General features: G+C 40.8%; 1 long non-coding RNA gene across 2 annotated transcripts; it reads left to right on the top strand.

The window, feature by feature from the left end:
- Positions 1–23,161: 23,161 nt before the first annotated feature.
- LOC107967478 (uncharacterized) lies at positions 23,162–84,638 on the top strand. 2 transcript variants are annotated; one of them, XR_010148001.1, is made up of 4 exons: positions 23,162–23,401; positions 49,717–50,966; positions 54,426–54,588; positions 80,652–84,638. It is a non-coding gene; the product is annotated as an uncharacterized LOC107967478 (long non-coding RNA). The 2 variants fall into 2 exon arrangements; XR_001707915.4 differs by lacking the exon at positions 23,162–23,401 and adding an exon at positions 47,645–48,000.
- The last annotated feature ends 59,541 nt before the right edge of the window (positions 84,639–144,179 follow it).

Here is a 144,179-nt window from a genome sequence, read left to right as displayed (position 1 = left end):
TTTTTTTTTTTTTTGAGACGGAGTCTCACTCTGTTGCCCAGGCTGGAGTGCAGTGGCACTATCTCGCTCACTGCAACCTCTGCCTCCCAGTTTCAAGTGATTCTCATGCCTTAGCCTTCCAAGTAGCTGGAATTACAGGTGTGTGCCACCACACCTGGCTAGTTTTTGTATTTTTAGTAGAGATGGGGTTTCAGGATGTTGGCCAGGCTGGTCTCGAACTCCGGACCTCAGGTGATCTGCCTTCCTCGGCCTTCCAAAGTACTGGAAATACAGGCATGAGCGACTGCACCTGGCCTGAATATAACTTTATACTTACCTTTTCTATTGCGTTTCATTTCTTCCTGTAATTTCTGTTAGCTATCATCTGGGGTTGCCTTCTCTAACATGAAGAACTTCCTTTAGTACACTCACAGTACAAGCTTTTTCAGCTTTTGTTTGAAAACATTTTTATTTCACTTTCATTTTTTGAAGGATACATTCACTGGGTATAGTATTTTAGATTGGCATTTTTTTTTTTACCAGCCCTCACAACCCAGCATATTAAAAATGTCATTTCTTTGTATTCTGGCTTTCAATTTCCTTTGAAAATTCAGCCTTCAATATAGTTGTTGCTCCTTTGTAGGTAATGTATTTTTTACCTCTGGAAGCTTTTAATATTTTTTTTTCCTTTTTTAAAGTTTGATTTTCTATGCTTTAACCAAGATGTTCCAGCATGACTTTGTTTTTATCCTGCTTGGTGTTTACTGAACTTCTTGATTCTACAAGTTGATGTCTTTCATCAATTTTAGAAAATATAAAACTATTTTCTCTTCAAATATTACTACTGCCCCAATTTCTCTCTCCTCTCCTCTGGAACTCCAAATACATACATACTAAGCCTTTTGACTGTCTTCCATGTATTTTTTGTTATGCTCTGTTCTGTTCTTGTTATTCTTCCTATGCTCTCTGCACTTCTATATGGATATCTTATACTATCTTTTAGCTCACTAATTTTATATTTATTGTGCCCAGGTCACTGTTAAGGATATCCAATTATTTAATTTTAGATATAGTGTAGCTTTATTCTAGAATGTTTATTTTATTCTTGTATATAATTCATCTGTTGAGTTTTTTCATGTTTTTATCTATTTTGCCTATTTTTTTCTTTATTTTCTTTAACATTTTAACTTAGTTATTTTGAAGTGTTAGTCTACTCAGTCCAACATCTGGATCATCTGTGGGTACATTATCTATTTTTTTTCATTTGATTTCGATCACATTTTCCTGCCTATTCATATGTCTGTTAACATTTGGTTGTATTCTGGTCATTGTGTCTAAGAGAATAGTAACATCTCTGCATGATGTCTTTTTACCAGAGAGTTCCCCCTTTCCCTCTACTAGGTAGATAAAGTGTATTATCCTCTGGTAATTTTTCTGGCAACTTTTGTTTAAAACCCAAAAGATAAAAAGAATTGTGAAGCTGTGCTACTGTGGCCTGTGTTCATATTAAAAATCAAGACCAAGCAAGTTTTGCCCTTGTTTTCTGAGGGCTCATGATTTGGCCTTGCACCCAGGGACTGAACTGAGCCAGGGTTTAGTAAAAAAGTCAGTCTGCTTTTGTTTTTTATTATTCTTCAGCCCTGGTCTATGCAGGCTTTTGATTCAAATTTTGGAAAGTGTCTTTCTTTGGCCTGAAACTTTTGCCCTTTGAAGATTTTGAGGTGTTAACTATTTAACTTCCTGCTCCAGGCAAATTTAAAATATGCAAACTGTCTTCAGGGAGCGACTAGTTGTATTATGGCAGACCCCTTCTGTCCAGTGGGATTTTATCTTCAAGGCAACAAGAGTCTATGGGAGATTTCACCTGGCTTTTCTAGCCTAGCATCCCCAGGCCTCCAGCCTCCCACACTGTTCCAGAACATAGCAAATGATCAGTGCTAAAAATCAGTCTTGCATTTGTGTCTCCTCTAGTTTCCAGTCTTCCAGATCTGTGTGGACACCAAAGACTCTGCTTGTTTCACTCTCCTTAGTCCAAGAGCCATGGGCCTCTTACAGTGGCACTTATGTCTTGCCAGGTGCCTCGAGGGAAAAAGATAGGTGACTGTGGTCAACTTGCCTAGGGAGTATTTACCCACCCTTCATGTTGGAATTAATCAAAACTTCATTGCCTCCAGAGAACTCTGATACCTTAAAATAAAATTTTTGCAATTTTGGTTATTGCAGTGGGAATATTGGCCCTCTATAACCTGCTATATCCCACCTTACTTTGAATGGTACTGATGCTAGTGATTGGAGGCCCACAGCTTTATTCCCACTACCTTTTGTTTCAGAAAAGGCTATATACTTACTTGGAATGTATAAATTTTGTATTAATATATAACTAAAGATTTAGGATTTAAATATATCACTGAGAAATGTGCATGAAGACATCATCCTTATTTAATCAGCTTCTGAGAATAAAAACTACTTTATTCTAAATTCTGTGCTATGGGTTATAAAATGGTATATGGAGTTAAACAGAATTATACCCAATTCCAACGTGTTATTTTTATGAGTGAATTTGTTTCAAAACATAGTTTTGGGAAGCATATTCTCTAGCAACTTATTCGAAAAAGATTTCAAGTTCAATGATAAAAAGAAAAAGAAAAAGAAAAAGATAAACCTTGAAGAAATTAATCTCCTGCTGATTTAGCTTCTTTAATTTTTAAAAATATTTTTTGATCTCGTAAAAAGCCACTTTATTGAGGTATAACTTACATTTTAAAAATTGCAGGTGTTTTACATTTATATTTCAGTGAGATTTTGACAAATGTGTATACCTAGGTAACCATCTTCACAGTAAAGATAAAAAACATTTCCTCAACAGGGTGCAGTGGCTTAGGTCTTTAATCCCAGCATTTTGGGAGGCCGAGGTGGGTGGATCACCTGAGGTCAGGAATTCGAGACCAGCCTCGCCAACATGGTGAAACCCCGTCTCTACTAAAAATACAAAAATCAGCCAGGTGTGGTGGCACGCACCTGTAATCCCAGCTACTCAGGAGGCTGAGGCAGGAGAATCGCTTGAACCCAGGAGGCGAAGGTCGCAGTGAGCTGAGATCACACCACTGCACCCCAGCCTGGGTGACAGAGCGAGGCTCCATCTCAAAATAAATAAATACATACATACGTACATACATACATTTCCTCGAATATTTCCACCTTTTGTTTTTACTCTCATATACGCATTCCACAGCAGCTAGTTACTTAGCTTTCTTCCTCTTCCTCACAATTTGCTGGTTCCTGACTCACATTTATACACATTGCCACTACTGCTTCTGAAATAGTCCCTCGCAATTTGAGCCCTCTGATCTCTGCTTCCTTTTTCTTACCTCTAAATTCTTATGCGTGTGGAGGAATGGGTTGAACGTGGGCATTTTGGCATGCTGCTCTGTAAATCTGTTCTCTACTTGATTAATATTTCTATACCCAGACTGCCCTCCTTGGAGACAGAGATCTATTTCTCTTGAAATTCCCCAGAGGACTCTTTACTATATTTTGTTCAATAAGTGCTATTAATAAATGCAATTTGTAGAATGTAAATAAACTTTATTTTTTAAAGTTCTAGACTAAACCCAGGCAGCCTCTGTGGGGTTCATTCTACGTGAAGAGTTCTGAGCATGCACCCACAGCACACACGGTGCCATTAGCTCATTCAGCTTCTCAACATAATTTCATACCCGGCTAGCATGAGATTGTCTTTTATAAAAGCATTGACCCATAGCAGTGGCAGCATATGTCTATTAGTGTGCTCAACATTGAATTGGAATTTTAATGCTAATAATTAACTAGAATAATATCTCACTTGGACAGAAGCCATTTCATCCTCTCTTATGAACTATAATGTTATTTGAACAACTATCAAGTCCAAAGAAGTAGAAAGAAAATTTTTTATTACAATGTTTTAGGAAAGGTAAAAGAAGAAATTCAGATTTCACGAAAATATTTCTTAAAGATAATGATCATTCTGAAATGGCATTAGTTAACACGGAACAATCTTGTTACTAAAATGCTATTTCAATTTTCTTCTGTTTTTAAGCCAAGCGAGTCATGAAGGAATAATATTGGTCGTTGTATCTGTATTACTAATACAAACGTGTAGGCTTTTAATAGTATTCAAGAAAATCTGGAGAAATGACATTCACAAATTTTATTGAAGACCAGTACTAGTAATTTTCTTTCATAACATTCTGTAGGAATGCTTGATAAGTCCGCTTTGGTTTCCTGTTTTGGTCAGGCTAACTTTAAATGAAGAGCCTGGCAACTATGGAAATGCAGAAAAGAGAGAGCGAGAAAAAGAAAAGATCTGTGTAATCCTTGACCAGTAAAATCAGCTGACAAATAATCAGGAGTTGATAGAGGTCAGGGTAGGGACATGAAGCAGGACACAAAGCTTTATTACAAACATACTAAATCCAGGAGATTTCCTACGTGAAGGCCCATTTAATTCCTTATCACTGACCAGTTGTGTGTGTGTGTGTGTGTGTGTGTGTGTGTGTGTGTGTGTGTGTGTATATATATATATAATTATTTTATAGATAAGGAAACTGAGATTTAAGGCAGTTTGATTAGATCAGAGTTACAAAGAGCCAGGGTCTAAACCTGTATATTCTGACTCAAAGATTTATGTAACTATAGCCCATGCTTACGTCTAGCTTCTTGGAGTCATAGAATGGGGGCAAAGAGACAAATCTTCCTTCTTATTTAGTGCATTACTCTTTGTCAACATACGTGTGAGATTGAGATTATACCCATCAGTGACAAACCCAGATATGGTAACCCCAGGTTTTTGAGGTTTCCATTTGTTTGACAAGTTTAGTTATCTGAAAAGCTTCCTGACTGTTTTAAACAGAATGCCTTGGTCCTCTGAGAATAGGACACCTTCACTGGGCACTGGCAGGGACTGTCACCTTGAAGTGACACCTTAAAGCCTTCCTAATTGTTACTACTTTTGATTTTTAGGAAGCTTGTTGCTAGCGTAAGCATTGAGACTGCAGGGCTCAACCCTGGCTCCAGATTGGCAATGGTGGATGTTGTAGGTAACAGAAACCCAATTAATAAGCTGAAGGTACAAAAATGGTCTCTAAACTTTGGAAATGGGGCCAGGTGGTGATGACAAAGACAAATGTGGTTGGTTTGCCCTCTGCATGTTGGCTTTGCCCTGTACTAACAGCTTCTTTCTCACATTGTCACTGTCTCTCTCTCTGTCTTCTTTTCTTTTTAACACAATGTTATTTGAATTCATGCAGTGTGAGTCAGTTTTATAGATTAGGACACATCAGGAATACAAAGTTGTGGAGGTAGAATGTGTGTGGCCAATGAGATTTACTTTTTGGGAACTAGATGACATAAACCAATGTATTTGGTAATCATTTGGTTCTGATTATGTAAATCTGTAGATAAATGTGAAATTAGGAATGACTCATAAAGACATATTGCATATGTTGCACAAAGGTATCTGCTAGTACCATTTAATAGTTGTAATAATAACAACAGTTGACATTTGTGAGTGCTCACTATGTGCAAGGCACTGTGCTAAACTTATGTTATTCAATTATTACACCATCTCTATGAGACAGCTATGATTATACTCATTTTACAGGTAAAGAAATGGAGATTTGAAGACATTAAGTAATGCAAAGACACAAAGCCACTAAGTGGCAGAGGTGGGACTGGAAGCCAGTTCTGGGACTTGGAAGTCTGTGCCCTCAGGCACCACATTATTTGTTTGCCTTATTATGATAGAAGGAGAGTGTAAGGCGAGGCCCTCCAAACCCGTGAGGTGTTCATTTTCACCTTCCAGGTTCACTGGCAGAACCAGACATGGAATCCAGATTTTCGAGTCTCAGTCCTTTACAAGCTAATTGGCTGACTTTGCTTCTTTGGAATTAATTTGCTTTTTCACTTTTTTCGGAAAACAGAATTTGAAGTAAAACATATGCCAATAGAAATTGTTGTTTCAAACCAAAAACAAAATGAAAACTGTGCATTTGATTACTTTGTAGTCCACTCTGATGAACAGAAATGCAGACGGTACAAATCTAGGGCCATGCTTTCTTCTGACCCTTCTTTTCCTAATATCAACACCATATTGTTACAAAGAGGGCAGTTCAGAGCCAAGAAGCCTCCTTATGGATAGTTATTAATTTTATCACTAAGATAAATCTTAGTGGGAATGCAGACCATGTCCAGTTGTGGGACACACCCACTCATCTTCCTAATTCTTCCCTTGTCAGTCAGGTCAGGCTGCCTCTCGTGGCTGCTCTAGGCTTGCTCCTCACATGCTACTGCTTGCAAAGGCAGCTGACGTTAGCATGCGTTACAATAAATGAAATTTGGTTAAATCATGCTACTGCCTCGTCAGCTCTTTCAAATTGCGCTAAGAAACTCTGGTTGAGAGACATTAGCTATATATATAGTCACCATACTTGTTAAAAATGATTCCTCATGCCTGAGGAAAATAAATCATGACTTCCTTAAGGTCTACCAGAATTGTTGGTTGGCATTTCTGACTGAATTCCCTCAGTTTTTACTACAAGGTTTTATAAAGATGATATTGCATCCATTCCTGGGACTATTACAAGGCATTTAAAGCTTTCCAACATTCAACTGAGAATCCTTAAGATCAATTCTAAAATTGGATTTCTTTGCTGTAAAAGATAGGTCTAATTTGGGCGTTACATGCATTTGATAGGGTTCTAAAACTTTTCTTTTGCCTCACAAAACTGAGTGGCTTTGTATTAAATGAACAAACATTTCTATTTTACAATGACTTTCCTGTACTCTAATAGTGTGCGAATAACCAAAAAACTTCATGCCATTAGAAGCTCAATATAACCCTTACTCTATAATAAATATGGATTTCTACTTTAGAGCAAATATGGACTTTTTGGATCCATCTCTACATCCTAGTGAAAGAAAGTGAAAAATTGAATCAAAGATATTTTTTCTTAGAAAATTACATATGGCATGGAATTTGGAAAAAACGAAGTCCTTATTGGAGATGAGTACATTTTTATTTGGGACATTTTATTAGTTTCTTATTGCTGTTGTAAGAAATTACTCCTTTCATAACAGCTTAACAATTATCCATGTATTTTCTCTCAGTTTTGTATGTTATAAGTCTGGTAGGCTCAGCTTAGCATCTTACAATGCTGAGGTATGGGCAGGGCTGCGTTTCTTACTGGAGGGTCTTGGGGGAGAATCCATTACAGGCTTATTCAGGAGGTTGACTGCATTCAGTTCCTTGCGGTTGTAGAAAGTAGGCCCCTATTTTCTCGCTGGCTGTCCACAGAACATTGTTCTCAGCCTCTAGACCCTGCCCACATTCCCTATATCATGGCTCAATTCCTCTATCTTCAAAGCCAACAAAGGCTGGCTAAATATTTATCTCACTCTCCTCTCTCTGACCCCCTTCACTCCCAGCCTCATCTTTCTCCCCTTCTGCAGCTGTGTCTCTCTGACTGCAGATAGAGAAATATCTCTGACTTATGGGCTCAAATGATTAGATTTGGCACATTCAGATAATCCAGGATAATATCCCTCTTTTAAGACCTAGATCCTTAATGATATCTGCAAAATTCATAGCAGTACCTAGATTCCTGTTTGGTTGAATAATCTTAGAGTGACATCTTTAGAATTCTATTTTCCTCTGAAATGAATACAGCAGAGGCTATCCATTAGGGACTCTTTGGCTAGAGGTGGGTGGACTGCAAGGTTTGATTCAGAATCCATATCATTGCTGCCTCTAATATTTTTAATTAGTGAGAAGAAAACCATCATATTATCAATAAACTACTTGGCCAGCACATAGAAACATATTTTAACATGTAACCAACAGTTATACATTTACTGACATGAAGAATCACTTTTGTGTTTGCATCATCATTAAGTACGTGAGTTATGGGAGAACTCAAAGAGAATCTTTCCCTGTTTAGCAATGTTGCGTTACATGCCAGTACCCCAGAGGTCTCAGCAGAGGATCAGTATTGCCTTAACTCTCAAAGTACTGACTTCAGCTGACATAGTCCACTGGGGATAGAATCAAAAATGAAGACGGCTTTACCAAGGACCTCACCTGGGGCAACGACATTGAGAAAGTGATGATCCAGACCTGAGATCTCCTGGAAAGTTGAAGTTTAGTCTCAAGGAAGGTGAAGAAATAGGACTGGGGAGAAAAACTCCAAGGACTGGGAATGGGAGAGTTTCTCTAGGTTTATCAGAGAATAACGGAAAGGAGGACCTTGAGGAGTTGGAAGTTTCTCTGATGTTTCCTTGAAGTCCTGAACCAACGTTTTGGACAAATTCCAGTAATTTTTCCATTTGCCCATCTCTATGTTCATAGCTCTTGTCATTGAATCCACAGTACAAATTCACAGTTATTCAATATATCAAGCTTTAGGAAGATTAAAAGGGCTAACACAGTAGAAAATAGCCCGTTTTTCAAGTGAACTTGACCATAGCTATTCTGGACAAAAAAATATTTACATGTTATTTACTCAGTTGACCACTTTCATGGATTCTGGTTTATGTAGGATAAAATATGGAAATAAAAATTTAGGACATTCTTTCAATCCATAGACAAAAACCATATACTCTCTGTCATACAGTAAATCCCATTTAAATTGTACTTCTCTTCTTCACTGGAAGTTTACAATGTGGTGATTGATATGTCTGATAGTAACCTCAGGATACAACCCAGACTTCTGAATTCTCAAACAAAGATGAAAATATGTCCAGTTTGAGTGTCAGGAATTATATACAGATTCTTTGAAAACTGACATTTTATGTTCCATATATACATAGACACCTCTGATTTAACTAGAGTACTTGATTGACAGACTGCTCCATTCACTAAATAGTGTGTAAACTCTAGATTGCTATTAGGTTTTTAGAATTCCCTCTTTGTTTTATTTGCAGGATCCCATGGAGAGAGATATCTATCTATCTATCTATATAGATAGATAGATAGATAGATAGATAGATAGATAGATAGATAGATAGATATATCTCCATATATATATTTTTTAACTTTAAGTTATGGGATACACGTGCAGAACGAGCAGGTTTGTTACGTAGGTATACATGTGCCATGGTGATTTGCTGCACCCATCAACCCATCATCTAGGTTTTAAGCCCCACATGCATTAGGTATTTGTCCCAATGCTCTTCCTCCCCTTGCCCCCCACCTGCCAGCAGGCCCCGGTGTGTGAGGTTCCCCTCCCTGTGTCCATGTGTTCTCATTGTTCAACTCCCACTTATGAGTGAGAACATACGGTGTTTGGTTTTCTGTTCCTGTGTTAGTTTGCTGAGAATGATGGCTTCCAGCTTCATCCATGTCCCTGCAAAGGACATGAACGCATTCTTTTTTATGGCTGCATTGTATTCCACCCATGGGGAGATTTTCGTGAAAAACAGCATCGACTTGGCCCAGTTCAGAAATTCAGAACAATCAGATGGCAAAATGGAGGGCTTGGTCCTGCCTCAGTTGTGTCCCCCGCTGTTTGTGTCAGTGACTGCAAAGCATGGCTGGCAACAGCACTAGCCAAAGGCTTGTCATCACATGGGTCGAAGTTACATCTGTAAAGTATTTAACATCTGATTTAAAGCAAGAGCATTCTGCAAGAAGTATATCATACCGCGAGTTTTGGTTTAAAACTCTCTTGGTACCAGTGCAGGCTCCATCAGTTATTAGCCTTGTAAACCTGAGAAAGTTGACCTCTCTGAGCTTCAGTTTGCTTATCTGTAAAAGGAGAATAGTACTTCAAAGGGCTGATGTAAAAATTAAATGACATAATGCAAGACAATCGATTGACATAGTAAACTCTTGGTAAGTCTTCACTATTATTATTAATAGTACACATGCATCCATTTGATGCTTATAAAGACTTGTGAGTAAACACCAGTAAGAATGGTTGTCTTGCTGGATAATTAGGTAGAGGAGAATTCTAATTTAAGTAGGTTCAATATATCAGCATTTTCATTTTCAAAACTGGAAAAAGCAATATGGGGTTGTCTTAACCCCTAAGAGATAGGTCAATTGCCAGGGATGAAAGGGGGGCACACCAACATGCCTTTTGATTCATGTGACCGCCACCTGGACTGGGGCTTACAAGCTATGCATTGAGAAATTACTGAATTCCACTATGTGCTTTACCCTACTGTCTTGTTCAATCCTTGAAGTAATCCTAGGAAGTGGATGCTGTTACAAACCATCTCCAGTCTACAGATGAGGAAACTGAGGCTGAGTAATTTGTCATTGCTACAGTCACATGGCTAATAAGTGTCAGAGCTGACATTCAAATCTGTCTCAATCCACACTGTGAGCACGGGATCACCAAGCTATACTACCTTTGACAGTGTCTGGACCCCCCAACATTCCCTGGAGGTCTAAGGAGCAGGGTTATTCAGGTCTGTAACCATTCACTGTAATAGCACCTCCTGACTTTAGTTATGTAGGGTCGTCATATAATTTTAAGGAAAGTAATTATAATAGGCATTATATATGGGCTTGCTCTGTGCTAGATAGTACAAACAGAACTTTATAACATATATCTCCACAATGACCCACAAAGAAGATATTATTATTCCTTTACTACAGATGAGAAAAAAGGCCCAGGGAGGTTAAGTAATTTTCCCAAGGCTCAGAGCAAGTTGCAGGAATAGGAAATACTACCTCTGAAGTGTTAATATATGACAGTGGGAATCAGGCCCTCATCAAAGGGCTATTTTGGAAACTCGCAGTTGCTGGCAAGTGAGAGATGCTTCTGTACCTTCAAATCCCGTGAATTCAGCCATGGGAACTTAGGGAAACTAAAAGTTCTTCCAGTGGAGAGATTTGGGGATAGAGAGCTTGTGAAAACCAAAGCCACAAAGTATCTGAGTAATAGTGAAAACCAAAGTCACAGAGGACCTTGCTCCATTAGAAGAATTCAATAACAGTTGTGTAACAAGTTGTTTATAATAAAAATATGCTCACATTTATGGATTTTTCCCCTCACATTTGATGAAATATTCAAGACATTTTCTCAGAAAGGCATGAGTAACACCTAGAAAGAGAAGAAAAACATGACATTTTTAGGTTAGATTGCAGCTTGTCACCATAGATTTTTTTAAAAAATCCTTTTAAAGCTTGCCAATTGACATAGGAAATTACGACTAAAAATAAAAGTGAGGTTGAAAAGGACAGAATGCAAAAGCCGCTAACCAAAACTATTCAGCTCGCTTCCCACACATTCTCTATGGGTAGTTCAGTCAACAGCATTTTAACTTTTTTTAAAAACTGCTTTAAAAAACTCTACAAAACAGACCATATTAATGATTAATTTTAATTTTCATTGCAGAAAATACATTAACGGTTGAGGCTTAAGTTGACTTAAAAAAAACTTCCAAAAATGATGATCAATAACAAGGGGATGTCAATGATAGACCAGCCTTTGGCATCTGCCTCCCTTTTGAGATCTGAAATGGCCCAGGTGAAAACTGCTAATGTGCAGGACAATACACATTCTGGAGATAAACAGTCTTGTTTTGTAGCTCTTCTTTTTAGTTGTAAGATGCAGAATCAGGGCCAGGCACGGTGGCTCATGCCTGTAATCCCAGCACTTTGGGAGGCTGAGGCGGGCGGATCACGAGGTCAGGAGATCGAGACCATCCTGGCTAACACGGTGAAACCCCGTCTCTACTAAAAAATACAAAAAAACAATTAGCCGGTCGTGGTGGCGGTCACCTGTAGTCCCAGCTACTCAGGAGGCTGAGGCAGGAGAATGGTGTGAACCCAGGAGGCGGAGCTTGCAGTGAGCCGAGATTGCGCCACTTCACTCCAGCCGGGGCGACAGAGCGAGACTCCGTCTCAAAAAAAAAAAACCCCAAAAAACAAAAAAACAAAACAAAACAAAAAGATGCAGAATCAATCTCCTGTGAATTGGGACAGGTAGAGAAGCCTCTTGCATTTCAGTGCTTGCCCTTCTTGTATCTCTGCTTTAACTCTAATGTTCTCTAGTTTTTCCAAAATCATGTGCTTTATGTTTGCAGGTATGGGGAAAGAAAACAAAACAAACAAACACAAAAACCAGGGCAAGTGGAAGGCAAGCTCAAGGCAGTCTTTTGAACCAGAAATTTGTGCTCTAACCAGAAAAGGATGTCTGGGGGTTAACATTACTATTATGTAACTATGTCATAACAATTAGTAGCCATAATTTGTTGAGCGTTTAGTATTTGCCAGGTATTGCCCTAAATCCTTTAGTTTATTATCTAATTTCTCATCTGATGGATGAGGAACTAGAAGCTTAGAGAGGTTAAATGACGCTTCCAGGGTCATGGAGCTGGTGGGGGCTGTGATCTGATGTTGGGCCTGACTGTGTTGTAAAATCTAAGAATCCAAGCTCAGGGATCAGGCGACTTGGATTTACCACTTACAATTGTGTCATCTGGGAAAAGTTACATGAACTCTTTGTGCATCTGCTTCCTCAACTGTAAAATAATGGTGACAATAATGCCCACCTACCTCAAGTTTAGTTACTCAATAAATGTCAGTTATAGCCAGCATTCTAAAGCTCATGTTCTTGATCGGTTCACCCTGCACCAAACCGAAGCAAGAGTCTGTGTTGATAGTGCAAAAGGTGAATTCTGTCTGAAATTTAGACTCCTTACTTCTAGCAGGTTGCTATCCTGCCCTCCAAATTTGCGTCTTTTTGTTTCAATATATACTTAATGTCTGAGTGAGCACATCCTTACAGAACATCAAGAGTTATTATAGAATGAGGTTCCAACCAGCAAAGACTATGCTGGACAAATTCAAACTGGATTTTACTTTTTTCTTTTACATAAAAAAATAGTCAAGTCTTGGGTTTTAATTACATTTTGGTTTTAAAAATGGAATAAACTATCACAAAATTTTCTCCCAAGAAATTGTTTTCTAAGTACATAAGTGATACGTTAATACAACCTGTGGTAAAAAAAAAAAAATCATTAAACACAGGAGTGTACACAATACGAAGTGCAAGTTCCTCTTTAATCCATTCCAACTCGACCTCCTGCCCACTCCAGAGGCAACCATTGATAGTAGCTTTTTTTGTATCATTGCAGATTGTTTTCTGGGCATTTTAAGATGTAGGTAAATATGCTCCTGTGGCTATTTTCAACCACAAATGGGATAAGACTTGACATAATTTATTATTTTTTTAAATGACTGCTCTGCCGGATGAAATTCAAACTCATCATTGTAGTAATGAAGACCCTTTATTATATTTGATTAATAATAATAATAATAGTATTATTATTATTGCCCTCCTCTCCCCCATCATTCCTGCTCCCTGACTAATGCACTCTCTTTAGGAAAATCCCCCTGCTATCTCCTGAGTGAGACCTGGCCACCACCACCTTTATAGATTTGCTATTATGGCTTCCTATGCGGGAATATGCATCCCTGCTTTCTCCACCTTTGGCCCATTAGCCCATTCTTTAGGGGCCAGCCAGGTCCTCTTTTCTCAGGAGACCTCTTAGACTCCTCTTATCTCCCAAGATTACCCAGCACTGACCGTCTTTCCCTTGAGCCGTGTACATTGTTGTATTCTATTTAACAGGTCAAGGCCTGAGGAAGTGCATTGCTACTTCTGCATATGTTGTCTCCTCAATAGAATTTTATGTTTCTTTAGTTTCAAACTGTATCTTATGCCATCTTCTGTTCTTCCTATGGTCTTTGGCATAGATAATAGCCATTAAGACATACTTGAACTAAATTGTTTTAAAGTAGGGCAGACCAAAGAAGGTCTTTGAATGTTATGCTGGTGGTTTAAGATGATTAATAATTTTGCTGTAAGCAGCTTTTAGTGTATTCATTTTAGAAAACATTGAATAAGAGGTGCTATCCTTAGTCCATATTCCTAGGATGTTCTACATTGCCTGGGGGTGGGTGGTCCTTGCAACATAAAGGAATGTTGAGAACTAAATCAATACTTTTAATATTTCCCACTATATGGCAAGTATTTTTTATTTCTACATTATTTATTTATTTATTGAGATAGAGTCTGGGTCTGTTGCCTAGGCTGGAGTGCAAGTGGCTGCAATCTCGACTCACTGCAACTTCCACCTCCTGGGTTCAAACAATTCTTGCATCTTAGCCTCCCTAGTAGCTGGGATGAGAGGCGTGCACCACCATGACGGGCTAATTTTTGTATTTTTAATAGAGACCGGGTCTCACTATGTTGGCCAGGCTGGTCTTGAACTCCTGGCCTCAAGTGATCCACCCACCTCGGCCTCTCATATTGCTGGGATTACAGGCCTGAGCCACCACACTCAGCCAATTCTACATTTTTTTTCCACTTTAGTCAGGGTACACTGGCCACATAAAAACTAAAATAAAAGTCAATTAGGTGGTTATGGCAAAGGAATTGTGTAATCAGTTATAAGATTACCATTTGTGACTGAGAAGAAAAATTCATCAATTTCAGCTACCTTACAAATACAAACAGGGTCTTAAAACATAATATCCAGTGAAGCTTAGCTGGGACAAAGCTGAAGCAATGTAACCGTGGAAAACAAGTGAATTACTAGAAATTATTTATAATTTTTATTTCTATTAAAGTATTTTTAGTAACTAAATCCAGATTAATTGACCAATTTTGGCAAATTACTGGTGTTACTGAAAATTCAAATTTATTGGAACCGTAAGTGTTAAACTTAAGTGACTATGTTTGACTTAATAGATTTACTAAGGTAAACCTTCAAGAAACTGTGCTACAGAGTTAGTTATTTTAGTAATCCTTTAAATTCTGTTACAGTAATCTTGTTGAGGGTGGAGCTAGATTCTTTGGACTGGAATTTAGGTGTTTAATAAGTGGGTGGTAAACTGAGCTTTGGAACTCTTTTCTTTATGGCAAAAATTTGAATCCATGTGATTTTTAAATCTTTTCTTCCTAAAAGACCTAAAGCATTTTTTCTCTTTGTTTTTTTTGAAATACAGTACATATAATTTTTTCAGTAAATGTTCTTGTCTGTATTTTTCAATAATTAGAGACTTCTGCATTAATTTCTCACATTTAGAGACTTCTGCATTAATTCCTTATATGTGAAGCATTCTTTGTAAACTGGTATTCCATTATAGAAATAAATTAGTTACTGATGGATAGAACCTTCATAACCAGAATGCTGTAGAAACACATCATCAATTTTTTCTCCTTAGCACATTTAAAAAGCATTAAAATAAATGACAAAGAACTTTCTAAATGTTTATGACTTCGGTTTATGCATGTGGGCTAATGGAATTAAAGGCTAATCCATCAGTTAGCTCTTGCTGCATTTAATTAGCCTGGATCACTTCATCCTACACTGGAAATAACTTCTCTCTTTTCTCTTTTCCTTAGGACAAACAAGGTAAAATTAACAGTAGCAGGAAATAGTTCCCTTAAATTTAGGGTTAATGTAAATAGAGAGAAAAATAAGCTTACTGCAGAGAACAAATAAGGAGCACCTACAGCCAGCAGCCGCTCTTGAACCTCTAAATAGGTTATTTCAATTGAGATTTTGTCTTCTTCCTTGTATCATTGCTACCTTATTTCATCTGTGATATTACATCAGTTGTGTCCTGAGATGGGCCACTGATATGGAGAGAAGTGTGCAGTGTTTAGACAGCAAGACTCATGGATTCGTGTTCTTATTTATAGAGAACAATTTTGTATTCTTATTTCTAAAATTAGGCAGCATCTTATATTTTTAAAATGCTCTGCAGTCAGTATTAGTTGTTCATGTTACAAATTTGACAACCAAAATGTTGCACTTGGTTCTAGACTATATAGAGTAACAGCGCCGTTTTTAACAGGAGAAACCCCACAATTGTGATGTCTGATGGAAAACATATGTTCATTAACTGCTACATCAAATTACATAATAAAAGTGACTTCTATCTTGGGCAATAAAGGAGGCAGCTGACTATATCTTTTTTTTTTTTTCCATCCAGGCTTGCTTTCTGGCATTCTGCTCCAGAAAAGAACTGGGGATTGATTGGAAGCAGTTTGGTGGTATAGACATCTGGGTTCTAGTGTCAAGTTAGCAACTAGAGAATTGTGTCAATTTAAGAAAGTAATTTAACCTCTGTTGGATTCATTTTTCTCAACTCAAATAAAGTGAGAGGTTCTTTCCAGATTAGCAGCTTTCAAACTGTCCTGAGTAAAGATTTCGCAGTTCTGAATTCTATGGGTTGTTCTGGAAGCTCTTGTGCTGGGGGCCAGGGCAAGAGCAAGGATGGGAGGAGGCCCTGAAGAAGTGGGTCTTCAAGACCTCCCAGTGAGTGGGAAACTCTGCTATTTATTTTATTTACTGGGCCTCTCTTTTGGGGAGTTGGGGAAAGTTTCTTCTTTTAAAAAGAGGTTGGAAAAACTCCATCCAAGACAATGTCTAGGTTTCCCTCCAGTGTTTTAATTTTATAATTTGAATTATAAACTGGCAACATGAATTAAAAATGAGTATAATTTAAAAAATAAATGCCTTTAGAAGAACATAGTAATTCCTGTCCATTTGTGCCTTGGGGTTTTATATATGCCCATGATGAATGATGCATACTGCACACAGTGGGAGGGCAATGTCATAGTTAAACGACATTCTTTTGGCTAATTGCTGTCTATGATATATATCTCTGTGAATCTGATGAAGCCAAACAGGCTACACTTGAAGTGACTTGTATTGAATTTGGTGCATATAAACAGTTTTCTCAGTTAACATGGTCCTATCTTAAATCAATTTCATTTTAATTGGGACCATTTTGTTTTGATGAACTCAATTACCAATACATAGTGTTTTCTTAGCCTGATTTGTTAAGTTTTAAATTTCCTTACAGATATTTGCAGACAAAAATATTAAAAAGAAAGCACCAAAGTTTATAGAAATGATGACAGTGAAGGAAAAGAAGAAAAATAAAAATTTAGCAAAAGGCAATTTAAAATATACCCAGAATACACAGAACTGTGTGGCACTTAATTCATTGTGTGCTTAAAGACTACCTGAGATTGGTGCCATTTGCAGAAGCGACTTTGAGACTCTTCTCTGGTTTGGAAAACTGATGCTGTGACCTAGATATGGAGTAGAGGGACAATTAAGGAGGGGGCGAGGGAGAGAGGAGTCCTATTTCATTTCCCTGTGGTTTCAGATCTTGCATCTGCCACCTGCCTGCAGGGTTCCTGGGGTCTCAAGCCTGCTTGAACTTATCTGTCTTAGTTTGCATGGGAGGTGAGAAGGCAACCTGTGTGTTTTTATCATTACACTGTCCCCTGTGCTTTCACTTGCTTCCATGCAAACTTGTCCTTTAAATCTATTAATACTTTGCCCTCAAGAAATCTGCCCCCAGTTGGAGGAGGGACTTTGAGGTCAGGATTTTCTGTGCTTGAGTTTAGGAGGGTCTCAGCAGCCAATAGTCAGGAAATGCCACTGCAGCCAGAGACAATAAATCTCCAAGCCACCCAGTGTAATGCAATCTCCCACCACACGGGAAAAGGTCAGGTTTGAACAGTAAATAAATTCCTGTCACACAGCAGCATGTCTGTTCAGGTTAGATAGTAAATCTTCATGAAGAGAAGTGACCACATACCACAATTCTATTTCTATGATCCTGGACTTCATTAGTTAATTTTTACACAGCTGGTCTTCTCTTCTGTGAGGCTTAGGCCTTACCATTCTCACATGTAAAGACCTCCCAGGACACAGAGGCTGGATGAAGTGGGCTGGGTGGGCCTCCAGAGGATTCTGAATTCTGTTTATAGAGTATAAGCTCAAATACCCTTGAAAGGAAGAAAATTTTGATTTACAGTCTGTCCATATTTAATGGAAGACAGGAGATCATTGATGCTTCCTTTGGTATATAAAATTCCTTACAAATTTTTGTAACAAACCTTTTAGAATGCTGTAAATGGAAAAATCTCCAGCATGTTACAATATATTACACTCAATTTCCTTTATCTTAACAGTCTAGAGGTTAGCAGCTGGAGTCAAACAGCTGAAGTCTCAATTCTGATTCTTTAGCCAGCCATTCGGCATTTGTTAAGCTATCATGCTGTAAAGATACAAAGATGAATCAAGTTGGCTGCCTCAGAGAACTCACAGCCTGGCTGAAAAGAAAGACACAGAAAAAATCATTAAAATGTAAATCCTAAGTGCTATAACCAAGCTTTTCCCAAAGGGCAATAGGAACATAGGGGAAGAAGCCACCAATTTCCTGGAAAATTTGAAAAGGCTTCACTGGCTGGGTGCGGTGGCTCATGCCTGTAATCCCAGTACTTTGGGAGGCTGAGGCGGGCAGATCACAAGGTCAGGAGTTCGAGACCGGCCTGGCCAACATAGTGAAACCCCCGTCTCTACTAAAAATACAAAAAAATAGCTGGGTGTGGTAGCAGGCACCTGTAATCTTAGCTACTTGGGAGGCTGAGGCAGGAGAATAGCTTGAACCTGGGATGCGAAGGTTGCAGTGAGTCGAGATCGTGCCATTGCACTCCAGCCCCGGCGACAGTGCTAGACTCCATCTAAAAAAAAAAAAAGAAAGGCTTCACCAAGGAAGTTGTACCTGGGCAGATTCCTGGGGGAATGAGTAGTTTTTTTCTCGATAGAAAAGGAAAGGAAATGGAAGTACATTACAGATAGAGGAGAGGCTCTATGCAGAGGCTGTGTTAGTATGTTCTAGCATTGCTATAAAGAAATACCTGAGACTGGGTAATTTATACAGAAATTAGGTTTAATTGGCTCATGGTGCTGCAGCCCGTTTAGGAAGCATAGTGGTTTCCTAAGGTTTCCTAAGAAGCCTCCCCTGAGGCTTCTGGGGAGCCTTAGGAAACTTAAATCATGGGGGAAGGTGAAGCAGAAGCCGGCATGTCACATGGCGGGAGCAGGAGGAAGAGAAAGATGGTCAGGTGCTACACACTTTAAATGATCAGATCTTGGGATGACTAACTGTTGTCATGACAGCACCAAGGGGGATGGTGTTAAACCGTGAGAAACTGTCCTCATGATCCAATCACCTCCCAGGGATGTATATTCCAGATAGAGGAAAGGCTGTATACAGAGGCCTAGAGATGTAAAGGAGCAGGACATGTGTTAGTAAGTGTGAGGATTTCAATATGGTGTGAACTTACGGTATATGCTGGGAAGTGGTAGAAGACGCAACTTGAAAGATCAGAATGGTTCAGGTTAAGTCCAAAGGCATTCATGCCAGAGACAAAGTTCTAGCAGATTTCTTCTTGTCCCTGATGGCCAAGTGTAAGGCAAGATCAGGCCTCTTTCTATCCCTAAGATATACCCTTCTCTCTGCAAACTGGAGCACTATCTTGGCATAGCCAGATGAACTGTAGTACTTCACTGAAGTTTCCTTGCTTTGAACTCTGATCATAAAAAATTTCTTAAATGGCAGTGCTTTTTAGAGGACGCCCTTGTCTTTGACTTTCTTCACCATTTCCATTTGACAGATGTCAAGAATGACAGTTTTCAGAATATAAGACCATATCCTTGAGATGATCCAAGAGCTACTGGAATAATTTTTGTGTCATATTTTGGCAACATTATTTTGTGTTTGTGTTTTCATTGGGGCAATTCATTTTCAAAATCTAGACTGAATTTTTTTTAAAGTTTATTTCTCAACACCAGGCATTTGTTTTATAGCTCCCATAAATCAGTGCAAAGAGAAGGTCACAAGGGAGTAAGCTTTCTGAGATATGTCGACGGAGTATTGCTTCACCAGAATTTGAGTTCTCACCACTAGCAAGCAAGATCTTACCAATTCATGGGTTGCACACTGAAACATGAGTTCAGGCCAATTACATCCACCTGCTTGTTCAGGGATTAAAATGTTTGCACTGTATCATGAGAATTTCTAAAATTAGTGCTGAAAGGACACTTGTACACACAAGAAGAGCCTTTTCTTTTCTTTTTTTCTTGTAAAGGAATTCTGTTGGATGTAAAATGGATTTCCAACAGGATGGAAGATGCTGAAATGCATTTCTGAGGATCCCCACCACGCCCCTTCCCCTTGGATATTTTGATCTGAATGCAGGGATTCTATTCATTTAATCTACCAACAGATATAGGCTGAATTCCTCCTGTGTCATAAGATTGGGGATATAGTGTGAATAAGACAGATAGGTCCCAGACCCCATGGAACTGCAGCCTAATTTTATTTAAGTAAATACACGAGACAATTAGAGGTTGAAGATTGCAGGCAGTACAATCTTCGGGTAAAGTGAGAGGTGATAACTCAGTTGTTGGTGGTCAAGGAAGGTTTCTGAGGAAGTTACATATAAGTTGAGGCCTGAGGAATGAGGCATGAGAAGAGACAGGAAAGAGCATTTCAGACAGAGTGGGCAGAATGTGCAAAGGCCCTGAGGCAGGAAAGGGCTTGGACTTTTTGAGGAACAGAAAGGAGAGGAATGCAGATAGAATGGTTTTGTATCAGAGTATCAGAAAGGGAGGTCTAGTATGGCAAGTTCCTGTCTTAAACATCTAGCCATTAGTCAGGTTGGACTTGCTCTAGATGATGGAGGCATCAGCTTTGAGCTGACTTCCACCTGTTGGCCCGTGAAACTTGGCTAATCCTCGTAAATAGAAATGGGTGCTCACTATTCTAGATGCCCTTGGTACGTTGCAGCTTTATGTGGCCCTTATTCCAAGTTGCCTATTGTGACAGCTGTACTGGAGGTGGAGTTATTATGACATGAATATCAACAGTTTTACTACCGGCTGGGTGCAGTGGCTCATGCCTGTAATCCCAGCATTTTGGGAGGCTGAGGCGGGTTGATCACTTGAGGTTGGGAGTTTGAGACATGCCTGGCTGACATGGCGAAACCCTGTCTTTATGAAAAATATAAAAATTAGCTGGGCATGGTGGCGCATGCCTATAATCCCAGCTCCTTGGGAGACTGAGGCACAAGAATCACTTGAGCCCTGGAGGCAGAGGTTGTAGTGAGCTGAGGTCATGCCACTGTACTGCAGCCTGGGTCACAGAGCGAGACTGTCTCAAAAAAAAAAAAAAAAAAAAGGCTTTACTGCCTTTCCTTGGCCCCCTAATAAAGCAGGGGTCACTTGATTGGGGAACAGCCTCCAGGCCTGGACTTATAATGACCAGAATAATAGAGCTACAGAGGCTCAACAAAACCTCGAATGGCTAGAAAGGGCCTAGAGCTATGCTTAAAATAACACATTTACTTGGGATGTTAGACTAAGAAAGGGAGTTGGGCGAGAGAAAGAAAATTCAAAATCCTTGCTGGCACTGGGATGGGAGGAAAAGAGATTTGATGGAAGCAGAAGTTCTGAAAAGTGGGACTATGAAGAAAAGATCTTTAGGACAACTACTGTGGGTTGTACAATGTAATGTCTGTTAAGTGTTTCTTTGAGAGATTTCAGTACATTTATAAATTCCTTTTCAGTATTTAAACACTTGCTTCAATATCATCTGGTGTGAGTATAAGTGCACCATATTTCTGATACATGAGGTGGTTCTGGATTTGTTGTATCACTGAGCTTTTCTCTTTTTCTTTTACCTATGCCACTGCTAATGCATATTTCTGGAGGAAAGGAAATGTAAAGAATACTTTGCCTATAGTGGATTGTAATAAAGATTTGAACTAATAATGAATGAGCATGCATATACATTAGTTGATAGAAGAAAATATTGTTCCTTTCTTCAAAAAAAGATGTTGTTTTGGAATATGCCCAGAAATCAGGATCTAAGTAATGCCAGAAAGAAAAAAATTATGTAAAAGGATTTTTCTGGGAGAAGCAAGTGAATTATATCAGATGCCAAACTACACTCTAGGTGAGCAAGAGTTAAGATGAGAGAGCTGTAAACAGGCAACATTTTTAAGCACAACACTGAATCATTCCAAATAATCTAGCAACATCTTAAACAGCTCTAAAAGGACAGCAGATATTCTAATGTATTATCAAAACGAAATTGGATGTTTTTGAACAAAGCAACAAATGGCTGTGTAAAGCAGTCTAAAGCACAGTCAAGACGAATTGGCTAATGTAAACTTCAGCAGTAACCAAAACCTGTTTTTATAAAGACTCAATACATTGATAAAAAGCAATTTTCTGGGGAGCTGGGTGTGATGGCACATGCTTGTAGTCCCAGGTATTCAGGAGGCTGAGGCGGGAGGATCTCTTAAGCCCAGAGTTTGAATCTAGCCTGGGCAACACAGTGAGATCCCCATCCCTGAAAAAAAACTTTAAATAATTTGTTTAAATTTGTAAAGAGCCCATAGTGGCAACATTTTATTTCACGCTTGCTGAGAGCAAACAGATCTTGCAGGACAATCCAAAGATTTACTATTGGCTGTGCATGGTGGCTTATGCCTGTAATCCCAGCAATATGGGAGGCTGAGCTGAGGTGGGTGGATCACTTGAGTCCAGGAGTTCGAGACCATCCTGGGTAACATAGCAAAACCCTGTTTCTATAAAAAAAAAAGAAAAATTAGCCAGGTGTGATGGTGTGCATCTATGGTCCCAGCTACTCGGGAGGCTGAGGTGGGAGGATCACCTGAGCCCCAGGAGGTTGAGGCTGCAGTGAGCCAAGCCATGATTGTACCACTGCCCTCCAGCCTGGGTGACAGAGTGAGACCCTCTCTCAAAAACAAAACAAACAACAACAAAACCCAAAGATTTACTTTGGGTAAGGACATTTTGTAGAAAAAGAGAATGGTTAGATATGATTAGATAATCTGTGTTCACTGAATATAATAAATGCTACATCTTTTTCAATACCATCAGGTTCCTGACAAACAGGCAGACGAAGATATGGGAAGTAAGTTCTCAAAAGGGATCTTAATCTAATTAAAGTTTATCATAAAATTGCTTCAGCATTTCTATTCAGGAATGGTAATTTTTTTTTTTTTTTTTCCCGCAGAAGAAGGTTGTAAAGAACCTTGTAAAGTGATTTTTGTCCCAGACTGTGTTAGGGACATTTTTCTCCATAGATTAATAAAGAAAATATTTTTTCAGTCATATTAGTATGCATAGATGAACATAGTTTTCCTCTTCAGCAACTTGGATTCTCCCAGCAGTAACTTCTGTCTTATTGGCTAGGTCCAACCAGGGTTTTGTCCAGAGGATGTGCTAGATTTTGCCAGGATGTTCTCTGGAGCAGCTAAAAGCACATGTAGTTTGTGGTGAATGCAATTTCAGGGAACCAAGGCTTAATCCCAGAGACACAATAATATCAGGCATTGGACAGAGGAGCAAAGTCAGAGACAGCAGCTGAGAAGTTGAGAGCTGGCGTCATTAGAACAGGCTGGGAAATATGAGTGTGAGGCATGTCTCGGCAGGAAGGTCCAGCATTGGCCGGGGAACAAAGCAGACTTCTTGGCATGCCCTCTCGCTGAGGCTATGTGAACTGCTGGGCAGGCCGGCCTGCTTAAAGGTAAGGGCTTCAAATTGGGACAGATGCTGGGTGTTACACTGGGTGAAACTCACCGTTTGGCTGTTCACTTTATGCACATATTTGCAAAATTTCCCATGTCTCTCCTTAATTTATGAACCCATTTTCTATTCTAAACTTCACACAGTCTATCACAACTTCCCTTGGACTTTTCTAGTTTATTTTTTCAGTGTCTTCACCCTGGCATACTAATCAGTCCTGCTGTGCTCTATGCAGTGATCTACAAGTTTTTAGTAGAAAGCCTCAGCAATACTAGTGGGCTTGATTATTAAATGTGTTCTTCCTTCCAGGAAGTACAGAGGTACAAATAAACAGTGGGTGTACAAATATGAGGGGAGAGAAAATGGGAGCATAAATTGAGACCCTTTCCAACAGCATCTCATTGGAGCACTGCAGTGAATTTTAGAGCGCATTATTTGAGCGTTAGTGATAAGTGGAATAGGCTTTGGAGGAAAATGATGGGGAAATTTGAAGGATTGAAACATTGGGACCTATGTCTATGGGTTAAGAGAATTAGAAATGGTTGACTTAAAAGTAGAAAAGCCTGAGGGATGAGGTCATATGAAAGCATAATCTGAGGGAATATATTGTTGGGGGTGGCCTTTGCGAAAACAAGACACATCTTCCTGGAATATCAATTTATTCAAATATTCCAGAAGAGAGGGGAGAGGAAGAAATTATTTTAGTGGGAATCAGTTATAGCTATATCATGGAGTAGAGTGTAAAATGCTAAAAAATTGTTAATATAAAATACAAACTTAAGAAAACTCAAGCTTTTGTCTGAGCTGTTACGGTTTTGGCTCCTGGGTCCTAGATATATAGGTTTAATTTCTTTAGTCGTTAGGAGGCATTTGAGTGTTTAATTACAATAGGGAGGATGGTGACCAACTTTCTGTGAGCCTGATAGAACTAAAATTATAGGTTACATAAAGAGTTTTAACTTAAATACAAAGGAGGACTTTTATTGAGGGTTATTACGATAAATCAGATTAGCAAAATGAGTTTAGGAACATTTAGGAGTGTATTCCTTACCTTGGAGAAAAAAGTAACATGGAGAACAACTGCTATGTTATCCTCTAAAGCCTTTGGTGGGCTTCTCTCTCAGGTAGAGTCCTGGCTGGTGCGTGGTTTTTTCCTTCTGATGGGGCTTCTTTGCTAAAGTGGAATCGTGGTTAACAGGCCCCTTGCTGAGGGTCCCAGGGGACAGGATTGAGGCAGCTTTTTCCAGAGTGTTTTATATTTAGACTATCTGGAAACAAATTTTCAAATTACCACGGTAGGAGTCCTGGGTATTTTTATACCAATAAATTCTCTGATTCTAATGACAAGAGAAATACTATGGATTGAAGTGAAAAGTAAATGTCATGTTCCTTCTCAATCTTATCTTCCAGAAATAACTACCAATAGTGCTTTCTTATGTATTCTTCTACAGATTTTCTTTTCTTTCTTTCTTTTTTTTTTTTTCTGAGATGGAGTCTTGCTCTGTGGCCAGACTGGAGTGCAGTGGCAGGATCTCAGCTCACTGCAACCTCCGCCTCCTGGATTCAAGCGATTCTCCTGCCTAAGCCTCCTGAGTAGCTGGAATTATAGGCACCCACCACCACTCCTGGCTAATTTTTGTAATTGTTTGTTTGTTTGATTGTTTTGAGATGGAGTTTTGCTCTGTAGCCCAGGCTTGAGTACAGTGGTGCAATCTCAGCTCACTGCAACCTCTGCTTCCTGGGTTCAAGCGATTCTCCTGCCTCAGCCTCCTGAGTAGCTGGGACTACAGGTGCGTGCTACCATGCCCGGCTAATTTTTTTGTATTTTTAGTAGAGGCGGGGTTTCACAGTGTTAGCCAGGATGGTCTCGATCTCCTGACCTCGTGATCCGCCTGCCTCGGCCTCCCAAAGTGCTGGGGTTACAGGCATCAGCCACCGCGCCCAGCCTCTTCCACAGATTTTCTATGCATATACTAGGAGATACACACGCACCCATCCACACGCAAACATATACACACACGTGATCATATTATTTACATTTTTTCAACTTTTTCATTTTTTAAATGAAAATGCTTTTTTCATTTAAAATGTCTAAAACATTTACCACACAATTTTCCCCTTTATTCTTTCTGTAGCATTAGACATCTGTAGAGAATTCCATCATGTGGTTGTACATTTGTTTCTCAAACAATCTCATATTGCAGGATATTGAAGTTGTGTGGCAGATGCAGCAAGTTGTCATTTCTATTTCTTTCTGATGAGAACTCTGACTTTGTTCAAGATGGTAATATTCTCAACTAAACCTATTAGCGTCCCCAGGATCCCATGCAGGTAGGGGTGGCACGTGACACTGTCTGGGCTCAATGGAATTACAGTATTCCATTGTTACTGGTGGAGGGTGTCCAGGTTCTTGGCATCTTGAACAAAGAATTGGACAAAACACACAAACAAAGCAAGGAAAGAATGAAGCAACAAAAGCAGAGATTTATTGAAAATGAATGTATACTCCACAGGGTGGGTGCTGGCCGAGCATAGGGGCTCAAAAGCCTGGTTCCAGAATTGTCTGGGGTTTAAATACCTTCTAGAGGTTTCCCACTGGTTCCTTTGTGTACACCCTAGGTAAATGAAGTGGGGCCCACAATCAGAGGCTGACGTGAAGTTACAAAGGTTACATTCTATGCAAGTGTCTGAATGGTTGTGGAAAGCAATCAATCAGAGGCTGAAGTAAAGTTACAAAAGTTACACTCCTGTGCTTTCTGCAACCAATCAGAGATATGTTCAATTTTCCATCTGCCAGGCAGAAAAAGTGGGTGGAGGGTTTGCAAAGGAAGTAGGCTTCCATGCTTTTGTTTCTTAATTGTGGAAAGTTGGGGTTTTCCTTTTGACTTAGTCCTAAGAAGTCAGTGTGAATCGATCTTAGGTTCCCTGCCTCCAGACCCTATTCTCCTGCCTCACCATTGTATGGGCACATCATAATTTATTTAGCCAGTCAGGGAAAGCTGACTAAGTTTGAACATAGACTTTGTTTTTGAATCATTGCTATTACAAAATAAGCTTCAATCATAGTTCATCTGCTTGATTCTTTCCTTAGATTAAAAAATCAAGTTTGTGTGGTGGTATTTTGAGCAGAGGCTGGTGGGTAGGGAAGGTGTTTTGGGGTGGGGAGCCGCCATCTTTTTAGTCTGTGTATTCTGCAGGCTTATTCTCCAGGATTTTTTTGGAAATATAGGTTGACTCAGTGGTACCTCATGCATTGCCAACGCAATTTTTACAGTTTATCATACCTTCATTTTCTTGATGGCCTCTCCTTGGTCCCTTCCTTGCCTGCCTGCTTCTGGCATCTGTGGCCAGAGGTCAACTTCCGGTCAGTGTCTATGAGAGTCTGGATGTCACTGCCATTTGCATTCTGTCTGGCTCTCTCTGATAATTTCAGCATGACTGGGTTAAAAGAGAAGGATGAGTAAAGTCAGTCCCTCTCGTGGGGAGCAAGTTCATCCAGGCTGCAGACAAATTTATTCTGTTGCATCTTGATATCCAAGGTGAAAGAAATTGAGGTTACACATCATAGGTAGAAAGAAAACAGAATTCTAAAATATTCCTAAGCAGCTTCACTTTGTTGAAAATATATTGCAGCATAGATATGGACAGCAGTGATAATCAAGATACCTAATAATCAGAAGATGTGGATACCACTTATCAGAATGGATGCTGGCATTAAATAACCAGCATGGCTGTACCTATGTGAACCAACTGAATATCAGCTGTGGTACAGGAAAATGGGATTTTCCTTCCTTTTATCCTCAGGAACTAAATTATGAAATTCTTGCCAGCTGGACTTCATGTCAGCAGTTTATTATCTCTCCCAACCAGTGTGTGAAAATGAATCTTCCTAAATTCCCCCTTAAAAGAATCTCTCTTTGATTAAATCATCAATGGATATTTATTTTTTAAAGGTCCAAAATTAACTTGGATGTATTGGTCAGAACTCTTTGGATTGCAAGTGGCAGAGTCCAATTAAGACTATATTAAACACAATGGGAGGTTTTTAGTTTCCATTACTGGGAAGCGCAGGATGGAAGACTTCAGGCATATTTGGATTCAAGCTCAAAGGTATAGTTAAGACTCCTTAATAATTATCTTCATCCCTCTTTATATGCTAGCCTCATTCTCTTCATTGGCAGATCGTGTTCTTCCAATTTGGTGGGTAGAGCCATACTCATGGACAAGCAACTTTTGCACTCACCAAGGTTCTGGCACCGAGAAAGGCCCTGAGTACAGACACTTGAGCAAGCCCAGCTCCTACTCCCTGAGCCAGACTCCAATCAGCAGAACCTTCCAGCTGACTTACAAGCAAAAATCAATCCTTATTGTGTTTGAGATTAATCCTTATTGTGTATTGTATTGTGGGGACTATTTGTTATATAGTGTTAGTATGGCAATAGCTAATAAATACATGTCACCATGATTAGTCTTCCAATGCCTTGCCATACTTTTTGAGCTCTATAGAGCATGAAATGTAAAGTGTTTCTCTTCCTATACTCCAATTGTACTTAGTACAATGCCTTGCATTTCATACTTGGCTGATAATTTTTTTTTATTAGTAGCTACTTCCTTATTACTGTGCTACTTGTCTTGGTGATATGTCTTAAGTTGCTTTTCTGTAGTTAATGACTTCATCCCCATTTTACTGAACTTGTGATCCCACCTCCATTGAGACTGTTCTTGAATTGCCCACCGATGACCTCTAGGCTGCTGATTACAGTCACATCACTTCCTCCCCTTACCTGGCATCTCTACAGCATTAGGTGCAGTTGGCTATTCCTTTCTTTACAGAACACTTTGGTCTTCTGGCTTTTGTGGCACTACACTTGCTTGGTTTATTTTCCACCTCTCAGGCTGCTTTTTTGCAGACTAGTTTGATGGATCCTCTTTCTTCTTATTATTCTGAACAATGGAATATCCCAGGGCTTATGACTTGGGATTTTTTTCTTCACTCTTCTTTCTGTTCTTCTCTCCCTTGATGACCTCATTTATTCTTATGGCATCAAGTAGCATTTTTATGTTGATAACCCCAAATATTGCTTTCCAGCACCGACTTGCCCGAGTCTATCTGCCTACCTGATATCTCCACTTGGGTGTCCAAATGGTATCTCAAACCTAACACGATTAAGGACAATCTTTATTCTTTACCAACCTCCCCATCTGTTTCTATTCAGCAGACTCCATTTCAGTAAGTGGCCTCACACCACCACCCAGTTGCTCAAGCCACAAATCTAGACATTATTCTCATTCCCTCTATTCCCTTATTCCCACATCCATCTCTCAGCATGTCCTGCCAATTCTATTTCAAAGTCTGCCCCGAATTCTTCCACTTTTCTTCATCTTTACTACTATCCTAAGGCAAGTACACCACCATCTCTTGCCTAGAGGACTCTAATGGTTTCTGTATTGATTTTCCATTATTATCTCCTAACAATTCATTCTTCCTAAAGAAGCCAGAACACAATATTAAAAATGTAGGTCAGGTCATGTTTATGTTATTCTCCTGATTTAATGCCCCCCATCATCTGTCTTTTTGTCAAACTTAGAATAAAATCCAAATGCAGCAAAGTCCTTTCTTGAAAAGCCCTCAGCACATGACCCTCACCTGCCTCTCTGTACATACCTCTTATCATCCTCACATCATGCACAGGCTTCAGACACACCAAGCTTCTTTCTGCTCCCTGACATTTGTTCCTACCATAGGTCCTTTGCATGAACATTTTCCTCTCTCTGGAATGTACTCCTTGTTGATCTCTGCATGACTGTCTCTCATCGTCCAGATCAACTTTAATTCACCTTCTCAGAGAGGCCTTTCCTAGACCAACCTAATCATGTTAGGTTTGAGAATTAAATGCGTCTGTGTGAGTGTGTGCATGTTACTGGAAGAAAGACATACCTTAGTCGTGAAATTTCCTGAAGGACAAATGAATCCCCAATCATCCTCTATAATTAAATACCTGTTATGGACAGTTGGAGAAACTGGATATGACAAATGGGTCAGTAACATTAACTGCTGGGTTGCCTTCTTGGTGAGCCGCTTGTGTCAAGTTTGCCAGTCGTGGCTGAGGTGGATGTCATCGTTATTTGTTTCTCTGTTACTGCTGGAGTCTTCAGATAGGGTAAGAAAATGCTTGACTCTGGGCTTGTGTATGTAACCAGTATTTTGAAAAAGCAAGTGTGATTTAATAAAAATATAGCTCAGCATCATAAGACAGGGTGAAAAATAAGTAAATAAAAATAAAAATATAGCTTTCCTTTTCCCTTCCTCTGTCCTGTGACTTTTCTACTGATTCTTAGGGAATAAACAGTTCTATCTCTGGTCACTTTATGTTGGAAATTGTCTCCATTCAGAAATTAAGTGTGTTCAGTCCAGGATCTCTGAATTGGAGTTAATGTCAAATATTCGCTCCTCTCTTGGCTGTCTTCCCCAGGCTGGAAGCTTGCTGGGGAGAAAGGGTGCAGGGTTGGTGGCTGCTGCTTCTTTATTTCTCTTTCTCTGGCTTTTCCTCCTGTCTCAAACCAGCTCGCTGGCCAGCTTCTAATGTCTCCAGGATAGGTGTGCCAGGGAGGGAGGAGGAATGAGGAATGGGGAAGGCTGTCATGTGAACATGCTGCAGATCTGGCAGGATGTTGAAGTGAAATTGACCTTCATGGGCTTTTCCATAGCTGGGCTCTGCTCTGCTCACCTCCTCCTCCTTTGTCTCAAGCTGATGCATCTATAGCAGGGTTGATAAAGTATGGCCTGTAGGCTCCATCCAACCTGCCACCTGTTTTTGTCAATAGTTTTACCTGCACATAGACACATCCATTTGTTTACACATTGCTTATGGCTGCTTTTGTGCAATAACCAAACAGTTGAGTAGTTGCTACAAAGGCGGTACAGCCCTCAAAGCCTGAAATATTTACTATCTGACCCTTTCCAGAGAAATATTGCTGACCTCTCCTTGAGAATTTGTATGGTCATTTCCAACTCTTTCTGGAATGAGTAGACATCCAATTTTCCCTTCCAGCTTCTTGTTGATAGATTCCTTCTAGCCCTTTGGGAAGTCCTAGGTTGACCTCCATTGGATTTCTCTCAAGGCCCTCTCTGTCCAAGGGAACCATTCATGTATCCCTTGCCCTCACTGTAGAAGTACAGATGACCTGTCCACAGGCCTGTTAAGCTCAAGGTGGAGCCTTAAGGATAGGGGTGGAAACGGACATTCATAGTATGGCAATAACTCTCTAAAAATTCTTTTAAACCCTTCACCTTTGTATATCCTTAATCTGGCTGAGCATCTAAACATCGTAAGCTAAGTTCGATAATTCTTTGTAAATCTTGTACATATGCAGTATGTTGTATTCATTTTGACATCCTATATTTGTAAGGGTGGGTACCTCAGTTCAAACTTCAATGTTAACATCCTGCAAAACACAATAATCTACATTGCTGGGCAAGTAGGTAATCATGAAGTTAGATTAAAACAATTTGATAAAGGTTTCAATGATCCCAAACATTTCCCTATTATGGGTCAGTGACTCTATCATTTGGGAAAGATTTCTTTGGAATTTTATTTAGGTGTAGCCAGCTTTTAAGGGTGTATATTCCATGTTACATGAATTTACTTGAGGGCCGAATTAGTAAAATGTTTTCAAATTCTAAACTCTTTTCAAATCTCCTTAAAAATTAAAAGAAATTATTATTTTGTGTAAATGATAAGAATTTTTTGTAAAAACATTCAGATACTGTATTTTGATGTTAATTGTAAATAACTCAATGTTCAACTATATAACAATAGGTTTTATTTTTCTAATTTAGTATGTAATACAAGATATTTAATTTTCTTTAACTTACATAAAAACTTACAAAAATATAATGTTATAAGTGACATATTTTGTTTATGGAGCAAACACTATTAGATGGAAATAATTTAAAAGTATGACATAAAAATATACCAAATTTTTAAAGGCATCTGATGCTCAAATTCTTAAGATTTGGGCTATAAAAATTAACTTGTTAATTTTAAAATGGAGACATGAGATGCTTGCCTTTAAGCATATACCATATGGCATTTTACAAGAGAGATAAACAACCTGGTAGAATTTGGCTGTCAGAATTAACTGCTGGATTCACAAAAATTAAATACATCTTGGTGGTGGGTCAAGGTTCTAGTGACCTGGGATATGACTCTCAGTGGCGTATGTTTATGTCAGTTAAGCTGTTCAAGCAAAACCATTTTTAGTCCAGCAGTCACTTTCATGTTGTCCACCTTCAGAGGGAACAGAAGGACAAATGTTAAGTGGAAACTCAGACTCTTCCATCTCACAATCTATTTTCTGCTTCTGTCATTGGATTCTGTTCTTTTCTTGAACCAGAGAAATAAAGAAAAGATCATTCTGGGCTCTGTGTTTGCTATCAAATGTGAGATCAGGACTCTAATTGGATCAGTCCAAGGCATCCCCTTTAAGAAAGAAATAATGTGCTATATCCATACCCCTAAAGCACCAGTGGGACAAAAGAGCCCAGCTAAAATCTCAACAGGTGTGAGATGTGTTTCTTTTCAATGTAAGGTGGTGGTGAAGAGGAGTATATAAGTTTTTTTAAAAAGTGACAACAATCTGAGAAAATTTTTATTTTTTTATTTTTATTTTATTTTTTGCTGAGAAGGAGTCTTGGTCTGTCGCCCAGGCTGGAGTGCAGTGGCACAATCTCAGCTAACTACAAGCTCCGCCTTCTGGGTTCACGTCATTCTCCTGCCTCAACCTCCCGAGTAGCTGGGACTACAGGTGCCTGCCACCACGCCTGGCTAATTTTTGTATTTTTTTTAGTAGAGACAGGGTTTCACTGTGTTAACCAGGATGGTCTCGATCTCCTAACCTCGCGATCTGCCCACCTCAGCCTCCCAAAGTGCTGGGATTACAGGTGTGAGCCACCACGCCTGGCAAGAATATTTTTATACTTCTAGATTTTTTTTTCCAGATTATGAAAGAATAGACCACAGTAAAGCTATATCTGTGAGCAAGAAAGCTATATCTGTCAGCAAGACCTGTACATATCTCAATTTAGAAAGCCTGTAAATAAAGAAAATGTGATATATATAAATAAATATTATTTGACCTTAAAAAAGTGGGAAATCCTGCCATTGAGACAACATGGATGAAGCTGGAGGACATTATGCTAAATGAAATAAGCCAGACTCAGAAGAAAAAATACTTGAGATCTCACCTATCTAAAACACTCAAACTTGTAGGATCAGGGAATGGAATGGTGGTTGCCAGGGGCTGGGGTGGGGTGGGGTAGAATGGGGAGATTTTGATCAAGGGGTATCAAGTCAGTTATACAAAATATAAGTTCTGAAGATCTAATATATACCACTGTAAACTTAGTGAAGAATACTATTGTGCACTTGAAATTTGCTGAGACAGAGGTCTAAAATGTTCTGATCACACAACACACAAAACATGGCAACTACGTGAGGTGATAGATACGTTAATTAGCTTGATTGTGGTGATTATTTCACAATGTATATGTATATCAAATCATCAAGTTACACACACCTTAAATATATAATTTTTAACTGCCAAAGCACAAAATATTAATTTTATGATTAAATGCCTGCACCTAAAATAAAAAATAAAAAATACATTGTAAAAAACAAAACCAAACAACAACCAAAGTCTGTAAAGACAAAAAAATTGCTTCTTCATAATGCGGTTCTGCTTACTTGATTATTTCTAGATATTCCTAGATAATTTCTACTTAATTTTGAAAAGAAAATGTAAGATTTTTTTTCCTGCACATCTTTTTTAGGAATATCTAAAAACATGGTAAAACTAGGGATTAAATTTTAACAGTTTTGACATAATTCCTTCTGGAAATAGCACATACTTGCATTATCAGTGGGTCTCAAATTTTAATGTATGTAAGGATGACCTGGAGGCAGTGGTTTATGGATAAATGTCTAATAACTAGCTGTCTGGGGGAGAACAGAAAAGCCCTGAATTGTAGCATCTGCCAATTTTCATGGTGTAAATACTTCTACCACAGCAAATTTCAGTCTACCAATGTGAAGTCAAATAGCTCACGAAGTTCTAAAATTCCTGGAATTTTAATAACAATCTGTTCTGGAGAGTTGATACCTCCCAGCTCCAGCATACCATTGTCTGGAGGGCTTGTTAAAGCTAATATTTCTGGACTCCACCTCCCAAGATTCTGATTCAGGAAGTCTGGGGTGGACTGGAGTATTGGCCTTTTGAAAGAACTTCCTGGCCTCTACCAAGTGGAGGATGCTCGTGGGTGCACAGATCCCTCTTACAGCACCATTTTCCAAGTTTATTCAGTGGAATCCTAGCTTAGTAAGTGTTAATAAATGTTCCAGCAGCCAGAGAGAAATGTCAGGTTACCCACAAAGGGAAGCCCATCAGACTAACAGCGGTTCTCTCAGCAGAAGCCCTACCAGCCAGAAGAGAGTGGGGGCCAATATTCAACATTCTTAGAGAAAAGGATTTTCAACCCAGAATTTCATATCCAGCCAAACTAAGCTTCATAAGCAAAGGAAAAATAAAATCCTTTACAGACAAGCAAATGTGGAGAGACTTTGTCACCACCTGCCCTGCCTTACAAGAGCTCCTGGAGGAAGCACTAAACATGGAAATGAACGACCAGTACCAGCCACTGCAAAAACATGCCAAATTGTAAAGATCACCAATGCTATGAAGAAACTGCTTCAATTAACGAGCAGAATAACCAGCTAACATCATAATGGCAGGACTGAATTCACACATAACCATATTAACCTTAAATGTAAATGGGCTAAATGCCCCAATTAAAAGACACAGACAGGCAAATTGGATAGAGTCAAGAACCATCAGTTTGCTGTTTTCAGGAGACCCATCTCACATGCAGAGACACACATAGGCTGAAAATAAAGGGATGGAGGAAGATCTACCAAGCAAATGGAAAGGAAAAAAAAAAAAGAATCAGGGGTTGCAATCCTAGTCTCTGATAAAACAGACTTTAAACCAACAAAGATCAAAAGAGACAATGAAGGTCGTTACGTAATGGTAAAGGGGTCAATCCAACAAGAACTAACTATCCTAAATATATATGTACCCAATACAAGAGCACCCAGATTCATAAAGCAAGTCCTTAGAGACCTACAAAGAGACTTAGACTCCCACACAATAATAATGGGAGACTTTAACACCCCACAGTCAATATTAGATCAATGAGACAGAAGTTTAACAAGGATATCCAGGACTTGAACTCAGCTCTGAACCAAGCAGACCTAATAGACATCTACAGATCTCTCCACCCCAAATCAACAGAATATACATTCTTCTCAGCACATCGCACTTATTCTAAAATTGACCACATAATTGGAAGTAAAGCACTCCTCGGCAAAGGCAAAAGAACAGAAGTCACAATAAACTGTCTCTCAGACCACAGTGCCATCTCAAACTAGAACTCAGGATGAAGAAACTAACTCAAAACCACACAACTACATGGAAACTGAACAACCTACTCCTGAATGACTACTGGGTAAATAACGAAATGAAGGCAGAAATGAAGATGTTCTTTGAAACCAATGAGAACAAAGACACAACGTACCAGAATCTCTGGGACACATTTAAAGCAGTGTGTAGAGGGAAATTTATAGCACTAAATGCCCACAAGAGAAAGCAGGAAAGATCTAAAATTGACACCCTAATATCACAATTAAAAGAACTAGAGAAGCAAGAGCAAACACATTCAAAAGCTAGCAGAAGACAAGAAATAACTAAGATCAGAGCAGAACTGAAGGAGATAGAGACACAAAAAAACCTTCAAAAATTCAGTGAATCCAGGAGCTCTTTTTCTGAAAGATCAACAAAATTGATAGACCACTAGCAAGACTAATAAAGAAGAAAGAGAGAAGAATCAAATAGACTCAATAAAAAATGATAAAGGGGATATCGCCACTGATCCCACAGAAATACAAACTACCATCAGAGAATACTATAAACACCTCTGTGCAAATAAACCAGAAAATCTAGAAAAAAATGGATAAATTCCTGGATACATACACCCTCCTAAGACTAAACCAGGAAGAAGTTGAATCTCTGAATAGACTAAAAACAGGTTCTGAAATTGAGGCAATAATTAATATCCTACGAACCAAAAAAAGTCCAGGACCAGAAGGATTCACAGCCGAATTCTACCTGAGGTACAAACAGGATCTGGTGCCATTCCTTCTGAAACTATTCCAATGAGTAGAAAAAGAGAGAATCCTCCCTAACTCATTGTATGAGGCCAGCATCATCTTGATACCAAAGCCTGGCAGACACACAACAAAAAAGAGAATTTTAGATCAATATCCCTGATGAACATCAATGTGAAAATCCTCAATAGAATACTGGCAAACCAAATCCAGCAGCACATCAAAAAGCTTATCCATCATGATCAAGTGGGCTTCGTCCCTGGGATGCAAGCCTGGTTCAACATACACAAATCAATAAATGTAATCCAGCATATAAACAGAACGAAAGACAAAAACCACATGATTATCTCAATAGATGCAGAAAAGGCCTTTGACAAAATTCAACAGCCCTTCATGCTAAAATCTCTCAATAAACTAGGTATTGATGGAACATATCTCAAAATAATAAGAGCAAGTTATGACAAACCCACAGCCAATATCATACTGAATGGGCAAAAACTGGAAGCATTCCCTTTGAAAACCGGCACCAGACAAGAACACCCTCTCTCACCACTCCTATTCAACATAGTGTTGGAAGTTCTGGCCAGGGCAATCGGGCAAGAGAAAGAAATAAAGAGTATTCAATTAGGAAAAGAGGAAGTCAAATTGTCTGTGTTTGCAGATGACATGATTGTATATTTAGAAAACCCCATTGTCTCAGCCCCAAATCTCCTTAACCTGATAAGCAACTTCAGCAAAGTCTCAGGTTACAAAATCAATGTGCAAAAATCACAAGCATTCCTATACACCGATAACAGACAAACAGAGAGCCAAATCATGAGTGAACTCCCATTCACAATTGCTTCAAAGAGAATAAAATACCTAGGAATCCCACTTACAAGGGACGTGAAGAACCTCTTCAAGGAGAACTACAAACCACTGCTCAATGAAATAAAAGAGGATGCAAACAAATGGAAGAACATTCCATGCTCAAGGATAGGAAGAATCAATATCATGAAAATGGCCATACTGCCCAAGGTAATTTATAGATTCAATGTCATCCCCATCAAGCTACCAATGACTTTCTTCACAGAATTGGAAAAACTAAAGTTCATATGGAACCAAAAAAGAGCCCGCATTACCAAGACAATCCTAAGCAAAAAGAACAAAGCTGGAGGCATCACGCTACCTGACTTCAAACTATATTACAAGGCTACAGTACCAAGAGAGCATGGTAGTGGTACCAAAACAGATATATAGACCAATGGAACAGAACAGAGGCCTCAGAAATAATGCCACACAACTACAACCATCTGATCTTTGACGAACCTGACAAAAACAAGAAATGGGGAAAGTATTCCCTATTTAATAAATGGTGCTGGGAAAACTGGCTAGTCATAAGTAGAAAGCTGAAACTGGATCCCTTCCATACATCTTATACAAAAATTAATTCAAGATGGATTAAAGACTTAAATGTTAAACCTAAAACCTAGAAGAAAACCTAGGCAATACCATTCAGGACATAGGCATGGGCAAGGGCTTCATGACTAAAACACCAAAAGCAATGGCAACAAAAGCCAAAATTGACAAATGGGATCTAATTAAACTAAAGAGCTTCTGCACAGCAAAAGAAGTTACCATCAGAGTGAACAGGCAACCTACAGAATGGGAGAACATTTTTGCTATCTACCCATCTGACAAAGGGCTAATATCCAGAATCTACAAAGAACTTCTACAAATTTACAAGAAACAAACAACCCCATCAACAAGTGGGCGAAGGATATGAACAGACACTTCTCAAAAGAAGACATTTATGCAGCCAACAGACACATGAAAAAATGCTCATCATCACTGACCATCAGAGAAATGCAAATCAAAACCACAATGAGATACATCTCAAACCAGTTAGAATGGCGATCATTAAAAAGTCAGGAAACAACAGATGCAGGAGAGGATGTGGAAGAATAGGAACGCCTTTACACTGTTGGTGGGAGCGTAAATTAGTTCAACCATTGTGGAAGACAGTGTGGCGACTCCTCAAGTTTCTAGAACTAGAAAATACCATTTGATTCAGCAATCCCATTACTGGGTATATACCCAAAGAATTATAAATTATTCTACTATAAAGACACATGCACACGTATGTTTATTGCGGCACTATTCACAAAAGCAAAGACTTGGAACCAACCTAAATGTCCACCAATGATAGACTGGATTAAGAAAATGTGGCACATATATACCATGTAATACTATGCAGCCATAAAAAAGGATGAGTTTGTGTCCTTTGAGGGACATGGATGAAGCTGGAAACCATCATTCTCAGCAAACTATCGCAAGGACAAAAAACCAAACACCGCGTGTTCTCACTCATAGGTGGGAATTGAACAATGAGAACACTTGGACACAGGAAGGGGAACATCACACACCAGGGCCTGTTGAGGGGTGGGGGGCTGGGAGAGGGATAGCATAAGGAGAAATACCTAATGTAAAGGATGAGTTGATGGGTGCAGCAAACCAACATGGCACATGTATAGCTATGTAACAAACCTGCATGTTGTGCACATGTACCCTAGAACTTAAAGTATAATAATAAATAAATAAATAAAAATTAAAAAATAAAAATGAAAACAAATGTTGCAGAGGAAAAAAAAAGACTTCAACGCTGAGAAATGCTAGGGCAAGCAAACTTAAGTGGGCTTTCTTTAGCGCATGACTTTCTAGGCTTTAATGCACCCTTCTGCCATGTGAAACATTAAGGAGAGGATATTGAGTACAGCATTTCAGAAATGTATTTGATCCAGCTGGGTGCAGTGGCTCACTCCTGTAATCCCAGCACTTTGGGAGGCCGAGGTGGGCGGATTACCTGAGGTTGGGAGTTCAAGACCAGCCTGACTAACATGGAGAAACCCCGTCTCTACTAAAAATACAAAATTAGCCGGGTGTGGCAGCACATGCCTGTAATCCCAGCTACTCAGTGGGCTGAGGCAGGAGAATTGCTTGAACCCAGGAGGCAGAGGTTGCAGTGAGCTGAGTTCGCACAATTACTCTCAAGCCTTGGCAACAATAGTGAAACTCCATCTCAAAAAAAAAGAAAGAAAGAAAGAAAGAAAGAAAGAAAGAAAGAAAGAAAGAAAGAAAGAAAGAAAGAAAGAAAGAAAAGAAATGTATTTGATCCTAGAACATTTTCACCAAGCATGATGTTTTTGGGAATACCATTAGTATTTACACTTCTATTTATGGAATTAGAGTTAGATCTCAGAGTCATGAGATTGTATAAACAAATTCATGTTCACAATATTAGGCAAGAGGTAAATAGTGTACTGTCTTTCAGAAGAAGGATTAAACTGAATGAGTAGTAAATAGAAAGACCTTTAAGTTCTATATAAACTTTGCCAACTTTGCCATCTGGGAACAGATACTCAGCTCCTTAGCATTCTTGAAACCTCTGTCTAGGAACTGAATCATTCATTTCCATAATTTCAGAGCTAGAAGAGATCAAGAGGTCATCTGGTCCAATCCCCCTTTACAACGTATGAGGAAATCAAACCACGGAGATTAGGTACCTTTCCCAGAGCAGGGCTAAGACTTGCTAACACCATCCATTGCTCTTTTCACTGTATTAAAATTTCTTCTCTTTCCTGGAAAAAGTTCAAGACTCCAGCTGACTCTGATGCCTGTTTGAGCAAATAGTTAGGGTGCCGAAAGTCCGATGTCCTACTCAGAGCTCTTTTGGAATAATCTTCTTAAATTCAACTGGATATCTGCTTTCTTTGAAATTCTGATTAGTCGAGGGTGTTTGATTCTGATAACCCACTAGGGAGGAAATTATGCTCTGAGGTCCAGCAGCTGCCAGAAGCAAGCTGTCAGCTGAATACCAGCTCTCTTTCTCTCCATTTTATCAGCAAAACAGCTATGAACAGAGGCAGGGAGGATAGAGCTGGGTGAGGAAACACAACATCACCGAAAGCTGGCATGAGCTCTGTTGCTGGGAGGGCAATGAAATTTTATGATGTTGCTTAATTAGAGTCAAATATAAACATCAAACAAAACCAAATACCCATGATTTGTGACAATAGGTCACAGATATGGGTTACCAAAGACAAAGCGTTCCTTTGTACCCTTAAAACATCATTGTTCACTACTCATTTTATACCTATTATGCCATTGAAATGTGATCTGAAAGGGTCTGGTTGAGTTCATAAAATGAAATAATTATTCTCTCATCTCTCTCTCATTGCTCACCCTTATCCTCACATATAAGCCACAGGTAACTCAGTAAGTGCTAAGAATGGTGTTGAGGTGATACAGTATTAAAATTGATGACAAGGCTCACTAGGTATACGTTTTCCACTTATTTATTAGTCACATTGTTTAAGCACCAACTGTGTCCCAGGTATTCAGCTGGACTAGAAAGATTTGACATTGAGCAGCAACAAGCCTGGTTGGTTCTTGCTGTCAGGAAGCTAGGAGTCTTGTGTAGGAGAAAGACAATAAGAAAAAAGTTCACAAAAAATACATAAAATTACCAACTGCGATAGATGCTTTGAAAAGAAGGTACATGGTGCTGTGACTATATAACATGACAATGTGACCTAGACCAGTGCATCTCTAACTATGCGTGCTGAAAGACCACTTTTCCCTTCAATCTGCCCTGGACTGATACTAGCATACAAATTGTGCTACATGTGACTGACCATGTGAGTTTGACAACACCTGAATTGCTCTTTGCCCTGTTCAACAAGGGGAGTCTACTGACCATGTGCTTGGATGTCATGGTAATTTTAAAACACTGTAGAACTTTCTAAATGCTTATTTCTTAATTTTAATATTTATCACATTGGAAACAATTTGTAGATTGGCACCGAAGTATGGATTGCACTTTGAGCTGCTCCAACCTAGACTGTTGAATCAAGAAAGTCTTCCTGGAGGAAATGATTTTTGCATAGTGTTCTGTGATGAATCTGTGATCACTGTGACCATCATAGATCACCGTGATCTATATTGAAGGGCAAATAGGCAAAATCGAGATGGGAAGGAGAATTCCAGGTAAAGAGAATCCAGGAGAAGAGGAGTGTGGCTGGAACATGCATATGAGTGGAAGATTAGTGAAGATGAGTTTGAAGGGAAATGCCAGGCCAGGCCTATGTTATCTTTGTGTTTTCTCCATGGCAAGGGACAGGTTTTGGAAGTTTTTAAGCAGTGTGATTTTTATCAGATTCGAAGTGCTAAGATCACCTTGCTGCAGTATGGACAATACACTAGATGTTGTGTCAGTCTGTTTAGGCAGTTATAACAAAATACCACAGACTGGCTGGCTTATAGACACCATTTATTTCTTACAGTTCTGGAGGCTGTGAAGTCCAAGATCAAGGCACTGGCAAATTCGGTGTCTGGTGAGGGCTGGCTTTATGGTTCATAGATGTGGCCTTCTCGCTGCAACCTCAGGGCTCTCTTTGGGGCCTCTTTTATAAGGGCACTAATCCCAATCATGAGGGTGCCACTCTCACTACCTCATCACCTCCCAAAGGCCCCAATACTATCCTAATACTATCACCTTAAGGGTTAGAATTTCAACATATGAATTTTTGTGGGACACAAATATTCAGACCATAGCAGAAGAATAAAAGTGAAAGTAGGGAAACCAGTGGGTAGACTATTGCAGCAGTGGATGTGTAAGAAGTGGGAGATTGATGCTGGGTACAGTGGCTCATGCCTATAATCCCAGCACTTTGGGAGGTGAAGGCAGGTGGGTTGCTTGAGCCCAGGAGTTAGAGACCAGCCTGGGCAACATGGAGAAACCCTGTGTCTACTACAAATACAAAAATTAGCCAGGCGTGATTGCGCCTCCCTGTGGTCCCAGATGGTTGGGAGGCTGGGGTGGGAGGATCGCTTGAGCCCAGAAAGTCAAGGCTGCAGTGAGCTGAGGTTGCAGCACTGGAAGTGGGAGATTGAGATTGAGGACATAGGGTAGGATTTCTGGTGGAATGGATAGGGGGTTGAAGGAGTGGGAAAGATCAAAGAGGACTCTTCTGGTAGCTAATCATCCCAATATTCCACTCTAATGCAGACAAGGAATACTGCTCCCTTTCTGATCAGGACCAAAGGAGTCCCTTTATTCCTAAGGAAGTTTCCTGGCAGGGAATGGAAGTCCATTTCCCAAGTCCTTCAGAGGCTCTGCCAATACTTTTAGATGTGCTTCACAACTGCCAATCTTTCTCCAATTAACGTTCCATTTATGGAACTAAATGACTTCCCCTTTGAATATAAATTCTCCTCTATAGCGTTTCCTCAGTTTTTTTCTTTAAAACCTTATTCTAGAAAATATTAATAGGCACTCAATGAAAAAGGAGTCTTATCAAAGAACATATTCAGGAAATACTGAGCTAAACAAGAGTCATACTGGTTTTTTCTTCAGTGCGTGACTTTTCAGAGCACTTAATATGTTAATGTGCATCTTCAGTTTCCAAGAGGGGAGAAACAAAATACAGCATTTCCAAAGCTTACTTGGTTATGGGTTCCTTTTTGCCAAGATCATCTACTAGGCTAGTGTTCTATGAAACCTTCTTTGGGAAAGGATGCTGCCTGGTGACTACAGCAGTCCTGTGTTCAGCACTGGAAGCTTGGTTCTGCTTCACATATTTCGAGACAAGCAGATGCGTTCATTGGTTTGTCACAGGACAATCTAGTTCCATTCCCTAAGGCACTTTTACTGAAAGGCTGAGTCAGTTTTTTGCAATCAGGCACGACACTCCCTGTACCTGACTGAGCTTGCAATTCTAGCTCTGTGATGAGCGTCGCTATTCTAGCTCTAAGTGTTGGCCTGGGGGCAGCATCCTGTGTCTGTCAGGGGGCAATGTGCCCCACTCAGGCAATACATGGGAAAGGAGGACCTGGAGTACTGCCGCGATGGACTCAAGTGACGTTGGTGTAAGAGCAGTCCATTTTCCATTTTAGCTGACTGGGAAACAGCAGCAATTATAAATGACAGCTATGTCTGCAGAGGCTGACCTTCTCTTCATCCTCCCTTCTTTCTGGCTTTTGAGGGTAACCAGGGGAGCAGCAAAGAACAGCGTTTTCTTTATCTCGTAAATGGGTGTCATTCTTCAGCAGGTGTTACAGATCCGGGCCTCTCAGACTTGAAGGTGCACGGGAATTCCCTGGGGATCATGGTAAATGCAGGTTTCAGGGCCTCACTTCTAGAAGTCCTTATATGGCAGATCTGGAATGAGACATTGTCATCTGTAGTTATTTTTATCTTTATGCCTTTGCTCTCATATACTTGAGTTAATTTCCTAAAAATAAGAACTATTTTCTTACATTGTCACAGTACAATGATCAAAATTAGTAAATTAGACTTGTTATGATAGTGTTATCTAAATCTACAGATCTTATTCTAATCTCTCTAATTGTCCCAATCATTTACTTTCTAGCAAACCCTCCCTGAAAAAACAGCTCTGACTCAGGCCAAAGGGGCCAGATGTTTGACGTTATCAAATTACCCCAGGCCTAAGACAATAGGAAGCAATGGAATATGGTGGAAATGGTGGCTAACTCGGGTGAATCCCCTGCCTAAAGACATTTACATTGAAATTTCTTAAACACAATACCAGCCTATGTTGTGGTCTCGCATGCACCCCACTTTCAGCTTCTCTGTGCCTTGCCCATACCTGCTACTATATCTTTGTAGTTTGAGGCTTCCCAAGCTACGTGATTTCCCTGTCCACAGCTCTCTCGCTCCCCCAACAGAATACCCCACTGTGCCGGGCATCACAACCATTATGCCTAAAGTCAGTTATTATGCCCATGAGGCAATCTTCGATCCATTCAGACAAATGGATAAATGCTGGTTAGAAATGCCAGGTGGGCTTGTGAGTTTTTAAGCTTATTAAACACAAGACAAAATATTGCCTTTTAAACTAGCTGCTGCAATGCTGTTGAAGTGGTTTGTGTCAAGGAACACTCCCTGAAAACTAAGGAGGTGGTTCTGGTAGCTGGTGAGAATCAGGTATCATCCCAGTAATTCAACGTTTCTCAGGAAAACAGCAGGCAATAGAAACACAATAAAGTTTTGATTAGATGCAACTAGAAGAAATTGCCTTCCTTCGGAAAGGCATTCTCTTCTTTCGTGTTTTGAGGAAGTTGGCTATGTAGAACACAGAAGTCTGACTTTTCTGCTTACTAGAACCTGGGCCATTAAAGCCACATTGCTAGCACTCCCATTGATTTGGTGATTTAACTCTGAGAGAGTAACTTTATTTTTAATTTCGTGAAGGGCATCTCCCCCATGGCTTCCAAGTACGATCTATGGTTCCCAATTAATCGAAACAACTTCCATGTCACCTTTGCTCCCTTTCCCTGATATCATCTTAATATCAGGCAATGGTTCTGGAAAACAAAAGACATCTTCGGTTTGAATTATGTGTGTGGCAGTGGAGGGTGGCTTCCAGAATGTATGCACATTTAGGAAAATGGTTTGATTATTTAAAACTATGTTCTTTCTATGTAATGGTTCCCAGGCATCGAATCAATGCCAGGGCACTAACTGTATTAGAACTTTATTGAAGAGACATCTAGTGGGGCTGAGGCAGAAAATTGTCACTCTGAATTCTGCATCATCGGGGCTGGAGGATTCAGTGCCAAGAGGGACCTCTAGTGTTCTGCGAAGGTTCAGGCTTGATAATGTGAAGATTCTTCAGACGCCTTTTCCTATTTTCCATGTGTCAAACAAGAGCATACTTTTATTCAAAACTTGCCATTCTGCCTATGAAATAAAGAGGCATAGCCTATTCATAATTTCTGTCTAGGTGTTTTTAAGTCGATGAATTTAAATAAAGAAAATGTTTTCCATGGAGCACCAGGATACATTGTTTCCGTAGGCCTATAATACCAGATCTTATGTATTGTGCTCTCTACAGATTGGCACCAGGCTCAGCACTGCACATGGGTTACTTCATTTTTGTTTTTGAAATGGAGTTTTGCTCTTGTCGCCCAGGCTGGAGTGCAATGGAGCAATGTTGGCTCACTGCAATCTCTGCCTCCTGGGTTCAAGTGATTCTCCTGCCTCCACCTCCCTAACAGCTGGCATTACAGGTGCACGCCACCACGCCCAGCTAATTTTTGTATTTTTAATAGAGACAGGGTTTCGCCACGTTGGCCAGGCTGGTCTTGAACTCCTGACCTCAGGTGATCCACCCGCCTCAGACTTCCAAAATGCTGGGATTACAGGCGTGAGCCACCGTGCCTGGCCAGGTTGCTTCTTTTAACCATTATTAATTGTAATATTATTTTTCATTTTTCCAGTGAAGACACTGAGACAAATGAAGGTGAAGTTACCAAGTGTAGGTAACTCTTAAGTGGCAGGGCCTGACGTTGGTCTCATATCTCCCTTAATTCCAAAGCCTGTTTTCTGACATGGCAAACTTTTAGCATAAATCTGAAGGGTAGACTAAAAGGTCACCCTTCCTCCTTCCCTGCTTCTCTCCCTTTTTTTTCTCCTTCCCTTTCTTCCTTCCTCCCTCCTTTTCCTTCTAGTTTCCTCCTAAAGGGAAACTTTTTCTTCCTTCCAGTCTTTTCTTTATTCTCCCAAACTAGCAAATATATCCATTTTCCATCAGAAGCTTGGTGACATTTGCAGAGGGAGTAGATTTTTTTTTTTGTCAGGGTTACACTTGGAATGGCATTTTGACAACTGCCAGGAATTGGCATGTTTTGTCTTGACATTGCTAAATAATCTCCCACATGAAATCAAAGCAGATATTTCATATGTCACTGCTGGGTAATGGCTTTTCTTGGGTTGTATCCAATCCAGAGAATGGACATTGTTTTATTTCCCTGATGAAAACTGTTATTTGGCCCTTTCTAGCTCTTAAATTATTCTATCTTAGAATTTCTATCTCAGCTGAAGAGGTAAATCTGTTTTAAAGAACAGGTGCTTTTTGCTAAAACAGAGGCATTGAGGTGAAGTGAATCATTCATTAGAAGTTGAACATTTGGAAGCCTTTAAACTTAATATAGTGCCTGGAATCTCATGGCTTCCTCAATCATTATTATTTTTTTTTTATTTTTTGCTTTGTTTTGTTTCAGTTTTGAACGGAACCTAGGAGGAAGCTTTTTAGGCCTTTTGCTTAAAAACATATGATTAGGGCTGGGCGAGGTGGCTCACGCCTGTAATCCCAGCACTTTGGGAAGCCGAAGGGGGTGGATCACGAGGTCAAGAGCTCGAGACCAGCCTGGCCAACATGATGAAATCCCGTCTCCACTAAAAACACAAAAATTAGCTGGGCATGGTGGCACGTGGCTGTAATACCACCTACTCGGGAGGCTGAGGCAGGATAATTGCTTGAACCTGGGAGGTGGGGGTTGCAGTGAGCCGAGATCGCACCACTGCACTCCAGCATGGCAACAGAGTGAGACTCCGTCTAAAACAAAACAAAACAAAACAAAAGAACAAAAAACAAAAACAAAAGCAACAACAACAAAAAACATACGATTAGGCCATATATGGGGAGGTTGTGATTTGGGTGGTTGAGGGGACACTCTACACAGATCTTGATCTTAGGGCATAAGCAACTCTTCTGTCTTCCTAGCATCTTTCTGTTGGAAATCCCAGCCTCTCATGTCTGTGGAGCGGTCACACACATGGCCATTTTCCCAGACGACTGAGCATTTGAGCCAGATTGGACAATCATGCCTCATCCTCCCCAATATAGTGATGTGTCCTGTAGTGGGCATCTAACCCAGGCAGAGGCATTCATTATCATTTCAGAGTCCTTGATGTGGGGCTGCACTGAGAGAGTCATTCTGAAGATTGCAGGATCAAAGAACCATTTAAACATGAAGATGCAGAGATACTTTGCACTGCCCAGTGTAGAAACTTTGTTTAGGGAGGAGGGAAGCAGAGCCTGAAGATGAAGGTAGAGCAAGTGCATCTTAAGGACATCATCTGATGTCCTGGATCCAGCCATACCTGAACTAGAACCAACTTTTCAACTTTTCAGTTGTAAGAGCCAGTACATTCCCTTTTGTGTCAAATTAGTTTGAGTTGGGTTTTTGTCACTTGAAATTGGAAGTGTCCTGAGGAATACAACAACATACGTAGAAATTTCTGGTTGAACAAACAGGAAGTGAAGAAATAGGAATCATTCACCCTTGATATTGATCCTCTTCCAGGGAGGATCTCATGAGGGCCAGTAAATGGTCTCCTGGTATCAACTGTGCATGAATCAAGACTTCTTTTTGTTCCTGCTGTTCCACCAATGTGAAGTCCATATGAAGTAACTGAAAGTTGCTTAGTCAGTCTTCTGATTCTTCTCCATCACCTGCTGCAGGTCACTTCCATATAACTAAGGACAGAGTTGTTCTGACCACAACATTTAATAAGAGTTAGTACTTTGGGAGGCTGAGGTGGGCAGATTACTTGAGAACGGGAGTTCAAGCCCAGCCTGGGCAATATGGTGAGACCCTGTCTCTGCAAAAAATACAAAAATTATCTGCATGTGGTGGCGCATTCCTGTAAACTCAGCTACTTGGGAGGCTGAGATGGGAGGGTGGCTTGAGCATGGGAGGTTGAAGCTGCAGTGAGCTGTGATTGTGCCACTGCACTCCAGCCTGGGTGACACAGTGAGACCCTGTCTCAAAAATAAATAAATAAATAAACAAATTTTAGTGATATTTAATTCTTTGAAATTGAATTGCACTGCACTGGTTTCCATACTATTTACCACCAAGAACAGGAACAACTTTTATTTTTTTTCTTTGTGAAAGATTTTCTTTACAAAAACATCACAGTTGCTAAATAATAAGGAATTTATTTATATTTATATATAATATAATATTTATGTATTATTTGTTTTTGCCATAGAAAATAAATAAACACATATAAAGGAATTGCTTATCATTTGCTAAAAACAGCTTTCTACACAGACTGATATAATCCCTGCTATGAACAGCAATCTTTAGAATAATGTTATAGCTTCTATTAGGATTTTTGCAATATTGTATATATTGTGAATATAAATATATTGTAAATATTGCACATGAAATATATATGTATATATACAATTCTGCTCCCTTTGGATACCCTAAATTGGACACGTCTGACCTATTAAACACTGCTTTATGTTAAGTACTAAGAAGATAAAATGACATAGACCCTGTTGTAATGGAATTTATAATTCAGTTTATAGGGGAAACAAATAACCCTTTTCCTCTACCCTTTTAGGTTCACTGGAGCACTGCAAATTAGACTGACAAAAGACAGATTATCAGGAGAGAAGGCATACAAAGAAGCTAATAGGCCGAAAAGCTTATATACCATTTCAAACAAAGAAAGATAAACTGTGGAGATTTGACAGAAAGAAAAAAGGGTTTGGGGCTTTCAAGAGCAGTCCACTACGGGAAGGTAAATACATGGGGAACTCTTGTGGAAGCCAGGGGCTATCTTGGCAAGGTGTGTGTGTTCAGGTCCATCTCAGTGGTGACTTTCTGTCTTCTTCATGGCCTTAAAAATTCCCTTGGAGAGGCAATTTATGGCAGTCCTCATTTCCCAGGAATTTCTGATTTGAGTCAGATTTTTTAAGAAAGAGAAGCTCTTGGAAGACTTCTTTCTGCATCTGTCGGATCTCAAAATAGTCCTATCCCAAAGTGGCATATTTTGGGGTGGCGTATTTACCAATCCCCTTCAGGTTTCATTCATCCCTTCACCAAAAGTTTACCCACTGCTTATCAACCAAAATTCATTGAGATACAAAGTTGACTGACACGTGGCTTCTGCTCTCCAGGAACTTACAGCTTGATCGACAAGGCACATGCATTTCTGAAAGTAATGCAACTCTCAGGCTGTTGTAACTAAATGCTGTAATAGGATAGTATGTATCTTACGCATTAGAATAATTAGGTTTCCATGGGAACACTGTCATAGCCCCTGGCCAACCTGCTGTGCTCAGTTCCTCCTAGCTCCTGTGACAATAGAGGTAAAGGTGACACAGCATATCCATAGAGTGATCACCATTACTCAGCAGCAACATGACCGGCATGTGTTACGGACCTGTGGGGAAGGTACCGAGATATCGCAAGAACCAGGATGTTACATACAGGAGGCATGGTTTTTCACAGGCTGTTTTTCAAATGATACAAATTAGTTATGCTGGATTTTCAGGGTGATACGGTTGGCATTAGATAAGGCTGAGTAGGGCCCCACTCAGAACTTGTTACTGGAAAGGGGTCCTGATCCAGACCCCAAGAGAGGGTTCTTGGATCTTGTGCAAGAAAGAATTCAGGGTGAGTCCATAGAGTAAAATGAAAGCAAGTTTATTAGAAAAGTAAATGAATAAAAGAATGGCTACTCCACAGGCAGAGCAGCCAGGCTGGTTGCCCATTTTTACAGTTATTTGTTGATTATATGCTAAATAAAGGGTGGAGTATTCATGCCTCCTCCTTTTAGACCACATAGGGTAACTTCCTGTCATTGCCATGGCATTTGTAAGCTGTCATGGCGCTGGTGGGAGTGTAGCAGTGAGATCGACCAGAGATCACTCTCCTCACCTTCTTGGTTTTCGTGGGTTTTAACTGGCTTCTTTACTGCAACCTGTTTTATCAACAAGGTTTTTATGCCTGTATCTTGTGCCAACCTCTTATCTCATTCTGTGACTTAGAATGCCTTAACCTCTTGGGAATGCAGCCCAGCAGGTCTCAGCCTCATTTTACACAGCCCCTATTCAAGATGGAGCTGCTCTGGTTCAAACATCTCTGACAAACTCACCATAACGTTGTGGGACTTGTTAAACTAACTTAATGAGAGGTCATTAGGCTGGGATGGCTCTATCACCCTGCATTCCTATGTAAACAAACTGAAACTTCAGCTCAGCCTGTTGCAAGCCAACTGAGCATCATATTACCAGGGACTTTCTGCTGAGAAAATCCAAATAAGGCAATATCTGATCTGAACCAACTTAATATTTTCTTTGCCTCACTTTTGCATTCACCCTATAATGCTTTTCTCTTTCACTTCTTTGGCAGGGCCCTGACCACTTCTGGTTTGGAGCTGCCCTATGCGTGAATTGCTGTCTCCTCAAATACACTCTTAATATTTTAATATGCCTGTTTGTTTTTTTAACAGATCTCGCTCCGGACAAGTAAACACCAATACCACCAACCTGAGTAGGCCTTCCATGAAATACTGGGGACACTAAGAAGCCACACCCCCTGAAACATTCTATGGTCATTCAGCATTTGAAGCAAATTGGAAAGGTGAAAAACCTGATAAGTGGGTGCCTCATGAGCTCACCGAAAATTGTTTTAAAAATTGTCGTTTTGAAGTGTCATCTTCTCTTATTCTATGCAACAACAATGAACCATTTCTTGATTGGATTGTGATGTGCGAGGAAAAGTGGATTTTATATGACAACTGGCGATGACCACCTCAGTGGTTGGACCGAGAAGAAGCTCCAAAACACTTCCCAAAGCCAAACTTGCACCAAAAAAGGTCCTGGTCACTGCTTGGTGGGCTGCTGCTGGTCTGATCCACTGCAGCTTTCTGAATCCCTGGGAAACCATTACACCTGAGAAGTATGCTCAGCAAACCAATGAGATGCACCGAAAACTGCAATGCCTGCAGCTGGCTTTGGTCAACAGGAAGAGCCCAATTCTTCTCCACCACAATGTCCGACTGCACATCACAACCCACGCTTCAGAAGTTGAACAAATTGGGCTACGAAGTTTTGCCTCATCTCCCATATTCACCTGACCTCTCGCTGAGAAGTAGCTTTGGAGCTTCTTCTCGGTCCAAACACTGAGCTGGTCATCGCCGGTTGTCATATAAAATCCACTTTTCCTCGCACATCACAATCCAATCAAGAAATGGTTCATTGTTGTTGCACAGAATAAGAGAAGATGACACTTCAAAACTACCACTTCTTCAAGCATCTCGACAACTTTTTGCAGGGAAAATGCTTCCACAACCAGCAGGATGCAGAAAATGCTCTCCAAAACTTTGTCAAATCCTGAAGCATGGATTTTTAGGCTACAGGAATAAACTTATTTCTCACTGGCAGAAATTTATTTATTGTAATGATTCCTTTTTTGGTTAAAGACATGTTTGAGCCTAGTTATAACGACTTACAATTCACGGTCCAAAACTGTAAGTACTTTTTGCACCAGCGAGATGTGCGTATGAGAAGCTTATTTCACCAAGCCTCTTATCTAGTCATCTGTATAATTATTTCAAGCACAGGAGGGATCCTACTTCTTACTGGGGAGGATTAAGGAAGGCTTCCTGGAGGATTGTCTCAGAGCTTGCTGCAGGTACATATTGAAAAGCAATTCATTACAATTTTCTGTAAGAGACTGTGGCTGAACAATGATACACAGGTATGGTCAGAACTTTCTGTAACAATTTCTGCATCACATGTGTAAAAATCTTAAGGAAAGGAATACTCTCTCTCAGCAAGTTGAGCCCTGTAGCCAGATACTTTGAGTAGTGTTTCCTGAATCTTTAAAACCCACTGACTTCAAATGGCATGACTTCCAGAGTATAGAGGTGGGTATAAAGAGCAACTCAGACCCCCACACCCTTAAAATCACATCTTGTCAAAAACTTGAAGACTTTCAGGACTTGTGGATTCATTCCTCTTTCCATCACCACTGCAAAAGCTCATAGGAAATTTTTCTCTGTACATAAAGAAGGAAATCATGCTCTCACAGCTGCATCCTGAGTAATCACTTTTGAGATAAAACTATTTTTCTAGCCATAAAGGCTATATTTGAATCTCACCAGCTGCTTTCTTAATGATTACTAGACTATTTTGATAATGGCACCAGCTTCAGGAAAGGTGGTGATGCTACCTAACCTTGCTTTGATAAGAAAGATTTTTGCATCAGGGGAGATTACACTTATTTAATGTAATCCAGATGTCTCCTTTCTCAGTATTCCCCAATTCTGCCAGCCTCATTGATCATTCCAACTATTAGTATTCAAATAAAAATGGCTTCCATATGTAAAAGGAAACTCAGGATACTTTACTATTCATTTTTTTCTTTTTTCTTTCTTTCTTTTTTTTTTTTTTGAGACGGACTCTCGCTCTGTTGCCCAGGCTGGAGTGCAGTGGCACGATCTCAGCTCACTTGCAATCTTCGCCTCCCGGGTTCAAGCTATTCTCCTGCCTCAGCCTCCAGAGTAGCTGGGACTACAGGCGTGCGCCACCATGCCCAGCTAATTTTTGTATTTTTAGCAGAGATGGGGTTTCACCATGTTGGCCAGGATGATCTCGATCTCTTGACCTCGTGATCCACCCGCCTCGGCCTCCCAGAGGCTATTCATTTTCTGTGGAAGTTCTCAGGGGCAGGGTAGGGTGGGATGTGGTAACTTTCTCCTAGGTTCTCTGATTTTGGTAAATTCTTAATCTCACTTCTCATCCTCAGGTGGTTTTCTTTTCTCAAAACGGAAACACAATTGCTTCTTTTCCTTTATCTTCCCTAAATGCCTTTATAGAAAGCATTTGTGTGTAGTTAATTTTTACAAAGAGTTTTTGAAAACAGGGAGATTGCACTGCTGCAGAGCATAGCAAATTCTTTAAAACTAAATATGGGATATCACCATTGATTTCTAAATGCAGATATCCCCAGCCCTTTTCATCAGTGAGAATTTCTCTTGAGCTCTCTTCTCCTGGGCCTCCAGATTCCATTTTCCTGAACCTGGTCCTCCTGCCTTCTCTCTTTACCTCCCTATTTCCTCCACCAACTTATGTCCCCACCATCTCAGTCTGCCCTTAGAAACTTATTTTTTTCTTCTTGCATCATTACGCATAGAAACAAAGTTACTACTGGTTTCCTGGTTTTCCTTCTGAACAATATTTCAGAACCTATTTTATTTTATTTTTTTACAGCCAAATGGCTCTTCAAAGCATTTTGCTAAGGAAAAAACACTTTCCTCTTAGGAAAAATTTCATCAACAGCTTTTACATTTGATCTTAGCCAAAAGGCTGAGAAGCAATCATCAACAGCCTTTAAAATAAGATTTTGTCATCTCCTTGGTACATTAAAGTCTATATCATATCCAGATTTTAGTAGCTAATCAGCATTACTTTTATAGTATTGTGAAAATAAGGCTATATTTTGAAAATCACTGAGTAAGGAAACATAAGACTCAATATGGTCAGATTTTAAATTCATGTTCTTTCCATCTTTTTTGGTAATTTCTGCATATTGCTTCTTGAGGAAGAGATCCTTTCCCACAAGCAGCCTCATTGTATTTTTCTTTAGAAGTTTTTTTTTCTTTTTGTAGGCATTTATTTCCAGGAAACTGTGGGTTAGCTTGAGATGGATATTAAAATTAAAGTTATAAACCTGAGGTTGCATCTGACATGTGCAAAAAAGTAGGGAGTTTGGAAAGAGGTGAAATGATCACTTACTTGCTACCATCTTTGCTACAGCCAGAAATTTACACTTGGAAGCAAAATCTAGGAACACCATCTGAGACAAAGTTGTTTCTGGCTTTGAATCATAAGTATTCATTCTTGGTGCCCTGTCCCATCTCAAGACTACAAATCTATTCCTTCAAATCTTACTCGGAAATGAGAGTTGATAAATCTCTGTGGTTTTAATGATGACAGCAAATCCATAAATTATTTAAAAGTAGTTTACATTTTCTATCAGGTCATTTAATCCTCACTTACATCACATATCTAAGAGAATGTCCTTCTCTTGTTTGAAAAGTTTGCTAAGAAATTCCCAGTCAGGTCAATTTTGATACGAAGACTTATCAACACAGAAGCCTCTTGCTGGCTTCACTTCCAGCCTTCTGAAATAGGTATGATCTGAAAATGCTTCAGGGGGTTGAAGAACAAGGCATGTCAGCTCCATTCCTGTGCACCAACTGGCTGGTCTGCCTCAGGGTCACCATGTGACTTTGTGTAGTGACATCATCAGACGAAAGTGATGCTTCCAGGGTGTGCCTGGGCCTGGACAAGGCCACTAGGGGACTGCCCTAGCCTGACTCTTTGGTCCTAAGGTATCCATCTGTTTAGCATTACATTTCTTATCCAGTTGTTTCCTGGTTTTACCAGCTACAGATGTAAAACAGGCGTGTAAAATATGGTCAGATCTTAATGTCTGAGATCCCTTCCTCTGCATCAAAGGAAGTCAGCACCCCAGAAAGTGTCTCTGGTCATCTCTGCAAGTTTCCCACGAGGGTTTTACAGGTGCCCACAGAGCCGTTGGTCGTTTGGTGGCCTCTCATGCTCTTCTGTTTCTTATTTTAATTCCCACATTTCTCATCATCTATGTGTCAGCTGTTTTATAGTAATACATACACAGTGGTAAACATTTGCAGAGTAACTACTATGTGCTGAGTATTACTCCATAGGTCATATACATATTAAGTTATTTAATTTTTATAGCCATCCTATGACGTAGGAACTGTTACTACTCTCATTTTACAGACAAGGAAACCAAAGTCCAGATAGGGGCCAACAAGGAAGTGGTAGAAACTCTTGCCTTTAACCATTTTGCTATTTGCATGTTATAGTCATGTTGTAGTGTTGACTTTAGAGAGTGAGAACACAGGCCTTGACAGGAGTCACACCCAGGGTCAAACCCCAGCTCAGCCACTTACTCATCAGGTAGCTTTGGCAAGCTGCTTAGCTTCTTTGACCCTCAGTATCCTTATCTGTAAATGGAGAAAATATTAGTAGTTTCCTCATCAAATTATTTTGGGGATTAAATAGAATAATGCGTGTAACAACATGAAGTCCCTGGAATATTATAAGCATGCCCATAAATGTTAGCTGTGAATATGATAGCAGTAATAATCCTCCCTATAACTTTTTACAGATCAGCAAACTGAGGCTTGGAGAAGTGGAAAACTTGCCTAAGATTAAACAGCATTAAAGGAACAGAGGCTGGGCTTGCAACTCAGCTCTGGGACTCCAAAGTCTGCCCTTTCCAACTACATCATCTTGCTGATCGCGAGCTCAGTTGATGGTAAAGACCTGTGGTAGGTGCTATTTGGGATGTGGTTTTGATCAAGAGACGCCCTGATCTTGTACACAATTACCTGTGATAAGAGCCATGTGTGAGAGTTCCACCTGAGTGGAGACTAAATGGCACGCTGCTGGAGTGCTGAGCAGAGAGGAATCACGTGACTGTGAGCTCAGATCATTTCTGGGTAGTCTCAAACCTTTGGCTGAGTGCCTAAATCTTCATTTCACCTCTTGCTGTGAAACTCTTGTTTTTCTTTAAACCCAAGAGTCCAACTCCATGTGTAATACAATATCATGTAAATGAGGGTAACCTTGGAAGGCAGGCTGCTTGTCATACTATAGTGGCTTTGTTGCTGTAATGAAAACCACACGCTTCATGGTACTTTTAGACTAGTTAATATTAGCAGATCAGCTGCATTTTTATTTAGATATTGCTATTCCAGCTGTGCTTTTTCTGGTTATTTCAAGAGAATTCAGAATTTCTACCAAGCCATAAGCTTTTTTCAGGAGAGTGGAGAACTGGAAGAAAATGGCCAGCACTTTCCTCTCGGCTCTCTGGTTTCCACATGGAATTTGTCATTGTTTTCCCGAGTCATTGTGAAAGGAAGACGTGGTTGACCCAGGGGCTTGTTTTCAAAGAGTAGTGGAATAAATAGCAAGGTGGAAAAAGTATGAAAAATGACTTGACTTTGTCCTGGGGTGAAGAGAAAAGAGTAGAAAATAAGAAAGAGTGAGGAAAAGGGGCATGCCTAACCACCTTGCTGAGTTCTTGAAATTTGCTGGAATGATATGGTTATGATTATGATTATGAGTGTTTTGAGAAAGGGAGGATCATTTCTTTCCATTCTTGAGTCCTCTTTGGAGTCATTTGAATCTCTAAATTTGCTTCTCAGAGAAAGTTTTATATTTCTTGGGGAAGATCTTAAATTACTTTCTTTCCCAACTAAATTGGGTCCCTCTTTCTCTACCCAACATTAAATATCCAATGTCCCTGTGACTGGAAGAGTCCCTTCTCTCTCTGTAGAAAGAAACTGGGGCAGATAGAGAACTTTGCCTCCCAATCTAGTAATGTCATTAAGAGCAGTGATCTCAATCCTTAGGGTAGATCTCTGTGGACCTAAAGATTGATTGATGGGCACTTTCTCCTCTGCCCAGCAGGCTGGAGGAAAAGGGGTATAAGAAAGAAACTTTCAGAGTTCCTCATAACAATCTTAAGGGCAAAGACCTGTCTGCTGAGGATTAGGTTAGTTTGTACCATACTCACAGAATCAGCAGCTCAGACCCCTCTGTCGGTGGGGGATGGGGCTGATGAGATTTTGCTTTGGCATGTGTGTTGCTTAACCAATGTATTGTGCATATATTGAGCCCAATAGCTATGAACAGGAAACTACTTCATTTTCTCTGCCATGACAACCTTGGAAATATACTGTGCTCAACCTTCCCTCCCTGTCTGCGTCTGTAGTCTGATCATGTTCAAGCAACAAAAATGAGTCTTTTATTGAGGATTATGACTCATCTATAAGTACGAAAAGACCCAATAGAGTCTAAATCAAAGCCTTTATCTCTTCACATCTTCTCTCATTTTCACAGCCCGGGCCTGACCCTTGCTGGGGTTCCCAAAATAGGAAAGGAGAGTCTGGTCTCATGGTCTGTTTTTTCACTTGTTCCTGACTCACTCCTCCTCCCCGATTTGCCTTGCTGCTTTTGGTTTCTCCATGGTGGGGGAGTGGGGCAGAAAGGGAAACAGAAGATGGGCAGCCTTTTTAAAGTATCTGGTGCTCTTTGTGGCTCTGTCTTGGCTGGCTTTGCCCAGATGCTGGGCCCTTCATTACACTTTTCCATGATGTGCGTTTGTGGATCCTATGCATTGGGACTTTTCTGATGTACTAGTTTACTGCTGTTGGTGCATGCTCTTCAGCCGACCCCATGTGTCCCACTTTCCTTCTCCCACCCCAACTCCTGTCTTAGCGGTGGCACTCCAGCTTCTCACTGCTAATATCTCCTTGCTCTGGCAGGCCACCCTATAAGGTGGGCTCCTTTCAAGATGTTTCAGGATAGATTCCATGGTGTCCACCAGGCTTGCAGGAACCCCTGCATTCCTGCTCTACCCCACCGAGGAAAATAAGGCTGCTTCCCCTGCTGCCTCTGTCCTCGCCTGCCCTCTTGGCAGTTCTCGGCAGGTTCCTGACCTCAGAAATTGTCTCAACATGAGGCAGGCTGTGGTCTCTGTTCAACTATGTCCTCAAGTCTTCAAGGACATATGTCAAGTTCTCCAGTGGGAGAGAAAAGCCAAGGGATCTCGATTCTCAGGCATTCCCTTCAACGAGCTCTCTTGGGGACTTTCAAGTCTTCCTTTACATACTCTGGAGGTGAAAGATCAGTTTGGGCACCTTCTAGTGAGCCCTGGGATCCAGCAGGTCTCTGTAGGATTGGGGATAGAGGTGCTTGCTACTTATTGTTTTCACTTTAGGGGCTTCAGCCAAAATGCAGAGAGAGCAGGAAAATCCCATTTGCACCTAATGAAAATGTGTAGGTTGAAAGTTCATCAGGAGTGAGCTTTCTGTGCTGACTGCACTTTGAGACTTCCTCATGAGTCATTTAGAAAAACATTTCCAGATTTTACTGTCTCTGGAAATTAGTGTTTGCCCTCAGGAGGTGTCTGTGAATGTGTATATATCTGCTTCAACGATTATTTGCTAGATAAACAGAAAAATAATAGCCACGTCTACACTGGCGGAAAACTATATATAAAATTTATGGAGCACATCTTTGCTAAGGTGTGCTCTATATATGTGTTAACTCTTTAAAGCCTCACTATAATCATCACCATATCACAGAAAAGGAGACTGAGGTGCAGGAAGTAACATGAGGAGGTCACAAAGCTGGGAGAAGACATCTTCAAGTCCTGGTTGCTTCGTTTCAGAATTCCTTCTTTGGGCCACTGCACTCCTCTACCATGAGGCTGGACTGCACTGAGGAATAGAGATGTTCCCCCATTGCTGACTTCCTGATGAAGCTCCTCTGAATTTCCTTAGTCTGAATGATGCATAATTAAGGAAATGTACCCCTAGGGAAGGAATGGCTCCAAGGTCAAGATCAAGTCTGAGTAGTGAGTTGGGTATCAAATCTTGTTTTTGCCACTCTGCAGAGTGGGAAGAACACATTGTTTTGGAGATGTGAGACACTGTGTAGAAACAAGCTTGTGTCCATGATGGAAACCCCATGAGGAAAGTCTACCTTTTTGGATAATTTTCCTTTAGGTGATGTGTACAGATTTAAGTTCCATAAGAAGAAAATGTGGTGTTGGCTCCTTGAGTTACCCTGGTTGTTCAGACGAGACCCATGCCTTTTGCTCCTCTGTGGTGATGCTATGGAGAATGAAGGGTCTGGGCACTTGATTGAAGTATAGCCAGTACCACATCAACCTCTTGTCTGAATCCTTGAAAAGGGAGAAGTATCCATCTAAGGGGATTGTCTGGGAGTTCTGGATAGTGATCAATGGAGGAGAGGCCTACGGAAGTAGAAAGGAGAACAACAGGGTGCTCAGAGCAAGTTCCAATTCAGAGAAGTAATGTGAAATAAATCTCCCCCTTCCCAATATATTCTTAAAGAATCTGACCCATACCTGGGCAGTAGGAGAAGAGGATGCTTGGGTTAGATCTTTCTTCAGCAAAGACCAATGAGACTGTCACGTCCTTCATGCTTTCAAAGACAGCAAGTCAGAGTGAATTTTGTGTATCCTATTAAATGGGATTTGGCAGAGACAGAATTGAGGGGGCCCTGCTAGATCTGCAAGGGCAAGGAGAGTGCAGACATCGAGCTTTGTTTGGAATCCTGGCTGAGGTGTCTTAGGTAGGCAGTGAGGAAAGCCAGTAGTCGCAGCTTCAAGGGCAAGTGGAGTCTAGAATAAAGAATAAAGGGGGTAGTCTGGTGGTGAGGACAACATCAAGAATCAGGCATGGCAACTCAGAAAAGCATCCTGGAGAATGCTTTAGTATGTCAGACTTCGTATGGAGTAACTTTCATCTGAGGACCATATAAATAGCAACAAAATAGCAATGTTTACCAGTCTTCATTCATTTTACAAAAGCATATAGAAGGCTTCATGTGTGTCTGGCCTTGCATTAAGCTCTGGAGACACCTGCAATTAGAAGAGCCTGATCTTGTTTTGAACAGTTTATAGTCCAGGGGTGATCTGGAACATCAACATGATGGTTTCTAAGTTTATTGATGGGATACACACGGGTGCTCTGGGCTCATAGGAGGGTACACAACCTAGACTTTAACTGGGAGAAGTGATATCCAAGAAGACTTCCTAGAGGAAGTGGTATTTAAAGGGAGGCCTGTTCAGGAGGGAGAGGCTACAGTTGAGGCTAGAGAGAAACCATCAGGGTCAGATCGTAATGGGTTTTATGGCAGCCTAGGAGGTAGGTAGTGCTGTCATTATTTTATAGCTAACGCCAGTGAGCTCAGGGGGTTAAGTGACTTGCCCTGAATCAAACAGTGCAGGGGACAGACCTGGAATTGGATCTAAAATCTATCTTACCACAAAGATGAAGCTCTTTCCACTCCACTCCTCTCTGTGCTTTTTAATTTGGGAAAAGTTTAATGAGCTAAAATTTGTACCCCCTCAAAATTATGTGTCCATCTCTAATAGGCCTCTCTGTCCCACTTTGAGCTAAAAGTCATTGCATCCTCTCAGGATGAAACAAATTGAAATTTATTTTAAAATATTCTTCACCGATCCTGGTGGAGGCAGCAAATCACCAAAAACTCAGCTCAGGGCATCGGCCTAATGCCTCCGTGAGGGAAGTCTTGGAAGAGCCGGGTCACATCTGTGTTCCAAGTGAGAGAGTCCAGAGAGAAAAGCACACAGCAGTTTCTTTCATAAAAATGTTAAAAGGACTAGTTTGTTCATGACCTTGGTTGATTAGGGTCAGGTACTTGACATAATAATGCTTAATATATCAGAGAAATCTGTGTTTGCTCACTGGCCCATGTGCCTGATCCGGCTTTCCCAGCTGTAACTTCTCAGGACTCAGCCCTCGGGAAATGCAAGTCAGTTTGAGCTGTTTTTTTGTTCCCCCTCCCTTCCCAGTTTGGTGCAAAATCCAATGTAATTTTGGCATTTAACCACTGATAAGTGAAAAATAAAGTTCATTGAAAGTGAGTGTTGTCATAGTTCATAAGAACTCACAGTCCCTGCATCTGGACAGCTGCCTTCTTGGCCAGACATCCGATGACAGTCTTTCCATTTTATCACAAGGCTTTGGACTTCAGTCACTCTATGTTTCCCTCCCTGAGGCAGTGCAGACCCTGATTTGTCTTAGACAAAATTAAGAAGCAGTCAAAGAATGCCTTTAGGGCCATCAAACTCCCCCTTTTCCCTCTCGTATGGAGTTTCACACTCAGTGGCTTAGGTGCCCAGCATGCCATGATCTTTCTCTCCTTCCATTAAAACGATGACCAGGAAAGAATCCGAAGCATAGTCATTGGAAGGGAGGAAGGAGTAATTATGACAACAATAGCAGCTAACACTTAGATAGCACATACCATGGGCAAGACACACGATTCTGAGTTTCATGTGCATTGACTCACAAATTGCTCCAATAACTCTATGCATTACAGAATATCATTATCTCCTTATGACACAGAGAGGTTAGTTTACTTATGTAAGGTCATGTAGAAGGTTGTAGAGACATGATTTGAACCCAGGAAGTCTGGTTTCTTCCATATACTTAACCATTATATTTGAGAATGAGCGTGATTAGTTGGCCAAGATGTTGCAAGCACTGTGCTAGATACTGTAATGTGTTATATTACTTAACATTCCTAACTAGCTTTTGATAAAGGTTTTAAAACCTCATTTTACAAGCAAGATAGAGAGGATAAATGATTCGCTAGGATTTCATACCTAGTAAGTGTCAGGGCAGAAATCTAAATTATGATCTGAATGAGTGCAAATTCCACATTGTTTCCACCAGAGCATTTCTGGATCCAGAACATCAATCCCAGGGTAAGTGTCACTCTCTTTTGATATGGCTCTCACCTGAAACCTCAGCACTCCAGGAGGCTAAGGTGGGAGGATTGCTTGAGGCCAGGAGTTCAAGACTAGCCTGGTCAATATAGAGAGACCATGTCTCTGCAAAACAAAAATTTACAAAAAAATTAGCCGGTCAGAGTGGTGTACACCTGTAGTCCCAGCCACTCGGGAGGCTGAGGTAGGAGAATCACTTGAGTCCAGGAATTTGAGGTTGCAGTGAGCTATGATTTTGTGCCCCTGCACTCCAACCTGGGCAACAGAGACTCTGTCTCCAAAAGAAAAAAAGTATCAGAGCATTAAGTTAGATGATAGGAGTAGTAGTGACCTGTAGGTAGGAGAAACATTTTATTTGGTGGGGATGGGGGGGGGCAGGGGCGATGAGAGTTTCTTGGCCCTAGAAATTACACTCTGTAGGCTGGTGTCTATTCAGCCATGCTAGCATGGTAGCCTCACATAGAAGCTTTTTCTCTGCAGTTCTAGCCCACTGTATTTGACTGGCCTCACCCCAATAGTTCACAGCTTCCCCACCCCCAAGTCACCATATCTGAAATTAAACTTGCTTTCCTTATATTCCCATCTAGGGTTAATAGTGTTGCCTAAGGTTGAAATACCCCTTCTCCTTCACCTGCCACATTTAATCAGTCCCTAAGTTCTATAGATTCTGCCTTTTACCAACGTTTCTAGTCTATTCTCTTATGCCTCATCACTCACACTGACTTTGTTTAGATCATTCATCATCCTTTGCCTAAATTATTGTAGTTGTCTCCCAAGTGGCCTCCTTACTCTGAGTTTTTCTCTCCTTTACTCTATCCATCATACCGCCCCTTGTGTAATTGCTCTAATATGAAAATCTGATCATGTCACTTCCTTGCCCAAAATCTGTCTGTTGCAGGACCCTAGCACTTACATAATATTTCCTCAAACTGCATGCTAAGGGCTTCAGTGATGTACTCTTGGGACTGAAGGTATCATCAGAAATTTTAAAAAAATACTTTAATTTCAAGGACAGTTTAAAATTTAAATAGATGCATCTTCTAGATCATTGGATGACTGTTTGTATAACTAAATGCTGCCAGTTGATTTGTCTTTACAACTGCCTTTGCATTTAAAATTACCCTGAAGACAGGCTGGGCATGGTAGCTCATGCCTGTAATCCCATCACTTTGGGAGGCCAAGGTGGGTGGATCACCTAAGGTCAGGAGTTTGAGACCAGCCTGGCCAACATGGCGAAACCTGTCTCTATTAAAAATATAAAAATTATCCGAGCATGGTGGCTTGTGTCTCTAGTCCCAGCTACTCGGGAGGCTGAGGCACAAGAATCGCTTGAACCCAGGAGGTGGAGGTTGAAGTGAGCTGAGATTGCTCCACTGCACTCCAGCCTGGGTGACAGAAAAAAAAAAAATTACCCCGGAACCAAACATATAGACAAGGGAAGTGCTGGCCATGTGACATCACGACAGCCTCTTTGAATGGTTGGTTCCAAGCTAGTATGACTAGGGAGGAGTGACATTACTGAGGCATTGCTCAGCACATCACGGAGACAACCTGAACTGAAAATATTCCACATGCTTACAGTCAGTACCACATTCCTAGGCAGCAGACATTTTGTTTCAGTAATATTCGTTGCATTAAATGAATTTTGTTAATTTGCATTTAATTGGTTTTACATTATAATTCTTTTGGATTTATAATTGCATAAGGTATACACACTGGGAAGTTATACCCCATGGTTAAACTAAATTTGGTCTGAGAATGCCTCCCTACCTTGAGTGCCTAGGTAACAAACTACAACCTAACTTAGTACACACACAAACTGAAAGCCTAACTAGGAGTAAAGTCTCAGCCAATCACAGGCTACCAACTGATCAGACCGTGTGCAAATAAAGCAACCACTGAGCTGTAACCAATCAAGCTGTTTCTGTATCTCACTTCTGTTTCCTGTCCATAAGGCTGCCTGTCCAACCTTGTGGACCGAGATCTCTGAACCTCTTCTGCTTCCGAGGGCTGCCTGATTCACAAATTGCTTATTGCTCAGTTAAACACTGTTAAATTTAATTCATCTAAAGTTTTTTTTTAACATGTTTTATGTTTGTATATATTTAAATAATGTAGTAAAAATGAGTTGTCAATACCAAGAATATTTAATTAAATTCTTTCAAAAAACGTGATCCATACAGTTTTCCATACCAAAGTCCGGGAAATCCTTACCTGACCAGTAGAATCAAGCGCAAATTCCTCAGAGTGGGATATGAGGCCATTCTGCCCTTTCTCAAACACCCTTCAGCCTCATTTCCTGCATGTCTCCCAAAGGCTGCTCCTTTTCACTGGAGTAGAGCTTCTGGACAGTAGGGACTCTTTATTCATATGTGTACCTATGGAACCTATCAATGAATGTTTACACAATAAATTAATGCAGGAATAAATGAATGAACATGTGATGGAAGCCAGGAGGAAAAGGAATAAGGCTCTTTTGCAGACCAATTAGCCAACTCCTAACATTACTGGAAATAATAAGAGTAGAGCTTCTGGACAGTAGGGACCCTTTCTTATTCATATGTGTACCTACAGAAACTATCAGTGAATGTTTACACAATAAATTAATGTGGGAATAAATAAATGAACATGTGATGGAAGGCAGGAGGAAAAGGGACAAGTCTCTTTCACAGACCATTTAGCCAACTCCTAACATTACTGGAAATAATAAAGTTCCTTGCATAACCCCAGGCTGGGACTTTCCAGCCTCCCCTATCTCAGCCACAATTCTATTACAGAATAAGTTATTTACAGGCAGAGAGAGAGAGAGGCAGAGACAGAGAGACAGAGAGAGAATGAGAGAGAGACAGAGAGACAGAGTGTGTGAGCAGAAGCTAACACTCAAAGGAGGAAGGTCAGATGCAGCCTGTATTCTGAGAGAAGGATTCATCTCCCCACAGCATTTTCAACTGGGGAATTCTCAGAGGATCAAAGAGAGACTCTGTCCACACTGCCACCCATCCCATCTGCAGCCTATGGATTGCTCCCCTCCCACCCGTTTTTAGCTTCCCAAGGAAGGATGATTCACTTAAACAGACTTTTATGTGTACTTTATTTTTAGTCCAGAAAGTATTTGTTTTCAATGTTTGTGTATGGGAATGTGAGTTCAGAACAGCTGATGTGGCAGTGGGCATGAGTAACTTAGCAAGCAAAACCGCACAGCTTATTATGATCTCCAAGGCCCATGTCAGTTCCAAACTGCTATGCTCATAGTACTTACTGGGTGACAGTCAATTGTAGTGGTCCCTATTCTGCTCTCATTCTCATATAGAGGATATGGATGTGCTGTGTAGCCAGCCTGATCCCTTAAAAAGGAAGACTTTTCTTACTTCGTTTCTTCTTTGCCTCCTTCCTTCTTTTCATCATTCAATAATTGCCTCCAGTGACAAGCTTGTCCGGCCTTTGATCCTGATCCAACACAATAAAATTATAAAATAAGTTATTCTGTATCTGCAGAAAGCTTTACATATGGGCAATTCAGTTGTAACAAGGAGGGTGTCAGCCATGGATCTTTCCCCATAACCTGGACTTTTAATAGTGTATTTGGAGACAAGGAGACCTGGGTCCTCCCAGTTCTGTGACCAGGAACAAGTCATTCACCTGTTTTGACCTTAGATTCCTCCTCTACAAAACGATGATGGAAAAACACCTGCTCTTTTTTTACATGAATTTCAGTGATGAGGACTGAAATTAAAATGAGATGATTTTGGTAAAAAAGGTTTGTTAACTGTATAAAGTACGAAGGTAATCTAAGGGGGGGTAATTGTTCTTAGCATGCCTTTCCCCTCATTAGAACCATTGCATCCTATATATGTGAAAGTAATTTTATAATAGGACATTAGCTTGGTACTGTTTAGCAGCCATGATGGACACCCTTAATCCTTCTACCAGACAAACATACTGAGAGAGAACTGGGCCGTGGCAGGGGTGCTTCTGGACAGAGGCAGGCCACCACCACTGCTTGGAGAGCAGGTCAGAGGGCACGTGCTGTGGGTGGAGAGGGTCCCAGTGTTGAAGGCTGTCTTTGTATTGTGTGTTGAGCTCTAAGTATAGATGGAAAACATTTAAATGCAAGATGATTAAGCTTGCTGGTGTCCCCTTCCTGATATGGATGGGACTTTCCTTCCCAAGGATGGTCATTGTTCAAAAGAATTGAATAAATTCCCAGGGATTTTTGGTCACTTTAATTATATTCTCTCACTGCACTCAAACGGCAAGACAAAGCCATTCTCTGCCTTTGGTGAGCTGTATGTAAGCACCCTGCTTATCTATCTATCTGTCTAATCTATTACATTTTATTGTGGTATGATTAACATGTAAAACATGTACATATTTAATGTAAACAACTCAGTGAGTCTGGGGATAAGTGTCCACTCATAAAACCATCAAGCCTGTAGACATAAATAATCATCTCTCAAAGTTCCCTCCCATCCGTTTGTTATTATTATTATATTGTGGTAAGAACACTCAATATAAGATCTACTCTCTTAGAAAATTTCAAGTATACAATACCATATTGTTAGCTGTAGGCACTATGTTGCAGAGTAGATCTCCAGAACTTATTCATCTTTCATAACTGAAATTGTATATCCTTTGACCAACACCTCCGCATGTCTCCCTCCCCCCAGCCCGTGGTAACCACTATGTCTCTGCTTCTATGAGTGTGACTATTTTTAGATTCCACATATAAGTGCAATTATACAGTATTTTTCTTTCTGAGTTTGGCTTGTTTCATTTAAATAAATAATGTCTTCCAGGTCCGTCCATGTTGTCATAAATGACAGGGTTTCCTTCTTTTTAAAAGCTAAATCAAATTCCGCTGTGTATAAATACCACATTTTCTTTATCCATTCATCTGTTTTGGACACTTAGGTTGATTCGGTATCTTGGCTATTGTAGATGATGCCACAATGAACATGGGAGTGCAGATATCTCTTTGAGTTACCAATTTCATTTCCTGGTCATATGGCAGATCTATTTTTAGATTTTTGAGAAACCTCCATCCAATTTTCCATAAGGGCTATACCAGTTTACATTCCTACCAGCAGCACACTAGGATTTCCTTTTCTCCACATCCTCACCAACATTTGTTTTTTTTAATCACCCCACTTTAAAACCACAGTGATAACTTGGTGAGTTTGTTAGTTCTTTAATGCCTGCCCCTCCTTGCCTGCCTTCTGGCATGTCACCCACGTGCAGAAATGCATGTTGGGGAGGACGTGTTGGTGCTTCAATATGGGAATAAAAGATCTTTTCCGATGATACAGATATCTTCCTTGTTCCCTACCTCCTTTCCTTTAGAAAATGCACATATCCTCTTCAGGAGATAAAACCTACCCTATTCATGATGGGACAGCACTTTTCTCACTGCCACCTTGAGCCCCATATTCAGGCTACTCATTCATTCATTCATTTGTTCGTACATCCAGTACACAGTGATAGAGGTCCTACTATGTGCCAGACATTATTTGAAGTGCTTGTAATAAAACAGTGAACAAGAGAGTCAGGGGCCCTGCTTTTATGAATCATATCTATCTATGAAGCAAAAGGACACAGTGAATAATCAAATAAACAAGTACATGGAAAGACAGCTTTGGATGGTGATGAGTGCCATGAGTGAAATACAACGACATGATAGAGAATGACCAGGGAGGGGACTATCTGGGAAGGCCTCTCTGGGGAAGTCGCATTTGAGATTAGACCCGAGAAGAAGGAGGAGCCAGCCATAGACAGGTCTGGGACAGAGCATTCCGTGTTAAGGGAACATCAAGTGCAAGGGTGAAAAGGCCTCCCTAGCTTGCTGGGAAGCCAAACTTTGCTTTGCTGAAGTTGACAGCGGCTGGGTGTCCAGACGCATAGGCCAGTTTTCTACTCTCTAAACCATGTCACCAGTGAGTGCCCACAGGTTCAAGAACATAGGCTATCTGCTTCACTCCTAACTGCCCCTTTTTACAGGGTTCTCTCCTGCGAAGAGAATAACACAGATTGTAGAGCTGGTTTTAAGTCACCACCTTTGCTCAATTATCTCGATTTCTCTCTAAGCCTCTAAAGCCTTTGCTGTGATATGCCTACAATACTTACTGAAGCCAAAAGTAGCACACAATTATTCCCCTTAAGTAGTACTAATAGTCATATTGACTTTCAAGTCTTAAGACACTGACCTTAGTTTGGGGACTGATAGTGGGACTGATGTAATGCCCATCTAAGAAAGGATACCTGGGCCGGGTATGGTGGCTCATGCCTGTAATCCCAGCACTTTGGGAGGCCAAGGCAGGTGGATCACCTGAGGTCAGGAGTTCGAGACCAGCCTGGCCAACATGGCGAAATCCTGTTTCTACTAAAAATACAAAAAAATTAGCCAGGCATGGTGGTGTGCACCTGTAATCCCAGCTACTGGGGAGGCTGAAGTGGGAGAATCACTTGAACTCGGGAGGCGGAGGTTGCAGTGAGCTGAGACTTCGTCTCAAAAAACAAAATAGAAAGGACACCTGTGTATGGGTGAGCAGACCAGCCTCCTGGTGTTCACGGATGAACTTAATCAAGGAGAGTGGGGGGTGGGGCAAAACCCCTTTACAAATCAATTACATTGGAGAAAGAGAAGCAGATTTCAGATAGAAAAGTTATTTACTATGTGTTAAGAGCTATCCATCTTCTTGTAGTAGAACGACCCATGAGTATGTTTTTGTGAAAGTTCTTCCAGACACCTGGAGGAAATTGTCCCCCCTCTATTCTTTACTCCTTATGTGCCCATCATCTCTGGAAGTAGTTGAAATACACAGTGCTGTGGTTTGATTCTGTCCCCACCCAAATCTCATCTCGAATTGTAATCCCCACGTGTTGGGGGAGGAACCTGGTGGAAGGTGATTGGATCACGGGGGCGGTCTCCCCCTTGCTTTGCTGGTGAAAGTGAAGGAGTTCTCACGAGATCTGATGGTTTAAAAGTGGTATTTTCCTGTACTCTCTCTTGCCTTCTGCCATGTAAGATGTGCCTTGCTTTCCCTTCATCTTCTGCCATAATTGTAAGTTTCCTGAGGCCTCCCCAACCATGTGGAACTGTGAATCAGTTAAACCTTTTTCTTCATAAATTACTCAGTCTCAGGTAGTTCTTTATAGCAGCATGAAAATAGACTAATACACACAGTGATCACTTTTTATCACATAATTAAATTTAAGAAAGTAGTAAATAGAAGAAAATACTCTGTAATTCATATCAAACAAAGTGAGTGTTGCTTGTACCCAAAATGTCTGGGCCAACTCAATTCTAGAGTCTTATTCATCCCCCAAGTAATGCTATGGATCTTCCTGCCTCTTTGTTTAAAGCCCATCCCTGAAGTCTACCCAAGAGGCTGACTTTGATCTCCAAGTTCTGTGCCACATACATCTCCATTAGAATATGTTGCTCATTTCTCCTTCAGGGCTAACCTTTGTATGCAGCATTCATTTACTCATTTAAGACATTTTTGAGCTTGGGCTGTAATCAGTTCGAGGGATACAAGTTTATTCACCATTATGAACAAATTAAACCTGGTTCTGGCCCACGTGGAGCTTGAAGTTTACTGAGGGACATAGACAAATAAGAAAGAGTGATGTGGGGTGACAACTACTTTGACAGAAGTTAAACAGAAGTCACAGGGAGCACAGAGGAGAGAAATGAGGAATGCTACTCTCCCATAGAAAACCAGAAAGACCTCTCTGCTCTGCTGGTCTCAGGTCTCATCTTCTAGATATTTCCACTACCTTTTTATCCTCTTTCCTGCCTCTGGAGAGCCAAAGGCCACAAGGTGGAACTGCCCATTTTGGTGACTTTCAGCCACATAGCCAGTTAGAAGTCATCTTCTTTTTACCCTTACTGTTTGGCAAGTCCCTGTTCTGCATCATTTTTGCCAAACCAGGTTTTCCTCCTAACATCCTCTGGCCACAGGTTCCTCTTGGCCCACAACAAATGACCAAGGGTTTCCTATTGACAGGAACATAAGGCTACTATCTCAGTGGGACAAGGATTTAGGGTCATTGTCCCAGGAGTGATGATGCCTCATGCTCTTTGTGACACATCTAGGTTAAGGGCTTAGGAGAAGACTTTTGTGGTTGTGGGGAGAGTTTTCTCTCTAAAACTAACAAGACTGTATGGGAATATCATCAGCTCCTGAGGCTTCATTAGAGCTGAGCTCTAACCAGAGGATATAGGGGGGAACTAATGATATTAAGTCAACTATTCAAATGAAGAGATTTGCATGCATTCCCAAGCTCAGGACCTGGTAAACCTGCTAGAATTTTAATAATTTAAGCTGTGGCCATCAGCGTTTTTATTACACATTGACTGACTACACTGGGTAGGAAATACGCATTAATAAATTCTATTGGATACTTCTGGGGATGAGGTGAGAGTTTCAAGATGAATAGTATTTATTTCTGTACAACAACCACAGCTCTTCTCTTATTCTTTGTGACTCTTATTCAGCTCATATCACAGCAAATGAAGTAACAAGATCACACATTTGTTGTATTCTATGGACCCTCTCTTTCACAGAATCATTACATTACCAGGTTACCCACTGGCTACCCACTGGCTTGAGACTGACAATTCATTAGGTTTTTTTTGTTTGTTTGTTTTTGAGAGGGAGTCTTGCTCTGTTGCCCAGGCTGGAGTGCAGTGGAATGATCTCAGCTCACTGCAACCTCCACCTCTTGGGCTCAAGTGATTCTCCTGCCTCAGCCTCTTGAGTAGCTGGGACTACAGGTATGCACCACCATGCCCAGCTAATTTTTGTATTTTTAATAGAGACAAGGTTTCACCATGTTGGCCATGCTGGTCTTGAACTCCTGACCTCAGGTGATCCACCCGCCTTGGCCTCCCAAAGTGCTGGGATTACAGACATGAGCCACTATGCCCAACTGAACTGATATTTTTATTATCTTTTTTTTTTTTTTTTTCCAGTCGAGAAGCCTGAGCCTCAGAGGAGTAAGTGACTCCTCTCATTTATGCTGCTGGCGTCTGGTGAGGCTTAGTCTCGGCATTCAGGTGTGCAGATGGTTATGTGTGTGGTGGGGAGTAGAAGTCTCTTCTTAATGTTCTGCTGACTGCTCAGTATTTTATGATGAGCCCAAGTCATTTGTCTTGCATCAGTTTTTCCTCCCTTGTTCTAATGCTTCTCTTTAGATAGAGCAAATGTATTCTTTTGTTCACCAGCTGGTCCTTTTACCTTTGAGGAGGTAAAAGAAGTAGGTTTCCAGCAGGGGAAGAGGGAGTATGAATGAAGGTCATGGGAGCATAGAGCAGGAAGAAATGGTCCCAGAGGAGTTGCCTAGTGGCCACCTAGGATGAGAGGCAGATTCATTGAATCTGTCTTCGATGTAAGGTGAGGCTGTGCCTACAGGGATGAAAGAAATGGCAGTGAGGGTGAGCAGCTTCCCAGAATACACCTGGGCCCCCTGCTCATGGTCACTTGTTGGTTGGAGCCACATCTGGGTCTGAGATTCAGGCTGGACACAAGATTGCTGTGATGGATGTACTTTCATTTCATCACATCCTATTTGTATCACAGCAATATCAAGAAAATGAACACACAAAGCTAGATCACCATGGAGAGAAGGCAGTTTAGATGTATTTGTTTTTTCCCCCTGTATTTTTAATGTTTTGCTTGATTTCTCGTCATTTGAAGTTGCTCCTCTGATGTTACAGAGATAACATTTGCCTGATGATCTCAGCTAGAAAGTGGTCACAGGAGTAGCATTCCACAGGACACTGAGCATTCGCTCTTGGGAGCACATCGTTTGTACAAGGGCAAAGGAAAAGAAAGGGCAGCCAAGGCTGGGGCGGAAACGCAGCGCCCTCACCTTCGAGAAGGAAGCATGGGGAAGGCGCCCTCTTGTGGAACTCGGCTCACTGTCTAATCTGCCTGGTAACAGGCGCTCTTTATACCAACGGATATATTTTTTCCCCATGGATTTGTGTTTGAAGGTATTCTTAGAAAATTTTGAGTACAACTCTCGGCTGCTTTTCATATCCACCAAGAACTGACAATCTGAAGTCAATGTGAAATTCAAAAGGTGGCATTTTTTTTAAAGAGAGCCAGATTAACTGTGAATTATCTCCCAAATTGGCATGTTGGGTAATTATTTTCATATTTTGGTGCAGAGCCTTTCAAAATATGGGTTTTGCAATTACGTTAAAAAAAAAAAAACCTACTTCTCTCACCTGTGTAGGATTTAAGCAAAGCCCAGGCAGTTTGAGGTTATTTTTAGTCCTGATTAATTATTCAGCCAAGATAATTCCAAGTTCAGCAGCTTATTTGGAAGAGACATGACAGCTGGGCTCTCAAGTCAGCCTCAGGTCAAAGCCGACATCTTCATAGCAAAACCGTGCTCTCCCCACATTTTGGGGAGACGGCAGCGGGTTGCATTTTCTGTGGCACTGGTGTCAGCTTTGCCAGCCTGGAGCCGGTGAGTGGAGGGAGAAACTGCTGATTCAGGGGCCTTCAGACATGGCCGATTTCACAGCAGCGAAAATAGGTCACTAATGACACGTGGCAATGAGCCAATAAACTGTGGCCAGGAGCTCCGAACGGTCTGCTGGTGGCAAGATACATTTCACTAGAACTCCAGGAAGAAAGCAATCTGCTTTCATTTGTTTAAAACAACCATAGGGTTGCAGAACTCAGAGGCCAAGATTGTTATCTCTCTCCCCCTTACCTTTATATTCCTAAACGTTCAAGTTTATTGTTTCAGTTTATCCCTTTTCCATTCCCACGCACTGAAATAACTGTGGCGCTCTTGCTTCTTTTTTGAATAGTCAAGCTGATATGATTCTTTTTTCCCCTCAAGTGCCAGGGGGGGAGAATGAAGATGATATGGTTTGGCTTTGTGTCCCCACCTGAATCTCATCTTGAATTGTAATCCCCACGTGTGGAGGGAGGGTCCTGGTGGGAGGTGATTGGGGGCTATTGGGAGGATCATGAGGACGGTTTCCCCCATGCTGTTCTCGTGATAGTGAGGGAGGCCTCGCGAGATCTGATGGTTTACAAGCGGCAGTTTCCCCTGCGGTTCTTTTTCCTGCTGCCATGCAAGAGGTACCTTGCTTCTCCTTTGCATTCTGCCACAATTGTAAGTTTCCAGAGGCCTCCCAGCCATGTGGAACTGTGGGTCAATTAAACCTTTTTTCTTCATAAGTTACTCAGTCTCGGGTGTGTCTTCATAGCAATGTGAGAACAGACCAATACAGGAGACAATGATGATATTATCCTTTCTGATTCCCTCTGTGTTGATGCTGATGTGGCTCTAGTCGGTTTAGTCCATACCATACTGATCTTCATAAAACCGTCTCTGTGATTTGGGAGCAGTGTCATGTGTTGCTATTATGTGAGAATAGTATTTTTACTTCATTTTGGGTAGTCACTCTGGATTGATGTTTCATGTTAATCTCCTAAAAGGAGAAGGGGGGATTGTAGAGAAGAAGGCTGGGAATGGCTAATCACCCTCCATATAGGCCTGGTGTGATTCAGAACAGAGCTTAGACCAGAGATTCCCAAACCAAAGAGCCTCAGCATTCCTGGGAGGTCCTGTTAAAACCTAGGTGGCTGGGCCTCACTCTCTTATTCTGATTCAGTAGGTTTGTACGAAGAGCCCAAGAATGTGCATTTCTAACAAGTTTCCAGGTGATGCTTGTATTGCTGATTCAGGGACCTGCATAAACCTGAAGTGCTGGCTTAGGTAGGTCAGCAGTGGCCTCAGCACTGCCCCACATAAGCAATTTCCCCATCCTAGAGCTTCCTCCACATTGCAGACAGTTTAAGAAGAGACCATTTCTCATTCATCTTTGAATTTCCAGACTCCAGCACAGTGCTTGACACAGATGTGTTAAATAGTTGTTGAATGAATTAATGACTGAACTCTATCAGCTGATCTTCTTAGAATTTCTTACTTGAAGTGGGTAATCAGAGATGTTTTACTGAAACTCTGGAATTACCTTAAATAGGATATTGGTTGCATTGAATGTAAATGATGAAATCACTGAAATTAATATTTTAAAAGACAATGGGCTGGGTGCGGTGGCTCACACCTGTGATCCCAGCACTTTGGGAGGTGGGGTGGGGTGGGGGGGGTGGATCACGAGGTCAGGAGTTCGAGGCCAACCAATATGGTAAAACCCCATCTCTACTAAAAAATACAAAAATTAGCCAGGCATGGTGGCGCATGCCTATAGTCCCAGCTACTCAGGAGGCTGAGGCAGGAGGATCACTTGAACCCGGGAGGCAGAGGTTGCAGTGAGCTGAGATTGTGCCACTAAACTCCAGCCTGGGTGACAGAGCGACACTCCATCTCAAAAAACAAGACAAAAAACAATGGAGTAAGGAGAAATAAGGCAACATGCTCTTCTAAGGGTTGCTCAGGTTGAACAAAAGGAGCTAGGTTTTAGGAAGAAGCTGGGCAGAGGAAAGGTGGGCCTACCAAAGCGAACAAGGTGTTTTACCACCATTTGTAATGAGAGACAGAAACCTTCTGCAAGGAGTGTATTAAGAAGATGACCTGGCACCTTTTCCCTGGAAGGTCCCATTCACTGAACCTCACAGGGCAGGGTAAGACATAGTTCTTGTATCAAGGAAGAGTTTTTGGCATGGTTTGTGACTTAGAGACTATGTAATATGTTGGTAACCAGTATGTAAACCCTGGAGATCAGCTCCTAGGACTCCTCTGATCTGTGTGTTCATTCTTTTATTCGGATGGGAACAAAGGGAAGAATGGAGTTTGAGTCTGGTTTGGTTGGAACCTTCCATCCCTCATGACCTTATGGCAGCCTTAGCATGTGTCCTCTCCACGTGTTGCTGGGCATTTTCTGGCATGCCTCTTTTGTTTTTTGTGGCTTTCTTTTTCTCATGCTATCCTTCTGCTTGGAATGTCTCTCTCTACTGTCCAACCAGCCTAATCCTGGATAATTCAGACTTAACCATTTATAACTTCCCCTAGAAGCTACCTCTCCCAGGAAGTATCTTTAGGTGTCTCTTCTCTGTGTTCTTATAATACCCTATGAATACCTCAATCACTCATTCACTTATTCATTCAACAATTATCTATTGAGTTCCTAATAGGTGCTAGGCATAGTGCTAGTCATTGGGGATATAAAGATGGACATGACATAGCTCTTGTCCTTAAGTAGCTCATTGCCTAGTGAGAGGATATAAATAATTAAACAAGTAATTACAATACGAAGTGCAAAGTCCTCAGATAGGAGTAAGCACTGTTGCTATGGAAATACCTAGAAAGGACGCCTAACTCTAACTTGAGGTGTCAAGGAGCATTTTCTAGATTAGCAATCCCCAACTTTTTTGGCACCAGGGGCCAGTTTTGTGGAAGACAATTTTTCCACTGATGGGCAAGGGGAGGGATGGTTTCAGGATGAAACTGTTTCACCTCAGATCATCAGGCATTAGATTCTCATAAGGAATGTGCAACCTAGACCCCTCGCATGCACAGTTCACAATAGGGTTCACATTCTTGTGAGAATCTAATGCCACTGCTAATCTGACAGGAGGCAGAGCTCAGGTGGTAATGCTCACTGGCCTGCTGCTCACCTGCTGTGCAGCCTGGTTTTTTTTCTTCTCTTGTTTGTTTGTTTGTTTTGAGATGGAGTTTTGCTGTTGTCACCCAGGCTGGAGTGCAGTGGCACAATCTCTGCAACTGATGCCTCCTGGGTTCAAGTGATTCTCCTGCCTCAGCCTCCCAGGTAGCTAGGATTACAGGTGCCTGCCATCACGCTCAGCTAATTTTTGTATTTTTAGTAGAGATGGGGTTTCACCATGTTTGCCAGGCTGGTCTCGAACTCCTGACTTCAGGTGATCCACCCATCTCAGCCTCCCAAAGTGCTGGGATTATAGGCGTGAGCCACTGCACCCAGCCGTGCAGCCTGGTTTCTAATAGGACACAGACTGGTGCTGGTCCATGGCCTGGGGGTTGGGGACGCTTGTTTTAGATAAAGAAACATCTTACTCAAGATCTAGCAGGTTGAATAGAATTTAGCCAGACAAAGAGATGGGAGAAGAGCATACCAATGAGAGGAGAAGCTTTTGCAAAGCTCATTATTTGTTTATATGATTAGCTGAAGACTGTAGAGTTTGGGGGCTGAGACTGTGTTTTATTCCTTAGTCTAGTCCTAACTCATAGCATCGTACCTGGCATACAGTAGATGTCCAAGGAAAAATTTCTTGAATGTGTGAATGAATGAATTAGCCTCTGCTGCAATGGCTGTTGAGAGTACTAACCAGTAACCTCAGAAGGTGGTGATTCTTAGAAAGTGAACCTTTGTTGGCTCAATGGCTCTCTATTCTAATTCTTGTATGCCCTTCCTATGTGCTTATCAGTTGGTTAGCAGACATTAAAATTGCATGGGCTCTATGTGCAGGTTCATTTCATGTTCTGAGTACGATTGCTGATATGATTTCCATGTAGCAGCAAAATGCTCCAACCCAATGCTTTGAAAACAAATGTGCAAATTCCGAAAAGAGGATTAATGCAAACAAGGTTAGAACCGACTGAGCATTTTAACACTGCATGAAATATAAACAAATCAAACTGTGTTTTCAGAAACAGACTTCTTTTTTTATGATTGGAAAAATACTGCTTTTGTTGTTGTTGTTGTTGCCTCCATTGTCAGTTGCCTCTCGAAGTGTGTTCTGCTGTTAATGGAACAGCGAGGCAGGTCTGCAGGCCCACACGTCTACCCACTCATTGTCAGTGAGCACTGGATTTCTGAATCACCTGGGAAAATGGGAAATGATTAACTCAAAGCAAAAAAGGTGACTTACATTTTCTGAATGAATGATAGTGATTGAAGTGCTAACTCCTAAGAGATTTGCAGAGGAGTTCATGCAAGGGGTAGAGAGCGTCCCTGTGTTCTTAGGAGTTGCTTTAATAAAAGGAGCCCTGGCTCAGAGTGGGGGAGGCAAAGCAGGCAAGAAGCAGTGAGTTGGAGAATTGAATAAGTTGATTGGAGAATCCTTGTGCTACTCCTCTATGCCCTGATTGTGTGGGCTGACATCTGGCTGCAAATAGATGCTCAACAAAGGATCATGGCTAACCACAGCTCCTAACAGTGCTTTGAAACTGAGTGCACATTAGAATCACACAGCAGTTTTAAAAAATACCAACCCTAGGGCTTCATCCCAAGAGTTCCTGATTTAATTGGTGTGGGATAGGACCCAGGCATCCATATTTTTTTAAAAGCTCCCCAGGTGCTTCTATTTGAAAGCCAGGATTAAGACTAATTGTTTGTAGTGGATTAGGAGAGCCTCTTGCCAGCCAAGGAGTGGCTCCTTCACCATGAGCTATCATCCCTTGTCATGATCTCTCTTCCAGGACAAGAGCAGAGAAGGGAGTACAAGAAAAGAGGAGTAATTAAGGGTTTAGTGTGATCCTTTTAAAACCCCAGTCCAGAGAGGCTTTAAGAAGCACAGGTTAGGTCCACACTGATTGATATTGTCATCCTTGAAATTGAAAAGAGAATATGGAGAATAATGAAGAGTTGGCAATAATGATGTGGCAATGGGTTATTGGCAAGATACTTCCAGAAGGTCTTGAAATATGTTTGGCAAGAAACTCACTGATCAGATGAAGGGACCTGTAAAGTGAAATTTGAAGGGAAATAAAGATACTGAGGGAAGTGGGGAGAGGAACTGTGGAACTAGAGATCAAGGAATAAACTGCTATATGATTCATTTGAAAAACAAGGGAGGCCTCTCTGAGATCCCCAGGAGAGACAAGGAAAAGGCACAGGGATAATGCTCACAGGTATGGATGGTGACATATGTTTCATAATTTCAGTTTAGAGAAATTAATATAATTTTTTTCAATTTATTATTTAAAGTACCACCAACACTATTAGGGTGAGACTTACAAGTGGAACCCTCCACCAGAATTCTGCCCTCCAGTTACAGATTTCCAGAAGGTGTAAAGCATTGCAACATTCACATACTATGTTCCATCCCAAGCCTTATGAGGTCTTCAAAACCATACCACAGTATTCTTGGGGGAAAGTGTCTTCATAGAGAATATTTCAGCACTCATTTTAATAATACATCCTTAAGCTGTTCTAATTTGTGCCCATCTCAATGCCAAATTCAAATTTACTTGAAAAAAACAAAAACAAAAACCACTAGTCTAGTTCAACCTCAGAGGTCCTAGGTTTCTTTCCTTGACCACCTCCTATGCTGAGCTTCCATCTCGTCCCTCCTGGCTGGAGCAGTTAGGTTTACCAGAGCCACATAAGTGAGAGCTACCATTGGCCTTACCTTGGAAAGCCCAAGCTTTCTGGCATAAAGGAACTCAGATCCCTTAGGACCCTGGGAATCTCACATGCCTCTGACTCCTTCAAGAGATGCAGCATCTGTATAACCAAAACGACCACCCTCTACTTCCCTGTCATGTCTTGCTTGGCCCTGGAGAGCACAGAGGGGAGGCTTCTGTGGATCACCCCTCCACCTTGTATACACACCTCCTAGAATTGGTGTCTCACTGCCTAATTATGTGCCAATGGCTCTGATCTGTAAACAGGATATTGATATTAGATCTCACATAGTTTAAGCTTCTGCCAGTAGAATTTAGCTACCTTCCCGATATCTTCCTGCTATGTCAGAAAGCACAGCTCCTGAGCCGTCAGTACAGTAGTCCATGGTTTAAACTGAGGGAAAGGACTTGATCAGCTAATACTAGTGCAAGAACCTGGCTGAAAAAGATCATGAAGGCCCTGAGCATCTGCTTACAGGCCTTCCCTTTTCAGTTTTCAAAGTGTTCAAAAGGGTGGAGGGCCCTGGCTTCTCTCTTATCCATGGAATTCCTTTTCTGGTGCCTTTTCTTACTGTCTCTGGCCTGACATGCTTGGGTCAGGTCAGAGAAGGGCTTTGTCTTAATGGCATGTTTATCTTCAAATCTCTCTTAGTATCCACTAAGCCTATAGGTCTTTGATTCTCTAAGGTTCATGAGAAACGGCTAAGGGGTGCTAGGAAAGATCTACTCAGGATCTGCTCTTACCCCATTATGATGCTAGCCATCTAGCAGAACTTGCACAGTATTTAAAAATGAACAATGTCAACTCTGATTCTTCCAGGCAGTTCTGAACTGAGGATGAAAGTTCACATGCCTCAAAGGTCTTATATAATTTGGTTTCTAAAGAAATTAGCACTCCAGGTATTTCATATCATGATCATCCTTTTTACCAATTACTCGATAGTGTCTGGAGCCCCCAAGATCCCTTGTGACCTTTGTCTAAAACTGAGAAAACCCACTGAGTGAGCAGCAAAACTGTCTTCTCCTTGTGCCTCTTGACATCTGAATCTGATACTTATCACTCTTTAAAACCTGAACCAAAATCCATTGTCTCTGGTAAGCAGTGTTGGGCATTCTGAATCTAGAATTTGGGTTCGAGTTTCCTTTGGTGTCTATTTAAAAAAAACAATTGTTCATGCAAGTCTAAATTTTATCTGAATTTTTATTCTTCACAGTGCATGTGCTATGGGGCTCAGAGATACTAAGTGTGATGTTTTAAACGGTTACTCTTAGAAAGAGTGACTCATCTCAACTTTCCCTAAGTGGTCATGTATTTTGCATATCTATTCTAGAATGCTCTAGGCCCATGGGCAATGCACATTGCACTCACAGAGGGCATACACTTGGCATCTGCCTTAGAATACTCTCCTTAGCCGCATCTTTATCTGCTTGGCTACAAAGCTGAAACTTTCCGTGCTGTTGGGGATCTGTTTTAGACACTCTCTGGAGTTAAAATGAACGAGCCAGTGCTTGAATATTTCCTCTTCCTGTTTGTGTAGCCTTCTGCACATAGGTAGCGATGGTAACTGCCCAAGTGTGTTGCCATTACATCTGGACTTGCAGATGCAGAGCAGGCCCTATGGATCCAGCTCCCTCTCACAGATACCCTGGGTTTGATGTGCTCTTCTCTCATCTGACTCCCACACCCACCCCCAGTTTTTCCCTGACTCTCATTCACATCTGTAGGAGTGGGCGGGAGGCTTTAGCACTTAGGCCACAGAATCTGAAGCCAGGATGAGGGCACAGGTGCTGGCTCTCAAGTGTCCTTAAAGACTCCCTAACCAGCACCACTGAGCTCTAAGTATCTCCTTTCCTTGTGGCTTCTTCCATCCTGGCCTTTCTAGATCCTGTGGGTTGAGGTCTGAAGTTTTTGTCCAGCATGATCTACTTCCTGGAAGGCTGGAGACCACACAAATCCTGGGCTGATTCAGCTTCCCAACCTTCTCCAAGTGGCTTCTACCACTGGGATACCAAAAAGGGGTTGTCCACTGAGTTTTGGTTGTCAACCAAATTCAACCACCAATTTTGCCTATTCCCTTCCCTTCCATAGCCATAGGATGTTACGGGATGGTGATATAGTTTGCATGCTTGTCCCTGCCCAAATCTCATGTTGAATTGTATCCCCAGTGCTGGAGGTGGGGCCTGGCGGGAGGTGTTTGGGTCATGGGGGTGGATCCTTCATGGCATGGTGCTGTCTTTACCATAGTGAGTGAGTTCTCATGAGATCTGATTGTTTAGAAATATGTGGTACTTCCCCTCCCCGCACCCTCTCTCTCTCTTGCTCTTGCTTTTGCCACGTGATGTGCCTGGTCCCCCTTCACCATCCGTCATGATTGTAAGTTGCCTGAAACCTCTTAGAAGCTGAGCAGAGGCCAGCACCACGCTTCCTGTAAAGCCTGCAGAATCGTGAGCCAATTAAACCTCTTTTTTTTTTTTTTTAAATAAATCACCCAGTCTCAGGTATTTCTTTATAGCAATGCAAGAATGGCCTAACACAGATAGTTGTCTTTTTCCTTCTTTAGGTACCACCTCTCCCCGACCCCCTAACCTCTCCAATGCTAGCAAGTGTGATCCTTAAAGCTTAATTGGCACCATGGGCATGGTATAGTCCATGCCTATAGGTCTGGTGCAGGATGAATCCTCCTCTACACTGGTCCTCAGTGCCCTAGTGGGACCTTGAAGTTCCTGAATTTCCATTCCTTCTTTTCCTGTTTAATGTTATTAAGTGAAAGAAATAAGAGGGCGATCTCTGGTATGTAGCCAGAGTTCCTGCTGCAGCTTCCTTCTTAGAAATTACCTAAGAACCACTTCATATGTTTTTCCCTCTCTCCTGTCTTTTTTTCTACTGCATTCTATAACAAGGTTTCCAGACTTGGTTTATCAGCAGAGATCATTCTTCTTCCCTTCATATCTGATTGGAAATTAGACCTGCACAGTCCTGTGGCTGTTGGCATTCAGGAAGGCTGGCTGGAGAGTCTTTACTGTTCTGAGCCTGACAGGAGGCAGGGTTTGCCTTGAGGCCATCAAAGACCTCAGATACCTCAGAAAGCCAAGGCTGTCTACCAGCTGCCTTCTCCCATCTACACCTGGACCCTACCATTCTTCATTCTTGTAGCATCTCAGAGGTGTGACCCAGCCAGGGTCAGAAGTTTCCCTCCCCAACCCCCACCTCCTCCTCCCACCTACCTCCACCCCAAGTGCTGGAGCAGTGCATCCTGGAATAGTTTCAGCTTTTTGTAACAAGCAGCTTTAGCAAATGTGTGGCCTGCAACTCCAATTGGTTCTGATACATGGACCTAGTTTTCAAAACATTTATATACACAGAAATTTTCACATATACATGTACAACTTGATGGATCATCAGAAACTAAATATTCCTGTGTAACCAGAACCCCAGTAAAGAAGCAGAATATTACCAGCATCCCAAAGCTTCCTTAATCCTCCTTTCTAGTCACTCTGGATTTCTAGCAGCATGGATAGCTTTACCTGTTTATAGATCTTATACTGATGGAAGCAAATTCATAGTTTATACAATTTTGTGTCTGACTTTGGTGCAACATTATGTTTGTTCAATACATCTATATCATCGCATGTGGTCATAGATCATGCATTTCATATATTGTGTAGTGTATGTGTGAATATACCACATAAAAAATCCATTTTACTATTTTTCTCCATTTTTTGCCCCAGATTTTGGCCATTACAAACAGTGCTGTTGTGAATGTTGTGCCTGCCTGTCTTCCAGCTGGACATAGGTAGGTGTTTCTGTTGGGTGGTATGCAGAAGTGAAAATGCTGGGTCATGATATATGCACATGCAGCTTTGGAAGATAGTGCCAAATAGTTTTTCAAAGTGTATGAGAGTTTCAGTTCCTCCCCATCCTCGCCCACACTTGGTATTTTCTGCATTTTTATTGTAGCCATACTGGTGGGTGTGTGGTGGTATCTCACTGTGGTTTGAATTTGAATTTCATTTTGAGTGGCTCTGTGGCAGCCCAGGAATGAAGCTAGGGCATCAGATAAAAGATGTTACCGCAGACATATGTCTGTTCTCGCTTTTGAGAGATGCGGCTATATTAGTCTGTTCTCATGCTGCTAATAAAGACATAACTGAGACTGGGTAATTTATAAAGGAGAGAGGTTTAATGGACTCACAGTTCCACATGGCTGGGGAGGTCTCACAATCATGGCAGAAGATGGAGGAAGGAAGAGCAAAGGGACATCTTACATGGCAGCAGGCAAGAGAGCGTGTACAGGGGAACTGCCCTTTATAAAACCATCAGAGGCTTATTCACTATCATGAGAACAGCACAGGAAAACCCCGCCCCCATGATTTAGTTACCTCCCATTTGGTCCCTCCCATGACACGTGGGAATTATGGGAGCTACAATTCAAGATGAGATTTGGGTGGGAACACAGCCAAACCATATCAGCAGCCTTTCTCCCCACTTTAGAGATATCTTATTTGTAGAGGCTAGCTTGAAAATCCAGAGTCTTTTAAGTCAGCCTACATTCTCAGAAAACATGCTATTGTTACTAGGCCTGGACACATCATGAAGTATCATGCAAGTGCCTTTGCCTGATGGATACACTCATTTTCTCTTCTATCTACAAACAATAGTGGAGTCCTATATATGCCAGGCGCTTTTCTAGGTGTTGAGAGTACAGCAGGAAACCAAACAGAAGGTAGACTCTTCGAAGCTAACATTCTAGGGGAGAGAGACAATCAACAATACAATGAGGAGAAATAGATGGTCAGACAGTGACTGGCACTGTGGAGAAAAATAAGGCAAGAAAGGTTGAGGATCTCCAGGCACAGCTTTCAATAGAGTGGTCAAGGATGGCCTCACTGACAAGGTGACATTGGAACAAAAGCCTTAAGCTTCCATGGGAACAAGCTATGTGGGTATGTGGGGAGGAACATTCTGGAGGAAAAACCATGTGCAAATGTCCTAAAGTGGGAGCATGTTTGAGGAACAGCAAAGAGACCATTGTGGTTGGAACCAAGTGAGCAAGAGATGATGTGGTGCAGAAAAGGAGAAGGTTGTGCTGGGCCTGACAGGCAACCCAAGGACTCTCAGCTCTGAGTGAAACATCCTCAGTGGTGCTCCAGTATCACCTTCATGGAGCGTCCCAGTATCAAATCTTCCTATCAACTGAGACGAGTTGGCTCTCTTTCCATAGCTTAGGATGTGTCAGGTTAGAATCCCCTCTGCCCCTAATCAAATCTTTTCTGCTCATTTAGAGGTCATTTTGACTGGCGCAGCGGAATGAGGAGGCACAAGGTAGAGTATGAGGATCTCACTTTTTCTGTGATTTGGTGAACAACACGAACAACACTGGAGTTTAAATGTTCCTAAGATAGTACCCAGGCTGTCCCCCAACACCAAGCCTCAGCAGCACATGGGGATGAACAGGGCACAGCGTCAGTTAAAATTCAGTCTGTAGGATCCGCATTTCTCACCTGTGTCAGAGACACCTGGATCCCACCCTGCAGGCCCCTCTCCCCTACCAAGGGTCTGTTGGGGCAACTCCCAGAGGGAATCCGACATGTGCCCTTGATTTAGGCAAATGTAGCTGTGAACGTTCTGAAGAGGAATAGGAAAGAAGGGGCCTTGGTATCAGAATAGACTGAGCAGAAGAGAAAGACCCAGAAAAAGAAAGTAATAGTATATGATAAGGGGAGCATTAATCAATTAATTGCAGTGGAAGAATCTGGCTAAGCATTGGGGAAAAGAGAAAATTATTTAGTCCATAGCTCATATCAAAATTAACTTCTGTAAAAATATGACAATAAAATATGGGCAATTTTTTTTTTTACAACAGAGAAGGAGAGAGACTTTCTATATAAACCAAAAAGTAAACCACCATCATCATCATCAACATCTAATACTCTGTGCTTTACTTCTATCAAGTAATTTAATCCTCACAATCACTTTGTTTGGTAACATTAATTTTTCTCATTTTCTACATGGTAAAATTGAGGCACAGACAGGGTAATTTTCCAAAGGCCCCAACAAGTGGCAGTGCCAGGATTCAAAGCAAACAAGTATGACTTCAGGGTTCCTCCTTCTATATTACCACAAAAGAAAATATTGAGAGACGTGAATACACAAATTAAAAGCTGTATGAAAAAAAATCAAGTAGAGGAAAGGACAAATGACTGGCGGAGGAGGGGGAATCCCACCACATATGTAACAGATAAAGCATTAATATCCTTTACAGAACAATTTCTCAAATGTTAGTGCTCAGAACACCAATGTCCTGAACCATGCCAATGGGTGTTCTGGGAGGAAAAAGAAAAAAGTCCTCACCGTCAATGAAGTTTAGGAAATGATGTGTTAAATCTGACCATGGAAGTCTTTTTTCCCCTCAGTTCACCTATTAACATCTCACGGGACAATAAAACTTCTGAAATACAGCCCAGAAGATCTCATCTTTGTATGTAATGAGTTCCTACAAATCAGGAAGGAAAATATGAAAAATCCCAATAGAAAAATGGACGTGAGAAAAAACAGACAGTTCAAAAAAGAAAAAATATAAATAGCTGTAAGCATACAGAAACATATTCAACCTTGTTATTAACGAAGGAAAATGAAATACGGAGGTACCAATTTTTATCTTTCAATTGGGAAAAAAGGCTTACACCCAGCATTTGTAAGAGTAGGAGGAAAAAACCACACTCTTACAAAATCAGTGAGATTGACTAAACAAGTACACCTTTTCTATGGGAGGGCAATTTGGCACTATGTATCAAAGGTCTTAAAAAATATATATAACTTGATCTAGCAAAGTTTGTTCAGAGAAACTTATAAAGAAATACAGTACGTCCTAGAATAATGTTTTTCCTGTCATTCAACATTATTTTCTTGCAACATTGACAAGAAAAAATATTGATTCCCTGCCGGGGCCACTGTCTGTGTGGAGTGTGCACGTTCTCCCCATGTCTGCATGGGTTCTGTCCATGCACTCCCGTTGCCTCGCACATTCTGAAGCTGTGCATGGTAGGTGAACTGGCTTGTCTCAATGGCCCCAGTCTGAGTGGGTGTGGGCGGGTGTGTGAGTGCACCCTGCGATAGGATGACATCCTGTCCAGAGTTAGTTCCCACCTTGCACCCTGAGCTCCCAGGACAGGCTCTGGTCACCCAAGACCCTGAACTGGAATAACTGGGTAAAAAATGACCTGACTTATTTTTATTAATCTTTTAAAAATGTATGTATAGCTCACATTTATTTTAATGTTTAATATTACAAGTGTTTGGGGTCTTTATTTAGAAGCTTGATATTTTAGTGACCAGAAATATGCTGTGGGAACTTAACTCTTGTTTATATCAGTTAGCCTTTGGTAAAATTGGTTTCCTTATATGTTGTTTTGCTTAAAGTTGTTCCAGTTAAAGTCACAATTTCCAAGAACCTATAGGGGACATTAAGTGAGGACCTGCTGTAATTGGACAAGTGGGCAAGGATGTATGTACAGGGGAGTTCATTGCAGCATGATTTGTATTAGCAAAAACGTCTATTAATATGAGTCAACGAACATTTATACATTGAAGTACTGTGTACCTCTTAAAAACAGTGATATTGATCTGTTGTATTCCCATGGAAATATATCCAACGTATATGTAAAAATAATCAGATTACCAAATAATTTATAACTACCTTTGTAAGAAAAATAAAAGAAAATAAGATGGAAAGTGTATATATTTAAATGTTAATGGAGATTAGTTTTCTCCAGTGGTTGAATTTCAGTTGATTTTTATGTTTTCTTTATACCTTTCTGCGTTGTCTAATGTTTTTTACATTGATCACTTGTTACTTTGAAACTAAAAATGGCTATTACTGTTTTGAAACGTGACATTTTTACTACTCTGAAAAGGTGAAACACATTAGAGAACTAAGAGGATTTAATTCTTTAACGAATGTGTAGTTTTTTGTTATGCTACTGAACTTAGCCTCAGCCTAATAAGCTAAACCCAAAGTGAGGGTGAGTAAGATTCAAGAGGAAGAAGACAAAGAAGCTTAAAAAAATCTGAAGTCTGTAGAAATAATAGATCTTTCTAAAAGGGATATAGAGAAAAGAGGGAATTAACCTTCACATGGTTCAACTGCTGCATTGAATCATTGGCTTGTCAGAGGAAAAACCTGGACAGTTAACGGTTCTTCTTGTGTCAGGCAGGGAAACAAGCAGATGTCAAATAGTGTTTGGCAAACGGACCTGCAGAGCCACCCTCCAGCAGTTTCTGAAGGGAATCTCAACTCCTTGTTCCTGAATTTGTGGAACAGGATCTGGGCCAACTCCTTCCCCCACCTCCCGCCTTTTTTTTTTTTTTTTTAACTAACCCAAAATGAACTCCTTATGCAAAGTCTGGATGGTTTCCAACCCACCCAGTGCTCAAGGTTGTCAGCCAGCTGTTGGCAGCTCACACTGACTCATTTTCTTTTCTCTTAAATGGTGCAGAAATATGTTGCTTTACATACAGAGGAGAAAAAAAAAAAAAAGCATTGAAGGACCTAATTTGAAAATACCTCACATCTCCTAAAATCAGCCTTAAGACCTAGTCAGTTTATTTCCCCATTCATTCTGTGGTACTAAATGTGTTGAAGTGGGAGGGTCCCACAGAGAACTACCCTTTTTATGATATGTAAAGGGAATTCCTCAGCAAATTCTCCTGGAAAGGAGATAATTGAATATTAATGAAGAATCTATCTCCCTTGCCATTCTCTTGCCACTGCCAACTGAAAATGTAGCATTTTATATTTATTTAAAACAGAATCTATCATAAAATAGATCTATTTTAAGAAATTGAATATTTGAGGAAATGTATCATCCTTAACTCTCTATCATCCAGTCTTGTTGGGAGGTAATGTAGCCTAGTGGTTAAGATCAGAAGCACTGGAGTCTGTTTCCTCATCCATAAAATACTATCTACCCCCACTGGGCTGTTGTGAAGATTAAATGAAATGTTTTAGAAGTATGCAGTGCTGGCCTGGCACAGGCCAGTTAATGGAGGCCAGCAATAAACACGACTTTTACCCCTGGATCACAATCGACATAGCAAGCATCTTCACAGAATCCTTAGATATTTAGAAAGGCAGGCGTCACAAACTTTTTTTGTTGTTTCAAAATGTCCTTCTCAGAAACACCACTGTTTGCTGGGTTAGCAGGTAAGTTCTCCCACCCCTAATCTACCAGCACCACTCACCAAGTGTTGCTGGATCTCTTCCCTCACTAACACCACCCTCTGGGGTCAAGGATTCAGCCTTCTTTTTCCAGGGGTGGGAGGTAGGTTTTGTTAGGGTCTTGGATTATTGACACAAAGGCCATCCACAAGGGGCAATCAGATGGGCTCAGCACATTCTGGAGTCACGGAGGATCATCTGCGGCAATGTGAGAATGGGTCATGGGAGGCCCCTGCCCAGCCCTAAGGAAAAAAACAAGTGAGGGGGCAGAGTCGTGTGCTCGTGACAGGAGCCAGCCAGATTCACAGCAGCCCTCCTGGTAGTGGCCGCCCACAAATCTTTGAGCAGAAACTCTCTGAACTGCCTTTCCTCCTGAGCCTTGGTGGAAACAAAACTTCAGAACAATAACTTTTCCTTTCCCTCGGCCTTCCAGTCATAACAACTCTAATTCTTCTTCAGGCCAAGTGGATCCTTCTGCCCACTAGGGGAAAGGACAGGAAGTGTTGAAAAAGAAAACACGATGATGAGTATTTCAAGATCTTCTCTTCCACCCTCGCAATGACGGCCTTTTCTTAGTTCTGTGTAGCTGTTGGGAAGGCAAGGAAAAAGGGAGAACTGGGAGTGTGGTGCCTCCTTGGGAATTTCTCTGGATGGAGCATACGAAATTGAAAAGCCAAGAGTTCCTGCTTCGGGAGTGGGGAGTAGGGACTCTTTCTCCATGCGTTCCATATCTTCAGAATAATTTCATGCTCAGCATTTTTGCCTTTTCTCTGAAGTCCTCCCCAAGTCCTGGAAGAACCAAGAAATCACCATAGCTCCGACAGAATTTGTTTTAAGCAAGACTCAACTTGTCAGCTGATGCCACAGTGACCTCCTGCTAGACTATGAGTTTCACAGGCTCAGCACTGGTTAGGAACTGCTAGACTTTCAGACAGGGCTGGCTCCAGTTTTTCCCTCTGATTCATGGATTGAAATGGAATTTTCCAGTGAGGCTTGATCTAGGAGGAATCCTTCTCTTTGGGTCCACAAGTTCTCTTTATTCTGCAAAGGAATCCTACCCTGTGGCCATAGTTGGGCAGTCTCTGTCTATTCCATCAACCGCCAGACCTCAGATGAGAAGAGAAATAGGCATCCCTGGCAGAAAGATCTCCAAATACAGAGTGTTTTTCACTCATTCACGCAAGAGTCACAGGCTCATTGATAACAGTGTATAGGGGTTTGGGTTCTCCATTTTTATTAAATAATGTAGTATTACTATGAAAGTTTTCACATCTAAGAAATCAAACGGTTTTACAATTGTAAAAGGGTTGTGCAACTTTTACATCCTTTCTAGCATTAACAGCATTATTTTTAAAAAATAAAATTAATAATAAAAATATTTTTTATTTTTTAATAGACAGTTTTTTTCTATTTGAAAAAGCTGTAACAGACAAAATTTCAGCTGTTAAAATATTTCTTGATTTGCTAAGTAACTGTGAGAGTATTATTTGTTAAAAGTTGGACTTACTTGCATTTTGAGTACATGGTAATATTGCCATTGGAATGTAAATCTAAGAAAGTTTAATCCCTAAAATGCTGTTACTAGATGAAATGCTAAGTCAGACTTGAAAGTCAGACCCCAGTAATGATGACTAGTGTGAACATGAGATAATTAATGACTCTTTATTATGTAGGGTCAGAGTAGTAGACCTTGAAATAGAACATTGGCATGGCAGCAAGGACACAGCACATGAGATTTATGAGGACCAAGACTTTCCAGACTATGGGGGGTGAGTGAGCACCAGCCCAGGATGGCAGGCATCACATTCATTTCCCAACCACTTCTTAAGGGTTATTTCTGTAGACAGGCAATTGCTGTGGTTGGAGTAGGAATGGAGAGAGTAGAGGAAGGATGCCTTGGTGTCTTTTCAAGTGAATACTTAAAAAAAAAAAAAAGGTTCTTGAAAGAAAGGTCATTCTTTATTTTGCTTGGCTTGTTCTTTCTATTTGGAAAACTTCCCAACAGAATCTACTACCCAGTTTCTTCAAGTCATGCAGAGTCAAAGGACAGAAGAGATAAAAATGTAGATCTTATTTTGCAGGGGTTTATTGGCCTCCTGTGTTTGCCATCCTACCAATGAGCCTTGTTGGGTGAGATGGCAGTAAGAGGGCAGCCTGTATTTAGAAAGTGCACAGTCACACACCTCACAAGCTGTGACATCAGTAGATCTTGGAAGCAATAACAACTATGCTCATAGGTCTGATGGTATCGACGGGTTCCTATTGTTCCAACAATATCTGAGACTTAGATGCCAGGGAGTCTGCAGTTAGAATCCCCTTCCCTTTTCTGCATATGTATGTGAACGTTTCTAGCCTTATACTGGAGTACGCTAAAGAAGAACAGAAACTCAATGCCCAGCCTTTCTTTAATCTTACCCTCATTTCAGATATAAGAAAGAACGTTTATATTCCAACCTGGAGTTTTACCTGTAGTTTAGTTTCATTGCAAAACTCTATTCATGCTTTCCTCATACTAGCCTTGAGCTCTTTACTATAATGGGCCTATGGAAATTATTTTATATCATCCCCAATAAATATTTTCCTGTCTTTATTACTAAATTAGGGGCTTGTCCCGTTGTCTGGCCTTGAGGATTTTTCTACTAATATTTGTTGAAATTAAAAGAAAGCCAAGTCTTTTAAAGATTTAATACCATATTATGGCAACTCTTTCAAAGCTTTTGATGGAATATTAAAGACATATAATTATCATTATCAAAAATAACACCTCTGAATTGTACAATGTGAATTATATTTTGCCTGTAGGGAGCTTACAATCTATGCATTCAGCTGTAATACAAACACAGCTTAAGCCAAATAAATCAATAACCTGGTGCCTAACACTCAGAAGGATTAAATGCTGTCACTGAGACCTTGGATTTAGGAATAAAGGATGGAATTCTACCTATGCACACAGTCCATGCATATGAATGTCAACCGCAGAGTTTCCTAGACGATTATCAAATGGAAGCAGTGAAAGTGTACTCCCTAAAAAGAAATATCATGGGCTGGGTGCGGTGGCTCATTCCTGTAATTCCAGCACTTTGAGAGGCCAAGACAGGCAGATCACTTGAGGTCAGGAGTTCGAGACAAGCCTGGTCAACATGGCAAAACCCTATCTCTACAAAAAATACAAAAATTAGCCAGGCATGCTGGTGTGTACCTGTAATCCCAGCTACTCGGGATGCTGAGGCTTGAGAATCACTTGAGCTCAGGAGGTGGGGGTTGCAGTGAGCAGAGATCACACCACTGTACTCCAACGTGGATGACAGAGTGAGACCCTGTCTCAAAAAGAAAAAAAGAAAAGAAAGAAAAAAGAAAAATTATGTTCATTCCCAATTTAGAGAAGTGGCATACTCCCTTTTTATTAAAATTCAAGTTTCAGGATATGAATTCTTTTTTGATAGTTGTGTCTTTGGCAGATAACGCTCTTCCCTTAAAGAACCAGGTTACAATAAGCGAGTATTTTTATTTTATCCTTTCTCATAGGAACAAGGTGCTCAATCAACTACTTGCATAATTTAAGGCAAATTATTCTTCCAACAAGCCTACAACTACCTCCTCTGAGAGAGCAAGTGCTGTACAGACCCATCTCTTGGAGATCTGATGAGCATTATGTATTTATTTGCTTGTGACTTGAATAAGATGCATGACCTAAGCAATGAATAAGCATACTGCAAACATATTTAAATAGATCAGTTTTTAGAACAGCATTTTCTAAGATTATCAAATTTATATTTGCTCCTCCCTAGTGCCTGGGATTATTGACTGGCTCTAAGGTCACCAGTAGGTACTTATTCTAGGGCTTCTGTTCAGTTTGACAAAACAATCTTGCATTCTTCTTTTTCCTACAAACATTCCATCACTTGTCCTAGAAATTATGTAAAAGAGAAACTCTAACTCAGAAACTGAAAAAGCAATTAAAAAAATTTTTAGAAAGGAGAAAAGAAATTTCTGAATGTAAGTGCTGGGGTCTAAAAGTCAGAGTGGGTTTTCTGAGGCCTATTTATAATGGTTTAACCCAATCATGGGAATTTAAGACTGTGTACTTCTCGAAAGTGGCTAAAAAATGAAAGAAACACAAAATATTATTTTTCCCCCATGGCAGGCAATAAGGCAAGTTATTTAACATAAGAAACATACTTATTTTTTTCTCTGTATGAGATTAGCTAACCATCTCTCAACTCCAACAATGGCTTCTCAGTCTCTCTCTTATGTAAGAGTCCAGGAGCTGCCTTCTAGGATACCCACCAAATGGCTAGAGATGTATTGGTTGTATTCTTAAGTTTTACTTGATAATCTATTTTATGTTCATAAAGTTCTCTGAGTTATTTGCCTTTGCTTGTGGTAGCAGTGATGGCTCATCTCAAGGTTGCTGTCTTTTTTTTTTTTAAATAATAGAATGCCCAGAAAGAGGCTGAAAGAGAGTGCCTAAGTAGCTATACCTATATAAAGGGACAGCTCCATCTGCTTTCTACCTGCTGTTACAAAGGCTTTCTGCCCCCTCCTATGTATACAGGTCAGGATATGGTTGGTGCCTGAGACCAGAGGCACAGTAGATGAAGGCAGGCACAATTTTGGCACAAGGGGAGGCATTCTCACCACCTATCAAATTCCTTTCCTGTGTCGTTTTTGTCTCCCTTCACTTGTGAGAGCCCTAAAGGGAAGCTGAAGCTGTAGTCCATTATCCACCCAAAGGAAAGCAAGAGTCTAAAAAGAACTTGAAGGTCCAAAGGGGATTTTTCTGCAGAGGTAGCAGTAATTTTAATTAAGAGGGGAAAGCTTTGAAATGGGTCAGTTTATTAAGGACATCTATTGGCCATTTGCCTAGAAGTTCATTTTCCCTGCCCCACGTTATGGGGTGGCCCCTCCTCAGAGGCAGACCTGGAACAGTGAGACACAGAGAGGAATCAGTGGCCTGAATGGCTGCTGTGATTATCAGAGCCAGGTGGCCAATGTTCCAAAGTTAGAGAGGTCATTGACTTGGCAGTTGTCTTCGCAAGTTTGTGATCTTAAAGGACTCCAAGACCTTGGACTTATTTTAAGGGAGCAGGTGCCAAACTGCTACCTTGAGAAATGGATGCATACACAGCAAGCACAGGAATGGGCACAGGTTGACATAGCTTAGTGGGTTGAGATTACACAGAATAAACTGAGCCAAGTGATGGTAAATGAAAGATAACAAATGCAAAGTATGTGAAAATTTTAAACAAGTTATTGGTTGTTCTAGTTAGCCAGAGATGTTTCTCCAACCCAGCAGTATAATTCAGGCAAGATTATGCAAATACAAAGACCCCAGATATTAAAAAAATTATAGCAACATCAGCCAAACCAGATAGTACAGAAACAAATTAATGCAGGCTTAATGTGAGAAAATACTATAGGCAATACCTTTCTGGATGCAGGGCAGGTGTGTGGTTCAAGGAGCAACTGATAACCAAAGAACAACATACTACAAATGGCATCAATTCTTAAGTGACAGTAACACCGATGTTACACTTTTGTGATTTTGTGTGTGTTTTATGTATGTCTAATACATCTGTAGCTTAAAGATGACAGATACATGATCTGTGTCCCACTGCTGCTGCTTTCAGGGCCCTCTATAGGCATTTCTTATAGATCACACCACTTCCAAACTTGGAAATGGTCTCAGAACCATTCTCAACACAGGATTCAGAGTGATCAGTGTTGGCCTGGGAGGTGAAATCTATTTGTAGTCTCCCCAGTGCTTTTTTTTTTTTTTTTTTTGTCTTCTCAACTTGTTTGTTTGCAATGTGTCAAGTAAGAAAGCTCTATTCAGCATTGTTAAAATAGAAACACTTGAACTGGGCATTGGGTCACTAGGTACTGGGACAAAGCTTGATAGCATCTCACCCTTTGATAAAATTATAGCTGATGACCAACTGTCCCACAAGTTCTGTCCCTATGTTGCTATGTTACCTGGGCTTACAAAAATGGCACATAAATAGGACAATCCTGCAGTCTTATCCAGAGAGAGTATTACCTTTGTGTGTGTGTGTGTGTGTGAGAGAGAGAGAGAGAGAAAGAGAGAGAGAGAGGGAGACCCTTACTATAGAGGATGATGAGACCCAATTGCAACTCTAATTCCTGCTCTCCTTTCCTTCTGCTATTAACGTTAAAACCAGAGCCCTTTTCTTTGAGGAATAGAATTGAATGCAGTGTGAGCCCAGATATGGCTCACTCTGGTTCCAAGATCCATGAGCTTATTTTGGGTACTCAGTGACAGCAGAAATGTACATAACTCCTTTCATCTAGGTACTTGTGTAGTTGTATAGCTGGGAAATGCCTGCCTCAAGTTATTCCTGTGGAGAGCGTGCCAAGAGAAGATATTCTTGCTTAAGCTTGTGGTTAAAATCTGTAATATGGCTATATTTCACAAGTTCTTACAATGGGGATTTTGCTTTTACCTTATTTCCCTTAACATATTCCATTTTTTTTCTGACCTCTCTCTTCTCTCCACCCCTTTTAAAAAAGTTAAAATTTTTTATTTTTCCTTTTTGTGGGTACATGGTAGGTGTATATATTTAAATGTTTTGATACAGGCAATGAAATGTGAAATAAGCACATCATGGAGAATAGGGTATCCATCCCCTCAAGCATTTATCCTTTGAGTTACAAACAATCCAATTACACTCTTTGTTTTAAAATATGTAATTATTGTTGACTATAGTCACCCTGTTATGCTATCAAATAGGAGGCATATTCATTCTTTCCATTTTTTTGGTACCCATTAATCATCCCCACCTCCCCCACAACCCCCTACTACCCTTCCCAGCCTCTGGTAACCATCCTTCTACCCTCCATCTTCGTGAGTTCAATTGTTTTGATTTTTATCCCACAAATAAGTGAGAACATGCAATGTTTGTCTTTCTGTGCCTGCCCCATTTCACTTAACATAATGATCTCCAGTTCCATCATGTTGTTGCAAATAACTGGATCTTTTATGGCTGAATAGTACTCCATTGTGTATAAGTACCACATTTCTTTATCCACTCATCTGTTGATGGCCACTTAGGTTGCTTACAAATCTTAGCTATTGTAAACAGTGTTGCAACAAACATAGGAGTGTGACATCTCTTGGATATACTGATTTCCTTTCTTTTGGTATATACCCAGCAGTGGGATTGCTGAATCACATAGTAGTTCAATTTTTAGTTTTTAAAGGAATCTCCAAATCATTCTCCATAATGATTGTACTAATTTACACTCTCACCAACAGTGTACAAGAGTTCCCTTTTCTCCACATCCTCACCAGCATTTATTACTTCTTTTGTCTAAAAGCCATTTTAACCCAGGTGAGATGATATCTCACTGTAATTTTGATTTGCATTTCTCTGATGTTCAGTCATGCTGAGTGCCTTTCCATATACCTGTTTGCCATTTGTATGTCTTCTTTTGAGAAATGTCTATTCACAGATTTTGCCCATTTTTGAATCGAATTATTAGCTTTTTTCCTATAGAGTTGTTTGACCTCTTTATATATTCTAGTTATTAATTCCTTGTCAGATGGGTAGTTTGAAAATATTTTCTCCCATTCTGTGGGTTGTCTCTTCACTTGGTTGACTGTATCCCTTGCTGTGCAGAAGCTTTTTAACCTGATGTGATCTCATCTGTCCATTTTTGCTTTGGTTGCCGGTGCTTGTGGGATATTGCTCAAGACATTTTTGCCCAGACCAAAGTCCTGGAGATTTTCCCCAACGTTTTCCTGTAGTATTTTCATAGTTTGAGGTCTAGATTCAAGTCTTTAATCTGTTTTGATTTGATTTTTGTATACGGTAAGAGATAGGGGTCTAGCTTCATTCTTCTGCTATGGATATCCGGTTTTCCCAGCACCATTTATTGAAGAGACTGTCTTTTCCCCAGTGTATGTTCTTGGCACGTTTGTCATTATAGAGATCTTTCACATCTTTGATTAATTCCTAGGTGTTTAATTTGATGTGTGGCTATTGTAAATGGGATTACTTAAAAAAATATTTTTCACCTTGATCACTGTTGGTATATAAAAATGCTACTGATTTTTGTATGTTGATTTTTTTGTCCTCCAACTTTGCTGAATATGTTTATCAGTTCTAATCATTTTCTTGCGGAGACTTTAGGTTTTTCCAAATAGAAGATCATATCATCTGCAAACCAGGATAAACTGATTTCTTTCTTCTCAATTTCGATGCCTTTTATATTTTCCTATTGTGTGATTGCTCTAGCTAGGCATGTTGTGCTTCCATTATCATTTGTTTCAAGAAATTTTTAAATTTTCTTCATAATTTCTTCATTGATCCACTGGTCATTCAGGAGCATATTGTTTAATTTTTATGTATTTGTAGAATTTCCAAAATTCTTCTTGTTATTAATTTCCAATTTTGTTCCATCGTGGTCAGAGAAGATGCTTTATATTATTTCCATTTTTTAAAATGTTTTAAGACTTGTTTTGTGATGTAACATATAGTCTACCCTTTAGAATGATCCATGTGCTGAGGAAAAGCATGTGTATTCTGCAGCTCTTGGATGACATGTTCTGTAAATATCAATTAGGTCCATTTGGTCTGTATTGCAGATTAAGTAACATGGTTCTTTGTTGATTTTTTGTCTGGAAGCTGTGTCCAATGCTGGAAGTGGGTATTAAAGTCTCCAGCTATTATTGTATTCTGGCCTATCTCTCTTTAGCTCTAATACTATTTTCTTTATATATCAGGGTGCTTCATTGTTGGGTGCATATATATTTAAAATTGTTTTATCCTCTTGCTGAATTGACCCCTTTATCATTATATCGTGACCTTCTTTGTGTCTTTTTATAGTTTTTGTCTTGAAATCTATTCTTTCTGATATGAGTATAGCAACTCCTGCTCTTTTTTGGTTTCCACTGGTGTGGAATATCATTTTCCATCCATTTATTTTCAGTCTATGTATATCATTATGGGTGAAGTGTGTTTCTTGTAGGCAACAGATCAGTGGGTCTTGATTTTTTCAGTCTGTCTTCTGATTGGAGAGTTTAGTCCATTTACACTCAATGTTACTGTGATAAGTAAGGACTTACTCCTGCCATTTTGTTATTTGTTTTCTTGTTTTGTGGTCTTCTCTTCCCTTTTTCTTTCCTTCCTGTCTTCCTTTAGTGAAAGTGCTTTTTCTGGTGATATGATTTAATTTCTTGCTTTTTAATTTTTGTGTGTCCATGGTGTGTTTTCTGACTTGGGGTTACCATGAGGCTTGCAAATACTATCTTATAACTCGTTATTTTAACCTGATAAGAATTTAACACTATTTGCATAAACAAACAAGTGAAAAGAAAACTAATAAAAATTCTATGCCTTAACTCCATCCCCCCACTTTTTAACTTTTTGTTGTTTCTATTTGTATCTAATTGTACTGACTCTGTCTTGACAAGTTTTGTAGTTATTATTTTTGATTGGCTCATCATTTAGTCTTTCTACTTAGGATAAGAGTAGTTTACATACCACAGTTACAGTGTTATAATATTCTGTGTTTTTCTGTGTACTTACTATTACTGGTGAGTTTTGTATCTTCAGGTGATTATTTATTGCTCATCAATGTCCTTTTCTTTCTGATTGATTTACTCCCTTTAGCATTTCTTGCAGAACAGATCTGGTATTGATGGAATCCCTCAGCTGTTGTCTGGGAAAGTCTATTTCTCCTTGATGTTTGAAGGATATTTTTGCCAGATATACTGTTACAGGGTAAAAGTTGTTTGTTTGTTTTTTCCTTCATCACTTTAAATATGTCATGCTACTCTCTCCTGGCCTGTAAGATTTCCACTGAAAAGTCTGCTGCCAGATGTATCAGAGCTCCATTGTAAGTTATTTGTTTCTATTCTCTTGCTGCTTTTAGGATCCTTTCTTTATCCTTAACCTTTGGGGGTTTGATTATTAAATGCCTTGAGGTAGTCTTCTTTGGGTGAAATCTGCTTGGTGTTCCATAACCCTCTTGTACTTGGATATTTATATTTTTCCCTAGGTTTGGGAAGTTCTCTATTATTATCTCTTTGAATAAACTTTCTACCCTTGTCTCTTTCTCTACCTCCTGTTTAAGGCCAACAACTCTTAAATTTGCCCTTCTGAGGCAATTTTCTAGATCCTGTAGGTGTGTTTCATTGTTTTTCATCCATTTTTTCTTTTGTCTCCTCTTTTTATTTTCAAATAGCCTGTCTTTAAGCTCACTAATTATTTATTCTGCTTGATCCATTTTGCTATTAAAGAACTCTGATGCATTCTTCAGTATGCCAATTGCATTTTTCACCTCCAGAATTTCTGCGTGATTCTTTTTAATTATTTAAATCTCTTTGTTAAATTTATCTGATAGAATCCTGAATTCCTTCTCTGTGTTGAATTTCTTTGAGTTTCCTCAATATAGCGATCATTTTTATTTTAAAATTTTTAATTATATAGAAATGGAGGTCTCACTATGTTGCCTAGGCTGCCTTCAAACTCCTGGGCTCAAGTGATGCTAACACTTCAGCTTCCCAAAGTGCTGAGATTATAGGCGTGAGACCCCACACCTGGCCAGCACAGCTAATTTGAATTCTCTGTCTGAAACATCACTATCTCTGTTTCTCCAGGATTGATCCCTGATGCCTTATTTAGTTCATTTGGTGAGGTCATGTTTTCCTGGATGGTGTTTATGCTAGTAGATGTTCTTTGGTATCTAGGCATTGAAGAGTTAGGTATTTATAGTAGCTTTCACTGTCTGGGCTTATTTGTAAACAATCCTTCTTGGGAAGACTTTCCAGATATTTGAAAGGACTTGGGTGTTGTGATCTAAGCTGTATGTACTTTAGGTGACACCCCAAGCCCAGTAACACTGCAGTTCTTGCAGACTAGTAGAAGTACCACCTTGATGGTCCTGGACAAGATACGGGAGAATCCTCTGGATTACCAGGCAAAGACTCTTGTTCTCTTCCCTTACTTTCTCCCAAACAGAGTCTCTCTCTTTCTCTGTTCTGAGCCACCTACAGCTGGGGGTGGAGTGACACAAGCACCCCTGTGGCCACAACCACTATGACCACACTGGGTCAGACCTGAAGGCAGCACAGCACTGGGTCTTGCCCAAGGCCTGCTGTGACCACACCTGGCTACTGCCTATGTGTACTCAAGGCCCTGGAGATCTATAATCAGGAAGCGGCAAAACCAGTCAGGCCTGTGTCCTTCCCTTTAGAGTGGTGAGGTCCCCCAAGCCCTGGGTAGGTCCAGAGGTACTGTCCAGGGGTCAGGGACTGGAGTCAAAAACTTTAGAAGTCTACCTGGTGATCTATTATGTTGCAGCTGAGCTGGCACTCAAACCACAAGATGTAGCCCTTCCCACTCTTCCCTTCCCTTTCCACAGGCAGAGGGGCCTCATCTCAGAGTCACCCCTACCCCAAACCACAAAGAGTACTGCCAGACTACTGCCCATGTTCCCTTAAGGCCCAAGGTCTCTTAAATCAGCTTGTGGTGAATGCTGCCTGGCCTGTGACTCACCCTTCAGGGCAGTGGGCTCCCGTCTGGCCCAGGGCAGGTCCAAAAATGCCAGCAAAGGGTCAAGTCCTGGAATCAGGGACCCTGAGGGCCTGCGTGGTGCTCTACCCCTCTGTGACCATGCTGTCTCAGAGCTAAGCCAGCATGTCTCAGAGACTCGTCCAAGGTCCTCGATGTAGTACTTGGGTATCACTACTGGTTTTTCAGGGTCCAAGGGCTCTTCAGTTAGCAGGTGACTGATGCTGCCAGGACTGAGTCTTTCCTTCAAGACAGCAGGTTCCCTTCTGACCCAGGATGTGTCTAGAAATGTTCTCCACGAGCGAGGGCCTGAAACAGGGGCCTCACAGCTCTGTCTGGTGCCCTATCCTGCTGTAGCTGAGCTGGTATCTAAGATGCAAGACAGTCTCCCCTACTCTTTCCTCTCTTCTCTTCAAGCAGAGGGAGGAGTCTCTTTTGGAGCCCCGAACTGAGTAGTATGGGATTAGGGGAGGGGTGATGCCACACTCCCTTGGCTGCCCCAGCTGATGGCTCAGTATGCACCCCGAGTCCACTGCCTCTGGGCCTAGTTCAGCATTAGGTCTCTCCTAAGAGTTGCAGACCTTACGGCCTAGACTGCCTTTCATGTTTACTTGGAGACACAGGCTGCTGTAGCCTTCTGTGGTGAGGTTTGCAGGCACTCAGTTCAGACTGCTGGGATCAGTGATTCCCTTCTGGCAAGGCCTGGTTAAAATGCTCCCTCCGTTGGCAGGCATCGGCTGAGTTTGGTCCGGTTTTCCTTTTTGCTCTAACAGAACAGCCCTGAGTTGAGTGCCTCACAATTGCTGTGTTCTCCCTCCCCCAGCTCCCAGAGACAGTCTGCACCACCCTGCTGCAGCCAGGGGTGGGGGAGGGGTAGTGTCAGCAATTCAGGACTGTTTTTTCTGTCTCTTCGGTGCTTCTTTCAGAGATATGAAGTTAAAACCAGATACTATGAGTACTCACCTGATTTTTGGTTCTCATGAAGGGGTTTTTTCTGTGTAGATCGTTATTAACTCAATGTCCTTGCCAGGGTGGGTTGCGGGGGCAATGATGGAAACTCTTACTCGATCATCTTGCTTTTCCTCCTTTCCCCCTCTCTAAACAGACCAGAATGTGGCTCTGAACACTATTTTATTTTTTATTACATTAAATTAAGATGTGAAAGTTATGATTTATTACTTGGTAGGCCTCAATATGTTCTTTTTTCCCATTCTCATTAGTTAATAAAGATGCCAACCCTTAACTAAACTGATAGAAAATTTACTAAACTGCATAATAGTTAAACTTAGTTGCTTTGATTTGCTTTGTTTTTTAGTTTTCTTTTATCCCTTTGCATTTTTAATAAGGCATTTTTAATAATGCAAAGGAATAAAAGGAAGCTAAAAAAGGGCATTGAAATAATGAGCATTAAAATAATAATTCTCATATGAATTCAAGCAATGCATTCAAAGTGCAGTCCATGGCTTATTTATTGTCATGTCCTGGGCATCCGTCTAGTGAACCACACCTATGCACACTTTTAACAGTAACTGAGGTAGGCATTTAGTTCTTGAGCAAGAAAGAACACTTTAGCAAGTTTGGGAAGAAAGAAGCATTCTATTTCTACAAATGTATGCAACATTTGTTAACACAACAGCTATAACAACCATTTTAAAACATCTACTATGTGTCAGCACTATGCTAAGTGTAATATGGCTTATTTAAAATTCCTGCAACAGGCCGAGCACAGTGGCTCATGCTTGTAATCCCAGCACTTTGGGAGGCCGAGGTGGGTGGATCACCTGAGGTCAGGAGTTCAAGACCAGCCTGGCCAACATGGCAAAACCCCATCTCTATTAAAAATACAAAAATTAGCCAGGTGTGGTAGTGCGCACTTCTAGTCCCAGCTACCCGGGAGGCTAAGGCAGAAGCATCATTTGAACCTAGGAGGGCAGAGGTTGCAGTGAGCCGAAATTGCACCACTGCACTCCAGCCTGGGAGACAGAGTGAGAGTCTGTCTCAAAAAAAAATAAATAAAATAAATAAATAAATAAATAAATAAAATAAAATTCCTACAACAGCCTTGTAGAAATAGGTATTATTTTCCTAATTCTATAAATAAGAAAATTAAGCCTCTAAGAAGTTAATTAACTTGTTTAGAAGTTCACACAGCTAGAAAATGGCTAAGAGTACACATTCTCAGAATCCACTTCTGATATCAGTGAGTAAACTTGGCTATTGATGAATAGATCTTATTAATGACTGTTATTTGATGTTAAGTCCATTTTAGCTTCCAAAGCACTATCACATGTACTGTTTCTTCTCATTCAGTCTTTGTAACAATTCTGTGAGTAGGTCACTGCAATCCCACTCCACAGATGAAGAAACTGAGACCCCAAGTAATGCAACTATGAAAACAAGTCAATTCTGGAGACATGCGTGAAAGCACTCTGACTGAAGGCCAATGTTATATTTCTGAAGGGAAAATTAATTGCGCTTCTTTCCAGAGAAGACTGACTCACCAGAAACGAGCATAATCAAAATAAGCATAATAATCTCCTCAACCTGTGGGCCCAGTGAGAAGGGAGGAGAGGTCCCCAGCACAGAGGAGAGCAAGGATTACTGCTTTTACCAACCTGAGTCAGTGCACACTACAGGCTGGTGTATGTGCGCACATGTGTGTGCGTGCACACTGGCAGCCTGCAGGTGCCCGAGGATTGCTGGGGTCTTCTGCATTCCCCTGGGGCAAGGAAAGGAAACTCTACCAGTGTGTTATAGCCAGGACCACAGTATGTGCCTGTTGCCTCAGATTGTGCTGGAGAGAGGCCCAGAGGGATCCTCCTCTTATGGGGCTGGCTTGACTCTTGCCAAGAACTGCCAGGCATTTAAGATACAGTCTTCACCTACACACATTTCCAGCAAACCCTTCAGATTGTAGCCCCCACAGCCTTCACACTTTCTCAACTCAAGCGTGGCATTGTGCCTGCCTTCAAACTCTGCATTGTAACAAAATTGAAGCCTCTTTTTGGATTATAGGGCCTGCAGGCTACAGCTACTTTAGAGAACTGACTGCTGGCCAAACTGAGAAATATTTGTTAAAAGGGGGCTTTTGCCAGGATATTTTCTCTGGAGACCGTTATCAATAAATCTGAAGAAAGAGGCCACACCTGAAAAGCCCATAGCATTAAGATGCCCATTGTACTCTTTCCTTTTGGGAATTACTGACTCTAGATAATCTCTTCAAATCTTTGGGTCATATTTGTTTCATTATTTAATATCACAAGAACTCACTGATGCAATAGAAAATATCCACAAATCTGCATTTATGTCAAGGGCTAAAAGGGGTCCACAGTAATGTAGCTTTGGGGTTGTGCTTAAAATAAAATAATAATCAAATTTTACTATTTCTTTCCTAGCATCTGTCCCTACCCAATTACTCTACTCAATTATTTTTAGGAATTGGCTCCTGGCATTGATTCTTGAAGCCAGAGGTATTGTCTGTGCTGCCTCTTGGAATCATTTTTCCACTTGGCACACCCAGAGTTGGAGAGAGGAGTAGACTGGATGGGTCTGTTGGAGTGTTATTGTTCATACAGTCTGTGTCAGCAAGGGCTGCAATCAGCTTGTTTGTCACATGTCTCTGAGCCTCACTCAGGCAGCCACGGGGATAATAGCCACTAATCCAGCTACACAGAGAAAGCTGGAGCCCTATGGGTGCTGAGCACCTTTTCTGTATCCTGTCCCTTGAATTAGAACCCCAGGTTTATATCCCAAGTCATCTTTTACCTAAATACACTATTTTTCAAAAAAGAAGAAGAAAGCTACCTTTGAAGGGTTAACATCAATGAATAGTTGGAAACTTGTTAAGAATTTTTTTTCCCTAACACATTTTAAAGTTTAGGAAAACCTAGAAATGCAATGCCTAAAAAAAGCCAGCTTCTCTCTATATTTCTAAATCATTTTTGTATCTTTAAAAAGATGTGTGTGCAATCTTCAGGGAGGAAGGGAAGGAATATATATGCCATTGCTGACTTCCTACTTCTAAAGATAGTACTTTAATATCTGTAAATCAGACTCACTACTTTGGTATTATATATCAAAAGACATAGAGTTTCAAAATAATGCAATTCTGGGACCCTCCTCACCTTCCGCTTCTCACCTATTTTTATCTTTCCTAAAGTACAAGGACCTTCAGAATCCTGAAAGGGATTCAGACAATTCAACATTTTTTTCCTGAGGCTAGATTAAAATTTACCTTTGCCTTATCTATATGTAGCAAGTAGAATTTGCTAAACAAAGAAGTAGTATAAACTCATATTCGGGATTATTGCTCCATTTACTTAAGAAAGGGGTTTCATCACCTTTAAAAATATTTTAACATCATTTGAAGGCAAATAATGAGTGAACAAATTACAAAGTATTAGTTCAGACAGGAAAGATATTTTTTAGGGCTTACCTGAAAGCACAAAAACTTTTAAAACGATACAGTTTCTCAGTAATTCACAGTAGGCTTCCTTCCATTTATTTCAAATGGATGAAATTTTATTCACCACGAAAATGGTATACTACTGGGAGGAGAATTCCCAATGAGGGTTGAGTCTTGGCTAACTAGTTGGGTTAGCCAGGCAGCATAGTGGAGGTGGATTTGGCATTTGTGTTGTCATTCATTTACTCTAAAAATGTGTGTGTGTATTGTATTTTAGCATCTCTCAGCACTGTGCCACACACTAAAGATAACAGAGGATAAAATCTGTGGGCTTGACCTCACAGAACTTACAGTCAAATGGGGAATAGAGGAGTTATCATCCAGTAAGTGCTTTGACAAGGGAAGAGCAGGATTCTTTGGAAGCGCTTGGATGGAGCCCCTCAAACAGATCTGGAGAAATGGCATCTAAGCTGAGACCTGGAGGAGCAGTAGGAGTTGGAGAGGGGAGATATACAAAGGAATGTTTTAGATTACAATGTAGGTGAAACCACAGAGGCAAAGGAGAGCATGGCCAGGAGATGTGAGACAGAGGAAAAGATAGTTCTGTAACTTGGAGCTTCGAGGGCAAAGGTGCTTGTTCTGGCAAGAGAGGAAGCTCTACAGGTACAAAAATGCTGTAAAGCCTGACTTCTTAGAGGTATCCAACACAGTTCAACTCACCTTCTCTCTTGAAGTACGTTCTTTCCCTTTTAGGCTTCCATAACACCACAGTCTCTTTGTTTTCCTCCTACTTCATAGATTACTTCTCAGTCTCCTTTGATGTCTCCTTTTACCTTGCTCAACCTCTAAATATTAGAGTTCTTTAAGACTTAGCCCTGAGCACTCTTCTCTGCTCTATTTACTGCCTACATACATTTACCAAGTGATTTCATCCAGTCATGTGACTTTAAATAGAATCTAGGCCTATGACCTCCAAATCTCTATCCCCTGCCCTGATCTCTTCCCCCAAATCCAGATTTATGTCTATTTGCTTCCCTGGCCACTCTCTTTAGCTGTTCAATAGGCAACTCAGACACAATACTCAATTAGTTAGAATGCGCTTGGCTGTGAGCAACAGAAAACTTCAACTCAAATGGCTTAAATAGTAAGGTCATTCTTACAGTGTTGTTCCTGACCTAGGTAGTTCGTAGGGATGGTATTGTAGGTGAGAAAAAATTTTTCTTCAAAACTCTTAAGTTTTGTTACTGGGGTCTGCAAATTAAACTGACAAAAGGAAGATTAACAGGAGAAAAAGTTTATTTATGCACGTAATGCTCATACATGCAGGAATGCTCAGTGATGAGTTAGTCAAAGGGATGATTGGAATTTGGGGCTTATACACCTAACTTAGTGGGAGAAAGGAAAGTGGGAGAAAAGGCTTCTATGGAAAGGACAAATACGTTTTTTAAAAGAAAGAAAAATGGGTTTTGGGGAGGACAAATGAGAGAGAAAGGTTTTGCTGATGTTTGTCTATACAGGTCTGAGCCATCTTTCCATCTCCTTCAGGGTCATAAAACCTCCCTGTGGGAAGGGTTTATGATAAGTTTACTCAGGGTCTCTCTCCTGGCACCAGATCCATCCCAATGAGGGAATTTATGGTAGTCTCATTTCCCAGATACAAATTTATTCTTTTAGTCCGATAAGGGAAATTCCGAGAAGGCTTCTTTCTGCATCTGCTGAATTTAAAATGCGTTTGGCTTATAATAATCCTTATGCCAAAGTCACATATTTTGAAGATGGCATATCCTGATCCCTTTCAGTGCTGCATTCTTTTAGTTGAACAAAATTGTACAAAGGGATTTCAGTGTCATGAATTGGGATTTGGGCTAATTCTGAAATGGTGAATCACTGAAGAGCCTAGGTTAATATGATTCTTCTTAGCTCTGACCTAACCTCCCTTTATAATTCTATTCACCATAGGAGTCAAATTAAAGTCAAGAGATATTTTTGACCTATTGTAGTGCCTATTGTAGTATAGATCATATATATTTTGATGTATTAGAATGCCTACCATGGGCTAATTCTTGTGGTGAACTTCAGATCTGGGGTATTAATTGGTAGCATAAATAGTCCTCTTTAATGGCTTCCTGTATCCCTGCCTTTCCCCTGAAACTTTTTTGTTCCTGCCAAGTTTGACCTTGAACTCATTTATGAGACTTGCTTAGGCCAATGGAGTGTCAGCAAATGTGACACAACCAGAGGCTTTAAAAGTGATTGTTTATTAAGAACAAACCTAGGCTAGCTTGCCAGAGGAGAGGGGACCACATGGGGCAGAGATGAGCTGTCACAAATGAGGCCATTCTAGATGAGGTGGCCTCCAGACAGTTGCCCAGCTAACCGCAAATGCATGAGCATGCCCAGCCAAGACCAGTTCAGTCTAGTCCAAGTCAGCAGAACTGCCTAGCTGATCTGTAGACTCATCATAAATAATAAATAGTAGTTAACTTAAGTCACTAGTATTGGGGTGGATTGTTATGTAATAAAAGCTAAAATACATGTGGAAAATTCCTAACTTTTTTGAATGGAGAGGATGAGAGAACACCTTAACAGAGGAGCTTATAGGAGTAGGGTTACTTCAAACTGTATCTTTCAGGTGTGGAATTTTTTATTCTGGGATTTCTCAAGATAGAAAAATTCTCAACTGGGCATGCTTCTCACAAAACATGCTGTCATACCTTGGCTGAGTAAGATGCTAACTCTCAATTGGTTCTGCTAATAGGCCATCCTCCCTTGACATGCAAAATTATATCATGTTAAGCGTCTCCTCTCTATGTGCAGAAGGTTGTGGTGCAACAGCGCTGGAAGAAGGCTTGTTACTGGACAGAGACCTGTGGAAGCTGTTAAGAGGTAGCACAATGCTGTCTCATGAGCACAGGAGATGCAATCCCTAAGTAGGAACCATCACAGCAGTATATGGAATGGTCCCTGTGGAGATGAATTTCCAGCAAATGATTTAGCACTAGCTCTTTAAATCCTCTGAGGTCATGACAAGCCTCTGGCCAGAGTTTCACACAATGGCTGGTCACTTCTCTCAGGCTACAGTGATGCTCTTCATTTGCCAAAGGATTGCTACCAACCTCTAATTACCTGCTAATCTTTATCCTTCATTTCCTCCACTCAATGGATGCTATCAAACTTGCAGTTTAACATTGAGCTTGCTGTCCTTTGTTGTGCCTTTGCAGAAGGTCCGGCACCATCACTTAGACACTTCTTGACACACTTTTATGTCAGAAAGAGAAGCTGCAAGGAAAAAACAACATGCATGACCACATGTGCTCAATTCAGCTCTCATTGGTTATTAGTAGCTGCTACACAGGGTGGCTATGCTTGCTGGCAGAGGGATCTGCTGTGCTGGCTCTCAGGGAATGAGAGGATATGATTGTTCCAAGTATGTGTTGATAATAGAATACAATGTATCATTTAATAAGATAAATACAGTTGGTCTTAAACCTGCAGATATGGAGGGCCTTGAGCTTCTGCAGATTTTGGTATCTGCACAGGGTCCTGGAACCGGTCCCCTGCAGATAATAAGGGGAGAATGTACTTCAAATTATAGTAAAGCTATAAAAATTGTAGCTTACTGATTAAGCACAGAGACTTTAGAATCAGACAGGCCTGGGTGCAAATTAAGATTTATGATTTACTAGTGCTCTCATTGTGAGCTTATTACTTAACCTCTTATGCCACTGTGCAATGAAGACAGTAATTCCCACTTCCTAGGGATCTTGCAAGGATTAAATGAGACATAGCACGTAAAATGCCTAACACAGTACTTAATACCTAGTAAGCACTCTGTAATTATAGGTGATGATAATAATGATGATTACCTAAGATAATTTTCTCCCAAATATATTCTACCCAACAATGGTGTATTTGGAAGTATTAATAGGTGTACTATGAAATAAAGGTTTCAGAGGTCACAGAGAACATCAATATGTAGTGAAGAAACTAGTTGAATTTTATTTAACCCAGTTTTCCCCACATTGATTTGAAGACAGAACCTTTTTTTTTTCTTGGAAGGCCTATTGACATCTGTGGGACAGCAGTGTCCTCCCAGACCCCTGTTTGGACAATGCTGGCTCATGAAAATAATTTTCAGTTGTTTGACTATTGAAAAATCCCTCACCAGAAAGCAAAATGAGAGTTGAATATAAAGAAGCATTACGTGTACAAACCTGGCCTCCGTGGGTATGGGAGCAATGTTGCAGTTGGCTTGCAGCCTTTCTGGAGTCTCGGAACACAGGAGATCGTCATCTCAGCCATCTGCTGTGAAGGGGCAGCATGTCGTGCAGTGGGGCAGAGTCAGAATTGGCTGTTCCATCTGCCAGCATCACTTTGAAACAGAAGCCACAGAGGGCTTTTTCTCAGTGACAGCTCAGTCCCCTGAAGACAAGCCCTGAACTCTGGACTGTCCTCACTAAGACCACCCAAGGCCCAAACTGGACTTTTTCTTCAGCCAGAAGTGACCACACATGTTTTTTGATTTTTGTTTGTTTGAATTTGTTTTGTAGGCAACCACATGAAGCACAGACCCAGGAGGCCTAAGCTGGCCTCGGTGTAGGAGAAGCCGGGCACAGGGATGTTTTTGAAGAAGAAAGTGACCACTTGTCAAAGAATTCAGGATTGATTCCTAACGCAGAGTGACTCATCAAGAGACCCAGGTTCTATTGGCCACCCCTCTTCAGCTGGTTATTCAGGCTAGGGAAACTGTTTTTGTTTTTTAAGGGAAAGTTTATAGAAAGTGAGAGAAGGTAGATACGAGATTCAAAAGACAAAGTAGAAAGAAATGTGTGTTCTTTAAGGTAAGAGTAGGTACTTTTTAAGCATAATATTGAATTAACATTTGGTGTAATATTGAATTTATATAATGTCAATGTTGAATTGATGAAGGGAAATCTGCAAGTGAAGGAGACATCAAACTGCTTTTGTGATCGGATAGTCTGTATATCTTGCTACTGAGAATATGTTTAATCCTATGCTTCATAAATAGCTACATGGCACAGAGAAAGATGGAATACTTACCAATTCACTTATGAAGTGAGCAAAACTAAAACCATCATATAACATTTTAACAAAAACCATCAAACAAACTCTCCACCAAAATGATTAAAAACAAAACTCTTCAGATGCAACTGACACTGACTTGGGAAGACAAATTTAAAATGAGTGGAAATACTATGAAATTAAATTCTTAATACCTTACATTAAATTAAATTGAAATCTTAAAGACTATAATCAGACCAAGTAAGGTTTACCATAGAAATGTAAGGAATGGTTTATTAATGGGAAATCTATAAAGAAAATACATCATTTCAAAATGACAAAAGAAAAAAATTATATAATCATCTTAGCAGATGATACCCACTTGTGATTTAAAATATTGTAAAGTAGGAAAAGAGAGTAGTTCTTTAACAGTACTTATACAAATAGTCACTGGAGACATACTGTAGTAGAGTGTTCCCGTTAGAACTGGAAATACGATAACAATATATTACCTTGACTATTTAGAATTATTTAATAGTATTATCTTCACTTTTAAATATTTTCCTGGAAGTTGTAGCCATTGAAATAAGATAGGAAACAAACAAAAGACAGTGTGATAATTAATTTTAGGTGTCAACTTGGCTGGGCTATGGTGCTGAGATGTTTGGTCAAACACCAGCATAGATGTTGCTCTGAAAATATTTTGTAGATATTAATTTAAATTAGTAGACTTTGAGGAAAACAGATTATCCCTCATAATGTGGGTGGGCTTCAGCCAATCAGGCTTTAAGAGAAAAGACCTAGTTCCCTTGAGGGAGAAGAAATTCTGCCTCCACACTGCCTTTGGACTTGAGACTGCAACATCAGCTCCTTCCTGGGTCTCTAGCCTGCTGGTCTGTCCTGCATATGTTGAATTTTCCAGCTCCAGAATTATGTGAGCCAATTTCTTAAAATACAGTCTCTGTACACACACACACACACACACACACACACACACACACACACACACAGAGCCTCTATTGGTTCTGTTTTTCTCTGGAGAACTCTAATACATACAGCAACAACAGCTAACACCTATTGAATGCTTTCTATGTGCCAGGCAATGTTTTGAGGGCTATACATGTATGTATTAACTCATTTAATCCTCACAATAACCCTAAAAAGTAGTGCTGTTTTTGTCCTTATTAAAAACTAATTAGAATGAAATATTCTGAGGATTCGTAAGAATATCTGGGCAAATTAAAGGAGAAGAACCAAAAGCCTCCAGTTCCTACCCCATACCCTTTTACTTTTAGGCAGCAACTCCAACTGTCTCATTCTGGCTAAGGTTTACCAGTACTCTGGGACCTTGCATTGGTGATGAAATTAATCCTGCTATCCTGGTGGTAGTCAGTTGAGTTGGACACAGGCTGGGAAGCAATCATATTCAGGAACTTCTGTAGAGATTGAACTTGGACTCTGATGATGCTGTATTAGTTTCCTATTGCGTTTGTAACAAATTACAGTACCACAAACTTAGAGGCTTACCATTCTGGAGGTCAGACGTCCTAAAACCGAGGTGTCAGCAGGGCTGAGTTTTAGGGAAGAGTCTGTTTCCTTCCAGCTTCCAAAGGCTACCTATACTCCTTGGCCTATAGCCCTTTCTCCGTCTTGAAAATGAGTAGTAGGCCATCTTCAAATTTCTCTGGCCTCGGCTTTCATTGTCCATGACCTCTCTGATTCTGACCCTCTTCCTTCCCTGTTATAAGAGCCATTATGATGACTTTGAACTCACCTAGATATTCCACAATTATCTCTCTTCTCAAGATCTATAACTTAATCACATCTGCAAACTTCCTTTTGCCAGGGAAGGTAATGTATTCACAGGTTTCAGGGATTAGCCTCTGGACATCTTTGGAGGGATCATTATTCTATCTATCATACATACCGCGCATAGGTGAAAGACCCCAGCATCTCTTTCCTGTGGAGAAGTATGCATGTAATGGATCAAAAAAATAAAAATGAAAAATAAAAAATTAAAAAAGCTGGCTTCTCAAACTCATATTATTGTCCTGAAAAATATGTCAACTTTCAGTGTTTTCCTGTTCCTGGTTTTCTGGGGGCAAACCTGCAGCACAACCCAGTTTTAGAAAACTGTACCACTGGAAAGGAGAATTTTCTTACAACCCTGCCTTCTACCCTTTCCATATATGCATAATGTAACAAAACTAGGAAGAAACATAGATCCATATTATTCTCATCTGGTTGCAGGGAAGTCTATGTCTAATACAGAAACAAAAGACAAATTCACAGTGGACAAGATCAATAGCTATGGCCTACCTAAAAGTTCAAAACTCTGTAGAATTTTAAAAAACAGAAACAAAATTAAAAGACAAATAACAAAGTAGAAAACTACTTACAAAATGTATAACAAATGGTTAATATATTTAATCCATAGGAAAGTTATAAATTAATAGGAGGAAAACACTCCCAAGGCAGCATGGGCAAAAGAAACAGATAGTTCACAAAGGAAAATACCAAGTGGCTTATATATACAGGAAAATACTTAACCTCATAAGCAGAAAGGGAATGTAAACAAAAATAACCTGACAAATGTAAAAACACATAATGACCAATGCTGGTGAAGATGTGGTGAAGCTTTTCAGGCTCCTTCCTGATTGCTGATAAGAGCATGAATGGGTACAACATTTCTGGGGTCCCATTTGACGATATGTATTAAAAGCTTACACACCCTATGACCCAGAAATTTCACTTACAGACATTTATTTGAAGGAAATAATCAGAAGACTATGCAAAAATTGGGCTGCAAGGATTTTCCACATAGTCTGCATATTTAAAACATACATGTGTATATAAGAACAAAAGAAAGAATCTAAATGTCTGAAGGAAAGATTGGTTAACTTTATTATAATCAGCTATAAAATAGAATTATACAGTCCTTCAAAATGAGAATTTTATCCATTCAATCTTATTTATTACCTGATTTTATATGTACTGCTTTCTTTCACTAAAAACAAGGGCAGGAACTCGTTCTTTAACTGCTGTGCTCTGGAGGACTGAATGTATGGCATGATACAAACCATATTTTTCAAATAACATAACAACATGTGAATCATCTACAATTTAAAAAGAAACAATATCAAGATAGAAAAATTGTGGAGAGTAAGATGCAAAAGTAAAAGGGATTAGAAGGAAACACATCAAAATATTTATACAGATTATCTCTGGACGTTGAGATTGAAGATGATTTAATATTTTTTCACGGTATGTTTTACAGTTCCCAAATTCACCATAATGACCATTAATTTCACAGTTTGAAAATATTTAATAAATAAATACAATTTTAAAAGAAGAGTAATAGTGCCTTCTGTCAAAATCACAACTTTTTCTCCTGACCTGTTAGTAGGGGCTACTCAAAGTGAGATCTATGGACCAATGGAACCTTGGAACTTGGGTGAAATACAGAATCACAACCCACTATTAAGTCAGAATTTGAATTTTATCAAGATGCCTAGATAATTCATTTATACATTAACATTTGAGAATGTTTTAGGGTATTTGCAACTGATCACGTCATAACTGTATTGAGTTTGCTAATTACTATCAAGATATAGTATTCAGCATTCTGTACAAATGAGTTAATATAATTTTAAATATCTTTGTGGCATTGAAATAACTTCCACACAATTTCAGTAAACTGCCTCATCATTTGGATGCAAATAATTCAGAAACACTAGGGTGAAACCTGCCCTGATATTTGCCTGTGCCCTAGCCCTTGCTGCTGGCTGTTTTAACCTCTGATTCAGTGGCTGTGAAGACACCCTGCCCTGTTTCCCTCACCCCACTGCCTCCATTAACTCATCCTTGCATTAACTACTAATGTTGCTTTTGCTCACCTGCTCACCACGTGGATCTGCTCATCCACGTGGATCCACGTGGATCTGCTCATCCACGTGGATCCACGTGGATCCTGTTCCATATAGTCAAATACACTGTCACTTCTGAGATTACTCAGAGATTTTTAAAAGCCTATTGATCACTTGGTGTTAGGTAGACAACAGTTGCTTTTCAGAGCAAAAAAATTTTCAGAGATTTATTTATTTCAATTATTGAACATTTGCCAGATAATTGATTCATAGGACAGTCCATGACCTTGAAGACCTCTTAATAAAATGGCAAGGGTGAGAGGGATGGGAGGCAGGCAACGTGTAGAAATATCACACAGTGAGCAGATGGGATATGTGCCTTTGACAAAACACAAGAAGGGAGCAATCATAGTGCCCAGGGAAAGCCAGGAAGGATTTGGGGAGAAGTGAAATTCTTCTGTCACCTTCTAACTCCTACTCAGATGAAGTTACTGCCATAGCAGATACATCTGTAGGCTGTACACATATCACTTTTGTCATCTTCCCTGGCAGACTGATAGTTCAATGATGGCACAGAGCACATCTCTCAGGCTCACAAAGGGAGTGCTTAATCTATCTATATTCGTTAAATGAAGGGATCTGATCTGAATCTTAGAGAGAGAGTTGGACTTGGCCTTGAGGATGGGTGGATGTTCCTTGGGGCAGAGGATGTAGCCTGCACCAAGGCAAGAGGAATAGAACACCACAGTGTGCTTTAATTGGCATCAGCACACCGTCTCCAAACTGCCTATCAGTGGATCAGGGAGACATTTCCATTTTGAAGAGGCCTGTCTGCCAAACTTGGGGGCTACAGAGAATAAAACCTTTTGACCAGCTACCAGTGACAGATTTAAAGTTAAACCACCAGCCACAGGCACATATCAGAATATGGTTCCCTCTTTCAAAGGAAGGGCTGTGATTATGCTAAGCCTGCCCAGGAATCCCCAGCCTGTGCTTTATTTATGGCTGGCCCCTTCAAAGCAGAGTGCAAACGTGCTCGGAATGAGCAGGCAGGCAGCACAGCTTTGCAGCCTGGGTACCTAGAGCTTCTAGAAAAGGAAGCAGAGTTGGAGGGCTGCCAAGCCAGTAAGCTGTCTGCAGCATGACCAGGAAGAGGAGAAGCTTGGCTTTTTTGTCTTCAGTGCCTCCTCATCATTTTCTCAATATCCTGTGGCATTTGAACAGGCCGCTGTTGGTTTTCGGCAGGGTGATGTGCATGGTGACATTTGTATTAGTGGCTTCCTGATGACTGCCTTTTGTTTACCAAACCGTAACAAAAGGTGGAGCTACTCCAGAAAATTGAAAGTCTATGGGTACCAAGGGCAAAAACCCTATCAAATTTGGGACGCGTGTCCTTTGGCTGCTGGAAAGGGGCCTGTAACATAGCCCTTGGTCACCCACTTGCCCTGTGCTTGGGGCACTGTGCAGGTTTGGCTGGCAGAAGGGCTCTCCCTGTCAGTAAATACTGTGCTATAGGACACAGAAGCTGGAGGTGAGCAGGCCAAAGGGATGCCTGGAGGATCCTGAAATGCTGGTTTTAGAAACCTGCTTCTTAGTGAAGGTAGCCACTCCCCGGGGCTGTATCACCCTGCCCTGCAGCTCTTGAGGCATTGCCGGGCATGCACTCCATGTCACCCGAGAGAAGTTACACCTTCAGGTTCAGTAGAGGCCACTGCCCCAGAAGAAAGGTGTGGAAAGAATATTTGAGATGTGAGACTCTGAGTGAACTCAGTATGACCTTGCATAGCCGTTTGCTTCAGTCTCAAACCAGCTTCCTTTAACCTCTAGTGAAAATGTTTCCCACATGTGTCAAGTAAGACTTATCAGCAAAATCTGATGGGACTAAGATGTATAGGAACCAAGGTAGGGAGGAAGAACTTTCTCACTGACTCTTCACCCAGAGCAGAAACTACCTTTTCTCATTTCTCTTTAGTACACTGGAGTGGTTTGACTGTTCAAATATTTTTGGAGCTTGGCTCCAAAAATGCAGTCCCTGACCACAGGGAGCTGAATACAAAGGCTCCCTCTTAGAGAACATGTTTTATGTCCTCCTGAATGCTTTCACATATCTATAGTCCCCATGAAAAGACACAGCCCATCTTGTGAGGTGCCTGAGGTCCATGCTAGGTTCCTTTGATGCATGCAGACATGAAGGAAGCTAACAAGGGTCTGCCCTGCAAGGGACCCAGGACTCTAGACTCTGGGGCCTACTGCAGCACCATGGACACTTGTCTTCACCCCTTCATCACAGGCCTGCAATGGTACTGTCTCTGGTGGAGGAATAGACAGCCTAGTTTGGCAAATTTACTTTCTTCTACCTCTGAGACTTGTAACTCAGGCTTTTTGTGAGATCTTCAGTGCAATATCTTTCTTGGTTTAGTCTAAATATAGTTTTCAGTAGGCAGGAGAGTAATGCTTAGAAAGTATACAACTTGCTGATGTCAGGGGGAGAGAGATCTATTTCTATTATATGAGGGTTCCCCAACCCCCGGGCCACAGACCTGTACTGGTCCATGGCCTGTTAGGAACCTGGCCATACAGCAGGAAGTGAGCCGCAGGTGAGCAAGCATTACTGCCTGAGCTCCACCTCCTGTCAGATCAGCAGCAGCATTAGATTCTCATAGGCATGCAAACCCTATCGTGAACTGTGCATGTGAGGGATCTAGGTTGCATGCTCCTTTTGAGAATCTAATAAGGCCTGATGATCTGAGGTGGAACAGTTTTACCCCAAAACCACCAACCTCCTTGATCTGTGGAAAAACTGTCTCCCATGAAACTGGTCCCTGGTGCCAAAAAAGATCACGGGCCACTGTATCATGCCATATAATTCAGCTTTTATATGACTCATATTTGTTTATTCAACTGTCATTGTCCTAATTCTCATCTGCATACTGCCTGAAGTAGTTAATCTTTGGGTCTACAATAGCTGCCTTCTTGGCAATTCTGCCAACATATTCCTCGAATAATCCTATATTCACCAGCCTCCAGTGGAAGACATCAAGGCTCTGAACAGAGCTCCAGAAAAAGGAAATGTCTGCATTCTAGGAAAGGCATACTTCAAGAGGGGCTACTTTTCCTAATTTGCACAAAAGCCCCCAGAGGGCTAATGATGTATCTGGGAGAAACAGAACTCTGGCAGGTTATTTAGACACATTATCCCTTTTTTTCTGAGCATGGAGTTTTGGGAAGGCCATTCTCTCCCCAACCCTTTGCCACTTTTAACTATTAAAAGATTGTAAACATTCCAGGCCGGGCACAGTGACTCATGCCTGTAATCCCAGCACTTTGGGAGACTGAAGCAGGAGGATCATCTGAGGCCAGGAGTTTGAGACCAGCCTGGCCAACATGGCCAGTTCTCTACTAAAAATACAAAAAATTAGCCAGGCGTGGTGGCAGGTGCCTGTAATCTCAGCAACTCAGAAGGCTGAGGCAGGAGAATAGCTTGAACCCGGGAGGCAGAGGTATATATATGTACATATATGTACTTATATTAGTACTTGTATATGTACTAGTATATATATAAAAGAAGCATTCCAAACAGTTTTGAAAAAATTCAGTAATTCTACTTATTCTTGTGTATTCTATAGTTCCTGTTCATATATAATTTATAAATCACATCAGAATGTGCTCTCAATTTTCTGTGCTACCTTTTTTGCTGAAACTTATGCCATAAACACTTCACATTTCTAGTGGTTTCTGTTTTTCATAAGAATTGTGATAGTGCATAACTTCCTCTGAGGAAATGGATGACAACTCGTTTAATTATTCCTGTATTCCTGGACTTTTGATGTTGCTTGTGGTGTTTTGCCTTCATAGATAGCACATCCATGAGCATCTCTGTGTCCACAGCTGCCCTTCTTTTGTACAGCTGGCCCTTGAACAACACGGATTTGAACTGCACAGGTCCACTTATTTGTGAATTTTCTTCAGTTTCCGGCACCCTAGACAGCAAAACCAATCCCTCCTGCTCCTCTTCCTCCTCAGCCTACTTAATCTGAAGAAGACAGGGATGAAAAGCTTTATGATGATCCATTTCTACTTAATGAATAGTAAATATATCTTCTCAACAGCATTTACTTACTAGCTTACTGTATTGTAAGGATACAGTATATACTACTCATAGCATATAAAATATGTACTAATTAACTGTTTATATTATTGGTAAGACTTCCAATCAACAGTGTGCTATTAGTAGTTAAGTTTTTGAGGAGTCAAGAGTTATACATTGGAGAGCTGGCGAAGATGGTGGACTAGAAGCAGCTACTGTGCCCTGCTCTCATGGAGAGAAATAGAAGGGGCAAATCAATACAACACCTTCATGAAACACTCCTGTACCTGCATTGGGATTCATCAAGAAAACAACTTGACCCATGGAGAATGGAGAAGAGTAAGGCAGGACAATCGCCCACCCAGGAGTGATGTGGAGCCAGGGGAATCTCCCCTGCCCAGGGAAGCAGTGATTGAGTGAGCGACCCCAGGGACCCAGGCTTCTCCCATGGATCTTTTCAATCCTCAGGTCACTCCACCAGGGCCTTCAGTCTGATACAGAGAGCTATGTGGAGTCTTGTCAGAGAAACTACTCAGGCACACTCAAACTTCCAGGGGCTTTAGATACCCACACTTCCCAGCAAAAGCAGCTGCAACTCTGGCAAAGTGGGAGATTAGACCTCTACATATATCCCTAGGAAAGGGTCTGAATCCAGGGTGCTGGGCAGTGATGGTGTACAGGCCCTGCTTCCACAGATCCTGCTTCCACAGCACCTCACATGATAAGACCCACTGGCTTGGAACTCCAGCCAGCCACAAGTAGCAATGTTACTCCTCCCTGAGAGGGAACATCCAGAGGGAGGGGTGGCCCACCATCTTTGCTGTTTCACAGTTTTAACCATTGATACCTTTGGGCTTCAGAGAATCCGAGGTGATTAGGGACTGGAGCAGACAACCAGCACAGTGCAGCAGCTCTATCAAGAGGCTGCCAGACTGCTCTTTCACACAGGTACCAGATCTTGTTTCTCTTCACTGGGAAAAATCTCCCAACCAAGGTTTACAACCACCCTGCCAGTGTTTCTCAGCTGTATTAGTCCATTCTCGTGCACTATAAAGAATTCCCTGAGACTGGGTAGTTATAAAGGAAAGCGGTTTAACTGACTCACAATTCTGCAGGGATGGGGAAACCTCAGGAAACTTACAATCATGGCAGAAAGGGAAGCAAACATGTCCTTCTTCACATGGTGGCAGGAAGGAGTAGTGCTGAGCAAAAGGAGAAAAACCCTTTATAAAACCATCAGATCTCATGAGAACTCCTCGCTGTCACAAGAACAGCATGGAGGTACTCACCCCCATGATTCAATTATGTCCTGCCAGGTCCCTCTCATGACACATGGGGTTTATGAGAACTATAATTCAAGATGAGATTTGGGTGAGGACACAGCCAAACCATATCATTCCCCCACTGGCCCCTCTCAAATCTCATGTCTTCACATTTCAAAACATAATCACGCCTTTCCAACAGTCCCTCACATTCTTAGCTCATTCCAGCATTAACCAAAAAGTCCAAGTCCAAAGTCTCACCTGAGACGAAGCAAGTTCCTTCTGTCTATGAGCCTGTAAAATCAAAAGCAAGTTAGTTACTTCCTAGATAAAGTGGGGGTACAGGCATTGGATAAATATACCCTTTCCAAATGGGAGAAATTTGCCAAAATGAAGGGACTACAGGCCCCATGCAAGCCTGAAATCCAGCAGGGCAGTCAAATCTTAAAGCTTCGAAATGGTCTCCTTTGACTCCATGTCTCACATCCAGGTCATGCTGATGCAAAAGGTGGGCTCCCACAGCCTTGGCAGCTCTTCCCCTATAGCTTTGCAGGATTCAGCCCCACTCCCAGCTGCTTTCATGGGCTGGCATTGAGTATCTGCAGCTTTTCCAGGTGCATGGTGCAAGCTGTTGGCGGATCTACCATTCTGGGGTCTGGAGGGCAGTGGCCTTCTTCTCACAGCTCCACTAGGCAGTGCCCCAGTGGAGACTATGTGTGGCGACTCCAACCCCACATTTCCCTTCCACACTGCCCTAGCAGAGGTTCTCCATGTGGGCTCCAACCCTGCAGCAAACTTCTGCATGGACATCCAGGCATTTCCATACATACTCTGAAATCTAGGTGGATGTTCCCGAACCTCAATTCTTGACTTCTGTGCACCTGCAGGCTCAATACCATGTGGAAGCTGCATCAGCTTGGGGCTTGAATCTCTCCCCAGAAAATGGGTTTTTCTTTTCTATTGCATCGTCAGGCTGCACATTTTCCAAACTTTTATGCTCTGCTTCATCTTTTTTTTTTTTTTTTGGCAGAGTCTCATCCTGTCACCACCCAGGCTTGAGTGCAGTGGTGTGATCTCATTGCAACCTCCCAGGTTCAAAGGTTCAATCAATTCTTGTGCCTCAGCCTCCCAAGTAGCAGGGATTACAGGCACATGCCACCATGCCTGGCTAATTTTTGTATTTTTAGTAGAGACCGAGTTTTGCCATGTTGACCAGGCTGGTCTTGAACTCCTGACCTCAAGTGATCCACCCGCCTTGGCCTCCCAAGGTGCTGGGATTACAGGCATGAGCCACTGCGCACAGCTAGCCTGCTTCATCTTGAATGCTTTGCTGCTTAGAAATTTATTCTGCCAGTTACCCTAAACAATTTATCTCAAGTTCAAAGTTCCACACGTCTCTAGGGCAGGGACAAAATGTCACCAGTCTCTTTGCTCAATCATAACAACAGTCACCTTTGCTCCAGTTCCCAACAAGTTCCTCATCTCCATCTCAGGCCACTTCAGCCTGGACTTTATTGTCCATATCACTGTCAGCATTTTGGTCAAAGCCATTCAACAAGTCTCCAGGAAGTTGTAAACTTTCCTACATCTTCCTGTCTTCTGAGCCCTCCAAGTCTGTAGGAAGTTCCAAGCTTTCCCACATTTTTCTGTCTTCTTCTGAGCCCTCCAAACTGTTCCAACCTCTGTCTGTTACCCAGTTCCAAAGTTGCTTCCACATTTTCGAGTATCTTTATAGCAGCACCCCACTCTTGGTGGTACTAATTCACTATATTAGTCTGTTGTCACACTGTTATAAAGAACTACCCAAGATTGAGTAGTTTATAAAGAAAAGAGGTTTAATTGACTAATAGTTCTGCAGGTATGGGGAAACCTCAGGAACTTACGATCATGGCAGAAGGGGAAGCAAACATGTCCTTCTTCACATGGTGGCAGGAAGGAGAAGTGTCAAGCAAAAGGGGGAGAAGCCTCTTATAAAAATATCAGATGTCATAAGAACTCCCTCACTATCATGAGAATAACATGGAGGTAATTGCCTCCATGATTCAATTACCTCTCACTGGGTCACTCCCCGACATGTGGGGATTATGGGAACTACAATACAAGATGAGACTTGGGTAGCGACACAGCCAAACCATATCACCAGCTAACAACAGTTCCAAACCTCCCTGGGATGGAGCTCCCAGAGGGAGGGGTGGACTGCCATCTTTGCTGTTTTGAAGGCTTAGCCATTGTTGCCTTTGGGCTTTGGAGAGTCTGAGGTAACTGGGGGTTGGAGCAGACCCCCAGCATAGCACAGCTGCTCTACAGAAAAGTGTACAGACTGCTTTTTAATGCAGGCCCCTGATCCTGCTTCTCCTCACTGGGTGGGACCTTCTAACTGGGGTCCCCAGCCACTCCCACCAGTGTGTTTGGCGTGGCAATGGGGCTGTACCTTCTTGGGATGGAGGAGCAGGCTGCCATCTTGCTGTTTTGTAGTCTTCACCACTGATACCTTCAGGTATGGGAAAATTTGAGGTGACTAGGAACTGGAGTGAACCCCCAGCATACTGCAGCAGTCCTATGGAACAGTGGCCAGACTGTTTGTTATGTGGGTCCCTGGTCCCATATCTCATCACTGGGCAGGTCCTCCTGGCCTGGGTCTCCAGCAACCCTCCTGCTGCAACAATTGAGCCTATAGTAGCTCTGTGACTCCCTGGGACAGAGCTCCCAGTGGGAGGGGCAGGTTGCTGTCTTTGTAGTCTCCAGGCTCCAGAGAATCCATGGGACCAAGGGCTGGTCCAGACCCCTAGCACAGAGCACCCACCTCACAGAAAAGTGGCCAGACTTTTCTCTATGCAGGTCCCAGTCCTCAATTCTCCTCACTGGGCAGGGTCACCTGACGTGGAACTCCAGCTCTACCATCCTGCCCATCTTACCACTTCAATCAGAAGCAGCCCATCAGTTAAAAGTACACTCACAGGTAGAGATGAGGAAGAACCAATACAAGAATGGCAACTCAAATGGCTGGAGAGTCTTATGTCCTTGAAACAGCCAGTCTAGTCCTTCACATGGGTTCTTAACCAGGCTGGATTGGCTGAAATGACAGAAATAGAATTTGGAATATGGATAGGAATGAAGATCACTGAGATTCAGGAGAATGGCAAAACCCATTCCAAGGAAATAAAGAATCACAACAAAATGATACAGATGTTGACAGATGAAGTGGCCAGTATAAAAAATATCCTAACTGATCTAATAGAGCTGAAAAAACACATAAGATTTCATAATGCAAATGCAAGTATTAACGGCAGAATAGAACAAGCTAAGGAAAGAATCTCAGATCTTGAAGACTGGTTCTCAAATAAGACAGACAAAAATTAAAAAGAATGAAAAGAAACAAAACCTTTGAGAAATATGGGATTGTAAAGAGGCCAAATTTACGAATCATTGGCATCACTTGAGAGGAAAGGGGAGAAAGCAAACAAGTTGGAAAAGATATTTTGGGGTATGGTCCATGAAAAGTTCCACAACCTTGCTAGAAATGTCAACAGTCAAATTCAGGAAATACTGAGAAACACTGCAAGATTCTACATAAGAAGATTATCACCAAGACACTTAATCATCCAATTTTCCAAGGCTGAAATAAAAGAAAGAATGTTAAAGGCAGCTAGAGAGAAAGGGCAGGTTACCTACAAAGGGAATCCCATTAGACTAACAGCAGATGTCTCAGCAGAAATTCTCCAAGCCAGAAGAGACTGGGGGCCAATATTCAACATTCTTAAAGAAAAAATATCTTCAACCAATAATTTCATATCTAGCCAAACTAAGCTTCCTAAGTGAAGGAGAAATAAGATTATTTCAGATGAGAAAATGCTGAGGGAATTCATTACCACCAGACTTGCCTTATAAGAGATCTTCAAAGGAGCACTAAATGTGGAAAGAAAAGACTGTTACGAGCCAATACAAAAAACACACTGAAGTACACAGACCAGTGACAATATAAAGCAACCACACAAACAAGCCAGCATAATACCCAGCTAAAAATGTAATTACAGGGTCAAATCAATACATATCATTACTAACATTGAATGTAATGTGCTAAATGCCCCATTTGAAAGGGACGGAGTGGCAAGCTGGATAAAAAAGAAAGACCCAATAGTATGCTGTCTTCAAGAGACCCATCTCACATGCAGTGACACCCATAGGCTCAAACTAAAAGGGTAGAGGAAAATCTGCCAAGCAAATGGAAATCAGAAAAAAAGCAGGGGTTATAATCCTAATTTCAGACAAGCAGACTTTAAGCCAACAATGACTAAAAAAAGACAAAGAAAGGCATTACATAATGGTAAAAGGTTCAATTTAACAAGAAGACCTGACTATTCTAAACATACATGCACTCAACACAGGAGCACCAGATTCATAAAGCAAGTTCTTAGAGACCTACAAAGAGACTGAGACTCCCACACAGTAACAGTGGGAGACTTTAACACTCCACTGACAGTATTAGACAGATCATCAAGGCAGAAAATTAACAAAGATGTTCAGTACCTGAACTCAACATTGGACTAAATGGATCTAATAGACCTCTACAGAACTCTTCACCCCAAAGCAGCAGAATATACATTCTTCTCATTGCTATATGTCACATACTATAAAATCCACCACACAATTGAACATAAAACAATCCTCAGCAAATGCAAAATAACTGATATCATACCAAACACACCCTTGGACCACAATGAAATAAAAATAGAAATCAAGACTAAAAAAAGGTCTCAAAATCATGTAATTATAAGGAAATTCAACAGTCTGCTCCTTAATGACTTTTGGGTAAATAATGAAATTAAGGCAGAAATCAAGAAGTTCTTTGAAACTAATAAGAACAAAGATACAACATACCAGAATCTCTGGGATACAGCTAAGGCAATGGTAAAAGAGAAATTTATAGCACTAAATGCCCACATCAAAAAGTTAGAAAGATCTGAATTTAACAACTAACGTCACAACTAAAAGAACTAGAGGAGCAAGAGCAAACCAACCCCGATCTAGCAGAAGACAAGAAGTAACCAAAATCAGAGCTGAATTGAAGGATAGTGAGACATGAAAACCTTTCAAAAGATTGACAAATCTAGAAATTGATTTTTTGAAAAAATTGATGATTGGTAGGTCACTAGCTAGACTAATAAAGAAGAAAATAGAGAAGATCCAAATAAACACAATCAGAAATGACAAAGAGGATGTTACCACTGACCACACAAAATACAAATAACCATCACAGACTACTATGAAGACCCCTATGCACACAAACTAGAAAATTTGGAAATGATAAATAAATTCCTGGACACATACACCCTCCCAAGATGGAACCAGAAATAAATTGATTCCCTGAACAGATCAATAATGAGCTTCAAAATTGAATCAGTAATAAATAGCCTAACAATAAAAAAAAGTCCCAGGACCAGATGGATTCAGAGCCTAATTCGACCAGATGTACAAAGAAGAGCTGGTACCATTCCTACTAAAACTACTTTTAAAAAATTGAGGAGGATGGACTCCTCCCCAACTCATTCTGTGAGGCCAGCATCACCCTGATACCAAAGCCTGGCAGAGACACAACAAAAAATGAAAACTTCAGGCCAGTATCCTTGATGAACATCAATGCAAAAATCCTCAACAAAATACTTGCAAACCAAATCCAGCAGTGCATCAAAAAGCTAATCCACCATGACCAAGTAGGCTTCATCCCTGGGATGCAAGGTTGGTTCAACATATGAAAATCAATAAATGTGATTCATCACATAAACAGAACCAAACACAAAAATCACATAATTATCTCAATAGATACGGAAAAAGCTTTCAATGAAATTCAACATTTCTTGATGTTAAAAACTCTTAATAAACTAGGAACTAAAGGAACATACATTAAAATAGTTAGAGCCATCTATGACAAACCCACAGCCAACAACATAAATAGTGGTCAAAAGCTGGAAGCATTCCCCTTGAAAACCAGCACAAGGCAAGGATGCCTTCTCTCATCATTCCTGTTCAACAGAGTATTGGAAGTTCTCGCCAGAGCAATCAGGCAAGGGAAAGAAATAAACGGTCAAATAGGAAGAAAGGAAGTCAAACTACCCCTGTTTGCATATGACATGATTCTATATCTAGAAAAACCCCATAGTTTTGTCTCAAAAGCTCCTTCAGCTGATAAACAACTTCAGCAAAGTTTCAGGATACAAAATCAACATATAAAAATTACTAGCATTCCTATACACCGATAACAGCCAAACCAAAAGCCAAATCAGAAAGGCAATCCCATTCACAATTGCCAGAAAAAGAACAAAATACCTAGGAATACAGCTAACCGGGGAGTTGAAAGATCTCAACAATGAGGATCACAAAACACTTCTCAAAGAAATCAGAGATGACTTAAATGCAAAAACATTTCATGCTCATGGATAGGAAGAATCAATATCATAAAAATGGCCATACTGTCCAAAGCATTTTACAGATTCAATGCTTTTCCTGTCAAACTACCAGTGACATTCTTCACAAAACTAGAAAAAACTATTTTAAAATTCATATGGAACCACAAAACACCCAAATAGCCAAGGTAGTCCTAAGCAAACAGAACAAAGCTGGAGGCATCATGTTACCTGACTTCAAACTATATTACAAGGCTATGGTAGCCAAAATGGTATGGTACTGGTACAAAAACAGACACATAGACCAATGGTACAGAATAGAGAGCCTAGAAACAAGGCCACACACCTACAACCATCTGATCTTTGACAAAGCTGACAAAAACAAGCAATGGGGAAAGGACTCCCTATTCAATAAATGGTGCTGGGATAACTAGTTAACCATATGCAGAAGATTAAAGCTGGACCCCTTCCTTACAAAATAAGGAGCTGGACCCCTTATACAAAAATCAACTCAAGATGGATTAAAGCCTTAAATGTGAAACCATAAAACCCTGGAAGACAACATAGGCGATTCCATTCTAGACATCAGAACTGGCAAAGATTTCATGAGGAAGACACCAAAAGCAATTGCAACAAAAGCAAAAATTGACAAATGGGATATAATTAAATTTAAGAGCTTCTGCACAGCAAAAGAGAGACTATCCGCAGAGTAAACAGACCACCTACAGAATGGGAGAAGATATTTGCAAACTATGCATGTGACAAAGGTCTAATATCTAGCATCTATAAGTAACTTAAACAAATTTACAAGAGAAAACCAAACAACCCCATTAAAAAGTGGGCAAAGGACATGAACAAATGCTTTTCAAAAGAAGACATACATGCATCTAACAAGTATATGAAACAAAGCTTAATCACTGATCATTAGAGAAATACAAATCAAAACCACAATGAAATACTATCCCATACCAGTCAGAATAGCTATTATTAAAAAGTTAAAAAAATAACAGATGCTGGCAAGGTTGCGGAGAAAAGGGAACACTTATACACTGTTGGTGGGAGTGCAAATTAGTTCAACCATTGTGAAAAGCAGTGTAGTGATTCCTTGAGGAGCTAAAAACAGAACTACTGTTTGACCCAGCAATCCCATTACTGGGTATATGCCCAAAGGAATAGAAATCATTCTATCATAAAGACAAATACAAGTTTATGTCTATTGCAGCACTATTCATGATAGCGAAGACATGGAATCAACTTAAATGCCCATTTAGCAGTGAATAAAGAAAATGTGGTACATATGCACTATGGAATACTATGCATCCATAAAAAAGAACAAGATTATGTCCTCTGCAGGAACTTGAATGGACCTGGAGGCCATCATCCTTAGCAAACTAACGCAGGAACAGAGAACCAAATACTGCATAGTCCTACTTATAAGTGGAGCTAAATGATAACACATGGACACAAAGAGAGGAACAACAGACACTGGGGCCTACCAGGGGGTGAAGGGTAGGAGAAGGGAGAGGAGCAGGAGAAATAGCTAACTAAAAATAACTTTTAGTTATTATTATAACTAATAAAATAACCAGGTGTAATAACTAGGCTTACACCTGGGTGATGAAATAATCTGTACAACAAACCCCTATGATTTGAGTTTACCTATATAACAAACCTGTACGTGTACCCCTGAACCTAAAATAAAAGTTAAGAAAAAGTTACACATGGTTTGGTGACAGTTACGCTTCCAAGGAAAAAAAAAGTTACATGTAGATCTTCGACTGTGTGGGGGTTATCAACCCTGTATTCAATTGTATTGAATAAATTCCCAGGAGTGGGATACAGTGTTTACAGCTATACAATATAGCCTTTGATATGTGTTACCATATTGATTTCTTAAAGGATTGTAAGATTTACATCCTGTGGATTCTCTGCGGTTTAATAATTCAAAAGCCAAAGCAGGAGTGATAGTCATAATTTATTAACTAGGTGGGTCTTCAACCCATCTAAACCCAGGCCAGCTAGTCAGCCTGGCTGGGTGCACTGCCTGAATATCGTTGTGACTTAGCAAACTTTCAGTTGCCTCTAAGCCTCCCTTTCCCTCTATTTTCTGTTCTTTCAATCTGTTTTCTTTTTACTCTAGCTCTCTTCTGCTGCTTTAGCAAGATAGTAAAGCAATAGCTGACATTTTATTGAGTATTTACTCTGCCTTCATATATATTAGCCCACTTAACTCTTGCAACAACCCTATCAGGTGGCTTAGTCCCATTTTATAGCCATGAGCACCAAGGCTTGGAAGGCTAAGACACTTTCCCAGGCACACAGAGATGAACCATGACAGAGCTGAGATTCAAACCCAGGCTGTCTAGCTCCACAGGTTTTAGCTAGAAGGCTTCCCAACCTGTGGGGTGTTGGGGTACTGGGGGGTGTGGTAGCACCAGAGAGGGAGAGAGGCTAGAAGCCTAAAGGGGCTGAAGACGTGGTGTTTCAGTTTCTTTTTTGCTCTTTTGTTTCCTGCATTATTAAACTTTTTGATTAGCTTCTCCCAGTGTCATATTTATTTGCAGCTGTTAAACATTAGAAGACTTCAGAGGGGGATTTATTTAAAGCATAGTTATTAAAATGTCTATTTTGATTTAAGGATTTCTTCTGCTTTGTGTTATTCACTTGTCTCATATCTCTTTAATCTATAGTCATTTCTAATAAAGAACATTCAGAACCTACCAGCCAATGCATTTTAAGTGATTCTTGCCAAGTCGCATTGAAGTATATTATCTCTCAGCTGAATTATCACTCAGCGGCATCTCTGTCTTTTTATTGTTCATAAACTCTGCAATGTGTCCATTCAGGTCCATTACAAAGTCATCTATGGATTTGGAGACTATACCTTGTTTATAGTATCCTATATTCTCCTGCCTAGAAGACGTCTCTGATTATTTTCCCCTTTAATGCTCAATTGGTTTTCAATTGAATTTTCACAAACTAGACTGTAGATGTCGATCTTTGAAGTGGCGATGGATGATGGCTATTTTGGAGAATTTGAGGGTTGGAAGGTCTGTTTCTGGTTGTAAACCCCATAGATCCGTGAAAGAAAATGATAGACCAGATGTTTTCCCTGGATATGTCTCCTGGAAGTTTTCCTCAACAACCTTGGGCATAAAGAGAGAACTATGGGAAGTAAGGAATAGGTAGAGTGGGAAATACCCCATCTTTGTTGAGTTCCTTCAAACCAGAGACTCAGGCAAGAAATTGAGTGAGGATAGCGGGAGAGAGTCAGGAGAGTGAAACAGGGAAGGAGGACAAGTCAACATGAGGGGGTGCGTCCAAGGTCACCGATGTAGGCTGGATCTTTGAGAAGTATATAGAATGCCTTCTAGAATCTTCCACCTGAAAGATAGGTTGGAATATTTAGCCCTGTAGCTCCAGTCCCCTGTTGGGCAAGGGTTGCTCCTGGCATAAAAATGCCTCCAGCCTGTACTCCTGGGTGTGCCTGCCTGCAGGACAAGGAGGCTACTTTAGTGTTGGAGAGAGAGCCAGGTGAAAGTGAGCTCCTGGGAACTATCCATGTCAGTTGCATGGCTGACATCACAGGTGAGCCAGTGGCAAGTAAAACAGTCATCAGAGGTTTCCTTGACACAGCCACAAAATGAGATGAAGCCTCTAAATTTCAAAATCTATCTACAGCCTTCCCACTTCTCCCACCTCCACCACTATCACTCCGGTCCAGGCACCTTCATCTCTTACCTAGATCAACTGGTCTCCTTGCTCCCTCACTTGCCTTCTTATATTCTTTCTGCCTTAATCACCTCTTAAAACACGAATCACTTCATATCATTCTTCTGCACAAAAATCCGCCAATAGCTTCCCATCGTCCTAAAAATACATATAATACAAAATTCTTATCGAGCCCATGGTTCCTTCACCAGCTTCACTGCCTGTAACTCTTTTGCTTGTTCATTCTGTTCCAGCCACACAGTCTTTCTTATCCTCAAACATGCCAAGAATGATCATCTCCTGTTTTTCCCCTTCAGCTGGGGTATAGTGTTCCCTCCAATTTCACTTGGCTTGCTGCTGCCTCTACTTCCTCAGTGAAGACTTCCCTGACAACCCTTCCTAAATTAGCAATCCCTTCCTCTCTAACTACCCTTATCCAGATTTATTTTTCTTTATAGCACTTTTTATCATAGGTCATGAGCTTGTATATTTATTACTTTGTTTATTCATTATTTCCACTAGAATAAAATTCCATGAAAATAGCAGTTCACTATTTTATCTCCATCACCAAGAATAGTCCCTGGTGGCTGGGCATGGTGACTTGTGCCTATAATCCTAGCACTTTGGGAGGCCGAGGCGGGTGGATCACTTGAGGTCAGGAGTTCAAAACCAGCCTAGCCAACATGGTGAAACCCTGTCTCTACTAAAAATAAAAAATAAAAAAAAATTAGCTGAGTGTGGTGGCATGTGCCTGTAATCCCAGCTACTTGGGAGGCTGAGGCAGGAGAATTGCTTGAACCAGGGAGGTGGAGGTTGCAGTGATCCGAGATCACGCCATTGCACTCCACCAACCTGGGTGACAGAGCGAGACTCCATCTCAAAAAAAAAAAAAAAAAAGTAGTCCCTGGTACATCATAGATTCTCAGTAAATATTTGTTTAATGAAATGAATAAAAGAGTGATTCAGAAAGCATGATGCTTCTTCATTCAAATTCTCTCCTGAAATTCTCCCATTAATGTGATCACCTGGGTCACCCGAGGAGCATTACTTCTGTGTATAATTAATCATTTATGTCAATGCAATGATACCCCCATTGGAGCTGGTAGCCTGAGGTAGGTAGGAAGTAGGTGGTACCTGCAGGGGCACCAGGGAGGCATGGGCCTGGGGCTACTTCAAACACTTACAAATCTACTGCCAGTTTGGCACCAGCCATGCTGGATGGGTGGGTGAGAGCCAGGGTTAGTACTGGCAAATTCTATGCTTCTTGCCTCTTTTCTAACTCTTTCCTTTCTCCCACCTGCTCAGGAAATGAGAGGGAGGGAGAAGCTACACCATCTGGGGCTGTGGGAAGGTCTGGCAGAGAGAAGGAACTTGACAGTGACAGTACTTGGGAGGCTCGACTTCTTCTTGCTGTATCCAAGGACTGACTGAAACAACACAGGCAAGGGCCATTTATGGAAGTATGCACAGCATTGCAAGAATGTGCTTTTGGGAATTTTGACAGAAATCTACATTTTGAAGGAGACATGATATTCATGTTAGGAAACAAATTCTCTCTCTGTGCCCCTTTTTTCTTTAACCCCACACCAGGTGCCCTTTTGCCAACACCAGGGAGATTCAGTATTTCCCTGAGTAGTGCCCCAATATCCTAATTCCTCCACATTTTTCTCTTTAAAACTTACCTGTGCCCAGGCAGCGGATCACATGGTCAAGAGATTGAGACCATCCTGGCCAACATGGTAAAACCCTGTCTCTACTAAAAATACAAAAATTAGCTGGGTATGGTGGTGGGCATCTGTAATCCCAGCTACTTGGGAGGCTGAGGCAGGAGAATTCCTTGAACCCAGGAGGCAGAGGTTGCACTGAGCCGAGATTGTGCCACTGCACTCCAGCCTGGCGACAGAGCGAGACTCCATCTCAAAAAAAAACAAAAAACAAAAAACAAACCCACAAAACTTACCTGTGCCCTTTAAGGCTCTGTTGATGTTTCAATGGGAAAAGGCCAGGCCCTATTCTCCTACTCAAGTGACAATATAACAGGGACATTCTAGAAACAACACTCCCAACTACCTTTCCTAAGTCAAATAAGTGATTCTAAATATGGACTTCCAGGTTAGTGGGGAGAAAGGATGGGCCACTGGAGAAGGAAATTTGGAGCTTGCAAAACTTCATGGTGTTGGCACTTGTCTTTTTTGTGGACAGGCTCTGGGACCTGACTCCCAGGGTTGAAATCCTGGTTCTGCCATTCAATTAGTTGTGAGACATTGGGGATTTGTTAACCTGCTTGTGCCTCAATTTTGTGCCCATGCCTCCCTGGTGCCCCTGCAGTTACCACGTACTTCCTACTCAGCTCAGGCTACCAGCTCCAATAATAAGGGGTCTCACTGCATTCTCATCACATTGACATAAATGATTAATTATACACAGAAGTAATGCTCCTCTGGGTTACCCAGGTGATCACATTAATGGGAGCATTTCAGGAGAGAATTTGAAGGAAGAGACATCATGCTGCCTGAACCACTCATTTATTCATTTCACTATGCAAATATTTATTGAGAACCTGTAATGTCCCAGGAACTATTCTTGATGGTGGAGATAAAATAGTGAACTGCTATTTGCAGTTCACTGTTTTGAAATTTTATTTTGAAATTTTATTCTAGAGGTAAAAATGAACAAAATTGTCTGTAAAATGGGGATAATAACTGGACCTTCCTCATACAGTTGGTGTGAGTGTTAAATGAGAGTAACTGAACCTGTCTTGTGGGGTTGGCATGAGCATCAAATGAGTTAATGTGTGTGAAGTGCTTAGAACAATGCCTATGGCACAGTAAGCTTCCAAAATGATGACAATGATGAGTCCAGGAACTCACAAAGAGAACTCACAAAGAGCCACAATTCCTACCAGTGACTTTGCCTTTGTAAAAATCTTTTACCCAGTTCCTGCGTATGACACTGCCTTCAAACTGTTTTTGGTGGGGAGAATCAAAGTCTATTACTTTCCCAAAACCTCCTGTGACTCTACTTATTGTTGATAAGAGAATGAAGTTCCTTGGTGGGGCACTCAAGACTCTCCAATTTGTCCTCAGCTATGGATTGATGATTTTTATGGTTACAAGTGACAGAAAGCAATTTGGACTGGCTAAACATTGAGAGAATGTGTTGTCTCTTCCATCATGGCAACATCTAAGTGTACAAATGTGCTGGTCTCTCTCGGTGGTGAGCACTCTCCTCAGAGAGACTCAGAAATTCCAGACTTACGTTATCCTCACAGCTAGTGATCTCATGGAAAGAGATTGACTCTTTCCTAAAATTCCAACAAAAATCTTGGGATTTAGTCTTGGCACATTGGTTGACTTGAGTTCTGTGCTCAGCTCTAAACAAATCATTCCATCCAAGAAGATAAAGGTGGTGATTGGCCACGTCATGATCACAGGCCCCACTCTGAATCCAGCAGTGGGGTCAACTCTACTTTTCAGATCCTAAGAATAGATGGGCTTCCCTAAGGGAAAAGAGTTACTATGACAAAGAGAATAGAGAGTGAATACTGAGTAAGCAAAAGTAACAGATGTCCACCACAACCTATCCTTCCTGCATTACTTGTTCTTTGAACACATGCTGCAATTTTCTATTTCCTGCCCTTGTACGTGATGTTTTCCTTTGCTTAAAATATCTATCTGACACCTCCACCTATCAAATGTTCAAAGTCCATTTTAAACAATACTCCCTTTATGTAACCTACTTTTAGACAATCATAAATTATTACCTTTATTACAGCCCTTGTCATCATCCAACTTGTGTTATATTACATTGTGTATGTCCCTTTCTTCTCTCGTTGGATTGTAAACTCTTTAAGGGAGATAATCATGGCTCATGCAGCATTGTACAGTTGCACATTATTTGGATATCAGTGAATATCCTCCACCATGTGAAAAGCTTTGAGTCGGCTGTAAGGTATCATAATAAAGTTAGTTGTGGTTATCATTATTTTCTAGTACCATGTCTTCCACAATGCAATTTTTAAATAAATATTTGAGTGGTTTCCCAGAATATCTTAAGTATAATCATAAGTGATTTTGAGCAGTCTCCATATTCACTCTACCTCTTTCTAAACCCAAGATTAACATTATTCAGGTGCAGAAATGTGCCTTCTTTCAAGATGCTCCAGGCATCTGGGCCAAGCAAACAGAGCTGTGAGTTTATTTTTTGTCTGCATTTAGATTAGGCTCTTTGGCATTGCTTTAGTTTTATTCCTTAGCAACCTTTTACATTTTAATAATCTCTTATATCTTATCGACCTAAATCAAAGGCAGAGCTTCAAGTTTTTAAAGAGTCTTTCTAAGGCCAGTGAGTACATATTTACTTGCCCCTGGATGGTTTGACAGCCTCTAGTAAGCATACCTGTTACTAGCCAGCACTGGTCCCCCAGTGCTAACCAGGCCTGTGAGCTCAGCTGGACCCTGGTGACTTTGTCTTCCCTCATTTATCTATTCAGAGACTGTAGCCCATTCACCAACCTTGCAAACGAATGTCACTGCAGACAGAAAGGTTGGCCTCTGGCAAAGCTTGATGTGGGCTACCACTCTTCCCCTGTCTTCCATTTTCCTCCATTTTATACACTCCCTTCCTTTTCCAAGAGATGCACACAGTATACTACCCTCTGGCTGCCTGGGGCTTCATTCTGGGAATCCCATCTGGATCTCCATTTTCTTCCCTCTCTCTGTTTCCTCCTCTTCTGTTCATAACAATGCCACTTGGTGACCCTTTGGGGTCAATCATCTTTTATTAGATTAGTTATTAGTTATAATCAATGAGCTATAGTTATTCATGACTTGATGCATCAACCCTTCTAGATCAAACATTTAATTCACACTTCTTAGCAGGATGGCTAGAAACAATTGTCAGCTCAAAGAAAAGGCAACCACGGAATGAGTCTCAGGCCGCAGAGTAGCTGTGGGAAAGGCCTGGAGAAGACTGAGAGTTGGAGGAGGACAGGGCGAGGCATACTTTTAGCAGTGCTTTATGGTAAATAGAACACCCTTGAAAAGAGCAGGCAAAAAATATTGAGAGACTGAAGCAGAAGCAGAATATACCCATCAATACTTACACAGGAAACTCCTTGAAATCATCGGCTTCTAGCTCCTGGTAAGCTAATGGTACTGCCCCCATTTATATTTTAAGAGGTAGGAACTTGGGGTTTGTTGACAAAATTCAACAGGGGATAATATTTTTGGCCAATTTTGACTTTTCAGGATAGTTATTGCTGTTTTTTTGTTGTTGTTGTTTTTTGTTTTTCTTTTTTAAGACATGGTGCCTCTCTCTGTCACCCAGGCTGGAGTGCAGTGGTGCGATCATAGCTCACTGGAGCCTCAATCTCCCAGGCTCAACCAATCCTCCTGCCTCAGCCTCCTGAGTAGCTAGGACTATAGGCATGTGCCACCATAGTTGATTAAATTTTTTTTTACATTTTTTTGTAGAGACAAGGTCTTACTATATTGCCCAGGCTGGTCTCAAATTCTTTGCTAGCCTTAATCAATACCACTTTAAACCATGCGCTTGTGTGCTTTGTATTTATCATCCCGTTTGGTCCACATCAGCGTTCTGAGGAAGTCAGTGACAGAGATGACCGCATTTTGCAGATGAGAAGGCTGAGACTCAGAAAGGTTGGCTTATATTTCCCAAGGTTTCCTAACAAGCACATTGTAGAGTTAATATTCAAATCAAAGTGTCTGACTCCCAAGCCTTTGCTATATTCTCATTCAATCCTGTCAAAACAGACAACTGAAGCAGTTTCCAACTTCTTATATACAGGTCTCTCCATAACTGGCTTATCTGCAAACAGATTTTTGAGCATGTTCAATGTGTAATCTTTGTTCATTGTTGAGGATACTAAAATACGTAGCAAGTGCCCTGGGACTAGTATGATGGAGCGGTGAGCCCTGGCTGGGGAAATGAAAGTGTTTCACAGAGGTTGATACATTTGAGCCTAGTGATAAAGGATGAGCAGGAGTTTGGTGGGCAAAAAAAGAAAAAGATGCTTTGTTTCTCTTTTAGACTCTACAAACATACCCAGTGTGGGAAGCGGAGTATATGGGATGGCAAATGGCGCTATTCTTGTGATCTACCCAGTTTGATGTCCCTAGAAGGGGCTTGTGAGCTCTATGGTGGGGTGGGTTGTAGGGAGTTACAAATAGATCCACGGTGACATACACAGTAAGGAACAGAATGGGGAGCCTGGAATCTGCAAAGGGAGAATAAGAAACAATAATGGAGATGTGGTTTTTTATCTAGACTTTGGGGAACAGAGATATGGGGAAACAGATTATGAGGAAGGTGATTTAGGTCAAAACAACAGTGGAGGAGGGCTAAACTAAAGCAAAGACACTTAGGCAGAAGTTTGAGGGAGATTGCCCTGGTCTATCGGTTTTAATGGGGAAAAAGCTCACTAGCTTGCACAAAGTGATATTAATCAGTAACAAACCCCCAAAGTCCAGATATCAAACCATAGGAGGACTGTTAGGTAAAAGGTGGTGTATGATATGGTTTGAATGTATGTCCTTGCCCAAATCTCATGTTGAATTGTAATCCCCGGTGTTGGAGGTTGGGCTTGGTGGGAGGTGTTTGGATCATGGGGGCAGATCCCTCATGGATGGCTTGGGCCATCCCCTTGGTGATAAGTGAGCTCTCACTTTTGAGTTCTCGCAAGATTTGGTCATTTAACAGTGTGTAGCATCTCCCTGCCACTCTCTTTGTCTCTTGCTCCGTTCTTGCCGTGTGATGTGTCTGTTCCTCCTCTGCCTTCTGCCCTGATTGGAAGCTTCCTCAGGCCTCCCCAGAAGGAGATGCCAACATGCTTTCTGTACAGCCTGCAGAACCATAAGCCAACTAAATCTCTTTTCTTATAAATTACCCAGTCTCAGGTATTTCTTTATAGCAATGCAAGAATGACCTAACACTGTATATTAACTTAACTGAATTTGATACAGCTGTTAAGAACAACTGCTTGGGAACATAAAAACTGCCAACATTCAAATGGCACAGTACAACATTATATTCATACTCCAGGTATCCACAGGAACTAGAATATATAAAATTGGAAGTGATTGTGTTGGTTGGGATAACTGTTTTTATTTTTCACAATTTAAAAGGAAGAGGTTATCTCAAAGTGATTTTTCTGAGGGCCTGTCATTACACTGAGAGTAATAATAACCACCATTTGTTGAGTGCAGCGTGTGTGTCAGACACTGTTCTGGTTCATGGATTTACTCATTCAGTCTTCACAGCAGCCACATCAGGTGAGTATGGTTATTGGGTGATGGTTGCTGAGGTCTCTTGCCCAAGATCCCACGGGTAGAATTAGGATGTAAACCCAGGAAGCTGGACGTCAGAGTTCATGCTTTTTACTACTGTGCTATATACTGCTTCACCTTAACCATATGAAAAAGTCATTTTGATATGAACAGTCTTGCTAGGACATTCAGAATGGCCTAATGTCATTCTGAATTCTTCTCTAGGGAAACAATGTTGGAAAAGTGTCCCCTGAAGAAAGCATAGGGCCAGCAGGCATAACACAAGCCTGCACCTGAGGAAAGCTAGATTCACCATTTAGTTTCACTATGGAATGGCCCAGCTAATTTGAGAAATTTCATGGAGCTCTTGCCTCCAAGAAATTATTTAATCTCTCTGCATACTGCAGTAGCTCCTTTTGTATGCAAACCCCATGTATTGAGTAATTCTTAACAAGATGGACTTTTCTCTGTTAGTTGAGGTAAAACAATCAATTACCGGCAATAGATTTAGAACCAAACAGAAAGCATGCACTTTAAAGAGTCCCTGGACAAACTCTGCTCAATATTGTTCCAAAAAGCTGTCTCAGGTACACAAAGGCAAGCTCTGGCTGTATGCTCCAATGAAGTGTTACTAGATGCTTTAAGATGTGGTCATTTGTGACAAAAGCAGAATCTTACATTCTGTAACTCTTTACAAGAATCTAACAGCACTTTCATAGATGTGATTTCAATTGGTCTTTGTTATGGGCTGAATTGTGTCCCCTTAAAGTTCAAATGTTGAATTCCTAACCCCTAGCACCTCAGAATGTGTGTGGCCTTATTTAGAAATAGAGTCGTTGCAGACCTATTTAGTGAAGATGAGGGCGTACTGGAGTAGGGTGGGCCCCAAATCCAATAGAGCTGGTGTTCTTATTTAAAAAGGGAAATTTGGAGACAGACATGCAGGGAGAATGCCATGTGGAGATGAAGGCAGAGATCGGGTGGTGTAGCAGAAGTCAAGGAACACCAAAGGCTGCCAACAAGCCTCCTGGAGCTGGGGAGGAGGCTGGGAACAGATTCTCCCGAACAGCCCTCAGAGGGAACCAACCCTGATCTAGGACTTCCAGCCTCCAGAACTGTGAGAAAAATACATTCCTGTTGCTTAAACCACTCATTTTGTTGTGGCGGCCCTGGGAAATTAATGGAGTCTCCAAAAGCAGACTCTTGGGGTAGGTAAACTATTACCTTCTCTCTATTATATAAATCTAGTCAACACTTTGTAAGTTCATAAAAAGTATCAAGCACTATATAGGTATGAACTCAATACTCACAACTCTCCTATGGGGTAAATGATTCGATTCTTCTCTCCCTTTTGTAGACAGAAACCAAGGCGCACAGAGAAATTAAATAACCCACCCTGGGTGCCCCAGCTAAGAAGCACTGAGGCGAGGATTGCTCACAGATTTATAGCTAAGTGCTCTTTTCACGACGCCATGTTGCCTTCGTGAAAGACAAAAGCCTGGGAAAGCTATGCTTGTGGAAAGATGGAAACGAAATGACAAAGACATGAGGGTTGATAAGGAAGTGGAATTTGTGGGCAGGATGAGACGTGGGGATAGAGGCTGGTGACAGGAAAATGAAACATCTGGGGACACATTTTCCAGAATGTATTTCATGGAAAACCCTTGCCCTGAGATGCTGCATGAAAAAATGGTTCCAGACTTAAAGGGGGGAAACACTGCTGATTCTCTCTCCCACTCAGAGATTCACAGTGCCATTAGCATTTCAAAGACTCTGACAAGTATTGCAGAAAAGAGCGCATATTTAGCTTTGTTTTACCCAGCATTCCTCAAACTTACTTAACCATTCTTTTAATTCTATTTATCTTTAATGTTTCCAAACAAGTCATGTGGATTAGAGAGAGGAGCTGGAGTAAGGAGACCCAGAGATGCCTATAGATAGGTGTTAACATTCTAACGTTATTTAGGTTCTTCTTTCAGCCCCATTGTTTCTTTCTTTTTCAAAGCAAGACTCTTAAATATTCACTTATTTTTAAAAATTAACCATCAGACATACAAATAGCATATGGAGACTAATATCAGAAAGGCACTTACGTTATACCACCCAGCTTAAGAAATATAACATTATGGATACAGTTGAGGCCTCCTGCGGACGTTTCCCAATTACCTTCTCTTCTTTATAACCTGACCTCCTCCCTAGAGGTGATTTGCAGTAGTATCCTGAATTTTTACTTTATCATCCTATGTACGTCTTTATGCTTTTATTATACATGTGTGTATTCTTAAGCAATATAGTGTGGTTTAATAGGGTCTTAAACTGTTATCATATTGCATATGCCTTCTGTAACTTGCTTTTTATCTATTATACTTGCGAGTGTTTTTCATGTATGGCTATATTAGCTCTAGTTCATTCATTTTTACTGTAGTGTAATATTCCCCTGTATGACTATGCCAATATTATTTATCCATACTATGTATAGACATTTAGGATGTTTACCATTTTTCTATTACAAATAACACTGCAATATATATTCTCATGCATGAATTGAGAAAAATATGTAACACTTTCTCTAAGATATAGACATGGAATGGCTGGGTTATAGGGTATGTGCATATTCAACTTTCCTAGATTCCTAGATATTACCAAATTGTTCTCCAAAGTAGTTATGCTAATTTCAGTTCCTACCCACTGTGTATGAGGGTTCCAGTGGCTCCACATTAACTCTTGATATTGCCAACCTGCATAATCCTTGGCAAATTAAAAGATGTGAAATTATATTTTATTATGGTTTTTTTTTTTTTTTTTTTTTTTTTTTTTTTTTTTTTCGAGACAGGGTCTCACTCTGTTGCCCAGGCTGGAGTGCAGTGGTGTTATCTTGGTTCACTGCAGCCTCTGCCTCCTGGGTTCAAGCGATTCTCCTGCCTCAGCCTTTGGAGTAGCTGGGATTACAGGTGACCACCACCATGCCTGGCTAATTTTTGTATTTTTAGTAGAGACAGGGGTTTCACCATGTTAGCTAGGCTGGTCTGGAACTCCTGACCTCAAGTGATCCACCCGCCTCGGCCTCCCAACGTGCTGTGATTACAGGCCTGAGCCACCATGCTCGGCCTATTATGGTTTTAATTTGCATTTGCCCAGTAACTAACTAATGAGATTGATCATTATATTATGTGCTTATTGGCAATTTAGGTTTCCTCTTCTGTGTACTTCCTCTTCCTTTGCACATTTATTTTTGTTTATTTTTTCTAGTAACTTATCTTTTTCTCATTAACTTTTGAAAGTTCTTTCTTAGTTCTCAATACTACCTTTTCTCAATTACTTGCTTTATAAATATCTTCCTGAAGACTGGAGCTCTCTTTTCACTTTTTGGAAATTTTTTGCATAAAAGTTTTAAATTACAATTTAATTCAACTTATCTATGTTTTAATTATAGTTTATATCTTTTGTATCTTGTTTAAGAAATCTTTCCCCACAGTCAAGCTGTAGAGGTACTCTAGTATATTGTCTTCTAAAAGTTTTAAAGTTTTGCCTTTTACGTTTAGATCTTATAAACTTGAGATTAATTTTTGTGCATGATATGAGGGAAGAAACCATTTCCCCCACCACCCCTCCAATATGGAGAGCCTCTTGTTATAGAACCATTTGTTAAATAGTCTACCATTTTCCCCACAGAGACTTTGCAACACTCTCTTTGTCATTATGATATTTTATTATCATACGAGTCTCTTTTGGGTCATAATACCATATCCTTATTCTGCTTATCTATTTCTACACCAATATCATACTGAATTAGTTACTATAGCTTTATAATAAGTTGATTTCTGGTATGGTTGGTTAATTGCACTGACAGATAAAATTAATGGCTCACTTGGATCTATGCCCTTAGCAATATAACTTTACAGCTCATACTATGAAGAAGTTGAGTCTCTTTCTCCATCCTTTGAATCAGGACTGAATTTTCTACAAAGAATGTGATAGAAATGACTGTGCCTGTTCCAGACATAGTCCTCAAGGCCCTACATGTTCCCATCTCTTTTGGAACTGTGCCTCCACTATGAGAATAAGCCCAGGTTAGTATGCCGAAGTGTGCTGAAAGAACACATGAAGCAGGGTGGAGCCCATCCATGCTAAGACCATCCTAGACTGGCCAGTGCCCACCCAACCTACCAGCTGCTCATGTGAGTGACCAGAGTCAAAATAGCCACACTTGATTCAGAACACCATAACTGCAATACCAACCTTATACTCATGGCCAGGCACAGTGGCTCATGCCTGTAATCCCAGCACTTTGGGAGGCCAAGGTGGGCAGATCACGAGGTCAAGAGATTGAGACGATCCTGGCGAACATGGTGAAACCCCATCTCTACTAAAAATACAAAAATTAGCTGGGCGTAGTGGTGTGTGCTTGTAGTCCCAGCTACTCGGGAGGCTGAGGCAGGAGAACTGCTTGAACTCGGGAGGTGGAGGTAGCAATGAGCCGAGATCGCGTCACTGTACTCAAGCCTGGCAACAGAGTGAGACTCCATCTAAAAAAAAAAGAAAAGGAAAAAATAAGCCAAAATAAATGCTTATTGTGCTATGCTACTGGGGCTTTGTGGTTGTTTGTTCCACAGCATAATGATGTTAAAAGATGACTGAAATATAGGGCAAGTCCCATAACTTATTCTGTTATTCAAAACCATCATAGTTGATCATGGCCTTATGTGTTTCCACATATGCATTTTAGATTTGGTTTGTCAAATTCCATGACCTGGTTTAACCCTTTTATACATAATTCAAATCCTAGGGTGCATTCTTTGCAGCATAGAACCCCTTCTAAGATTCCACCTTACATTATCCTCAAAGGTGAAGTTAACTAGACCATTTGTGGCTCCATTTTTGATAAGGTGTTAATTTATTTGTATTTGCTTCGTCATATTATAATATCATTATCATGAGATGAAGGTTCTGTTGCCAAGGCAACCAAAAGTGATACATGAGCTTTCAGCTTTATCTAAAACCTTAACTATCTTTGGCCGTATTCCATGTACTTTCTTGGCTCTCTTGCCTTCATTCCTGAGGTTGAAAGAATGGACTATTCTACAATTCTGTCAGCGTCTTATGTTTTATATCTGTTCCTACCTCTACACACATCAGCATTTTCATCAATCTCTAAATTTACTAACTTAACTCACTTCTTTTCTACTATTTATCCTTGAGAGCGCCTCTCCTTCTGTACAATGCTGAACAACATTCATTTAACATACATATAATGATTACCTAACATGGGCCTGGGCTCAAAAGTCCCAGGTCACAAAAGTAAATGAGACAGATGGAGCCTCCACCCTTCCATAAATAAGAAAAATAAGTTGGTGTTAGCTAGAGTTGGGGAAGGGCGCATCAGACAAAGAAAACAATATGTGATAAAACCCTGAGGTTTCTAGTAGGACAAGGAGTTTTAAAGGAGGCAATGTGGCTGAATATGAGTGTGTGAGAGTGAGAGGCACTTGAGATGCATCTGGAGAAGCAGTCAAGGGGAAAATCACAGTGGGCCTCACAAGGTATCTGCACCACCTGTTGAGGAACGGAGTTGTAAAGGTCTGAAATGGGTAAGTCATCCAATAAAAGCTCATTTCTCTCCCTAGCCATGTGCTCCAATTAGTCGTAGAGGAAACCCACCATCATGGGTGTCTGTGGGTGCTGCACTCACACCAGGGAAGTCAGAAGTCTATCTTGGTAGCATGTCAGCCAACAAGCCTTACCTCCTTAGCCAAGGAGGGGCTTGGGGTCTAAGCTGAGCCAAACAGAGTTCCTCTGGGGAAATCTTGATGGTGTAACAGCCAGAGGAAAACATGACTTGGTCAGATTCATTTCACTGACAGCACAGTTACTGAACACAGTGTGTTCATTGGTCCTTGGAGCATACCTCCGAGGCCACTTCAGATCTAGATCCATGTGACATCTTGCTGAGATGGGGAAGAGACTCTTTCTCCCCCACCATCATGGGTTTCTTCAGGTGCTGCACTCACACCAGGGAAATCAGAAGTCAAGCGCAGGGGCATGGTTCTGTAGCATCACTCAATCTGGGGGATTATTCCACACACAGTAGGTCTCTCTTAATCATCTTCTTTAGGACTGGAAAGCCAGTGAGCCCCATGCATGTCCAGCAGATAACTGGTATCAGAGCCTCTGACATGGATAAGAGTAGATATATCTTTCCATAGAGATTCATTAATCTAGGGTCAGGCATGGGAAAACCATGGTTTTACTGTCCCTAGCTTCTTTATTAGCTTCCTGTCACTTTTTGGTATCTTCATCCTCATTTTTTTTCTATCAGGTTCCCCAATTTCTCTTTAACTCCAGATTTTCTAATAACAAGCATACTCTCAGGAAATAGGGTATGTTGTATAGAGCATTTAAATATTGGTCATAGGGTGTAGCTAATCTGTGGCTTTTTGACCCCAGTTTTTAGAGCTGGGGTTTCTGATTCCCCCACTTACCTAATATGCAGAATTCTGAGTGAGCGAGTGTGTTTATTGGGCATTTATTGTTTTTGCCTGCCCGGCATCATTTCTGTCTCTCCTGGTAATGCCAGGACCCTGATTTCTCCTTTAAGGGCTGGCTCCTCTCCATAGCTTATTCTATCTTGGTGGCACATCAGCTAACAAGCCTTACCTCCTTAGCCAAGGAGGGGCTGGGGGTCTAAGCTGAGCCAGAGTTCCTCTGGGGAAATCTTGATGGTCTAACAGCCAGGGGAAAACATAGCTTGGTCAGATTCATTTCACTGACAGCACACAAAGAAATTGTGCCCACTAGGAACTAGTTCCTGCTATCTAGTGCCCAAAGCAGCTCCATTTCCTCTCCCACTCAATTTTCTTCCATTAAATCCCCAGTTTGCTTAAATTAGAAGCTAAGAAACAACTTAGCTTCTGTTGTTTGCAGTGGGAGAAAAGTTCAACTCATAAAGTGCATGTGTGCATTTTTCTGGGGTATGGAATTCTTCAAGTTCTCAAAGGCATCCATAATCCAGAAGGGTTAAGAATCACTAGGTTAGATGATCATATCTGCCTTTGAGGAAGGATTGAATACATGCACCCTTGCAAATTAACAGGTGCTTGAGTCACTGAACTAAAAATTGTGGAATTTCTGGCATCCTCTGGCAAAGCAGAGTTACTTTTGGCAGAATGGATGTTTCTCAGAAACTTATAACATAATTGTAGAAATCCCCTAAATGAAAAGGCTAGTCCTGCCTTTACCCACAGTTGAGGTTTGCTTTCTGATCAAAGATACTCCTTTGCCACCACCTCAACCCATACTTGTTCTCACAGCATTTTTCTCTCCAGTCAAAAGAGCTCTTTCAGTGCACAGAAAAGTTAACAGCAACTATGGGAGTTAGGGTGGAATAAGTTAAGTCTGTCTCTAGGTCAGCATTTTCTCAAGTACCAAGTAGGATGCCCGAAAGGGTACGGGAACGTTGGGGCTCCAGAAACTCGGTCCAGCTTAGAAAATCAAAAGGACTTTTTCTATCTTTCCCTAGCTTTTGAAGTTATTAGAAGCCAAGTCTACTATTAAGTAAACTTGGATGGTTTTTTTGTTACAATTCTAAAATTAAAGGCTTTCAAAAAGAAAAAAGGAAAGAACAGGCAAGTAGAACCACTTTTGTGTCCAAACCACTAAAACGGGAAGCAGTTCCAATGTATACCCAACTTTTTGTTCCTATGTCATCCCAATGTGCCTTTTCCCACTGGAAAAATTATTTCAGCTTTATGCGAGGAACATCATTTTAAATTTTGGGTAGCTGTTTTGCATATTGCTATTTAATCATGGGCACACACCACACACATACACACACACATAAGAGAGAGAGACACTCGCTCACTCTCCTAAGTTCTCCTTCTGTATTTGCTTCCTTATCACTTGAAGTGAGGTGAGTTCAAAAACTTAAGTTTCTTTGTCTTAGTCTGCATCCAGAATCAAACTGTTGGCAACAATGGTGACATCATAAACTGATCTTGGTTCCTCGAAGAAAATGCTGCTGGGATGTCATAGAAGGCAGAGTGGGCAAATCTGATTGGTAACAGTGAGAGTTGAGTTGGAATAAGGACTTAGAAGCAGAGTAAAGCAAATGCTCATTTTAAGCTGAACTCACACTGGTCTCTCATGGGAAGGGGAAGTAGCAGCGTTGTGTTCAACCACCATCATTTTCCAGTAATAGGACCCAAGGCCCACTGACTTTCAGAAAGAGAGTGTGATGGCAGCAGCCATTTAGTTGCCCTTGCCATCTCTTCTAACTCAGAAGGTTAATCATTAATTGTTTTAAAAAGCCATCTCACATTTCATCAGAATATTTTCCTTAATATAAATTTGTCATTTAATGCTAAGTATCAAGCAGTGCTGGACAGTCTACTGCACACTATTAGATGATAGCAATAAAAGAATACACGTTCTGGTTGGATGAGTAAAACCTTACCCAACAAGTAATTTTCATCCATAGCTTCTATTAATAGTAACAAAGCCAGTTATTACTTGCTGGGCAACTGGTACATTATGCAGACTATGAAGGTGCTGCACATATGTGAGCTTAAATCCTCCCAGCAGCCTAGGATGCCAGCTAGGCATGGTAGAGAACAGCTTGGCTTCCATGAAAAACCATGCATTGTTTAGCACTCACCTTTCCCGTTTATCTCATTCTGATTCTATGGGGGACTTGGTGCCTTTCATTGCCTTTGATGGTTATAGATAACCTACATGAAAGTGATTCTTGTCTGTAAGATACATAAATATGTAGTATCCAAATGGAATTAAATTTAATTCTCCACCCCTTAACCCTCCCAATAGAAAAAGCCAGTTTCTGCCTATTTGTAAACTCATTTCAACATTCCTTTATATAAATTTGTGTTTCTTTTTACTTCTTCTTTGAACCAAATTTAACATTTGCCTGTTAAACAATATCTTTAGCATGTGCTCATTTTATGTCTGTAGGAGGATCAGGATTTTGCATTTATATGTATACTTTAACAATATTATTAGCTCCATTTTACAGATGAAGATATTGAGGCTCAGAGTAAGATGACTTGCTGGGAACCATTAATGATGAAATGACCTGGCCAGGGTGAAACCCCTGTATGTCCTGACCCTACGGCCTATGTGCTTTCTTCTAATTGTGCATCTGCTCTATGCCAGGCATGTGCTAAGTGTGTGGGAATATTATTTTAAGTCATTTAGATATTAGTGGCCTTTACTATCCTGAAATTATAGAGTTATAAAATCTCCATGATAATTTTATAGCTATGTGTGAGATAAAAATCAAGGCAAGAAAAAAAAAAAGCAGAAGAAAAATCCCTAATAGTTGGAGAAAGGAGGATAATGGAGTGGTAAGAATACAATGGAATTAATCTTGGAAAGCTTTTTGGAAGTTTCTTAATTTGCATTGTCTAAATGGAAAAGGCATAAAAAAGAAGCCTGAAGAGTAAAGCCAACAACTTGTAAACTTATGTCCTGAAGCTTCAAGTACTGTCGCTTAAGAAATAAGCAAGGAAATAGGATTATACCACTGCTTGTACATCTGTTATCTAACAGTGTAAAAAAAAAAGTGACAAATGAGATGAGAACCTAGTCTAATCTCTTAATCATTCCCATATATAACTATTTTGCATGAAGTTTCCATGGGCCCTAAATATGATAGTGTCGTTCTTAAAACTGCTTAAAACTGTCATTAGATTCACTACGTTTGTAGGCTAAACTCTAAACTCATTTTTTATCATACATTTTGTATCTGGTTCCTGCTATTTCTCATCTCTTCTGGTATCCAGCAGCATTTCTCTCTCTTTTTCTTTATTTCTTCCTCCTCCTCCTCCTCTCTCTTTCCCTCTCTCTTACACACACACACACACACACACACACACACATATACACACACATACACACCTACCTCACAATCTAGGCTCCTGACTCTTCAGAGAGTCCTGCAATTCTCCAGCCCACCAAGCTGTGTTGCAACTCAGCCTTTGTTGAACCTTTCTTTTGCCTTTAACACCGCCCTTTCCACCCCACCCTGCCTCGGCAAGTACTTATTCATTACGTGACACTCAACTTAAGAATCACCTTCTTTATAAAAAATTCCTGATCCTGATTTGTGCAAACCAGCCACCCCTATACATACATTCTGCCAGCATGTGTTTATGAATCCCTTGGTTGTGCTTATTTGTTTACACACTTGCTTCCAGGGACCGTGTCTGCTTGATCTCCCTTCTCTCCCAGAAATTCCCACGATGCCTGTTGCATGGTTTGTGCTCAGTATTTGAACTCATTGTGCATCAGGGAGATGGCACATTGGCCTGTGTGATGGGCAAGGGGGTGGAGTACCAGAAGGGACCATAAAGTTCAGTGCATTCAAACCCTTCCCTTCATGGTGCAGAGAGAGCTGGAAGTATTCACAGAACATAGGAGGAAACTGAGGCATTGAAAGAGCTGAAAGTATGAA

Source organism: Pan troglodytes, chromosome 10 (genome assembly GCF_028858775.2).
Source record: "Pan troglodytes isolate AG18354 chromosome 10, NHGRI_mPanTro3-v2.0_pri, whole genome shotgun sequence".
Classification (NCBI taxonomy): Eukaryota; Metazoa; Chordata; class Mammalia; order Primates; family Hominidae; genus Pan; species Pan troglodytes.
This window is presented reverse-complemented; position numbering and strand designations above follow the sequence as displayed.